Genomic DNA, 136,712 nt, shown 5'->3' with positions numbered 1-136,712 from the left:
TGAAGATAATGGACTACGGCCAACTTGAAACAAAAAATGTGTTTTTCTGATAACATCTAGTGGAATGTCTTCTTTGTGGTTCATATGGAAATAGAGGTTTGAGCTATCCTTTCATACGCCCTATAACATTTCTAAAGTTATTATGGGTTATGTGTTGTGAAATTTTAATTAAAACTCGCAAGCGCACGAATCGTCGTTAGTATAGTGTGCAAGTACGAGGTCGTTCCGACTGAGGATTGATAATCAATTTAAACCCTAACTCAATTAATCCAAACACAAAATCACATAAACAATCAAGCAAAAGAAGATATTGATTTTTGGGTTTTTTTAATAAACAAATAATTTGAGAATTAAAGAAGCAAACAAATAAACAAATAATGATAAAACCTAGGGTTTCTAAATCAACCACTAACAATCCTATTTATGTTTCGATGCAATTAACAGATTCTTTTATTTCTTTTAATGACAATTCTCGTATCTAAGTCCAGGTACGGCACTTAGACCATAGTTTTCCTTAAGTGTATGATTCTCTCCAGGTACGGCAGAGGTCGTATATCCTAACATGCATTTTATCCAGGTACGGCATAAATTTAACACATAAGACTCATTACGTTCTAGAGAACAAGAGAATCATGCAAACCATTACATCAGGTACGACAATAATGTAATTCACAACTCTTAATCACAAGAAGCTAATTTGAATTATATTGCAGGTACGCCTCAAATTCATCTTCTAATTACTAGATGCAAAGCCCTAAGGTGATCAATCAAAGAACTTAAACATAAAGCATCAATTCAAATAGTGACTAAGAATTCATCATAAAGAAACTATAAATCCATCAATATAATATCAAAATACATAAACAATCATGATAGAGCATCATCTTAACCCTAGAAAAAGGTTTAGCAAAAGATAACTAAATAAAACATAGGAAAGACATAAAAAGAATGGAAGGGAAAAGATGGGGAAGATGGATGAGTCGTCTCTGCTCCTTAGACATCTACATTGTGCTCCCGAGACCCCCCCCTCTCATGTAAATTCGTGCTCCCTTATATAGGGAAGATTTCTGCTCATCTTTGGCTTCATGTTTCCTTGTAAAACTTGGGTTTAGATTCCTTTCTTCATTTGGAATGGAAAAATCTTGAAATATCTTCAATAAAAGTAGGAATAAGTTCATCATTTAATCTTCATCTGAATTAACTTCGTTGAAACATTAGGATTTGACAATCTTGTGTCACGGAACTTGAGTTCTCCACGAATGGTTGTAAATTCCCAAGCAGATTTCCTGTCCGACTTATCTTCATTCAAATAATCATAACTTTCTCCAGAAGTATCAAAATCAAGATCCGTAAAATTCTACAGAAAGTAGACATCCGTAGCTTTCCAATGATATAAAGCTCATTGTCTGATTCGATCTGAGAATTTCCCAGTAATTCGGCGAAGTTGGATGTTCTGCACAGACAGATTCCCAGTCTCAGATTGCACATTGCCTTTCAATCCTACTTAGCTCATTTTGGCTTCTTTTCTTCTTTCTATGGAACAAACCTACAAAAACGCTAAACTAACGTAAATAAATCATAAATAAAGAGAACTAAACAAAAATATGAATATTAAGAGGCATAGAAATATAGGATAATATGAGCACATCATTATGCTACTTATCGGAAACAGAGAAGTAAACAGATAGAGATAATATCTTGGTGGAAGCCTAATTTGGAATGCTTCAAGTTGGATGTCGATAGGTCTTGGTCTTCTAATGATATGACCGGAGTAGGGGGAGTGATCATAAATGAAACTGGGGAATGGATAAATGGTTTTATAGTCAAGTAGTCAACATTGGTGCTGGATAGGTAATTCAAGCTGAGGCATGGAGCCTCTTTCATGGTATCCAAATTGACATTTTCCTACATATTCATAAGTTGGAAATAGAATCAAACTGTGCTAGTTTTGTACAGATTTTTCAATCTCAAACTATTGATCTTCACCCTCTTAGTATCCTCCTCTTAAACCGTAAGCACATGATGGAGCAATTTGATACTTGTTAGTTTAAGCATATTCACAGGAAAGGTAATTAATATAGTTGCTAATATCCTAACTAAATAAAGCGTTCAACACTTTGTGGGTGTTTGCACGTTCACTTCTCAACCTGCTATGGTAGTTGAAGTTGTTCTTGATGCCATCTCCGGCATTACTAGACCCAGAAAAGTTTATATATAGAAGTCATAATGTCCAAGTAGTTTTCTTGTTCTTTTTGCAGGGCTGTTGATTCCATTGTATCAAAAAAAAATTACATGAATAGGTTCTATACACAAACCTTGGATTCAACATGAATAAGTTCTATATTGGAAAGAAATCTAAATAATGTGCATACAATATTTATTTAAAAAAAAATGTGATGAGAGTTATTTCATTTTGTGCCATCATTTTGAGCGAGTGCATGAAATCACACCTTTCTTTGTTTTTAATTTTTTTTTTCATCAAAACTACTAACAAAAAGAGCAGCGAGATTTCTGATCACTACAAATCTAAAATATTATTCATACTGTTGTAGGACACTTAGTGGAGTGGTTGTCCAGTAAACTAACGTCCGTACAAGATACAAAAAGTGGAGATATTGGTATTAGTATTAGTATTGGCGCAACTATAGTTGGTGCATGCACTTGAGATGCTTGTACCTTGTTTTCCACTACAATATTCCTCACATAATTATAGTCATTGTCCTTATCTTCTAGGTTCATTGCAGCAACCACAATATCCATATAAGCCTCTAATTGGTATCGAACTGTTTACACCATGTATATATGCTACACAAACACTGAAAGAACACAGCCAACTGGCCATCAAAAGAGGCTTGGATCCTAACTCTACAAGGTAGGCCCAAAGCCTAACACATATACTAGTCTCACATTCCTAACTTTGATAGGCCACACCTAAGCCCACATGAGAAAGGGAAGGGTGACAAGTCCAAACCTAACATTATAAATACATGCCTCTCTTCTCATGTAAGGTAAGCAACCACTCTCTCCTTACTCCCACTTTGTCTACATTCTTACTTGTCACTACTACAAAAATTGAATCAGACGACGTATTATAGTTTCCTGTAGCCTGATTGATTTTTATTTTTTCAGACGTCGTTTTTATAAAATCTATCGTCTGATATGGAATTATGAATTAGTTCAGAAGATGTTTAAAGACAAAACTGTTGTATGACCCTAAAAAAATTGAGCGGCAAGTTTCCCACCATGTCTGTGGTGCCAAACAGTACCATTTCAAATCCCAAATTTTTGCCCAACATGTATTAATCATACGATGAGAAACAATAAAACAGTGGTCTGATTAATACGTTTGACAGAAATCCCTCCTTTCCCACTACCATTTTTCTCCAACTCCTCAAAGAGGAAAGTCAAATTAATATGAGACAAACCCCAAATTTAAATGGGTGCATTCATACAACATTTTTACACAATTCTGTTGTGTGAATCCTTGTCCAGATTGATAGGGCCGCATCACAAAACCGACTGAAACCCTAACACTTGAGAAAGAAAAAAAAACAAAAAAAACAAACTGACCCAAAATGCCAAAACCCTCTCTCGACAGCTCGTCTCACTCTCGACAGACTCGAAACCAAAACCCTCTCTTGACTCGCCTCACTCTCGACAGCCCCAAAACCTCACTCTCGCAAACTCTTGTTCTTCTCTCTAACCTCTGAGTGAGATTGTTGACCGCCAATTGGATTGAGCCGGTGAACTAAGATCGAGCCTATTCAGCCTCTCCAGATCGAGCTGATTCCCTTGGAGCAAAGCACTTCTGGCGAAATCTGCAAAATCAACAAGGCCCAGTTCACTGTTTTACTTTCATTCGTTTTACTGGGTCTCTCTCTCTCTCTCTTTTCTTGAATCGGAACCCTACCAATCGCTTCTGATTTGGGTCGCTCTGGCGATCCTAGTCGGCCCATTTGCTCCTCCTTCGGTCACCGGCGGTGACATAAGGGTCGGTCGCGGCCCAATAGTCAACTTCCCCGAGGTTTCAGGTGAGGTGGAAGATGAATCGAAGAAGAGGGTATCGCAGAAGAGGCAAAAGCCGATGGACTCGGCGCTGGTGGCCGGAACGGGTAATGGGTATGAAAGTTGGTAGGTTCAGATTTGATTCGTATTTGCTGATGAAAATGACCGGTTTTGATACTCGCGAGCTGAAATTCTTGCATATCTGCATGTATTTTGAGTCAGTCTTCTTTATCGGTGTGGGATGTTTATATGTGTGAAGTTCTGAAACTTTTTGCAGCAAAAGAAAAAGATATCAAAAGGATTTTTGGTTAAGATCAAGTGTAGTTTATGTTCTTAGCGATTCGATCCAGTAGGAGTGAGTTTATTTATTATTAGATCTGGTTCAGCATGATTTTTGATGTATATGGATAAGGATTCTAGCCCAGGTCTAATGATAATGATTGAGATTTGGAAACTGGAAACCGGCGGTTGATGTGTTCATGACTTGTCACACTACTACAAAAAAAGCATTTAAGGACGTTCGAAAAACGTCTTTGAAAACTTTAGATGACACACAAAAAAAACGTCATGTATCAAGGAGTCATTGTAAGTGCCTTTTAAGGACGTTGGAAAAACGTCCTAAAATGTCTACTAGGACGCGTGAAAAGTGTCCTTGTATCTCTAGAAAACGTCATCTAATGTCTTCTAAGACGTTTAAAAAACGTCCTCTAATATCTATTAGGACGTTCAAAAAATGTCCTCTAATGTTTACTATGACACTAGATAAGTGTCCTTAAATCTAAAAAAGATGTCCTTGTATGTATTAGAGGACATCTAAAAAGTGTCGACATATATGAAAAAACGTCCTCAAAACTTCCATATGAAACCCAAAAAAAAAAAATATTGGCAACCAATGATCTATGAATGCCATATACCAACCAAAATTATATATTATTGACCAAAGTGCTGTTTGAATGATACCAAATACAAAATTCCTAGTAAGTTCCTATCTACATCAATTTCCTCACGGCTGCACTACATCCAAGTTATCTTTGAACTGCAAAAACCATTAAAGAGTATTACAAAATTTGTCAATGCTAGAAGTAATGCTAAAAAGAAGATAACATGCACAACTAATTCATAAGCATGAAGTACTGTCTTAAAAGAGTACATGTCCTAAACATTTTCTAACTACTAATAATTAATACTCGGTGGTTATAGTGTAAAGGCAAGAGCAGTAGGACTTTTCTGGACAGATAATATGAGCTCAAGACAGTTCAGACTTATGTGGTTATAGTTCTAAGTTCCAAAGCATATGTATAAGCATTTTTAAAGAAGAAACATGAAAGACAAGTTAAGTGATCAAAATACTGCATAAGAACAAACATACAGCGTTGACCATATTACTAATCAAATTACCAATTATGATCTTGAACTTACATATCTATGTGAATAGCATCCTTCTATACCCAATGCTGCTCATATTTTTCTCACCAAACCTGCTCAAACGTTAACAAGAAACCCAAATAAGAATGTTAATTTCAGCCTTGAAATTCAAATACCCAAAACACTAAGACGAAATGTCTAAGAAGCTTCTTTCTTATCCAAGAACACAAATACATATAAGTAAAATGTCTAGAAACCCACTAAATAAAAGGTGAGATTCACATTTAAGAGAGAAGCCAGATGAATTATGCAAGCTATAAATTTAGATCTCAAGTTGAGAAACAAACCAATATTGCTGCACTAAGTACAAGTTAGGAACTGCAATCCCAACTGAGAAACAAACCAATATTGATGCACTAAGTACAAGCTAGAAACTGAGATCCGAATTGAGAAACAAACCAATGTTGGTGCACTAAGTATAAGCTAGAAACTATATCCAAATTAAGAAATAAGCCAACAAAATTATTTGTCTTTATTACCAAACTTGAACTAGCCTTCATGTATAATACTTAAATTAAACAACACACAATACAAGCATATAGACTAGAGAAATATGAGAATACCATGCAAGCTGCCAATATTTTCAGGGTGGGTAGAAATCCTTTGCTGGCTAATGGCATTATCCCTTTGCATAACCACTGTCTTTTCCTTGTTTTCTTCCTCACCAGAATTTTTTACCACTACCCTGTTCAGGAACAAAAAAAGCCAAAGAAGGAATGCTAAATCACCACACAGAAAACTGAAAAAGTACAATTATAATAGCATCAATCACTAAACTCTAACCAAAATAATACAATTAAGGAGTTACAATAGCCATAGAAAACGTATTGAAAATATAGATTATACATACATTAGCCCATCGACATGAAAAAGGAAAAACTGTGCAATTTGGGAAACTAAATTAGTTACATGGAGAAGAAGGGTTACCTGGAACCATAATTGCTCAAATGCCTGCAAACTTCAAAGAAAAACACAGGAAAAAATCAATTAGGTAGGAAACTCCATAGTATCTGAGAACTTCTTCCCAGGTTCACATAAGCAAGAACATACTATCAGATACCTCGCTTGTAAGTGTTAGATCTGACCCAGCTAATCTACTATAGGGCAGAGCCGGCCCTGGGATTTCCGGGGCTCTAGGCGGAAAAAAAAATGGGGACTCCCTACCTTTAAATATATTTTATAAAAAAAAAAATAAATAAATAAAAATCTCTTCTGTACTCTCATTCACATTATCATTCTCATTCTCATTCTCTTGTACTTGTTCAGCATTTGCGTTGAAGTACATCCGGCTTGAAGCTTAACCAATGCCTCTCTCTTTTGCTTCTCTTTTCTTTTTTTAACCCCAGAAGGATACTTCCTAATCGGAGCCATCATAACCTATAAAAGATAAAACAGATATGGAAATTTTGATATAAACATATTGCCATATAATAAAAAATACCAATGTATCAAACCAACAAAACCATTTTCAATTCAAACTTACTGTCATAGTGCCATACAAATTATACAACACCATTATCTTATTATTAAACAAAGCAAAAGCAAAGAAAAACAATTTTCAATTAAAACTTTAAGATATGTTTACAATACTTTTGTAAACGGATGAATCATGATTCATGAAGTTTCTAGTTTTTCATAGTTGAGACCTTAATCAATGTGCCTTGTACTATTTTTTTTCTTTTCTTATATTGCTCGGTTCTCATATCTATGGTTCAGTTGCTCTTTGACCAATAAAGAGCAGCAGAGATGGGAATGAGAAAATAATAAACATATAATGAAGGTACAGAACAATGATCATAACTAGACAACCTAGAAATGAACTACATAACATTATTCTTATTAAGATTAGATCAGCACAAATGAACCAGGAGATACGAAGCACAATAGTAGCACAAACAATCAATTTGAAATTAAAGAATAAAGGAGAACCAGAAACTTTCATCTCTTACATTCCTACAGACCCACTCACCAACCCAGTATCCAAACGCAAATTATCATCACCCAGTACCCAAACACAAATCATCATCACCCAGAATCCCAGATCTCGACCTTTCGTTTCTACCCAATTGAAGAACTAGAAGAGACATGGAATTCGAGCAAGAGAGAATTACCTGGAGAAATTTCTGGACGAATTTCGTGACTTTCGTCTGAAAGTGAGGAGAGAGATTTGGGAGAGCACTCAAAGCAGCAGTCGAGATCCTTTTCTTTTTTTTCTTCCCTGCACCTGCCAATACAAATACAACTGAAATTTTCCAAATTGCAAAGACTCCAGATTTTCTACAAGAAAATTCTGAAATTTTCAACAAGACACTGAAATCACTAACACTAAAACCCAGCCTGAATTTTCAACTTTGATTGACTAAGGATTCTACTCCTCAGCTATTCTATGTCTTGATTTTGAATGGCAAGGAAAAAGATTAGGGTTTTCTGGGTGATGAGAGAACAGTGATGATGGATGCAACGAGGTGAGAAGAGTAGAGAAGTGCTGATTGATAGGACGAAATTCGGTGAAATATTTCCATTTGACGGGAAAATTTGATAATGAAAGTGAAACGGAAGGGTTTGCATCTAAGAAGGAACACAAAAATGGCTAAAGCAATTTGGGGGAAAATGAAAGATGAACGCGCGTGCATTGGATTGAATTCCTAGAAGGGGACTTTTCCATTATTTTTATTATTCAACTATTAAGGTTTTTGGGTATTGTGTGAATCGAACCCCACACCTGGAGGACGTCTAGACGCGCTAGACTTAAAGCAGCTTCTCCTGTTTTTGCTTTTGAAGAGGTAGTCATGAGTTGACGTCCTAACATTTATACAAGGACATTAAGTTTCAAAAAACGTCCTTGAAAAAATTAGCGGGTGTCCCGAATCATGTTTTCTGTAGTAGTGTCAACTGTTTATATCTTCTCTTTGTTTATGTGGTGAATTGGTCATTTCATGACCTATGCTTTAAGAAGTTTAGGCTTATAAGTTAGTATGCTAAATGAATTGTAATGGTGTCCACGGGTATGTAGGATGAGAGTCAAATGGAATGAGAGTGCATTTTGTATGTTCTATTGGTTCTTGCTGCTGCTATCTTGGTGATTGCCTTCCTTTTTATTTGCAATAATTCTGCTATGATAATCTCTGAAGGTAATTTTTGTTGGCAAAATCTGCGAAGACTCAGAACTCGGAGTGGAGCACTGAACCGGTGAGCTTATCATAGCGAAGATGTATAATTGTCAATGCCTAAATGCTAGTAAGTTCATCAAATAAACATTCCATACCAGTAGCATAAGCATCTTTGCTTCTTGTATACATCTGATTTGATAATGATTGCAGGGCGCCCATTGTTATACGTGACCGTTGAGGTTATCTTGTCCAAGAAATATGGTGAGAGTGAACGATTATTAGGGAATGTGTTTTCACTTGCTAATCAGCTGCCAGATGGTGCTATCATTTTCCTGGATGAGGTAATTGGAGTAATTAATGCTTTGTGGCAACCTTTGAAATATGCATTATAGTGATACCTCTGCGGCCAATAATATTTTGTCTTTGCATGGTTGAATTGAAGTTCTCTATTTTCATGTTCTATCTGCATTTTATATTTTGCAGTAGCTTCTTAATAACATGGCTTCCTATTTGATTCAATTCCAAATTGGACGATGTTTCTGTGTGAGAATACGGAACGGGAACTAAGTATGGATCATGATGGGGAGAGAGAGAGAGAGTGTGACACAAGCATGTATAGTGGTTCACCTTGCTCTTGAGGCAAGGCTACGTCCACTTAGAGAATACACTATGAGTGAGGCCCTTTGTAGTATACAAGTATGGGGATCATGGATCCCCCCCTTTCTAAGAAGGGGAAGACTTCCGTATATAGCTAAAGGAAGTCCCAACCTATTCTACATTTCTGATGTGGGACAATAATACACATATTGCTTCTCTTGAAGCCTTTTGGAGAGCATGGGAGGGTGGCCTCCCAACTAGATACCGGCCGATCGACCTCCACCATGGCAACGTAGCTCGGGTGTCGGTCTACCGGATGCATGCCATAGGCGGGGCTAATCATGTCGCGGGACCCATCTACGAGGTCGTTGCTTATGCTTGGCGGTATGTGGTATAAGTGATATCAACAAGTCCCCCAAGTCCCCGAGTAAGAGGCGCTTCTTGGTTTGGGAGTTTAAATGTGATGCCGCCAAGTATGAGTGATGACCTCGTTGAACGTCATACCCATACTATCCCCCAACTCCGTAAGTAAGAAGGGACTCTTCCGGATCATGTAAAGTGTTCCATGGTAGGTTGGTGCCACGGGGGCTTATCATCGAGCTAGTACCTGCAAATAAGATAAGAGTGTACAAAGAGCACATTGATTGCGCTAGGGCAATCTAGGTGACATTTGAGTCAAATGCATCGAGGTGCATGAATGTTTATATGAGATGTATGTTACACATTGTGTGTATGCACGTATTATGTAATGTTGACATACGACGTATAAGTCGAAAATGTATGTGGTTGTGATAGCATACAAAGTGCATATGATGCAAAGATGTGTGATGAACACGATGACACATAATGATATGTGAATGTTGTATGCACGTGATACATATGTGTTGGGATCGGGAGTGTTATTACTCGCCGAGTCCCCCAAGTCACGTAGTTAGTAAAACGAGAATTCAAACTTAGACTATGTTCAACGATACCGGCGAGGCTAAGAATGAAGCTCCGGTATCGAAGTAACTACTTGCACTACAAGAATAAGTTAATCACACGACACTCATCATACGACACATGAGTTTTTGCTGTCGTCTGAGTTAGTCAGACGACAGATTTTTTAAATCGGTCGTCTCATCTCTACTCAGCCAACACATCGTCATTTGGTAAATTTAAGAGATTTCAGACAACACTAACAAGGAGATCTGTTGTCTGAAAAAAAAAATTTAAATTTAAATTTATTTGAGTGAAAACACTCACAACCTAGCCCATCTGAAAGTGTTCCCTCCTGGGGAATACAATTGTTCTTCAGGAACGGTTGGATAGGGGGTTAGTTAATGATCACTGGCTTCTGACTTGGCCAGATACTTCTCTTACCCATTTAACCCGTATTGGGTCCGATCACAACCCAATTTTGCTGCGCACACACCATTAAACTCGCAGAGGCAGGCCTATCTTCAGGTTTGAGGCGTCATGGGCAGATGACATAGAAACTGAGCCACTTATAAGGAGTTGTTGGACTGAACAATCTGGCACCTCTAGTTTAGACAAGTGGAATTCCAATTTAAACAGGTGCAGAGACCGCTTGATTGAAAAGCTGGAGCAAGAACAAGTTCCCCAAGTGCAACAGGGAAGAGGTTAAACGGTGTCTATTGGAGTTGGAAGATTTACAAACTAATTGTCCACTGACCAGTACCATTCGACAACAAGAACTGTCCTCCACTTTGGCCGATCTCTGGGTCAGAGAGGAAAAGTACTGGCAACAGCGTTCGAGAATAAATTGGCTAAAATCTGGGGACTCCAATTCCAGATTCTTCCACTTGACCACTATTCATAGAAGACAACGTAACAGAATACTGAAAATCCAAAATGAGGCTGAGGTTTGGGTAGTGGGTGAAAACTTGATCCGCATGGAATTTGAATCCCAATTCAAAAAGCTGTTCACCAGTACGGGGCAGCGCCAGTGGGGCGAAGTGTTCAGGGGGTTAGCTCATAAAGTTTCAGCGGAAATGAATCTTGATCTGACAGCTCCGGTCTCGATCGAGGAAGTGACGGAGGCTACCCACCAACTTGGAGCGCTAAAAGCACCTGGGCCTGATGGTTTTCCTGGTTTGTTTTATCACAAATATTGGAGGATTGTCCAAGGAATTGTTTGGGCAACAGCGAGAGATTTCAAAAATGGACTGGTTCAACTGCAGGAGATCAATAGGACTCATATTGTCCTAATCCCCAAGGTTCCTAACCCGGAACGAACTTCACAATTTAGACCTATCAGCCTGTGCAACAATTCTTACAAGATCCTCTCAAAGCTTCTGGCAAACAGATTAAAGGTGATTTTGCCAACCCTGATTTCCCCTAATCAGAATGCCTTCGTCCCCAAGAGGCTTATTCAAGATAATATACTTCTCGCTCATGAGTCGTATCACTATCTCAAGCTTAAAAGGGAAGGTGGGAATCATGAAATGGGTTTAAAATTGGATATGAACAAGGCTTATGATAGGGTGAAATGGGACTTTTTGGAAGCTGCCCTATATCGTTTTGGTTTCAATAATTCTTGGATCAACCTTATAATGGCTTGTGTTACAACGGTCTCCTTTTCTATTGTGCTTAATGGTAAACCGGGGAAATTCTTCAAACCCACAAGAGGCTTAAGGCAGGGGGACCCCCTGTCACCCTATCTATTCCTAATTGTTAGTGAGGTGCTCTCCCTAAGATTGACCAGAGCAGTTAGGGAGAAATTCCTAATTGGTATCAGGTTGAGCAGAAGTGGTCCCATCCTTTCTCATTTATTTTTTGCGGATGATGCACTATTCTTCCTAAAAGCTACTCTCTCCAATTGCTGGCAGCTGTTGACCATCTTCCAAGAGTACTGTCTTGCTTCTGGGCAGGAAATAAATTGTGAGAAATCTAGTGTTTATTTTTCTCCCAACACCCCGCCTCAGATGGCCCGGCTGATGTGTGCCATGCTTGGATTTGTGGATGTGGTAAATCCGGGGGTTTATCTGGGAATGCCTACGGTGTGGGGAAAGTCCAAGAAGGCGGCTTTGAGCTACATTTTGGAAAGGGTGAATAGGAAATTGGAGGGTTGGAAGCAAAACTATTTATCTTTTGCAGGTAGAGAAGTTCTGATGAAGTCTGTGGCTCTTGCTATTCCTGCATATCCAATGAGTTGTTTTCTTCTGCCAAAAATTTTTTGCAATGAAATCAACTCTGCCCTAGGAAACTTCTGGTGGGGGAAGACACAAAATGGTAAGAAAATTCATTGGAAAAGTTGGGATTTTTTGGGGACCCCGAAAGCTGATGGTGGGATGGGATTCAGGGATTTACACCATTTTAATCTGGCCCTTCTTGCTAAGCAATGTTGGCGCTTAATTCAAGAACCCCACTCTCTATGGGCACAGGTGTTAAAGGCAAGATATTTTCCTAATTGTAGCTTTCTTGAAGCTGAAAAAGGTTATAGAGCTTCCTGGTGCTGGTCTAGCTTATTAGAAGCTAGAGACAAGATATTAGAGGGGAGTTGTTGGCAAGTCATCTCTGGCTCAAGCATCAGAATTTGGGAGGATCAGTGGGTACCCCCACCACATGATGGTGTAATTATACCTAATGGCAGGCCCCCCAGTGCACCTAATTATGTCCACTCACTTATTAATTGGGAGGCTAATTGTTGGAATCTTGATAGCATCTCTGACTATTTGCAACCTGTAGTAGTGAACAGCATTTTGAGCATCCCTATAGGTTTGGAAGGAGGACAAGACAGGTTGGTATGGCCATGGAATAAAAATGGGTGTTACTCGGTTAAGTCAGGGTATCACTGGGTGCACAAGAACTGTTATGCACCATCAATTCCTAATTGCAGCTCCTCCCACCGGATTGATCCTAAGGTCTGGAAGTGCCTCTGGAAGATCAAAACACTCCCAAAGATTAAGTTATTCCTATGGAGAGTTTTGAATGGGGCTGCCCCTACCTTTTTTGACCTTCATAAGAGAAGAATTACGAACTCTCCATGGTGTCCTATATGTGGCTCTGCAGAGGAAACTTTTGAGCATATATTATTTTTATGTCCTTGGGTGGAGGGTGTATGGTTTGGTTCAATCTTGGGTCTACGAGTGGACAAGCAGAGTATCACAACCATGGATGTATGGATCTTAAAGCTGGCTAGTTCTCAACAGTGTAGAAGTAATAGAGATAGAATACTAACCTGGATGAGTTTCTTGTGCTGGGCAATTTGGAAAGCTAGGTGTATGTATGTGTATCAACATAAACCTCTATCCCCCATCCTGACCATTTCTTGGGCTACCAGTTTGGCTACAGAGTTCCAATCTGTTATGACGATTCCTCCACCAGAGATTGTTGACAACCCAATAGCTCCTAACCCACAGCAGGCCCCTCATCCACGACCCCAATGGAGTGCTCCCCCTCCAGGTTATTCCAAAGTCAACTGTGATGCTGCGTGGAAGCCTCCTTACATAGCAGGATTGGGGGTTATAATCAGAAACTCCAACAGCGAGTTCATTTGCGGTTCTGCCTCCTCCTCCTCTTGCGGATCTGCCGCTGAAGCAGAAGCAAATGCTCTCCTTCATGGGGTTTCTTTGGTTGTCTCTATGAACCTGAAGAAGGTGCTTGTAGAATCAGATGCAAAAGAAATCATCAACGATCTAAAAGGACTGGGTCGGGGGAAAAATTGGCAAATATACCCAATCTTGGAGCAGATAAGAAGAAAGGCCACAAGTTTTGAGGATTGCAATTGGGAATGGATTTCCCGCGAAGCGAATCGAGCTGCTCACATTGCAGCTTCGCTAGCCAATGGGTCGGTGGGTCCTCAGAGATGGGCTAATCAGCCACCACCTTCCCTTACCTCTGTTCTAAGGAACGACGGCCTCCCCTGCCCCCCCCATGACGGAGAGGTGACCGGAGCTGCTGCTTGTCAGCATTTTTGTTAGTAGGCTTTTTCCTGTTTCTAGTTCCTGGTCCGGATCTAGTTGGAGATGTCCTGCTCCTATTTGGTTGTAATCATTTGGCCTTTTAAGCTTTGTTGGGCCTTTGGGCTTGTCCCCTAATGAAGTATTTCATTAACCAAAAAAAAAAAGAAAGTGTTCCCTCCTTAGCTAAAAAAATTAGGTCACTCTCCCTTCCAAATCGCTCTCAGCCTCTTTCTCACTCTCCATCATTCTCAGCCTCTCTCTCAGTCCCCATCGCTCTCAGCCTCAATCCCGCTCACCCTCTCACCCTTGTCGAGCCTCTCAGCCTCGTCTCTCTCCGTCGCGCGAGCCTTCAGTCTCTCCACCACGGGTTCTCTCTCCGTCAGTCGCGACTCCATATCTCTCTCTCTCTCTCCCCCTCCCCCTTGAGGATCCACGGGTTCACTCTTCAGCCTCCATCTCTCTCTCTCCTTGTAAGTTCTTCTCTTTTCAGATTCAGTTCAATTCTTTGTTTTATTTCATTGGGCTTTGATTGGGTTTACAGATATGATTGGGTTTATTGCAAAAATCTCAACTCTTCCCCGTCTTCTTCTGTTGGTCTATCAGATTTTGTGACACGGGTTGGGTGCACCGGCGTTGTGTTTTTGGTTGAGGAGAAAGATGAACGACTCAGATTGTAATTTTTAATAATAAAATTCAGGTATGACCATATGATATTGTGGATTCATATGGATTTTGGTAAATTTGTTTAGGTTTTTAATCAAAAGTGAACCGGGCCTGTCTAAAGCTTAGGATTTATAGCTAGCTATTTGGTAATCTAAGATGGTGTCTGTTTGGTTTTTAATATTTGGTTCGATTGAGTGTGTTGAATTAGTTTCTGGGTTCACTTGGTTGGAATTGGATCTGTAGGAATTGGAATTGAGTGTATTGAACTAGTTTCCACTTGGTAATGTCTTCAGCAATGTTGCTTCAAACTATGATACAATGAACGATTTGATGAGTGTAGGATTACACAGATTATGGAAGGATGAGTGTAGGGTACTGAATCTATTTTGGAATTGGGGTTGAACTATTGGACAGTTTGTGCTTTGAAGAGAAGAATTTGTGGGTTTTTCTATATCAGAAACTGTTGAGATTGATTTTATTTTGTGTTTTCCTAAATTGCTAATATCAGTAATATGCTATCGTTGAGTTGATTGTTGAATAATGAATATGGAGCATTTTTCTTACTGCATATTGTTAAAGTCAAGTAGTGGATAAGAGGATGGAAGTCAAAGTTCATATCCTAATATGATGAAGAATCGGTTTAAGGAAATGAAGGGAATATCTCAAATTGTATATGTTATAGGTTTCTTAATTCTTATTTTGTTTTACAGTCTATATATCATCTCATCCCACTTTCTTTCTATATTTCAAAATTTGGAGTCAGTTCTACTCACAATGGATAACTAGACCTGTATTTTCCTTTTCTTTTTGCCTAGAGATAGTAAACTGAAGTTACGATATGGAAACTAAAGAGCTTGTGAGGATAAAGAACAATGGAGCTAGCATTTTGCATTGAGAATGGTTAACTGTTGTATTTGCCCAAGTTTCAATAGGAAGATTTTGTCATTTAATCATTAAAAAAAAAAAACTCATTGCACTTCGTAAAGGTCAAGTACTAGTTTAGTTAATGGAAGTGTCAAATTTTGCATCCAAAAATGGATGTTGAAAACCCAAGAAGTGAGTAGATTTTCTAGGAGGAAAGCGAAAGTGAGTTTATCTAAAATGGGCTGATGTGTTGTTGATTCTCTTACTTATTTCTTCTGGTCTATTTAACAGCTTATTGCTTTGAATATTACGGTTAGATACGTAAGTAGGAGTATTTTAATACATTTACCTCTGAGTTTATAGAGTCAAAGTGATACAGAGTCCAGCTATTGATGCATACCTCACTCTTTATGTTTAACTTAATAAGACAAACGTTTTGCTTCATATGCAGCATTTGCTTTGAGTTGTCATATTTTATTGGAATTAGACTGTTGTATCTGTATTGTGATCGATTCTACAAATGGGTTTGTTATATAGGTGTTCTTTGTGGACTGATTATTACTTTCTTACTAATGTTCTATAATGATTGCAGGAACTTCCGGGCACAATTACTAGCTAATGCACATGCTGCTTTCTAATTGGACTTTCTAATGACAGGTTTATGTACTTTCCAAGGGGACTAATTTTAATTGTATTGGTGATTGGGTTGTGGAGGCCACTGTAAAGTAAGATTAGTTTGCATGCACATTTTCTTCTACTTATTTATATAGTATCTATCTAAAAGAGTTTCCCTTGGTGCTTGTTTGTTTGCAATGTTATGAGCATTCACCTGACGAGCGCAAAGTCTTTGGTTGGAGTAGTTGGAGTTGCACAAAAGGAAAAGAAGGTATTTACTTCTCAGTTTATGTGCATCTGCATTTTTGAAATAACATTAAATTGACCAAAGCCATTCAAACTAAGTTCTTTGACTGTTTTTGGTGCCAGGGGCGGGATGTGTATGTTATGGTGAGCTTCTTGATGGGAATTCTGGAAGTTTACTTAGTACTGAGTATGTGGTTTTGTCAAGTGAATTTAACACTTTCAGATGAAGAATTTTTTACTCAATGCCACTGCTTTTGGAGTGTATAGTTTTTATGAACTGCTGTGAATTTTATTGATTCTCAGTATATGACTTCACATTTTAGATTTTAACTCGTTGACTGAATTGTTGCAAAGTGTGTTGGATTGAATGTCTGCTGGATTGAATGTGTTCTCTGATTTAAATTGGATTGAATGTGGTTTTTGTAGGCAGCAAATCCATGCTCCAGCTAATTTAAAAAAGGGCACACACCAAATGCTTTCATAAGCAATATAGTGCTTTTAACAGATCACACAGTTTTGCTTTTCTGGGTAAGCTTGAATGTCACTGCCATCATATTTAGATCTTAACACAATTTGATTAGATACCATTTGATTTTATGGATATTTATCGCTTATCTTTGAGCTTCTGGTTTGAATGAAAGTTGAATCGTAGACTCAATGTTAGTAGTCTTAAGTTTGATATTTGGTTCTTGAGTCTATTTAGTTGGAAGTGTGATGCAGCATTTAGCATTTTTACTGCTGTGGTTATCTTACCTATTGACTAATGATCTATTCTGTCAGTTTAAATAATTTCAAGTAGTGGCTTGGGTAAGATCGGGGTTTTATTTTTGTCGCTGCTTCGTATTGCTTGGAATGCTAGAAGATTTCTATTTGAACTATTCCGTATGAGTTTTTTGATTTGAGAGCACAACGTTTTTATTGCAGGCCATGCAAATACTGAAAGGCACTTTGCATTTTGTCTTCATCAAGATTGGGTATCAAGGTGGGCTTTGCTTAAAAATTAGGATCAAGAAGGTTGGTATGCGGAGATAATAATAAAGGCATATGGAGAAAGCTTGCCTTGACCACACTGCTGGCTTAGTTGCTGTGCGTAAATAGTACTATCGTATCTAGTAGTTGGTGACTTATTTTGGTAACCTCCTTGATTGTACAAGATAGACAATATTACTTGCTAGATTGAGGTTACTTTTGGTTAGGATTGCTGGATTTGATCATATCTGGATATGGATATGTACTTTTGGAAATATTTTGGATTGGCAATGTAAGAACAGATGGCATTGATATATGACAATGTTATATTTTGGATTTGTTCAGGATATGAATGTTCATATTTGCAACAATTGTGCAAAGTTAATTCAGACAACATATATAGGTCAAATAACTGTAGTTTCCAAAGGTATCACACAACTGAAGGGTTCATAAAACCATTGTCTGAGATTCACTCATACAACACATCTAAAAACAGCAAATAATACATGTTGTCTGAACTTATTTCAGACAACAGAAATAACAAATTGATGTCGTGTGATCTCCATTCCGGTAACATGTATAATAAAGTTACTGTCGTCTGATATTGAAATCAGACAACAGATATAACAATAATATGTTCACTAAGATTCATTTCAGACAACAGAAATAACAAATTGATGTTGTGTGATCTCCATTCCGGTAACATGTATAATAAAGTTACTGTCGTCTGACATTGAAATCAGACAACAGATATAACAATAATATGTTGACTAAGATTCATTTCAGACAACAGAAATAACAAATTGATGTTGTGTGATCTCCATAAGACACAACTAAAACAACAATGACTGTTGTTGGAGATTCATTTCAGACAACAGTGTCATTATAACTGTGTGATGTGAAATTCATTTCAGACATCATGTAGTTGTGTTGCTGTTATCTGAGATTCATCACACACAACACAGTTTTCCTAAAACTGTTGAGGTAATATAGCTTTTCTCAACAGTTAATAAACCAACTGTCGTGTGAGTTTGTAATAGACAACAGTTAAACCTAATTATTTTAATTTGAAAATATTCAGACGACACATACTTAGCTATATATGTTGTGTGAATTTTGAACAGACAATGGTTTTTAACTGTCGTCTGAATGAGGTCAATCAGACGACAGGCTAATAGACAACAGCAGGTTTTTCATTCAGACGACAGTTAATGAACTGTCGTCTGTTTAACTTTGTGGTATAGTGTTGTCATACTAGCGAGACTATGGCAAGACCATGATAGTCCCTCGAGTATGAGTGTGTAAGAATTGCGCTCGCTCATATTGAGCGAGTGATAGGTAGTGTGAGTTCTGTCCTATGGTCTTATTAATGGGATGTAAAAGAAATTTAATTGTTGCGATCAACAATAGGCGAAAAATTTCAATATTTCCATTAATAGACCGTAGCACAAAAAGTATGAGCGTGAAGCTCAATGATAGTCCCGGTCGGGTACTACCTCCACTTGTGATAAGTGGTATGAATAAGTTCCCGAGTGTAGAGAACGCTCGGGAGGTGAGATGACTCAAAAGCAAGGGATTGGACCTTGGCTTACCCGTTGGGTGTACCTCGCTCGGGGCAAGGATTATAATGCAAGAGACTGGACCTTGGCTTACGTAAGGGAGCTACCCTGTAGTTATCCCGTTGGGATACCTCACTCGAGTAGAGGATTTATGAGGGCATCTGGGCCTCATGTACCCGGTGAGGTAGATAGGCTTGAGCCTTAGCACCCTGTGGAGTAGATAGGCTTCGAGCATCTTGTACCCGTTGAGGTGAATGATGGTTTGAGCCTCGTGTACCCGGTGGGGTATAGGCGTCAGCCTCCAATACCCGTTGGAGGGCCAGGTCTCTGGTACCAGGCTGAGTAGTGAGAGGGCTTGATGCCTCTTGTACCCGATGAGGTAGAGTGAGGGCTTGGTGCCTCTTGTACCCAGTGAGGTAGCTTGAGGGCTTGATGCCTCTTGTACTCGGTGAGGTAGAGTGAGGGCTTGATGCCTCTTGTACCCGGTGAGGTAGCATGAGGGCTTGATGCCTCTTGTACCCGATAGGGTAGAGTGAGGGCTTGATGTCTCTTGTACCCAGTGAGGTAGCATGAGGGCTTGATGCCTCTTGTACCCGATAGGGTAGAGTGAGGGCTTGGTGCCTCTTGTACCCGGTGAGGTAGCATGAGGGCTTTTATGCAAGGATGACCTTGGCTTACCCCTTGGGGGTACCGCGCTCGGGGCGAGGATTTATGAGATGCATGTTGCATTTATTTAGTGAGTTTCACATGTATATATGTAGCAATTTTAATTGGATTGCAATTAAATTAACGTTTGACATTAATACATAGGCATAATAGATATGGTATCGAAATTATCAAATATCGTAGGCATGCTTAGATTATAGAAATCGTTATGTGAGGCATGTAAAGCATTGCATTAGCTCAAATTTAAAAGAGCGTAAAAAGAAGATATTGTGACTTATCTTATGCCGATTTGGAGTAGATTGAAATTGGAATCAACATGTAAGTACCAAATTATGTTGGAGTTGTCCAAGCATGAATCGATGAGTGGTCGTCAATAAATTGCTTGAGCTTGCTCATATAAGAAGATGCCCTATGGGGTGAGTATTATTCCTCCTCAAAAATAAGTGAGAAGTTAGCAACTTGTTCTTATATGTGTAATAAAACATGCGATTAACAATATGTAGAGCCTGATATTGACTAATCGTAGGCATGAATGTTTAGAGTAGGCAAATGACTAACAAATGAGCTAGTTTGTGTGTGAAACAGCTATTTGATAATTAATGCGGCATGAATGTTTAGCTATAGTAGATCATATTTATTTATCATAAGACATGTACCAATGGGCTATATATGTGTGCTGACTGAGACACAGATAAGTCAACTGCAATTTTCATTTGCCAATAACATTTGTAAGTATAGTAAGATGTAGAATTGGACGTGTCCATCAGGTAACCCCTTATCAATAATCAATAATCCATATATTTGTGTGAGGTGTCAAGTTGAGAGCTAATGCATGCAAAAAGAGTCAATGGAGTGGATGCGTGTTGCTCAAATCATGGACAGGGAGCACATATGTGCATGCATATATATATGTACGTGTATACATAAAAGTTTGTCAGGTTGTTTGATAAAGAACTTATACATAATTACATATAATCATGGCCACGTGCAGCATGTAAATGTAAAGCACATGTATAGTTTGATTGCGCAATATATAAGATGAACTGGGGTACTAAATGTTTGGACCCAAAATGAACATTTTGGCCTGACAAGGCATGTGTTGGAGAAATTGAGCCAATGTCAGTGGCTCAAGCTATATATTGTCGACAAGCTCGAAATATATATTTAGAGGCTAAATAAAGCCTACTATGGAAGCATGGAAGCATGAAAAGTTAACTTTAGCACATTTTCCTACTTCGGCTAGGAGAAACCGAGCTAAACAAGGAAGGAGGGGCGGTAGACTAACCAAATGAAATCTAAATGAGTTAAAAATTTCCAGATTAATACTAGACATCCCAAGAATAATTTCTTATGAAGAGTGACAGAGCTATTTTTGAATGGAAGGCCTTCAAACAATCAGTCCAATTTTCTACAGAAGCAAAACTGGAAAACTGGACCTGTAAGAAGTCCAGCAGCATTTCCGGCCCAACCGCATGGAATGAAGCTCTGAAACTTTGTCAGGATGATCTACACTCATAGTGGAACATTTTTCATGAAGAAATCGAAGGCTCATTCTGAAGTCTTGTTGGAGAAATAATTGAAGGAATAAAGGGGCAGAAACTGACCTAAAACCAGCTCAATATTCACATGTTCATGTTTCCTACCCACATGAAGAAAGCTAGATGCTTTTCTTTTCTTCCTTGGATATATTTCTCTACTACAATCTCTTTAATAGATCATCATCACTTCCATGTTTCTGCACCTTCATGCTTTGCTTTCATTTCATCATTTCTCTATCTTTTCCATATTTTACAAATCACTTTCATACTCCACTTTCATTATTTTTCTTCCACTCATCATTTCACTCTTCTTTTTCTTCCCTATATAAACACATTCTCCTCTCATTCTAAAGACACACACATTCACAACATCAAAACATCTCTAAGATGATCTAAGTTCTCTCTAAGAGTAACTTCTCTCCTTCTCTTTCTCTTACCGGTGATCACACTCCTAGTCCTAGTCTTCTCAGAAGCCGACTTTCAGTGCCACCAAACCCTCTGTCAACGTGCTTCGGTCCTAGTCTCCTCGGGAGCCGACGGTAGTGCCATGACCACAACGGTTACAGAACCAGCCAAGCAAGGGTAACGCCCTAGCAACCCAGCCAAGCTAAAGTCACGCTTTAGCAAGATCTCAATACTTCCCTGTGATTTCGCTCTGCTCAATCTGCAATATTGAGTATCGACTTGTGAATAAGAAGAAACTTCAGCAAAGTCCTCACCACAAGGCACAAAGAATCCCACGACGAGGTTGGTGCTCTCCTCGTCTACAATCGCTTGATAGAAGTCAGGTCAAGGGACATCCCCGACGACCGCACCCGAACGGTGCTGGTACCCCCGCGCAGAAAAGAGATTGTTGACCAGCTGCAACAAAATTGGAGCCAAACACTAAAACTTAACTCTTTTCGCACACATTTGAGAGCAGGCAGCGAGGTTGTTGCTGTTGCACAGACAGCCAGTCTGGTTGGGTAGCCTGAGAGAGCAGAGGTAATCGCCAAGGCCATAGTAGCTAGATAGCTTTGAGCTTTTGTGAGAGGCTTCAAGGATGGGTGGTCCTTCTAATGAAAGTTGCTGCCGAGACTAGCTGATGAAGCTACTATTGAGGGTCACTGATAGGCCGGGTGTCCAAATAGATTTCCTGGGTGTCCAGTGCAGATCATCTCCTTTTTTTTTTTTTTTTTTTTTTTGAACGGTGCTTGACCGAGATAGTGCTGGGTACCGAGATGGGTTAAGGATTCGGGCTGATTGAGCATGACCCTGGTGAGGCCCCGGGATAGGAGCTGCCATATTGACCACCGGGAAGTAAGAAAGGCAGCGAAACCCAGAAAGTCATCCCGGGTGCACCGAGTAGTTTCTGCATCTTCCCCGCTCTTTTTTTTTTTTTTTTTACTTGCAGCCGTGACCGTCGTCGAGATGTTGATGATCGTGATGATACAGGAGGCCTCGACTAATAAGGGTCTCGGATGGAAAACTCCCGATGAGCCAGACTTATCTCCGGGTTCGGTAGTTGGTACCGATGACAACTGCCATGGTAGTTTGCTGGTTCTGGTACCGGTGAATGCAGAGGTACCGCCATGAGCTCCTTGCCCCAAAGAGAGCTCCATTGGGCTATTTCTGCGGACTAATGAGTTGATGGTGGGTCTCGTACAGTAATACCGAGAGGTGAGGAAGATGTCTTCACTGAGGGAATGAGGCTGTTTTGATGGGTTGACCAGGAACTGAAGGTGGTACCGGTGATATGAGATTGTTGACTTATGAGCGTGGTCTGATTGGGAGCTAACCGAGTTGGTGCGGGTACCGGCAGAAAACTTATATGCATCAGTGTTGCCGGAGAGATGAGGATATTGGAAGAGGACCAAGAGCAGGGTCTTCTCAACGAGTCCCGGTCGGGTACTTCTGAAAGTGGACCTTGGTTGTAGAAATGACACATGAGTACGGTGATGAGCTATGAGGGTGCAGGGTCTCGCTGGTTCATGGTACCAACTGGCTCGTGGTACCCGATGGCTCATGGTACCCGATGATTCATGGTACCCGAAGGATCATGTACTCGCTGGCTCGTGGTACCCGTAGGATCATGTACCCGATGGCTCGTGGTACCCTGAGTTCTTGGTACCCGATGGATTATGTACCCGCTGGCTCGTGGTACCCTTGAGGCTTGTGGTACCCTAAGTTCATGGTACCCGATGGATCATGTACCCGGAAGCTCATGTACCCGGAAGCCTATAGTACCTGTTGGCTCATGCACCCGGAATCTCATAGTACCCGTTGGCTCGAAGGCTTGGGTAAGGTTGTGGGTGGGGTGTCCTGCATGTAACCATGTACCCGAAAGCTCATGGTACCCGTACATAACCCTTACTCAAGGTCGGAGGTGTCTTGTGCGTACATGATTGGTGGTTCCCGTACAGATTTTGCAGTAGCTTCTTAATAACATGGCTTCCTATTTGATTCAATTCCAAATTGGACGATGTTTCTGTGTGAGAATACGGAACGGGAACTAAGTATGGATCATGATGGGGAGAGAGAGAGAGAGTGACACAAGCATGTATAGTGGTTCACCTTGCCCTTGAGGCAAGACTACGTCCACTTAGAGAATTCACTATGAGTGAGGCCATGTAGCCTTTGTAGTATACAAGTATGGGGATCATGGATCTCCCCCTTTCTAAGAAAGGGATGACTTCCTTATATAGCTAAAGGAAGTCCCATTCTATTCTACATTTCCGATGTGGGACAATAATACACATATTGCTTCTCTTGAAGCCTTTTGGAGAGCATGGGAGGGTGGCCTCCCGACTAGATACCGGCCGACCTCCACCATGGCAACGTAGCTCGGGTGTCGGTCTACCGGATGCATGCCATAGGCGGGGCTAACCATGTCGCGGGACCCATCTACGAGGTCGTTGCTTATGCTTGGCAGTATGTGGTATAAGTGATATCAACAGACGAAATATACAAATTGGTTACCTTTCTATTCCTCATTTGCCTCAATAGTGTGGTAGACATGTTTTTCCACTTTTCTATGTCACATAATTATGTTATTTGAATTTTAAAGTTTATTTGTTACTTGAATCTCTTCCATCATCCCATTTGCATACTTATAAGTTGTATTGTTTTCAATAGGTTGTACAAGATCCTCCAAACCCTCTTCTTCCTTTTTGCGTTTGTTTACCAGCTTTGATTCCATTGTTTTGATGCGCTTTCATGTTTCTGATCAGTTCTGGATTGTTCTGTATGTGTTTTTATTATGGGATTTGATTGTAGCATGATGGATAGTTGTGTGTGTGTGATTATAATAGAATTGAGATTTTTTTTCTTGCTATAGCAAGTTTGTATGCCCTTTTTTTTCGACATTTTTCATGGCAAATGCATGAGCTGTTTCTCAGTTAGTGCACCTTATGTTATGTTGCAGGTCGAGCATTTTTTATGCCAAGGCTGGAATTCGTTGAATGACAACTTTGTGAAGCTTGTCTCTTGGTATGATAATGAATGGGCTTGTAGGTAATTATCTCAATATCTTCATTATGCAATCTGGGTATCTTTAACATCATAGTTGGATGGTAAAATAGTGTAATACACATTGCAATGAATATCGATCACCTATGGTAATATTCTATTTCTGGTAAGTCTCCCTCATATTCTTCATAATATGACATTATGTTCATGCTACATAGTAATATTGCTATATTCAATTTTAGTTTACAGAATTGAATTTTTATTGTTTCTAGGCTTCTCTCTTTTTAATACTCAGTTTCTTTAATTAATTAAACCTGGTAAATACTTGGACTACGTGCAAGATAAGTAGCTGATGTATGTACTCCTTTGCAGGAATTCATAAGGCTTTGGTTTTAAGTATGGTGAATATGTATTACAAATAAGTTGTTAATGTCAACAGGAGGGTGCAGAGAGATGCCTCTTACTCAAGAAATGAGATTCTAGGCCTGACTTTGTAGATTACTATTGATTTCAAGCAGCAAAAATGGAAGGAAGATGAGAGTTAGATAAAAGAGACTTGGTTTTGATGCATGGAAGGAACAAATGCCTATAGTGTTTTTATGTATGGATATTAGGGAAATACTCCCTTTTTGATATCAATGTACTGAATACATTTTATATATGGTCGGATTTGAGTTCATTTGATTGTTTAGAACTTTTGTAACAATTAGAAAACAAGAATAAATGAAAAAGTATTATCCAACATATTATAGCACAATGGTAAAAGCTCAATGTGTCGTCTCAAAGCACAAATACATTAGTCGTCACACCACACTTTTTGTCAAGAGAACTATCGAATGTATACAATAGTCACAATGACAACAAAATAAAAACTGTCGTCTGAATAAAACTCACACAATGATTATAAAATAAAGCGACATCTAAATCGCAATCACACAACAGCTACACCTTATGCCCGTTGTCTAAATAACAGTCACACACCAACAACTGCTGTCGACAGGCTGCCAGCATGCTGTCGACATACTGCCGAGCCCTTCACACGACGGTTCCCTATAATCGACCTTCATCAGACGGTGCCTCGATATACGACGGTTTGCCTCCATATGAGACGACGGTTTTTAGCCGTTGTCTGATTCAATTTTTGTAGTAATGTGTATCTGACTTAGGTATCAAAGAGTCATAGACCGGGAACCCCAGTCTACCTTCTGACCTTTGTTCGTGATTAACAGGTGATGGAATTTGGCAATGGTCTGCTCTCTTGTGATTCTCGGTTCTCCCACGGGAACCACACATAAACAATGTGTAACGTTGCCTCGTCTTATTACTTAGTGAATGATTGCATCCAAGAAATTTCTTGAGTCAATAGATATTGTGACATCATAATCTCCATGATTTTGAAGTCATGCTCCATTAGGTCCAAGACGAAATTCTCTCCAACTATCAAGACTTTCCAACATGATGCATCTAAATTCAAGAAACTTTAAGTTGAGTAAAAAAAAAAAGATTAATTTCAGTTTACCCCTATGAGGTTTGAGGGTGTCATATCATTTCACCCCCTCTACTCTCAATTTAAAATTTTTACCCCCAAGCTTTCCAATTTTAGTCTTCCTTGTCCAATCTCTCATGCTCCGTCAAATTTAGATGTTAACTCCGATAATGGGGCCCACTTTGAGGGCTAAAATAGTCATTTCAAGAGAAAAAAAAATAAAACAAAAAAACACTCTTTAGGGGCTAATTAGACGTCGTTTCGACCTCTTGGTCTCTGCTCCACCATCCCCATTATCCTCGTCTCAACCTTTGTAGCAGAAGCCGCCTTGCCCGACTCCTTTTCCTCTTGGCCTTTGCCGCCTTGCTCCTACAACAAAAAAACTCCATCTTCTTCTTCTTCTTCCATCAGTCCTCTCCCTACCAATAATGTCTTAAGATCCAATTTCAGTTCATCACCCAAATCCAAACACAAAAAAAAAAAAAAAAAAAAAGCAAAGAGAGAGTGAGAGAGCGAGAGCGAGACCTTGGATCTGGGCCGGTTGGACTCTCATATCCATCAGCAGTGCCAGAAGGCGAGCCGCCACCGCTGCCGCCGCTCCATGAGAGCTGCGTGGTAGGGCTACATCTAGTCGAGGAAGATGTCGCCGCTGCCGACCCAGAGGCCTTGCTGCCTGGCAGCCGGAGCCCCTACCGCGGAATCAGGGACTTGGTAGTGAAGGGATACTGGAGAAGCGAAGACAACGATGATGAAGCCGCTCGCGACTCCTTCATAGAGTCGATCATCGCCGCCCTCGTCCACTCGTCCTTCGCCACCACCATCAAAACCTTTCAGAGAAGGAGGAGGCTTTAAAGAGAGAGAGAAGGGGCTGAGACGAGGATAATGGGGATGGTAGAGCAGAGGCCAAAACGACATCGGATTAGCCCCTAAATAGGGTTTTTTTCTTCTTCTTGAAATGACCATTTTAGCCCTCAAAGTGGGTCCCATTATCAGAGTTAACATCTAATTTTGATGGAGCATGAGAGATTGGACACGGAAGACTAAAATTGGAAAGGTTGGGGGGGGGGTAAAAATTTAAAATTGAGAGTAGAGGGGGTGAAATGATGACCCCCAAACCTCATGGGGTAAACTGAAATTAATCCAAAAAAAATAGGGCTAAATATTGTTTAGTACCCTGTGGTTTGAGTCCAACATCGATTCAGTCCCTCAACTTTCAATTTCATCAAAAACACCCTTGCATTATCTAATCTCATCTAATAGGTCATTCCGTCAATAGTCCGTCAATTGGAGCCATTAACTCGCTGACGAGGCATGCCATGTCTGATCATGTGGGCCCTACCTATCAGGAAAAATTCCAAAATTGCCCCTACCTCTCTCCCAGCTCCAGAAGAACTCGGCTTGCCCCTGTCCAGGCTCAGGTCACAGAGAGAGAACCACCACCTCTTCTGCAATGGCCGCCCCTCTGTCTCCGACCTCCGACTATCCCAAGACGCCGGACGTTCTCTACGCCTCCACCTCTAGTCTCACACCATCAAACCCAATTCACCAATAACATTAAACTCCAACATAGACAAAAAAAGACTAAAAATTTTCACCAGAATTGACCACCTAGAATCAAATTGAATTAAAAGAAGAAGAATAGAAACCAAGACTTACATCAAACACAGTGAAGGCGATCTCCCAAGAATTAAACAATATATATATATATATATATATATATATATATATATATATATATATATATATATATCTCTCTCTCACTCTCTCTCTCTCTCTCTTTATCGCTCTCTGATCATGAGCGCCGACTCGTGGGAGACGGCGCCGAATTCACCAGAGGAGAAGGACATGTCGGCGGCGGAGGCGTCGTCTTCATCAGAGGAGGAAGAGGTAGAGGACACTGATGAAACTTAGACCACCATCTCGTCGTCGTCGTCGTCCTCCGCAGAGAAGAGGCAAAATCTCCAGTTTCGTGCGGAGCTGAACCAAGTCCGTCTATTCCAGAGGGCCTTGAGACCCCTGTTTCAGACTGCCTACACCGACCGAGAGTACTCGGACGACATGTTCCTCGCCGGACACATCCGCGACGCCGGCCACTTCTGTATATCACCATGAGCTTAAGGGCCCCACTTTCCCCCTATTGGTCCCCTTCCACCTAATCTCAACGGCTAACTTACTCTCCCCGGCGCCGCTCTCATCCTCCTCCTCCTACTGCACCAGCTCTCACCCCTCCAGTCGCACCACCAGCCACGGCCGCCACTTCATCATCTTCACCACCATTCCGATTCAATTGAATCAAATCAGAAAAACCTAACCCAAATTTGGTCTGAAGATTTGGCTTTGATTTGAGAAGAAGGCCGTTATTTTGGGTATTTAGAGAGAGAGAGAGACAGTGTGTGGGTGTGGGAGCTTGGAGAGAGGCAGGGGCAATTTTGAAATTTTGCCTGATATGTGGGGCCCACATGATCTGACATGACATGCCTCGTCAGCAAGTTAACGGCTCCAATTGACGGAATGACTTATTAGATGATAGGGCTGGGCTCGGGTCGGGCCGGGCTTGAAATTTGGTAAAACCGAGACCGAGCCCGAAACAATCGGTCAGGGCCGGTTAGGGCTTTTTCAAAATTGGAAACCGACATAAATCGATCTCAAACTAGCCGGTTCGGTCTTCGGGCTTTTCGGGCCTAAAATCCAGTTTCCCAGCTTTGCGTGCAAGTCCAATAATATGCATAAAATTGGGTAAGAGGCGAGGTTTGAACCCTCGACCTCTTACACGAAAGCCTTGCTCCCAACCACTGGAGCACGAGACTCTCAATATATTATGTGCAATGTTTATATTTATCTCGTCCTAGGTCATCCCAGAACCCTCTTTTTACTTTCTCCTCTCTCTTTCTTTTCTTCGACACTCTTCTTCTTCTTCTGCAATTCTACTTCATATCTTCTTCTTCTTCTTCTTCTTTTCTTTTTTCTTCCTCCCCAATCCCCATTATGCAATTCTCTATTTACCATATATTCATCAAATCAACATCATTAGATCATCCTCACTGAAAACCCATATTCTTTCTTCAATTCTTTCCTCTTCCTCGTCTTTCATCAATTAGATCATCCTCACCGAAGGGAATGATTGCCAGCGAAGCAGAGCAGAGAAAAGAAGGGGAAGACGATGAAGAAGAAGAAGAAGAAGAAGGGCCTGAATTCAAATGACTATGGTTGTGATGATAGTGATTGTGTAGAGAAGACAGAGTAGCAGAGTGGGATAATGAACAAGGTATGGGTTCCTCATTCGATTTTGGATTTGGGTTTGGTGATGGTGAGTGATTTAGCTTTGGAATTAATCAAAGTGGGTAATGGCAATGACGTGTTAGACAAACTGGGTTTCAGATATTGGAATCAAAATCCAATCTTTTGGAGCCTTCCGGTCTTCTTCTCCGATCTGGGTGTATGAAATATTATTAGTGTCTGTGTTGGATCTGGAAATGACGCAGCTGTGGTTGATGGGCTGTTGTTTCGGGTCGTCGGAGCATTTAGGTTTGCAAATGGAGGGGAAATGTTTAGGAGGAGGAGGAGGAGGAGCTGGCTTGAGAGGAGAGTGAGAGAGGCTGAGATGGAGGGGAGAAATCGGTTCGTCTCGGTCTTTCTGTCCCAGAAAATACCAAGCTCAAGCCCGACTCGATAAACAGTAATTCGGGTCAGGCTTTGCACTGAATCGATATTTTCCAACACAAAACCGAACCGAATCAGGCTTTTTTGATCAGTTCGGGTAGGGTTCTCGGGTCCAGACGCGCAGGCCTATTAGATGAGATTTGGTAATGCATGGGTGTTTTTGATGAAATTGAAAGTCGAGGGACTGAATCAATGTTGGACTCAAACCACTGGGTACTAAACAGTATTTAGCCCAAAAAAATAACACATCATGTACCTAAAATCATCATATTCCTATTTATGAAATTAACTGTTTTAACGATATGTTCCAATTTTTTTTAGGCTAAAAGGATCAGTTCCTATTGTAAGTTTTATGACATTTTAATCTTAGGCTTTAATACCACTTTGTCAACCCTATCCCGTAAATTTGAATTTTTTTTCCCGAGTGAGGGTGTGAATTAGTTCTTATTTTATCAAACCTGAAACCAAAACCATTATGGTAATTGATCCAGAAATCTATGATACTGAGCCTTATCAAATTCTTAGAAAATCAACTTACCCCCATTATTTTGTTACCAATGATCCAAATAAAGGCCAAAGGTTTTATGAATTTATCCTGGTTGATACTAACTCCATCACAATCACCCACAACCAAGACAAAGAAAGTGGCCAAATTACTCATTCAAAAATCCAAATTCGTCAAATCTTAACTTTTGATGACTGGAATCAGCATCCAATGACTCCAAAAAGGTTTTCTCAAAACTTTATTCCTCAACATTTTACTTACTGGGATTACGTGGATGCCTGGACAAATGTTTTTTATCTTCAAAATAAAAGCAGGCAACATTCCTGGTTTGTTTTCTTTTGCAAAAACTTTCGTCCAAAATTCCCTTCATGGTTCAAATCATGGTGACAGTACTTCGGTGGAACCGAAATTATTTTGCCTCCACCAATGAAGAGCTTATTCAAATTTTTTCAAGAAAATTGTGAACTTTCTATCATCAAACCCTTTGATGCAATTTTTACTTTTTATGCCTTTCAAAATATTGCATGGATCATCTCGTGGGATATAATTGTATCTCCACCAAATCAAGACCAAGCAATGACACTAATCAGAAGGTTCAAACAGAAGTGGTGGGATGGCTTCACAGTTGATAAGTTCTCTGAAGAGTCACTCCTCCAATGGTTCAAAATCCATCCTCAATATTGGAAGCAAGGATCAGTAATACAAAGTCAAGAACAAAGCCAATTCTTGTTACAAAATTCCAAAATTCAAAGCTAGCTGGCAGATATCTCTTCTCCTCACGAGTATGCCCTAAAGTTCAAAGAAGTATTATCTCAAATATCCCAAAGCGACAATGGAGACGATGACAATGACATCACGGATGAGGTTCAATCTCATTTCGCAAATCATGACCCTGATGCCTTTATGCTCGGCGATTTTTAATCGCACAGCTGTCTCTAAAAATAGTAAGAATCTCTCAAAAGATCTCAAATCAGACAAAACCCAAGCCAGATCTGCAAACGGACAAGGCCCAATCTTTACAGGTGTCCTAACCCTGATAATTGGGACATGTGTGAATAGTACAACCTCCCTCAAAATTCACCCTTTGTTGACACGTTCCTTGCTAGGAACATTCAGAAGCAAAGATTTCAAGTCAAGATTTTCCTTTCAACATGCAAATGAAAGTGACAAGACCAAGAACATGACCAAGATTTTCAATGATGGTGACCTTACTCTCCAGTATGCATAGATTCATGCACGGGAAAAAAAACACGTCAAAAGTTGATACACCAAAGTCTACAAAGCTTGTCAAGTTCGGCAAAATCTTATCTCGATGAATCTCCCCAAGTCCAAGAAAAATCAATGTACTTTCCAGCTGTATTTTTACTACAGTATTGTAAACGGCTATAAAAGGCCATCAAATCTAACAAGTTTTGAAAAGAGTCTTTTAGAGACCTGAAAAGAGTTTAGAACAGAGTTAAAAAAGAGAGTTAGTCTGAGAGTTGCATAGTAACCTGCATACTTCCTCTCATCAAGATCTTGTATTCAAATACTTTCATCAATCAAAGTTGTTCTTCAAGTTTCAACTATTTCAAGGTATCTTTATTTCATTATTTTAACATCATGCTTTTACAATTGCAGTTAAGAAGTAAAATTGCTGAATATCAATTTTATCTTAGAAGATTAGAATTACAACAAAAATTTGTTCAAGGAATATATCCTGTTGTTCTTCTTCCTTGTCCACCAAACACATATGAATATGATTTTTATAATTTATATTATATTTCTTCTATGAATTTTGAATGGAGAATTTCAATGATTCAAGGTTTATTAAATTATTATAGAGAAGAACTTTCAAAGTTAACCTGTTAAATGTTTAGAATAAACAAACTTAAAAGAGAAATCGCTAGGTACCAAAAGCAACATGAGCGAACCAAATTACAATTAAGATTTGTAGAAGCCAAATACCCTGTTGTCCTCCCTCCAGTCTGTTTTGAATTTGATCATTTTGATTTATACTTTGTACCCATAGTCGACTATGACTGGAGTATTTACCAACTCAATTTATTAATCAAACACTATTCAAATGAACTTTCTCTGTTTGCTTATTAGCAGAATAAGAATTCCAAATCCTGTGAACTGTGAAGCCATTTCAAATTTAGTTAAGCCCCTCAATTCCAGTTTAGTTTAGCTTAAGCCCCAAATCCAGCTTAGCACCTGTACCCTAAAAGACTCTTTTCAAAACTTGTTACATTTGATGGCCTTTTATAGCCGTTTACAATACTGTAGTAAAAATACAGCTGGAAAGTAAATTGATTTTTCTTGGACTTGAGGAGATTCGTCAGGATAAGAATCTGCCGAACTTGATAGGCTTTGAAGACTTTGGTGTATCAACTTTTGACGTGTTTCTTCCCATGCATGAATTTATTCATACTGGAGGGTAAAGTCATCATCATTGAAAAAGAGTAAAGTCACCATCATTGAAAATCTTGGTCATGTTCTTGGTCATGTCACTTTCATTTGAAAAGAAATTCTTGAAATCTTTGCTTCTGAGTGTTCCTAGCAAGGAACGTGTCAACAAAGGGTGAATTTTGAGAGCGGTTGCACTATTCACACATGTCCCAATTATCAGGGTTAGGACACCTGTAAAGATTGGGTCTTGTCCGATTGCAGATCTGATTTGGGTTTTGTCTGATTTGAGATCTTTTGAGAGATTCTTACTTTTTTGAGAGACAGCTGTGCGATTAAAAATCGCCGAGCACAAAAGCATCGGGGTCATGATTTGCGAAATGAGATTGGACCTCATCCGTGATGTCATTGTCATCATCTCCATTGTCGCTTTGAGATATTTGAGATAGCACCTCTTTGAGCTTTAGGGCATACTCGTGAGGAGAAGAGATGCCTGCTAGCTGACTTTGAATCTTGGACTTTTGTAACAAGAATTGGCTTTGTTCTTGACATTGGATTATTGATCCTTGCTTCCAATATTGAGGATGGGTTTTGAACCATTGGAGGAGGGACTCTTCAGAGAACCTATCAACTGTGAAGCCATCCCACCACTTCTGTTTGAATCTTCTGATTAGTGTCATTGCTTGGTCTTGATTTTGTGGAGATACAATTATATCCCACGAGAGGATCCATGCAATATTTTGAAAGGCATAAAAAACAAAAATTGCATCAAAGGGTTTGACGGTAGAAAGTTCACAATTTTCTTGAAAAAATTTGAATAAACTTTTCATTTGTGGAGGCAAAATAATTTCGGTTGCGCCGAAAAACTGCCACCAGGATTTGAACCATGAAGGGAATTTTGGACGGAAATTTTTGCAAAAGAAAACAAACCAGGAATATTGTTGCCTGCTTTTATTTTGAAGATAAAATACATTTGTCCAGGCATCCACGTAATCCCAGTAAGTAAAATGTTGAGGAATAAAGTCTTGAGAAAACCTTTTGGGAGTCATTGGATGCTGATTCCAGTCATCAAAAGTTAAGATTTGGCGAATTTGGATTTTTGAGTGGGAAATTTGACCACTTTCTTTGTCTTGGTTGTGGGTTATTGTGATTGAGTTAGTATCAACCAAGATAAATTCATAAAACCTTTGGCCTTTGTTTGGATCATTGGTAACAAAATAATGGGGGTAAGTTGATTTTCTACGAATTTGATAAGGCTCAGTATCATAAATTTCTGGATCAATGCTAAGAATGGTTTTGGTTTCAGGTTTGATAAAATACAGGCTTTTAAAAGGTTTTTGCTGGTTTGAAAATTTTGTTTGACTTGAAGATGGTAAAACAGGAGATTTTGGCTGAGTAAATTTTTGAGCAAAAGTTTGAGATTGCTCCACTAAGGGAGTGAAAGAGTTCCTGATAGGAACTAATTGTCCTGCAACATTTAAAGTATTTGGACTGGAAACCAGTCTGCTTTGCCGTGGCTTTGCGGGAGTCATTGCATATGATTCTTTTGGCATTGGATGGGTTTTTTCACTCATCTTCCCTGTAAAAATTCTCTTGTGAGAAAATCTGGAAGGGAATTGCTCTCTCCTTTGATGAATGCAATGTCAAAATCAAAGATTGAAAGTATTGCTTGCCATCTTGCAAAAATCTGTTTAGAGGCAAGGTTTTGAACATCTTTTTCTAAAACTAACTTTGCTGCTTTGCAATCAATGCGAAGTAAAAAGCTTTTGTTTAAAAGATCATCTTGAAACTTTGTGATACATAGCCCTATAGCTAAAATTTCATTTTTGATAATACCGTAATTTTGTTGTTCTTGGTTCCACAATCCTGAGGTAAATCTGACTAATTGCTCAGGTTGATCATCTGCTAATTTTTGTTTTAATATTCCCCCATATCCAATGTAGGACGCATTTGTCTCGACTATCTTAAAGGACTCTGGGTCTGTGTGATTCCCCGAAAATTTGTTATTATTTTCCGAGGATTTTCCGGAATTTAATTAGTGGTTATTGGACGATTTCGTGGCTCGTGGATGGAGTGGAAATGTTTCGGACGAATTTTTATTTGAAAAGAGTGGATTTAGGGGGGTTGCAAAGGTTGACTTTTTATACGTTGAGATTCTCTGAAAACTTTCTTCACGAAAGTTGTAGAGCGCGTCGATAGAAGTTCGTGGACATGTGGAACGCGAAAATCGGAGTTCGTATGAAGAAGTTATGGCCATTGGAAGAAGTTTCCATTTTGGTATAAATAAGGAATTTCCGAAAATATTTTCATAAAATCCCATTTTCTATTTTCGGAAAGTTCCTTCTCTCCGTTCTCTCTCCTCCGCGCAACCCAGACCCGACGAAAACCCGGCGACCCGACCCGAGTTTTCCGGCCGTTCCTGACGTCCGCCGGCGACGAGACCAACGCAGACGTGGTCGCCGTCGTCTCGCCATCCTCCCTCTGGTGCTTAACGGCAACGAAGACCATCAGAAGGTGGAGATCGGAGGAGCTACAGTGGACGTTGTAGGATCCTGCCGGATTTTCTCAGTTTCCGGCGACTCCTCGGCCGATCCTTTGTGGTTTTGGAATGTCCTCCTCCTTCTGATCATCCTCATTAGGGGTGGGCGCGGTGCGGCTCGGTTCGGTTTGAGGTCCAAACCGCAACCAAACCGTTTTTTTCGGTTGGTCTATATATCAAACCGCAACAGCATTACAAAAGGGTTGAACCGATTATTTCGGTAACACTATTTTTCGGTGTGGTGCGGGTCGGTTTCGGTTTGGAGCTATTTATTAATTTCAACTAGAAAGAGAGGGCCAAAATCAGGCTTATTTTTACCTAACAATTTCAATAAGGCATAAATAAATTTTGAATGCAATTAGAGTCCACACAAATCGGCAAATATCACCCAAATATCAAGCAACTTGCAGAAAGACCATAGCAACTTATTACACACACACACACACACACAAATATATATATATATCAATGATCAAGCAAACATAGCAACTTATTACAAACTGAAAACCTAATCAAAAATGGATTTCTTATATATTGAAAACCAACATTTCCATCAATAAAGAAATAATAAATAAATAAAATGTAATTAAAATAAATTCGGTGTAGGTCGGTTTAAATCGGGCAGTTTATGACCCGAAACCGCAACCGTTTTATACGGTTCGGTGCGGTGTGATCATAAAACGAAACCGTTTTAGTTCGGTGCGGTTACCGAACCGTTTTTTCGGTGCGGTTCGGGTCGGTAACCGCATTTTCGGTACAAAATGCCCACCCCTAATCCTCATATCCGCCTTGAGGGACGATTTTGCGTGTGGAGTGGAAGATCAAGGGCTGAAGATCAGCGGTGCACAGTGAATCTGGAGCTTGATCAGACGGCAGCGATTGGCCGATCTTGCAAGATTGATCTAGGACCATCTAGGCCGAACCAGACTTAGCTCCAGGTATGAAAGTTGCTCTACTCTTCGCGATGAACATTTTTGGATGGCTTGATTGTTGTGGTTTTGAGTTTTGGCCGGTGGTGGTTGTGGTGGTTGCACCGCCGACTGTGGCGGCGTTTTGGTGGCCTTCCGGCCATGTAAGGGATAGTTTCTGGTATTATATATCTTCTACTCTTCGATACGAGCGTTTTGATATATAATACATAATTTTTGGAGATCGAATGAATATGTTATGATTTTTACTGTTTCGGACCGTTTGATGATTCGATCCGTGAGGGTTTGAGCACCCGATCGACTTGTGATTTTGACATATCGATCGTAGAAGTATTCCGGAGACATTGGGTGGTCTCGGATGTGGTTTCGCCTCGATTGGCGCCACTTTGGGGATTTTAGTTCAAAACAGGGGTTTCGAACTTAAATCGTTTGTGAATCGTTACTAAGTTGAAACCGTATGTGATTAGGTACTTGGGAAGTATTCTTGGATGGTTGTTTTGTGGTTCGGCTGCTTTGTTCTGTATTGAAGATGCAGCGGGAGTTTCGAGGTGAGTAATCTCACTACGTTCATTCACGAACGGAGTTACCATTGCTGTTTTGAGAGTTATTTAGTTAACTGCAAACTATAGTTGGTATTAGTATGCATTCCTGAGTGGATGACTACTTATATATATATTTACGTGAAATATGTATATTCTTGTGGGTTGATGAGTGAATTAAGCAATAGGTATTGATGGGTTTCATTCTATTGTTTTGAGGCTTGACTTTTCGGGAAACATTGTGTAGGAATTGAGAATTTCTATTGTTTTGAAAAGTGTCAAGATTTGGTGTGAGTTGCTTTGATGTGATTTGAATGTTTTGATCTAACGACCAGGGGGTCGGAAGATCTGAGAGTCACAAGTGGTGATTTCTCCTTTTGATTTGATTCAATGTTTTGATTTGACGACCGGGGAGGTCTGATGATCGGAGGTCACGGGGTGACATCTCATTTTGAGAGTTGAGTAACTTTTGGGTCCTGAGTGACCGTTTTGAAATGTTTTGATCTGATGACCGGGGAGGTCTGAGGATTCGAGGTTGCTGGGAGTGACCTCAGGCAAATATATCGGGACTCCACGCCTTTGGCCGGGTGAGTGGATACGATCAGTTAGAGCTCTAGTCTGTTGCCATGGTACATCATGGGGGGTAGCGGGGAGTTATCTGATGCTCATGAGTACGTATTTTAAAAGGGAGTTTCGGGGATTCTTTCTTTTAAATGTCCTGGGAGGACTTGTGTATCATATTTAATTGTCAGAGTTTCAATTATTATGATTTTGTCACGGGGTGACTTGTGTTGATTTGAGAATGTATTTTAAAAGGGAGTTTCAGTGATTCTTTCTTTTAAATGTCCTGGGAGGACTGGTGTATCATATTTAATTGTCAGAGTTTCAATTATTATGATTTTGTCACGGGGTGACTTGTGTTGATTTGAGAATGTGTTTTTAAAAGGGAGTTTCGGGGATTCTTTCTTTTAAATGTCTGGGGAGGACTTGTTTATCATATTGAATTGTTAGAGTTTTCAATTGATATGATTTCAGTCACGGGGTGAGTCGAGTTGTTTCTTTTGGGAAAAGAATGGGTTGTTTTGGGAAAACAGGGTGTGTGTTCCTTTTACGAGTTGATGGGTTTCCTCGTTGGGCGAGTTGTGCATGTAAGGTTTAGAGATACTCATACGGGCTTGCAAAAGCTTACCGGGTTTGTTGTGTGGCAACCCGGTGCACCATTCAAACGGTGTAGGGGTTAATCCTGCAGGTCAGGGTAATCGTGGCTGAAGCTGAGGTGGCGTGCTTGCAGCTTAACGGTAGGAAGCCAATTTTGTGACTTTACCGTTATAAAGACTTCCGCTTGTAGTGATCTCTGAGGAGCATTTACGTTTTATTTTGTTGTGGACAATTTAATTCGTAAGCTTGTGTAATATATAACTCTGTGGAGTGAGTGTATATTAATTTTGAGGGTTCAGGGCATCAGTACGTACTTGGTTTAAAAGGGAAAAAGTTTCCAGGTATTTTGTATTGATGACTGAACGATCACGCATGTATAATTATGAGATTATATATCAATTTTTATTTATGTTAAAATCCAGGGGCGTGACAGTCTGGTAGCCCTAGACATGGTAGGGTTTTGACATAAGCTTTGACTTCTCTAACTATTTGAGTATGGGCATCTGTCCATGCTGGAGGGGTTTTCTTTAATCTTTGATAGAGAGGTTTGCACACAACTGTTACTTTTTCATAAAATTCAGAGATATAATTGAGACATCCTAAGAATCTTTGTAGCAAGGAGGTGAATTATTCGGAGGTAAGTCGAGTTTTGGATGATTGTAAAGATTACTTATCTGCTTTTCAATCAGTTCGAATTCTGCATATCTACCGTGAAGCAAATGGTGTTGCACATAGGCTTGCTCACCTTGCTAGTATTGATTGGTTAGATGATGTTTGGTTAGATGAGACTCCTGCTATTATTCAGGATGTACTCTACGAGGATTATAGTCATTGTTCTAATGTAGCACGGGGTTCAGGTTTTATGTCCCCCCCGTTGCAAAATATTATTTCAATAAATGGAACCGGGCGTGGGGCTGAGCCTCCCAGCTAGGCTGGGTTCCAAACCCCTTTTCAAAAAAAAAAAAAAAGAATCTTTGTAATTGAGTTTTGTCTTTAATTTCATCAGGAAATTTATCGGCAGATTCTATTGCTCTTGAGATTGGGACTATAGTACCTTGTTTGATATTGTGTCCTAAGAATCTAATTTCTGTTTGAAATAATTTGATTTTTGGTGCAGACAAAACTAATCCATTGGTTTTTATAATTTGAAAGAATTTGTAGAGATGTTTCCAATGTTGATCAATATTTTCTGAAAAGACTAAAACATCATCTATATAAACAATTGAAAAATTTGAATGAGGATTGAAGATGTCGTTCATCATATTTTGAAATTCTGAAGGGGCATTTTTGAGTCCAAAGGGCATAACATTCCATTCGTAATGTCCGAAGGGAACATTAAATGCTGTTTTGTATTTGTCTTTTTCGGCATTCTGGATTTGCCAGAAGCCAGATTTCATGTCAAATTTTGAGAAAACATTTGCTTGAATTAATCTTTTTAGTAAATCTCTTTTATTTGGAATTGGGTATCTAATCCATTGAAGGACTTTGTTTAAGGGTTTGTAATTAATTACAAGTCTTGGAGCTCCTTTTTCTAGTTCAGAAGCCTTCTGAACATAAAAACCTGAACAACTCCATGGAGATTTGCTAGGTCTTATCAACCTTTTGTCTAAGAGATCTTGAATTTCTTTCTTGCAATATTCTAATAATTCATTATTCATTTGAATTGGTCTTGCCTTTGTAGGGATTTTTCTTTCGTCAAAGTATTTTTCATATGGTAGTTCAACCATGTGAGTTTTTCTATTCCAAAAAGCATTTGGGATGTTTGAGCTGACTTCTTTTTCTAATTTTTCTTTAAATTCTTTAATTCTGTTTTGCAGATAAGGCTGTTGAAGTTGATGTTCAATTCTTTTAATTTGTACATCTTCTTTAAGATGGTTTATGTGATTTTGTTTATTTTGAATTAAATTGACTTTTTTGGTAATTGCAGCATTTTGAATTAGGTTTAGGTTTCTAGTTTTGGCTTTTTCAATAAAAGGAAAACGAATTGTTTGACCTAATAAAATTGTTGTTTCTAGACCTTCATCAGTTGTTAAAAATGGATGGATTAAACTGATAAAAGGGGTTCCTAGAGACCATTGGTGGTCTCTTAGCTTCTAGGGTTTTCCTATCTGCTAGAGTCCAAGTTTTTGTGACTTTATTTGTTACATTTATTTTCTTGTTAGAATCATGTTCAGTTTTGGACAAGTCAAAGTACCATTCAAAGAAATAAATATTTAATTTGTGTTTATTTAAAAAGGCATAGTATTCTTCTTGAATCTGGTCTCTTTCTTGTTTGTCAAACATTATAAAGAAGGCTTTTCGTTTGAAACTATTCTTGTCAGAGTAAAAGTCTTTCCTTACGTATTCTTTGTCTATTTCAAAGGGTTTTAATAATGTAAAGATTTGAGGATCTCTTATTTCTACTGCAGCCATTGAGGATTGGGTTGGCGAAGCTTGCCTAGTTTCTTGTTCTTCTACGGTATAGAAGGGTCTTGGTATTGTAGAGGATTCATCTAAATTTCTTAAATTAAGGTTTCTGAGATTTCTTTCATTTTCATGTGAGATTGGGATTGATTGGGTAGATCTCCTTGAACTTGAAAATTGTCTGCAGAGAAGATTGTTTCCTGTACTACTTGATGCAAAACGTATGTTTACGCTTCCATCAGAATTTTGGGAAATATAATCTACTTGGTGGCTTTTTATGGGTTTTGGAGGAACTGCTTCATCAAGTTTCCACTCAGAGGGTAGCTCGATGTCAGTCCACTTTATCATTTTGGGTATGACAATATTTGACTTTCTCATACCTGTTTCTAATAAAAGAGTTTGACCTTTGGGATCTGTAGATTTTGCTTTTGCACTTAACAGAGTATTCATTACTCTATAGTGGATTCGGTAAATGACAGCCAAGGGTTGTTCACCTGGAGACATGTCATAACCATGTGTTTTGACATTTAAGGTTAAAGCTATCCCACGAGAGGATCCATGCAATATTTTGAAAGGCATAAAAAGCAAAAATTGCATCAAAGGGTTTGACGGTAGAAAGTTCACAATTTTCTTCAAAAAATTTGAATAAACTTTTCATTTGTGGAGGCAAAATAATTTCGGTTGCGCCGAAAAACTGCCACCTGGATTTGAACCATGAAGGGAATTTTGGACGGAAATTTTTGCAAAAGAAAACAAACCAGGAATGTTGCCTGCTTTTATTTTGAAGATAAAATACATTTGTCCAGGCATCCACGTAATCCCAGTAAGTAAAATGTTGAGGAATAAAGTCTTGAGAAAACATTTTGGGAGTCATTGGATGCTGATTCCAGTCATCAAAAGTTAAGATTTGGCGAATTTGGATTTTTGAGTGGGAAATTTGACCACTTTCTTTGTCTTGGTTGTGGGTTATTGTGATTGAGTTAGTATCAATATGAAAAAGAAACACGTGAAGCCATCCCACCACTTCAGAGAACCTAACCCTGGGATATAATTCCAGCTTAGCACCTGTACCCTGGGATACGTCTCTAGTATCAGAGCCAAAAGGCCGAGAGGGAAGTTAGTGAGAGAGAGACCCACACCTTAGGAGTTGCCCTTTGAGGAAGTAGCAACTTGTGTTCCCGGTAGTAAGTCGCGGAGAAGCGCAGTGAAACCGTTGGTAAGCTTGGGTGCCCCATCAGAGGCCTCAACCTAAGAATTAAAATTCCACCAATGGAAGAAATCAAAATTCCAGTAAGAAAAGAAACAATTATTGCTTCCCCATACAAAATGCAAAATGCACTAGACAGACAAAATGAATCAACAAAAGATGATATTCAAAAATTTATGGAACAAAACAATTTTACAAACCAGTATTTAGATACTGTAGGAACCCAATTAGATCGAATAGAAACGTTGGTTAGGTCTGAACCTAGACCAGACTCAAAAGGAAAAAATAAAGAAATAAATGAGCCTATACTCAAACCCTTTCAACCAGATGAAAACCTTTCTCTAAAAAATCATAGTCAACTACTAGAAGAAATTGAACAACATTTAAAAAGATTAAACTTAAGTGAACCCACTAGTTCAAATCCTTCAAACTCAATGAGAATCAATACCCTTTCTGACCTTAGAGAAGATTCGGATAGTGACTCTGACGTCAGCCAAATTGAAGAAAATTTCAAAATAGAAAAACTAAAATTTCCCCCTTCTAGAAATTATTATCCAAGGCCGACTCCAATAGATTTACAATTTGAAGAAGCAAAACTTGAAAAACATGTTGGATATTCTGCTGGTACTTTGTATGAGTGGAATATAGACGGCATGAGTGAATATAGAATCATACAACACATCAATGAAATGTTAATAGTTAGCAATGTTTACAAAAATACAAAAACAGATAGAGAAATCGGTAATATCCTTGTAGCAGGATTTACTGGCCAATTGAAAGGATGGTGGGATAATTATCTCACATCTGATCAACGCAATCAAATCTTAAGCAGTGTCAAAATAGAACAAACAACTGGTGCAATGATTGTTGACCAGCAAAACCTGCCAGTAACTGATGTAGTAGCAACACTTTGTTACTCCATCATGACTCACTTTATAGGTGATCACAAAGCAATCAAAGATAGAATGGCCGAAACCCTTACAAATCTAAGATGCAAAATTTTCGATGGTACAAAGATGTTTTCCTCTCAAAAGTCATGCTTAGAACTAACTCAAACCAACCTGTATGGAAAGAAAAATTCATATCAGGATTACCAAATCTTTTTGCTGAAAAAATTAGACAAAAGTTAAAACAAATTTATGGTAATGAAATTCCTTATGGAGATTTAACCTATGGACAGTTAATTAGCACGATTAACACCACAGGTTTAGAACTCTGTAATGATATTAGGTTAAAAGCCCAAATGAAAAAGAATCAAATCACAACAAAGAAAGAACTAGGATCTTTTTGTGAACAATTTGGATACCAATCTCTCAAATCTCCTTCTAGGAAAAAGCCAAAGCATCATAAGAAATATTCAAAATATTATAAAAAACATAAATCAAACCCTGACAGAAAAGTCACATCTAAACCCTATACAAGCTCTAAACCTTATAAAAAATACAAAAGACAATTTGTCAAGAAAGACTCAGGTCAAAACTCAAAACTTCCTATTTGCTACAAATGTGGCAAAGCAGGACACTACAAAAAAGATTGTCGAGTCAAACAAAAAATTAATGCTTTAAATCTTGATGAAGAAACAAAAAATAAACTTCTCAAAATCATGCTTGATTCCGAATAAGATAGCTCATACTATGACGATTCTAATTCAAAAGAAACTTTACAAATAGATGAAATTGACTTCTCAGAAACTTCAAGTTCTGATGAAGAAGAAACAGAATGTAAAATCTCAAAAGAAGGTATAAAAATTTGTAATTGCAAAAAAAAATTAAAGATTCAAATGATTTCCCGAAAAACAAAAAATGAGTTTTTAGAAATAGCTGCAAAAATGGAAGACACAGAACTTCAAGCTCAATTTCTTACTATCTTCAAAGATTTAATTAAAGAAGATATAGGAAAAGAAAATCAGTCAAATGACCTGTATAACATAAAAGATATTTTTCAAAGATTCGATAAAAGACAAAAATCTGAAGTAACAATTTCAGATTTACAACAAGAAATAAACCAAGTTAAGAAAGAAATAATTCTCTTAAAAACAGAAATTACAGAACTCAAGGATAAACCTACAAATGAGGAACCACCCAAAATGGAAGAAAAGGGAGAAACCAATGAACAATTTATTGGATTTATTACTAGAGTAACCTATCAAAAATGGAAGACACTAATAACACTTGCAATTTCAGACTCCTATACTATCCAAATAGTTGCCTTGATTGATACAGGAGCAGATATGAACTGTATTAAACAAGGAATAATACCTACCAAATATTGTGAAAAATCAAAAGAAAAACTTACTGGAGCAGAAGGATCAAAATTGAAAATACGATATAAATTACCAAAAGTTCATGTATGTGTATATAATATCTGCAACCCAAACATTTCTCACAGTTGTCAACAATTTAGACACTGAATTGATTCTAGGAACTGAATTGAGCATTTAATGTTCAAAAAGAGAGTTAGTCTGAGAGTTGCATAGTAACCTGCATACTTCCTCTCATCAAGATCTTGTATTCAAACACTTTCATCAATCAAAGTTGTTCTTCAAGTATCAACACTATTTCAAGGTATCTTACTTTTATTATTCTAGATTTATTTAATCATGTCTTTATATTTACAATTAAAATTAGATATTGCTGAATATCTAATTGAGAAGCTGAATTGAGACACTGAATTCAGTTGTTAACAGAATAGTGCAACCTCTCTCAAAATTCACCATTTGTTGACACATTCCTTGCTAGGAACACTCAGAAGCAAAGATTTCAAGACTCTCTTTTCAAATGAAAGTGACATGACCAAGATTTTCAATGATGGTGACTTTACTCTTTTTCAATGATGATGACTTTACTCTCCAGTATGAATAAATTCATGCATGGGAAGAAACACGTCAAAAGTTGATACACCAAAGTCTTCAAAGCCTGTCAAGTTCGGCGGATTCTTATCCTGTCGAATCTCCTCAAGTCCAAGAAAAATCAATTTACTTTCCAGCTGTATTTTTACTACAGTATTGTAAATGGCTATAAAAAGCCATCAAATGTAACAATGTAACCAAGTTTTTCAGATACCTGAAAAGAAGTTTTTAGAGAGTTAACATAAAAGAGTTCAAAAAGAGAGTTAGAACCCAATGTCAATTGACTAAGCTAAGCTATAATATTACGAGGTAGCTAGTCTACCTATAGGTGTTAATGATTAGATTTTCTAATATAAAAGAGGTTTGACGTACCTGAAGTAAGAACATATAAGACAGAAACATAACTAAAAATAATAAAGAAAGAGAGAGACAAAGACTTTGGAAATATCAGATGCAAGTTTGTTAGAGAGAGACTTGAAAGCAAAGTCTTAACATTACTAAGCTAAATTTAAGGTAGGGAAAGTTTGGGGAATCTCAATTATGAATAGTGCAATGTTGAGAAATGTATTATGACAGCTTCTCAACATTGGTTTATTGCAAACATTTCTCACAGTTGTCAACAATTTAGACACTGAATTGATTCTAGGAACCCCTTTTATCAGTTTAATCCATCCATTTTTAACAACTGATGAACGTCTAGAAACAACAATTTTAGGTCAAACAATTCGTTTTCCTTTTATTGAAAAAGCCAAAACTAGAAACCTAAACCTAATTCAAAATGCTGCAATTACCAAAAAAGTCAATTTAATTCAAAATAAACAAAATCACATAAACCATCTTAAAGAAGATCTAAAAATTAAAAGAATTGAACATCAACTTCAACAAAATCCCGATGACTTCTGAATCGAGTAGTATTTCAGATACTATGCTGAACTGTGAGGAGTGGTCTTCTCATAGCTTAATTGAAATTGTAGGAAACTGGAAATTACCCAAGAAAAGCTACAATGAAATATACAAAATAGGAACCTTTGACTTCAAAACTTTATATTCAATTAAAACACAAGAACAAACCATTGAAGTTGGTTCTGACCATCAAATGATTCAATTGTTTACTCAAAAAGCTTTATTGTGATTAAATAAATTGTTTATCTCAATTCAAAGAAAGAGTCCCTCCTCCAACTCTCAGAATCTTTTGATCATGATTGTATCCAGAATATTCAAAGCCTTCTGAACATAAAAAGCTGAACAACTCCATGGAGATTTGCTAGGTCTTATCAACCTTTTGTCTAAGAGATCTTGAATTTTTTTTCTTGCAATATATTAATGTATTATCAAAAAAGAAATTTTAGCTATAGTGCTATGTATCACAAAGTTTCAAGATGATCTTTTAAACAAAAGGTTTTTACTTCGCATTGATTGCAAAGCAGCAAAGTCAGTTTTAGAAAAAGATGTTCAAAACCTTGCTTCAAAACAGATTTTGGCAAGATGGCAAGCAATACTTTCAATCTTTGATTTTGACATTGCATTCATCAAAGGAGACAGCAATTCCCTTCCAGATTTTCTCACAAGAGAATTTTTACAGGGAAGATGAGTGAAAAAACCCATCCAACATCAAAAAAATCATATGCAATGACTCCCGCAAAGCCACAATCCTTATTCAAAATTTTCAATTGTTTACATAGATGATGTTTTAATCTTTTCAGAAAATATTGATCAGCATTGGAAACATCTCTACAAATTCTTTCAAATTATAAAAACCAATGGATTAGTTTTGTCAGCACCAAAAATCAACCACAACCAAGACAAAGAAAGTGGTCAAATTTCCCACTCATCTGCTAATTTTGTGTTCCCGGTAGTAAGTCGCGGAGAAGCGCAGTGAAACCGTTGGTAAGCTTCGGTGCCCCATCAGAGACCTCAACCTAAGAATTAAGTCCATGTGAGGGAGTCTATTGGTATTTTTTGTTTCTGTTAGTAAACAAATAGCAAATTTAGTACTGTGGTTAACTATTTACAGAGAATAGTATATAGTATATCTGGGTAGAATACTAGAAGCATGTAAATCTCTGGAAAACAGAAGTACATTATGTGAGAACAGAAACTCTTAACACCTTTTCAACTTCATTTTTCTATTTAGAAAATAATAGGGTCTGATTTTACAAATAATTAGGGCTTTGATACAAAGAAAGCGTATGTAGTTGTGATGAGCGGGTTTTTTTTTTTCCTTCTGCAGATATCAGGAACAGTGAGCTATCAAAATCTGCAAGTATTTTGAATTCAGGTATGAATATTTAAATGATGTTGCTAATGAAATTTAGAGACTGATGTTGATTATTACTGAATAAGTTTGTTTATATAATTGCAAGTGTTGGTCTCTTTGTAAATAAACTTTGGTTTATCTGAAGTTGATATTATTGTTAGTAATATTTAGTTTATTGTTGATTTGTATAAAAATTAAAATTATTGTACTGTTTTTTTTTTTTTTGATAATGGAGCCAGTAGGCGAATATATATTCATCAAAAGCCAGAATAGGCCATTACATACCCTTCCGCTGCCATTTACAGACAAGAAGATAGTGGTAGTACCCACAATGGTACATAGAAACATAGACCCACTCATTGTACAATCAATACGTAGACATAGCGGGAATCCCCCTTTGGTACTACGCCGGAGGCGCTAGAAAGATCCGGCCCTTCCAACATAACTCTTTAACCAATAAACCTAGCTGCCTAGAGACCTCAATTGGTGTACACCTAGATCCACTGAGAATTAAGTCGACTAGACCAGACCAAATGCCAAACCTAAGTGCACAAAAGTACCTAGACTATCCCTGAAAATAGGGACTTATTGAAAGTAATAAATACTATCCTAGATAATGCACTAAGGCCAAAACCCTAGCCCAAAACTTGAGCCCAATAGGGTCACCAAAGAGATCACTCAGGCCCATCCTCTTGGTTTGGATCAGTCCACCGGCTCCTCCCAGACCCGTCGTGCATCATGGTCCGGCCACGCTCTGTCCGAACACGTCGCCGCGTCGCCGTGATCTCCGCGTCGCCATGATCTGCACCGCTCCACCATGTCGAAGCCGCAACATGCATCACCACGGAATGTCATCCCCGAGCCAGGCCTCGCAATCCCCATCGCCTTCGAGCAAGCCTCATGGCGCCGTCGATCAAAGAAGCCATCAGCGGGGAGCAGAAAGCCGAGCTATGCCGCACGACCATCACCTCACCACCATCCCAGCCAAAACATCGAATGAACCGGAGAGAAATCCTTAGACAAAATCCCCTGGGCAGTAGGTCTCCCGTCCGGCAGCAAACCCCAAGGCGACGACGAGGCCGGAGGCCAGGCCGGACGTCCGGGCGCCGCCGGATGAGAACGAATTGCAAAACGGAGAGGCCGCCTAGGGTTTCTCAGAGAGAGAGAGGGACTTTTCTAGTATATTAGTTGCCTAGAAATAAAGGGACTTTTCTGTTAGGTTATACAGAGAGTTAACTATTGGGTTATTGTCAGTTTGTGTACTCATATCTTAAATTAAAGATAACCATCTAAAGTCTTAACTGAATTACATGTTTCGATCCAGTGATGGCACCAAAAACTATAATGAGAGGAACAAGGAGACTGTTACAGCAGTATGATCCTGAGAGCTCTCATGGTGAAGAAAAAATTCGACACATTAGATCAAAAAGATGGAAAACAGGTAGGTATTTATGGACTATAAAATTTTATAGATATACATAATATTACCAGAAATTGTTGTTTATTTACAAATATGAGCCAAGTAATATTGTTTAAATTTTGGTTATAGTGTGTCACCCTCAAACTGCTGAAGTTCCGATTACAGAAGGTAAATTTTATGCAAACTTAATTTTAACAATAGTTTGGTCAGTTTTGATCTGAAAATATTTGCAAACTGGCTGGTTATGATTATTACCTGTACTGCAGCTGAGATTAACAATAGATTTCATGTTCTGGCTGTTGATTGCATGTTGATAGGATATGACTTTTGATTATTTTTGTATAATGATAATGTCATTTTCCTATTAATGAATAATGTGGCTCATTTTGAATGACAGGTGGATATTCACATTCAATTGGTGAAGCATTCTATCAAAGAATCAGACAAGGTTATTTCTTTTGAATATTATCTATTGCTTTTTAACAATTATCAATTATACCAATTGTTTGATAAAGGAAAAAATTGTGATTTCAGGATTGACTACGGAATATGAAGATTCTGGAGACAATATTTATAAATGTTCTTATTGCGATGCGTATTTCTGGTTTGAAGAAGCTATGAAACAATCATCTACAAATGCAGAAATTATATATACAAATTGTTGTAAAAAAGGACAAGTCAAACTTCCAAAGTTCAGACCAACTCCCAATTTTCTTCAAACATTATTAGATGACAAACTTTTTAAAGAAAATATTAGAGTATATAACTCAATGTTTTGTTTTACATCAATGGGAGCAGCAATTGATCATAAAATAAATACTGGATCTGGTCCTTATATATTTAAAATTAGTGGTCAAGTCCATCATTTACTAGGTACCATGTTACATTCTGAAGGTCAATCTCCTAAATATGCTCAGTTATATGTATATGATACAAAAAATGAAATTTCAAATCGTATCAATGCTATTGATCTGTTAATCAAAATATCAAATCAGATATTGTTGAGGGACTCATTAAAATGTTTGATGAAATCAATGAATTAACAAAAGGATATCGCATAGAGATAAATTTGAAAATCCTTTATTACCTTCATTTAATATGAGTATACTTAATTGAGAATCTACTGATGGTAAACAGTATGAAAAACCAACAAGTGAAGAAATTGGTGGTTTAATTGTTGGCGACATTGGACAATATAATTCAAATAAAGACATAATTATCGAATCAAATAATGGATGCTTACAACGAGTTTCTAAAATACATCCAAAATATATGTCATTACAATATCCGATTCTTTTTCCATATGGTGAAGATGGATATAAACTAGATTTACGAATGGAACGAATTGGACCAAATCGTGAACAAAAAAGAGAAAAAATGTCAATGCGGAGTTATGTTGCATATCAAATACAAGATAGAAATTATGAATCAAATACTTTATTACAAGGTGGACGATTGTTCCAGCAATATTTAGTTGATTCATATGCAGCAGTTGAAGAAAGTCGTTTAGATTGGATCAGAAAAAATCAAAAAAATCTTAGAAGTGAAATTTATAAAGATCTTAATGCTGCAGCTTCAGCTGGAATTGATAAAGGTCATAATTTGGGACAAAAAATTATTTTACCAAGCTCTCACACTGGAAGTCCTAGAGATATGATTAATAATTATCAAGATGCTATGGCAATTTGTAGACAATATGGTAATCCTGATTTATTTATAACCTTTACTTGCAATGTTAAGTGGATAGAAATATCAAGATATTTTGAAAGAAATAGTAAATGTAAGGCCGAATATAGACCTGATATAATTTCTAGAATTTTTAGAATAAAATTACAAAATATGATTGCTTATATCAAATCTGGAGAACCTTTTGGACAAGTTGAAGCAGATGTTTGTACAATAGAATTTCAAAAAAGAGGACTTCCTCATGCTCATATGTTATTTTGGTTGAAAAAAGAATACAAATGTTATACAGCAGCTGATATAGATTCTATTATTTCAGCAGAATTACCAGACAAAAATATTAACCCAGAACTTTTTGAAATCGTTAGTCAATTTATGATTCATGGACCTTGCGGACAAATAAATTCGAAATCTCCTTGCATGCGAGATGGAAAATGTTCTAAATTTTTCCCAAAATCATATAATGCAAATACTATATTTGAGGCAAATTCAGCTCCAATTTATAGACGTCGTGATGATCAAACAAAATTTGTGAAAAAAAATGGTATTCATATTGGTAATAATTTTGTTGTACCTTATAATTCACATTTATTATTAAAATATAAAGCTCACATTAATGTTGAGTCATGTTCTCAATCTATGTTAATTAAATATTTATTTAAATATATTAATAAAGGACCAGATCGAGCTCGAGTTTTACTGCATGAAGATTTGAATGATGAAATTCAAACTTATCTTAATTGTCGTTATTTAACTCCTCATGAATCTGTATGGAGATTATTTGAATATCCAATTCATCAACGACATCCTGCTGTTCAACATTTACAAATTCATATGCCTTCAGAACAAAATATAGTTTTTAATGAATCTGAATCTCTTGAATCTATAATTAAATATAAAAGTACAGAAGATACTATGCTTACCGGATGGTTTAGAGCAAATCAAAGTTATCCAGAGGCACATCAATTAACGTATGTAGAATTTCCAACTAAATTTGTCTGGCATGATGATAAAAAATATTGGGCACCAAGAAAACAATACCATACAATTGGTCGATTAAGACATATATATCCTGTAGCAGGTGAATTATATTTTATGAGAATGTTATTAAATGTTCAAAAAGGTTGTCGCAATTTTGATTCAATAAAAACAGTTAATGGTATTGTGCACTCTTCTTATCAAGAAGCATGTCGATCTCTAGGTTTATTGGGTGATGATAAAGAATGGATTGAAGCATTAGCAAATTGTTCACATGTTGGAACAGCTTTTGAAATACGCCAACTATTTGTTACAATAATTCTATTTTGCAATGTTGCGGACCCTCTAAAGTTATTAGAATCACATTGGGTAAATATGTGTGATGATATTTTATATAAAGCTAGAAATGAAATTGGAAACCCAAATCTAAACTTACCTGAGTTGGAATTAAAAAATGAATTGTTATTTGAGTTAGAACAAATATTCAATTTGTCATCAAGCTCTTTAAAAGATCATCAATTACCAATGCTTGATATAAATAAAATGTTACAGTTAAACAATAAATTATTACGAGAAGAGCTGGATTATAATTGCCTTGAATTAAAACGTCAACATGCAAATTTTGTGACCCAATTAAATACATGTCAAAGAATTGTTTATGATGAAGTCATTAAAGCAATTGAAGTCATCTGGAATTGCTTCGATATTACTTCCAAATGGCAGAACTGCTCATTCTAGATTTAAGATACCTCTTACAGTAAATAATTTATCAATATGTCCAATAAAAAAAGGTACTCAGCTTGCAAAACTAATTGAGAGAACAGAATTAATTATTTGGGATGAAGCTCCAATGTGACACAAATATTGTTTTGAATCATTAGATAAATCTCTACGTGATATTCTATCGAATTCAAATAACACACAAATTGATAAACCATTTGGTGGTAAACCTATTTTATTGGGTGGAGATTTTAGACAAATTTTACCTGTAATTGCAGGAGGAACTAAAGAGCAAATAATTGAAGCTTCATTAAACCATTCATATCTCTGGCAATCATTTAAAATATTTCATTTAACAGAAAATATGAGACTATTGAAAAAAAATTTAACTAATCAAGAGAAAGAAAATATTTCAACTTTTGCAAATTGGTTGTTAGAAATCGGAGAAGGTAAAATACATTCGGTTAATTATGAAAATGATAGAGATACATCTTGGGTTGAAATTCCATATGATATACTCATTAATAGTTATATAAATCCAATAGAAGCGATATTTCTTGCAACATATTCAAATTTCAATACCAATTACAACAAATTCGAATATTTAAAAGTGCGTGCGATAGTAACACCACGAAATGCTACAGTTCGTGATATAAATGATTACGCAATAAATTTATTGCCTGGAAATACAACTACTTATTTTAGTTCAGACACTATTTCATCAAATTCTAAAACTAATCAAAATATTGATATTTTATATCCAATCGAATTTTTAAATAAACTCGAATTTACTGGATTACCATCGCATAAACTGACATTAAAAATTGGAATGCCAATCATGTTATTAAGAAACTTAAATCAAATATATGGTCTCTGTAATGGCACAAGATTAATAATTACAAATTTATTTGATCGATTAATAGAGGCTAAAATATTAACAGGAAATAATATAGGTAGAAAATTTTTTATACCAAGAATTATTCTTACCGCAACTGAAAATAAATGGCCATTTATTCTTAAAAGACGTCAATTTCCAGTTAGACCATGTTACGCAATGACAATCAATAAAAGCCAAGGTCAATCATTAAATCAAGTTGGTATATATTTGCCTGAACCTGTTTTTACTCACGGACAATTATATGTTGCACTTTCAAGAGTTACATCAATAAACGGTTTAAAATTTTTGATAAACAATAGCAATGACATACCAAACAAATATACTAAAAATATTGTTTACAAGGACGTGTTACAAAATATATAAATTTAAACACATATTACATCACATATTGGTACAATTATGAAAATTTTGATTACTATACTTTTCTATTTGAAATACAAAAGACACATACTTTGTACACTTTATTATAACATTTCTTTTTCTTATTATCAAATATTATTAAATAATATGCACCAAAAAAGAATGCTTATGTACCCAAATCCGCTTGCAATCCTGTTGATATTTAATTTCAATTTCAAAATTATCTGAACAATGCCCCTGATCAATTTGGTTTGAATTGCTTCATTTGAAAAGGCACAATGCTTACACACTATCTCAAAATTTCATATATTTTAACTGAAGTACATATATATAAGGATGAAAATCTTGCTTCATTTGAAACTTGGGCCCTAGACTAAGTTTTTGTATACATCATGTGACATAGACTATGTGACAACATAAAGTGTTACTTCAATCTTTTATTTATAGTTTTATAATAATGTGTATAACATTTAGTCAAAAGAAAAGTCAACACAAAGAGAGGAAAAAAAAAAAAAAAATCCCTTCAAGACAATGCCATATATGATTCAAGCTCTCAATCTCTGTCAGATTTTGAATCAGAGTTTGAATGTTGGTACAAAAGCTATACGCTCTGAAACAAATTTCACTTTCCAAGAAAAATATGGCCTCAGTTTCCAGATCATGCTAAAAATATCTGCTTTTGTCGGATTCTAGACTCATCCAAGTTCTCTGGCTATTTACACTTGTACCATCTACTCTAATTCTATAAAGCGTGCCATTGACTCAGTAGCTTCTTCGGGAAGGTGAAGAAACCGACGGCAGTTGCTGCACTGTTTCAGATCTGCAATCAACATCAGCTTTTACAAAAATCGGGTTAGCATCATCAACCGTTGTCTTTCGCTTTTTTTGCTTCAAGTTATCCATCTGCTATACTATAAAGCTGTTATCTGAATATAGCGTTTCTGTTGTCTGAGAAAGTTGAAGTCAATGGCAAGATGTGCTATACAATTATTTTTCTAGAGTTTAATCTGTACAACATATTTGAAGTTAAAGATCGCGACTTTATCCTTGACAGCTAATTGGTCTGGATTTTTTGAAAGAGCATGCTTATTCTATATAAATCATATCAATGTTGAGTGAACGCTGGTAAATTTAATGGTGGATCAACCACTATGTTTGGAACCTAATTCAGGATTTTGAATATGTACCCGTAAAGTACTCTATATAAATCATATCAATGTTGATAATTAACTATGTTTTGCAATTGTATATTTAATTAGGTGGGTTAAACATGATCATAAAGACTTGAGGAGATCAATCAGGAAAATTTTGACAGGTGCGTTTTCCTTGCTTTGCTCCTAGCATCATGCTTTTACCAGAAATTTTGGCATATGCATCTAAAATTGTTTCTGTTTGTCGAAGCTTTCTTTGTTCGAACCATTTAGGCTTGGTTTAATCAATAGTTGAGTAGATAAAAGGTACTTAGATTGAGAAATTTATGTGAATACAGGGGAGGAGTTAGAGAAGCTTGCTTTAGATGTAGCTTTTTCTGATGCAACATACTATGAAATTGGTGGAGGCATTATCGGCCACACTTAAAAACAAGGCAAATAAAACACCAATTATTCATACGCTGTTACCCTTATGTGCTTAGCTCATTTCACAACCATCTTTCTTATCCTTTTAGAACACTCTCTCCACTTATTGTTTTCTTAATGAATTATTCTCAATGAAAACTGTACTGAAAGCTATTGGTTGAACCAAACAATGCATTTAGTTCTTACAAAAAAACCATGAACTGACTTTGTTCGCATTTGCTTCTTCTACTGATATTCTCAGTAAATACGGTATACTGTGGCACACTGGTCAAGTCTCTATCAGCAAACATAACAACTGCAACTCGACCCACCTGCTCTCCTGCAAAAGATGGTAATGAACAAGGTCGTAAGGGCACCAGGTAGGTTGATAGTAGCTTCTAGGTATTTGACATGTTTAATTTTGATAAGAAGAAAGGGTTATTGGTGATTGCTCTGATCACAATTCCTATGATTATTATCCTACTGAGAACAATCATGTATTATCTAAAAAGGAGAGTACTCAAATCAATTGGTAATCTTCTTAAACTGTTAATATACAGACACACACACACACACAGCCACACATGTATATAGATGTTGAATCACTGTTATTTTTTACTTTAGTTCTTTCGCTAAACCTTGGGAGACGAATCTAATTTATTCTTTGTTCTGTTTTTGTTTAGGGATTATAGACAACATTAAAAGATCAGTTTGTAGACTATTAAATGTAATTCCAGCTACAGACAGTTTTAACATCAATGCTCCTAATTTGTCTACAAGTTGGAGAGGGTGGTTCATATATGTCTACAAGGTACAGACAGTTTCCGCGTGACTCTGTTGCCTTTCATATATGTTTAGAGGTTTTATATATTTCATAAGTTAGTGATGGATTAGCTACTTCATAATATTATCAAATTGAATGATTTGGTTTGCAACATTTTGGATAGTACAAAAAGATCATGCTTCTTTCAATAGATATAAGTTGATTCCTTTGTTTTCCCTTCTTATTGCTCTCTGGTAGCTAAAAATCCATTCTTTACAATCAGCAGCAAGACAGAACTTATGTATATTACATTTCAGAAAACTTGGGCAGGAGAGTGGTAAATTACATAAGCATTAATAACCTAAAGTACATTACATTTAGGTTTCAGATCATTACTGGAATGCTCTCATTTGAGCTTCTGAGTTATTCATGAATTTGCTTTTTGTTACAGGAAGGATGAGACCTGGGTGAGCCAGACAGAATTGTCAGCAAACTGTTGCAGCCTAGGGTCTATGTGAAATTGATTAATCTGGGTCTTGAGGGTAAGCAATCACTTTACCCTATTCTAAATTGTGTACAATGAAAGTTGTTTACTTTAATTTCGGTACTTCTTCATAGTTTCTACTAAAACCGAATGATTAGTAACATTCTAAGGATTATGGCACCAAATGCATGAAGATTGCTGATTGTAAATGATACTTAAAGCTACTATATATGCAGTGGCCTTCATCTCTGTTCAACTGAAGCCCCTCAGTTCGATTTGGAGTTTTCATGCAAATGTAGAAGAAAGAGATCCAAGATTTCAGAACCAACCCATCTTTTTGAACGAAGTTTACGAAAGAGGTGAAATACTACTTCTTTGAGTCTTAATTTCATTTGTATCATTGTAAATAGAAAAACTCTTCTGCTTCTTCATCTGGTCAGTATAATAGGAAATATTGTTCGCTTATCATCTTTTAGTAGCATATAATGAATTCTATTGTTCTTTTGGATGACTTCTCTGTATGTTTCTTACAATAGTTTGGAACTTAATTCAGCTCTTCAGTTTTACAATAATGTCAACTTCCAGACTGTGGACTATGGTGATCTTTTAAATAATAAAATACTAGAAGCTTCCCTGCAAACCAAAGCCTATGATCAAATGGAATTTTGATTTAGATTGTCGTAGAATGGTTTCATACAATCTATACCCTTATGATTCTTCTTTATAATAAACTGTACCCTTATTCGTTTAGTACATACACATAAACAATCTCAGATCTTACAGTGTATGCCTAGGTAGCACTGAAAACCGTGATGGTTATACACCACACTTTGAGGGAAGTTGATGGTACATTTTGTGATGCTAAGTATAGCTGGACTAGAGGTCATATTCTGAACATATCTCATTTTCTTTTCAGTAAGAATAATAAATGGCCATGAAGATTCTTTCAGACGAAGCATGGACTATTGTACCTGCATTCATTTATATGCATCATATCTCGAAGAATGACTGGACTGTTTTCGTGTCCTGAAGTACGATGTTCAGAAAGATCACTTGGTATGCAGTTTGAATTGGAACTTATGTGCAAGCTTTTTGTATGTACACTGTTCTTTCCATATCATTTAACGGAAATACCACCCCTCTAGCTTTTTCTTTAAACTTTTATATTATGTTTAATTATCAATGCAAAAAGGAATAGAAATGTACCATATTCTTTAATATAGTACAGTCGTTTACTCTGCTAATTTACACATTTTTCATATTGTATTACCAGTGTAACATGATGGCATTTAGAATAAAGGATCTCACATGTTCAATACAATCTCTACAGAGAACCAAGGAACTTGAAACCCCAGACTTACTAAGGCATCTACCTGCTTTGCAACAGCTTCTTTCTCGCCTTCTTGATTGCCAGGTGGCTGATCCAATGTTCATTCCTTTGTTTTATTGTTTTTGTTTTGTTCAGTTTATTTTATTTTTATTCTTCCTTTATTTTCAGTCTATCTTCCATGAAAGGGAGGTATTATTCCACCAAATTTTTGATGACCTTACCCTTTTATCTATTTTACTAATATATATGGTTCTTCTGTTATGTATATAAAGACCACTGACCACAACCAACACCTATTCTATTATTACTGAAACAATGAAGATGTGTCATTTTGCAGCCACAACTGTTACATATAGTCCCTAGCCTGATTCAATATGCTATTTCAATGGTACAAACTCTCAAAAGCTCAATTGTAAGTAGGTCTAATCTGATACCATTCCATCCAATATTCCTTATGATGTTCCTCCATCAGGTTGCAGGTAAAATTGCCAAGTTGTATGCTGCAGTTACAGATGGTATTGTCAATTTAGTTAACAACGCAGGCCTTGGTTTTCTATGTGCACAATGATGGGCAACTGCTACAATTAATGATGGGCAATACTTGATGTTCTCATAGAATGGTTTCATAGGATGTTATTGTAAACTGCAATAATGTAAACCAAACAATTTTAGACGGATGAAATTTTGGCTCATTTTATCATTCTGTCATTATTGTAAATTATTAGCAACAGCAAACCCCGCAGCAAAGCGCGGGCACTATTGCTAGTAATTATACTATATTCTAAAGCCGAATCCCTTGACTGTTCATTCAACTGTTCCTAAGGGTGTGCAATGACGGTATTGCCCTCGATTTTCTCTGAATTACCATGCTGCCATTTCCCCACAATATATAAGCAAAATCCCTAATTCTTTGAGTCTTCGGGAAGACCATCAAGATTGACATTCACTGTTTCGCAGCATCAATCTGGATTTATTGCAGAAGAGGTGTAGAGAGAGAGAGAGAGAGAGAGAGAGGTATCTGCGTCTGCAATAGTTGCAGGTCTGGAATTTTATTATTATTATTTTTTTTTTTTTATCTCTCATCTCTGTTGTTGGGTTCTGAATGGTGATGGGCGTTTATCAATCTTGCTTTTTTTGAATTCAATTTTCAGATCAGTGTTCTAATTCTTCAATTTTCTGCTTTATCTTTTTATTCGGTGTTCGAATGATTGGTTGTTAATTATTGATTGTCTGTTTTTCCGGTTGCAGAAAGTGGAAGGAGGTTTTCTAAGTTTGGGATTTTAGTGATTGATTGGGAGAGGTTGAAGGTAATATTGATCTTACTCGAACAAGTGTGTCGGTCAAGCTGTTGGGTGCGAAGGCAGTTGATAGAAGGTAATTTAGAAAAAAGAAGAGGAGGAATTCTGTCTTTTGCTTTTGTCTAATATCGGTGCTGCAACTAAATTTGGATTGTTTGATATCGCTTGAGGAGGGATCAGATTGGCTAGATTCCATACTCCTGGAATGAAGTTTTAGGCTTTGATTTTGTTTCTTAGTATTAACGTTTCGTTCAACCTTTAAAGCAAGAGAAAATTAATATAGACAGAGAAGAAATTTGGTCGTCTAGAAGCTTTGTTTTGTTGTCTTTGTGTGTTATTTAATTGATGGTCTAGGTGCGTTTTGTGAAACATACATATGTTTTGGTTACAATTGGAATTTTGTCATTTGTTTTTGTTGGGTTTTTTATTTTTTATTTTTATTATTTATTAACTTGGATCTATTTAGGGTGCTGATTAGATAGTTTACTAAACAATCAGTGGGCAAACATATACTCAATAATATATGAAACTCTGCCAATGAATTAGATCAGTGCTAAACCCCCATTGCAGAAAGGAAGGGATGCCGGACAAAAACAAGCCTTTCGGACTTAAACGAATTTGTCGGAGAAGGGGGGCTTTACTTTCTCGACCATTAGGGAGGGGGATAAATCTTTCATGCTTTACGGTATTGCAGACTCGGATAAGCTACTATCATTTAAGACATTTAATTTAAGAATAGTTCCTTCGTAAAGCCACTCTCTTCTTCTCTGTGTTCAGAACCTTCTTCTTTATGTCATACTTTGATAGGCATTCTTTCCTGATACCAGCTTGCTTAAAATACCAGGTGTTAGCTGAATCATTCTCTTTACGATTGAAATACCAAGTTTTGTAATATGCAAAATTATAATTGTATTATATTATGTAGATCAAGATTTGAGGGGTGAAAAAAAAAAATTAAACCCGCAGCATCGTGCGGGAGAATTTTCTAGTAATATACTAAAGCTCGGTTGGTACTGTACACTGTTCATCTTGAGCCGAAATGAAGTGACGGTTTTGCCCTCGCTACTTGCCTCAACTACAGTCTTGCCATTGTTTTACGAATAAGGGCGATGGAGGCTTCGAGAGACTGATCGAGAGAGAGATAGAGACAGCAACTCTGAGACAAAGGAAAACACCCAAATACCCAAATCGTTGATCCCGATTGTGCCACTACTGATTCTTCCGTGTCTTCTACTTTTGCAGTCATCATCTGCTCGGTCGTTGAATTCTTCTATCTCTACAGTCGTGTAACCAAGATTGAGAGAGTGGGTTCTTTGTTCTGCGTTTGTTTTCGATTGCCTGCCTTTGATTTGTGAATTTGGATTTGGTTCCGTCTTTTTTGCTTATCATCTTCCCTGATTATGATCCTGCTTTTCATGCAAACAGTTTTGTGATCGGTGGATTATAGTTTGAAAAATGGTTAGAGCATTTCTCAGTTCGTGTAGAGGGGGCTGGGTTATTTGGTTTTGTTCTGGTGGAGAGGAAGACGAATTTGGGTTAGTGGTTTAAGGTATCTGTTTTTGCTTTTTTATTTTTTACTAATCAATTGAAATCTAATTGATTCTTTAGGGTTGTCTATATTAAACTCGGTTTTGTTTAGTAGTTGTCTATATTAAACTCGGTTTTGCTTTTCTTTTCTTTTCTGCTTCCAACCTTTTCTTTTCTTTTTTGCTTCCAAAAATCCTTAGGGTGGTTCTAGTTAGACCTCCAAATTTGTTATTTGGACCTCTCATATTTAGTACACCTCTAATTTACTTTTTAGAATACTTGAAAGGCTAAGTAGACCTTTTTATTTTTATCAAAACACCCTTGAACATGAGATACAACAATCTTTTATCTGAATCTTCAACCACAAGAAGAAAAATAAATCAAAATCATATGATATTGCTCTCTTATGAGTAGGTCTCTCCTCCATCAAAATTAATCACAGTGTTGGCCGGTTCTCAATCTTGATTATGTTGGAATCCCTTTGAATTTGCTAAAAGAAGGATTTCAAGGGTTTTGGGTTGGAAGGTTGAGTAATAATTATATCATAATATTCAATAAATTTAGTTTAAGGAAATTCCAAATCAGAATGTTTTGAATTTAATTTTGTATTAAATGAAAATTATTATTTTTACTTAATTGTTTTAGGTAAATTATAAAACTATATAGGCAATATAAGGAAATTCATGAAAAAAAAATTAATTGAATGTTATATTTGGGAAGGTGAGAAGAGTATTTATTTATTTATTTATTTTCTCTCATTTTTATCTCTTTGCCCTTATTTGTCTTTTCATATAACTTGACAAAGTCTATTAATAATTGAAAAAAGTTGGAGGTCCAAATATCAAATTTGGAGGTCCAACTAGAATCACCCGTGAAAAAAATGGAAACAGGAAAAAAAAAAAAAAAAAAAAAAGGAAACTTATTCAAAAAAATGGGGAACAAAGGCAAAACACGGAGGTGCAACTGAGTTTTGAACTCGACAGGAGTAAGGATGAGTAGCAATGAGAATTAGCTCTAAAATATATATATATATATATATTGTTTCGCTGAGGTGTCACAAAATCAGAGGCCGCCCTTGTGCTGCGGCACCACCCACACACCCCAAGGCCGCCCCTGCCAATACAAATCACTGATGGTCACAATCTCACAATACTTCACAACTTATTTGAAAACCCTACTTTCCTCGAACAACTAGGAATCAGAAATTGCACCAAATTGTTGGCTTTGCTGCAGGCGATGTATCACAAGCAAAAGATAGCACATGTTAGTGAGTGTTCTAAATTGAGCAAATGGTTCAGTAAGAAAAAAAAAAATGAAGGATCAGGGGTGGCCCAATATAGCACATGTTATAGAGGTTAAACATTAGAATGTATTGCTTTTATCAATTTGGCTTTTTGTTTATGGTATAAATTGTAGAGCTCAAGAGCTTCACCAAAAGAGTGCGGCAAAGGGAGGTGCTACTTTGGAATGAAATAAACCGGCCATCATATGTTAATAGAACTCAAAGTGATTTTGTGTACGAGTGTGATTGTAGAAGTGGCTTTTGTATTTTCTTCTTTATCGATATTGATTTTCTTATATTCATCACGTTTCAATAACTTCATCAAACATGCATTATTCAATATTGGTTATCTTCATCTCTATATGCCCTCGACTGTTGAAGTTAATCACACGATCAATTTCCCTTGGTTAAAAGATTATAAGTCGTATGATATCTGACGAGCATTTAGTTATTGTATGTATAGTTAAACCTCAGTCAATGTAGTGGACAATCAGGCATGGCTCTTATAAAATTTCAAAATCGAGGATGAGGCATAGATATTAGATAATGAGAGAGTTAAAAAGTGGAGTGGAACTGAAGAATCTAATTCATTTCAATAAAACGAATATCCACATCGAAAAAAGACACAGTTCACGCAAGGATTTCAATATATAAGGAAAGATGAGGGTTGCCAAACACAGTTGCAAATGTTATTGTGCCTAGTGCTTGGTACAAGCTTTTCTTTGCTTTCTTTTTTTGATGGCTGAAATCCAGTAAGAATTCAACTATATTGATCTATCCCTTCACTGGTTCCAACTGGTTCCACCCATCAAGGAAAAAAAGCAACGAATTTTAGATTTGGCCCAGAAAGAGGGAACTTCACTCCCTCGAGGCAATTCAGTTCAAAGTTTTATTCCAATAACTCGAAATCAACAATTGCTGGGCAGTTAACTGAAGTAGTCAAGAATGATATTGGAATATAGGAAGAGCAAGACTATTGAAGAGCCATTCAAATCTTGAACATCAGAAGCAGTAATTTCATTTCCATTGATAAGAAGGGAATTCCTAACGACCACCAGCTTATGCGGCAAGTGTAATAACAAAAAAAAAAAAAAGGAAAAAGGAAAAAGGGCAAATGAAATGAGAACTACAACATGTTATGAAGGTAAACAACCTTCCAAAAAAGAAAAGGCAAAGGGAAGATGGAATATAAATGAATGACCAAGTTCAAAAAGCTATGGGCTTTCTACCAGGCCACGATTCTATTTTCTCGAAGTACTTGACTGAAACAACACCATCAAAGCCTTCAGTCAAGATCACCTTGTTGTCTGAAATGTAGAACTTCATTCCCTCTGAAATGTAAAATAAAATGAACATAGACATGAGACGCCTGTGTATTTGTTACCCAATGTATATACACAATATATATATATATATATATATATATATATATATATATATATATATAATAATAAAAACAAAGTGATGATGAATCTATATGACTTTCAATTTAATTTTTATATCAAAGTTATACCAGCTAAAGCTTTTCTGACATCAAGAAAGATCAAAATGTTAACATCCCGTCTCATACCTGAAAGACCACATCAAATCAATTATCAGCATTCTCACAAAATATAAAAAAATTAAATAAACAAATAAATATCGGCATAAGCTCAAGGACACTATTGTCTAGGACTCAACTGAATAACCCAACGGATAAACCTTAGAACACAAAGTTTCTTCCAGATAAACAATTTCAATCACAAACTGTAATATATTCCCGAGCTGGAGAAGTTATTATTTCCCTTGATAATTTGTCTGACATTTCTTAAAGAGTTTACACCCTTTCACAGAATTTTGGGTTCACCATGTGCACGCTCTAATACATTCCAGTTGCTGTTCAAATTTTCCCACACACTTTCGAAATCCCTTTCCTTGTTTATCATTTTTTGGCTGTTTTAAAGGGGACAGGTGTGGAATAGACAATACATGAGGGACTCCAGAAGCAATTCTGACTCACCAGAAGCAAGTTAATGAACCGCAAAACACATACGAGTAGATAAAAATTCTAGCAAACATTACCGCTGATCACTTCCCCATCTGTTGGCAAGCCACTTGCAAAGTGTACATGCAATCTCGTCATGCACTTCAGACCAGACTCTAATATTGAATCCAAATTCTTCCTATAAGTTCCATGCACGCATACTGCAGATTTAGGGGAAAAGAAAAAGATAAGGCAAACCAAAATGTAATCCATATAAAACACTAATAGTTCTTTTTATTGAGACAGAAGATAAAGACTAAGAATACAAGAAAGTTAGGGACTAAAAGACTCGCAAGAAAGAACCTGGAACTTCTTCAGATGAAAGGATTGGCTTTAATAACCTTTCGGTTTCAACTACCTGCCAATATGCAAAGATGTGACAAATTGATATATAATATCAAAGCGAACATGTATGGTTGAGGCTAATTCCGAGAATGCACATAAAAATTAAATGGTTTATTAAGCTGCTGGCATAATAATAAGTACAAAATAATGTTAGTGGAAACAAGTATCAATGCAGAATCCTAAAACTGAACATCACAAGCAAATTAGAGAAATAGAAAATGAAAAGACGAAAAGAAATTCTTACGGCTTGCAATTTATGAGTTCAGAACAAACATCAACAATATTCATGTTGAATAAAAGGTTTAAAAGAAAATACTGTATCAATATGATGCAATAGCAAATTAAAACTCTGCAATGCAAGATAAACAAGGATAGTTACCGTTGTTGAGTGACCTTGGTTTGCACGTATCAAAAGTTCCCCATTTTCTTCCAAGAGGCTGAAACGCTGCTTATTATCCCTTCTGACAGCCTGCAAAGAAAATTCCAATAATAAAATCTCCACTTTAGGCAGTTCATCTAAACAACAAATGACTACTAAAGACTACTCACTTCCAACCATTAAGTACAGACAAAGTTAAGACCAACCTCCTTAATCTCATCAACAGTATGTGAGCTCAATGGAATATTAGCAAATGTCTTCAAGTTCAGCTTTAAAATATCATGAACCTTCACAAATCCATCACTCCGCATATCCAAATTCAACTCAGAAGCCATATGCCGCAATATACGTGTCCTAATACAAAGAACAGTCCAAAATATAAAACAAACCTACGCCAATCAGCTGGATTACCACTTCCAATACACATTATATATGCATCTACACCGTAACACATGTCCAAATGAATATTCCTATACTCCCATAGTTTTTTCCAATACCACATAAAGAATTGAATTCGCACAGAGTTAATACTTCAGTTCATAATTAGAAGTACAAAACAAAGGAAGGAACATGAGAATGTCAAAGTGCTTACAATAATCTACCGAGTGCATCAACTCTATCTTTGCCAGAGCCACCACCACGGCCCCTTGCTCCTCCGCCGCGACCTCTCGATCTCTCTCTCTCATCTTTCACCTCCCAGCCTCCTCCTCTACCATCACCACTGCCAAACAAAGCACACAACAATCACAAACTCAATTACATATAAGCACACAATCCCTTACCCTCTACCAAAAAACAAAGAAAGAGTAAAACTTTGCATTTGCTTGCACAAAAGCGTTGAAATTGAACCCAGAAACCAGAAAACTGAACAGTGACGAAGAGAAACTAAAACTGCAATCCAAAATTTGATTTTATCTCAACATAGAAACTAGAATTCTGAACTACATTTAACAGTTGGGTCTAGTTATTGTTCCCGCGAGATTAGGAGAAGCATACATACCTTCTGTTATTACGGGCAAAAGGAGCGAAGGAATTGCTGGTGGTGGTCGTTCTGTTGTCCATGAACGTTAGGCTGGGGAGGAAAAGAAGAGGCAGAGGTTTAGGGCTACGTGGAAGGAAAGCACGACAGTAGCGTAGAATTTGAAGGTGGCTATGGGTGACAGACGCCCACATGAATCAGAAACCGAGAGGAGGATTACGAGCAAGGAGGGAAGAGCCGAGTCTTGCAGAATGCAACCGAATAATCCGGGAGGTTTTTATGGGCTTGGGTTTATCGATGGTCCTAAAAAAAAATTCAGGTCGAGAGGTGAACCTGTTGGAATGAGCTGTATTCAACTCAAAGGTTATGAGTGTTAGAAGCACTTAAGGGACATAATCAATTAGGATTTAGTTTTATACTAGCCATAGCTGGCCCGCAGCAACGCGGGAGTTATGGCTGTTAGTGAATTGCTTAAAAAAGAAAATGACCACACACATAAGCATATCATTGATTTTGTATTATCGGTTTGTACATTTGGCTTGCTTTAAATTGTTTGATAGTGGTGCAAAAATTTTGGTAAGTCTTATTTGATTTGAAAGGGTATTGTGAAGACAGATACAATAGAATATTCATTTTCTGGTGTTGTTGCTTGCTGGTTCATCCACTACAATTTCTCCAAAAGAAAAGCTTGTCTTACCCTGTCAGCAATCATGATAACCATATGTCTATTTTCTCTCTGTTCTTTTTCAATGTGGTTACTCTGCGGGTGTATTATCAATATGGTTAACTACATTGACAGATACCTTACAGAGGAGCCAATGAAGAGATTGACTATTTTCTGCAACAAAATAGTAACTTAAAGAAGGTTTAAACCGCAGACTATAGTCATGGCTCCAATTACCAACCGATAACTGTAATTTTTTTTTTTGGGGGGGGGGGGGGGGGGGGAATTTCAAAAACAACAAAATGATCACCTCCTTGCAGTTCTCGCAACACTTAAAAAACTCCAAAATTGTGGGATGCTCAAATGTTTTGGCTGGTGGAAGCTTCTTGATCCAAGTAATTGGGCTTCCGATTGAGGAAAGAGCTGAAAGCAAAGATCAACCTAATGTTAATGTTATAGTCTACCTCAAAACTTCGACTGTGAAAAGCCTTAAAACGATATCACCACTCCAGAACCAAAAAAACACAGTTCTGAAATTACCCGAAATCCAGGCCTGTCACTTTAAAACAAAGAAAATAGAGTTATCCTACCAAAATTGACAAAAACTCATACTTCAAAGTCAGCTAAACAGTAGATGAAGCATAACTCCAATTAGTTCCAGATACAAAAACAAATAGTATTGCGAAGTAGAATTCAAAGATGGCAAGTTATTTCTACATCAGCAATAAAACATGTATCTGTTAGAAAAGACCGTCAGCATATATTTTCTCAATTGTTTGGCTTGGCTGGGACTGTAATCTGTATAGAAACTACATAGGCAAAGTAGGAAAAAATAAATACAATAAAGTTGGTTTTCAAAAGACAATTTTCTAGTATTGGAATATGCAAATGCTGGATGTCTATCAAATCTTTTGGCTGTCTATTGGGATCATAATGATCCTTATGAAATGGCTGGAGATAATTGAACATTCATAAAAGCATTATGTGAAGGAGTTCCTATTTTCTATGAAGACTATCAATACCATTCGTCAGGCAGATGGAGGGGTTGAAGATGGGTGTATTGATCACTAAATTCATGCACTGCTGTTTTTTTTTTTTTTTTAATTTTAATTCTTTTACATAAATTAGTTGCCAAAGACAGTTTCTATCAAAAAAGCAGCAAGACCATGATCAAAGTATGAGTGGAAATACCATGCAAATTGATTCCAAAGTCAAAAATTTAAGATGGAATCTTAAGATCAATATCAATGCAAAAGTGTAGGTTTGATGAGAAATATAAATGAGAAATAAACAGTCAGAGAATTTGAAAGTACACTCTTCCTTTGGATAAATCATATAGTTCTATTTAAATTAGAAACCAAATGCAACTGTAAATTTTGCTAACAAAACATAGTACATCATATCAAATATATAAATCAAACTCAAGATTATTATGTAAACGCTGCAAAACACCTAAATTAAAAAACCAAAAGGCTGCAGCTTAGCAAAATGCTGGTCACAAAAGATGCAGAACTGCTTGTCTACATAATATTAAACAACCTAAATGTTGGTAACCTAACAGTCTAGTTGATTATGATATGCACAGAAATTCAACACCCTTAAATGACATTAAAAAATATCTCAAAATTTCAGCAGCAGAACGGATTGACCTTGCTGTAGAACTTTCCAACTTTCTTGCCAGCCTTATTCTCCTCACACTGTGCAATTCCTCTAAATCAAATATATACAAATCGAAGTCTCAAATATCTTCAAATAAGCAAACCTAGGAAAAATAAAAATCACACCCAAAATTGCTTAGCAGCCAATTCGATTGAAAACTACAAACCAAAATTCATCAATAAAAATCACGAATTGAGAAATCCTCTCACCCTTTATCAAACTATAACACGCCGATCACAAAACTCTTTGCACCAAAAGCAAGCAATCCGAAAGATCCAACAAAAAACTGCATCAAAAGCCAATCACAAAATCCAAATTAGAGAAGATAGTGAGCAGAAAAGAATGAATCAAATCCAAAGTCACAGAACAAACGACCCACTCACTCAATCTTGGTCATACAACAGCAGAAGCAAAACAAATCCGAGGGTCTCGCCGCCAAAGGAAGGCTTGTCCCCAAGCTCCACTTCTAGCAACTTAATGCAGTCAATGTATTCCTTCTTTGCTGCCTCCTGTTCGTCTCCCTTAGTTGTCCATGTCTTCCTCCCCAAACCATGTATCTGCATTTCCAATTACCAAAAGTATCAGAAAATTTAAGGCTCAAATAATATGAGACTCCATCCCTGTAGTGTTTGGGGTAAGTTCAGAACCTCTTTTTTATATACAACACTTGCAACTTCAAATATGTTATTCAGAACTCCATTTGACAAAGTTTTGTTACAGCCAAACACAATTCATTTTCCAACATGGCCTCAGAGTGAAAATTCCATTTGATGTGTCTTATGGGATTTAGGGATAATCAAGTCCAAAATATAAAAAGTTCCAATCTTTCCATATATTGATCTTTTTTATATGGCTTTCAATTTTGCTATCACAGAAATACGCACCATACATACCAAAACCATAAGACCCAAATCCCAACCACATAAGAAGAGGACCTTTTAAATCCAAGAAACCATTTTTCCTTATCAGTACAATAATCATTTAGAAGAACATTTTTTCCCCAATCATTCCTAAAGATCATATCTTGTTCACACAATCATACCATCAAGTATCAACACATAAGTACAGAGAAGCCATTTCAAATCAAACAGATTAGAGTCAGCTCAAACATATTCCAAACCACATCACGGAAATTTTGGTTTCTTGGATACAATCAGAGCTTTGCAATTCAGATACAATCTGAGAAACAAAACTGATGCTGATGAAATTTTACACAAAACCCTTAATCGAATAATCCCGAGAAACCGTACCCAACAAATTGATGGAAAAATTAACATCAAGAAGTTACCTTTTACGCAAGAGCTTCCCGTCCGTCTCTTCTCCTCCTCTTCCTTCTTCCCATTCACTTCTCCCTCTTTGTTTTTTTTTTTTTCCCGTCTCGCCGCTTTTCTCTGTATTCGGCGAACAAAAAGATCTCCTAAACTTTTCCCTGTAAAACCAATATCAGAAAAAACATGAACCAGAAAGGAGCAAAATAATTACAAAATCAAAACCCTATTCACCCCGTACTCAGATGGTAAGCTGAAAATTTCCCTTCGATCCGTCTATCTATTTCACACAAACACACGCTCTCTCTCTCAGTCGTTCTTCTTCTCCACCACTGATCTCTCTAGTCTTTTCTTTTTCCCCTTTTCAAAAATACACCGATCTCTCTAGACGAATGGCACTCTGTAAAAAACAAAAGTAGCAAGGGCAAAAGCGGGACTTCATTTTGTGAACAGTGATGAACAGTAGAAGCAGGCTAGGAACTTTAGTATATTTAGAAGGGGTTTTTCCCGTATACCCAAAAAGCACCGGTATTTTTTCCAACTATCCAACACTTTTGTATCCACTATTGACTCTTAGGGAAGGACTAGAAGGGGTAAGTCTTTATCTAAAATGTTCTTTGTATCTTATGTTGACCCGTAGTTTTGTCAATAGTATTTGACCAGAAAAATTTCATTTTAAACGACAAAAACAAAAACAAGACTAGCCTTCAACATGCCTAAGTTTTTCTAGGGCTGTAAGTAGGCTCGATATAGCTCGTGTTCGACTCGTATTCGGCTTGATTTTAGCTCGTTCGGCTCGTGCTCGTAAGATAAATGAGCCGAGCTTGAGCTCAATATTAAGCTCGACAAAAAAACGAGCCGAGTTTGAGCAAGGATATATTCGGCTCGTCTAGCTCGTGAGTAGCTCGTATTTTCCATGAGTAGCTCGAGCTTGTTAAAACTCAGCTCGTTAGTTAAAGCTCGACTAATGAACATTTATACTATAAAAATATAATTTTTCTAATCTCAATTCTTCAATTCTTTTTATTATATTCCTTTTCAATTGGAAGAGAATATGAAAATTTAAATAAAATTTATTATAATAAATAACAATCCTTGTGCAACAATTAAATCAAACCCTAGCAACCACTATAAAAAGAAAAGAATTGAGATCTTATTTAATTACTTTAAGTGCAATTTTGAGTTGGATTCATCATTTTGAGTTTATTCTAGACAATAAAAGGTATTTGTATGATGGTTAGACATCAAATTTGGATTATTACTTTAAATTTTCTTTCTATCTTTTTTATTTTTTAAATTTAAAGTCAAATGAACCAAGCTGAGCCTATTCAAGCTCAAGCTCGTCCAATAAATCAAGCCGAGCCGAGCCTAGCTCGGGCCTAAGAAAAATATTCAAGCCGAGCCGAGCTTGAACATGAAAAAGAAAATTCAAGCTTTAGCCCGGCTCGAGCTCGATAAAAAACAAATGAGCCGAACATGATCACCTTAGTATTCGCTCCGACTCGGCTCATTTACACCCCTAAGTTTTTCTCCTAACGGCCTCTTGCCTAACGGATACTTTAACAGACGGAATCACTGCTGCTTGTCCTAATTTTTGGTTTTGAAACTGGTTTTTTCGGGTACATAGTACAAACTAGACTTCGGATTTCTATAAGATGCAGACATTTTGAATAATGACATATGAATAAACATGAAGGAATAGGATGACAATGATATTAAGGAAAATAATTATGAAATGACAACGACATTTGTTGAAGAAGTGGACGAGTAACCACATGAATTCATTTATTCAAATATATACATGTTAAACATTCAGAGCCTCATTCTCAGGTAAACAGCAAAACTGTTTAGGTATCCATAAGAATGAGAACAGGTACTTACTTGGAAGTACACTACTATTTGAGAGAAGACTCTTCTACTCAAGGTGTATAAATCTAGAACTGATATGGCTATTTTCAAATATGGGATGATGTTTCCGTTTTTCGAATGCCTTACAAATGAAACTAAAGCTCTTTATATAGAGAGCGGAACTCAAACTGGAATTCAAAACTTTATAATCTACAGGACAACTCCGTGACCTTCTGCTTTTCTGAGTGCTCCTGCTGGTGGAGGTCGTACGGGAAAAGCAAAAGCTTAGTAGGTGAGAAGTGAAGTGTTTTTTACTTATCCTTGTCTTTTTTTTTTTGAAAAGGAAAAAGCAAAAGTAGCTTTTAGAAAAGTCTAAAAGATCTACAGTCGCAATTTTGGTGCTGACTCTTCACCTGTTGCTTCACATGTTCTCATCTGTTTCAGAATGGTGGCCAAAGACAAAGGAGTTGTTGTCTGCCTGGGCCATACGAACGGTTGTTGCATTGCCCTCGACGTCTGTATCAACATACATCTTGTAGTGGTTGTCATTTTCAAGCTTTTCCACCCAGTGCATGCATGCCATTGTCGAGTCTATCTCTTTTCTGGTGAGAGATAGGAATAGGTCACTGCTGACTACGTCATGATGATCGTAGGCAGTGATGATTGTCTTTTCTCCTGCTGCCAGGAAGGTATTGTTGACATCTTCAGAGATGATCTTCTTGATGTAGTCTAAAGCCATGGCCTTCATCCATGGGATGCTTGAGTTTGGTTGGCCATTGTATGCTACACAGGCTGGTTGAAGATATTTTCTTTGAATAATTCTCACATAATGATATGGGGGAATATATTCAACGTCGCCGTTTGCCTTTTGGATCCATTCTGGAGGAGTGGATCTGAACTTCAGTCGTAGTTTACAGTCATTCTTTCTGATATTTTTGACTGTGTTGACAATGATGGGCGGCAAACCTTTCAGATCATCATTTGTTTTGCTCCACAGGTTATGGACAAAACCATTTTCAACAAGCCAAAGCTTGTGTTCTTGGGGATGTTCACTCTGGACGTTTACCAAGTATCTTCCAACATATGATCCTGAGACAATGAAGAGGGTTGGAGGAACTAGGTCTTCTGAATTGTGCCTTCCTATTAGATTGTGGAATTCATGCCAATCTGATTCATTGAGTGCCATGATAGGGACCCTAGCACTTTCTGGATTTTCAAGGAAGTTAATTTTTTCTTTCTTGACAGCACTCTGCTGTATTTCTTCGAACTGTGGCCTGCCGTTTTCATAGAGTTCCTCAGCTAATGCAAAGAGAGCTGGAAACATTAGACCACTGCTTCTTTCCTGAAAGGCAAATAAAATGTTATCCAGAATTGCCTTCTGGTGGTAAGCAAGTCTCCTGCCAGTTCTGAACACAGGAGTATCGAAAGTTCGAAGTTCATAATTGAAAACATTTATTACTCCGCTTGGAGTAGGTTTGCTTTTTGGCAAAGCAACAGCCGTCAACGGTCTTGATGAGCCTTTACCGTCTGCCGTTTGAGACGGGCTAGCCAATCCTTTGCCCTGGGATTGATCAGTTGTGGCTAGTCCTCTTGGACTTAGCAAGAATCTTTTGAGGATTTTTTCTTTGGGATCCTCAATGTCTTCATGTTCTTTCCCAGCTCTTCTGCTTCTGGGATTGCGACCTTCATCGTCGTCATCTCTTTTGTTGAACATGGCTAGTTCTCTGGTTAAGGCGTCTGGAAGATAGTTTTTATTTCCTGCAATTAATTCAACAATATAATCATATTGGTTAAGAAATAATTGCCAGTTGGCTAATCTTCCTCTATCAGCAGCTTTATCAAGTTTGAAATTTTTGAAGTTCTTTACTCTGGCACAATCGGTGCGAACAGTAAAGGGTTTTCCAAGAAAAGCTGGAGAATTTAGAATAGTTTTCTTAACAGCCAAAATTTCTTTTTCCCCTGTGGGATAATTCAGTTCTGCAGGGCTGAACTTGCCGCTACAAAATTTACAGATCTTTTCAATGTTAGTTCCAGGCGCTTTCGCTAGAACCACACCGGACCAATAATTATCACTCGCATCTGTCTGGAGGATAATCTCATCATTCTCTTCTGGTTGTTGAAGAGGAGGGAGGTTTTTGCAGAGATTTTTTATCTGCTTCACCGTTTTTTCATCATCTTCTGTGAAGCTCCATTTTCTTTTGGAACTTGTCTTAGGAGATAACATTGTTGTTAACCCTGAGATCTTGGGAATGAAATCTCTCCCATAATTTATGACACCAAGGAATCTCTCTAGACTCTTAGCATCAGGAATTCTATCTGGGAATTTCCAGATTTTTTCAAGGATATGTGGTTGGAGTTTTATTACTCCATTCTTGATATTTATTCCTAGGAAATCAACTTCATCAAGGATAAAGAAGATTTTCTTTTCCCCTAGGATAATTCCATGCTGAACTATCAGCTTTACAACCTCATAGAGGTGTTTCATGTGTTCTTCTCTGTTTTTGGAGAAGACCAGAATGTCATCTATGTAGACGACGTAGAACTCCGCAACATGTTTGAAGATATTATCCATTTTTCTCTGGAAGATGGAGGGAGCTTGCTTTAGACCAAAAGGCATTACTAACCATTCGTAATGTCCTTGAGGTGTTCCAAATGCAGTGAGAGGTACACTCTCAGGATGCATCTTGACCTGCCAAAAACCCGACTTTGCATCGAATTTTGAAAAGACTTTAGCTCCTCTGAGCTGGTTGATCAGTACTCTTACTTGAGCAATTTGATAACCGTCTTTGACAGTCTTTTTGTTGACATCTCTGTAGTCAATCACCATTCTAGCTTTTCCTCTTAGATTTTCTGCATGATTTGAAGTTTCTTCAACAAGTAATTCTTCTTGTTGTTTGATTTGGAGTATGGGTTCAAATTTGGGTTTGTAGGGGGTAAGATCACCACTATTCTGTTGCGATCTCTGATATTAGGTAGTAAAGTGTGGACCTACAATACTTTTGGCCTGAATAAGCCTATCTGCCCAGAACACCCGTTCTCCTTTTCTGAAGCCTATTGCTTCTTCATCCTGAATAAATCTCTGTTGGAGAATGAAATCATTACCCAACAAGAAATCTGCGCCTTGACCTTCAGATTGCCAGACGTTATGGATGGTAAATTTTCCTCCACCAATGGTGATATGAACATTTTTTGCTACTTTATTCATGGTGAGATGGCTTCCATCAAAAGTGACACCAGTAGCTGTTTTCTTTTCTTCTTTCCAGAGTTTTTCTGGAATTGCAAATCTCTTTGCAACTGTAAATCCTGATCCATTATCTACAAAGGCATGTAGATGATATTTTTTATGATCAGGGAATTTTAGTCCAATCTCTATGTAGTTGCTGTATCTACTCGTAGAGACGACTTTCGATTGCTGAAACTCATTTTCTTGAGCTTGTTCCTTTGGAATGAATGGTTTACATTCTACTGGAACATTTTTCTGAGTGGGAGATTTATCATCCCAGCCTGTAGGCATTATCTCTTTGTAGTCTGGATTACTGAACCATAAAGGAGGGTCATATCTGACTTTATAGTCAAACTTGCCAGAAGGTTGGCCAAGTAGATCCCATGTTTCAGTGACTGCTGCTTCTTGCTTTTCTAAGAGATGAACAGTTTCTGGTGGTTTCACTAGTTCTACAGTTTCTGGTATTTCAACCAGTTCAAAGTTGTCATCGATTTTTTCTTTGATGATGTCTTCCTTTTTCGAGGAAGATGGTTCCATGGTTTCCCGGAACAAAGTTTCTACTTCTTTCTCTTTTTTCTCAGAGAAATATTCATCATATTCTTGTTCAACCAGTTGGCTGACAAGTCCATTCTTGGTTTTTCTTCTTGCTTCAGCTATGAAGCATTCTTTGTGATAAGTCTTTTTTGACTCTTCACAAAACATAGGGAGACCATTCTTTTCGTGACATAAGCAGTAGTCACAAACGAATGTACCAGGGTTCACCTGATAAGAAGACATTAAGGATTCTGTCTTGCTTTCTTCCCAGTTTTTGATTTTCAAAACATTCATTTGTCTGGATTCGAAGTACTCTACTTCAGAATCAGTCTCAGACTCAGATGATTCGTCTTCATCAGTCCAGGCAGAGTATACTGACCTGTCGTCTTCTTCATCATCAGAATAGGCTATTTCGTAGCCTTTCATGTTTGCTGCTTCTACTATATGCTCATATTCTTCAAAGAGAGCCTTAGTAGACCTTTTACCCTTTTCTGGGCATTCATTGGCATAGTGCCCTTCAGCTTTACATAACCAACATCTGCAAGCTTTCTTGCTGGGTTGTTGTTTATGCTGATGAGTATTCTTCTTTTTCTTGAAGAACTTCTTTTCAGGATTTCTCTCCTGTTGTTTCTTGTGATTGGAGCTTTTCTTAAATTTCCAATCTCTTTTCTTATTACCCTTGCTGAATCTTTTGGGGTAATATTTTTCTTTTCTTTTTCTGAGGAATTTGGATTCATGACATCCCCAGTTAGTGGGTATATCCAATATTCCATAGCAGAAATTTTCAACTCCTTTGAGTTGTTTTTTGGCCATCTTTGCTCTAAGATTGGCTTTGCATTGTTCTTTCAATAGTTGCCGGATTCTGTCGGCAATTCCTCCAACTGAAAATCTTTCAATTGGTTTTTCAGCTATGCTTTCTCTCACAGCTGTTCTCCATGGTTCAGGGAGCTTCCTGTGCAACAGGTTGACTAGATCAGTATTCTCTAGTTCACCAATCGTACAGTAGTATTCTTGAAATTCATTCAAGTATTCTTCAAAATATCTCATGTCACAAATCTTTAGTGCATGGATATTTGATTTGGCCATTTCTTTAGCCTTTTCACTAAAATTTGAAAGATCTCCACAGAACTGATCGTACAGCGGTGCTGCAAAATCATACGGAGATTTTGAAGTTCTGATCTCTTCTAGCCATTCTTTTCCTCTGGTAGTTTCTTTGAAGGAAAAGTAATACTTCTTGGCTACACCAGTGAGAGTAGTCTCAAAGTACATCTGAAGATCAGGAGCTTCAAATTTTCCAAGGGTAAGAGCGGATGCCATCATCAGGCTGTCTACCCATTGGTCAAGAGTTTTCCTCTTGTCTAGAGCTTTGTCTAGATCTAGCCAGATACCATAGTTGGAAATTGGTACTCTGGGAATCTTATCCTCTGGGACAAATCTTTGAGAATTTCTTTCTCCATTTCTGCCCGTAGGGGCCTTCTGAACAGGGAGTTTGATTTTTCCCTTTTCTCTAATGATAACTGTTTTGGAACTGGAGCTATCTCCTTCTTCCATTTCAATATCCTGATAGGGAAGGAGTTTTCTTTCTTTTCCTGGATTGAAGTTTTTCATTTCTTCGATTAGTTTTTCTAATCTTTCAGGATTTTCGCAAAATTCTGCTTATTCATAGAGATCATAGAGCTTTTGTGCTCTAAGCATATTGGTTGGTCTGCTTAGATCAGCTTCCAATTCTTATTCAGTGATGGATATGGACTCTGATGGTTCTTCAGAGCCTTTTGTGCCACTGACACTAGCTTCTCTAGTGCTGTAACTTCTTCTGAGAAGATTCTTGTTTATCCTGAAATTTTCAGGACAGACATCACTTTTTCTATGATTGTCAAAATTTAGACTGATTTCTCCAGTCTTTCTACTTTCATAAATTTTAGCTTTTGCACTTTCTGCTGGTAGCTTCGGACCAGATAACTTCCATTCAATAGGAAAAGTTACTTCATTCCAAGTAACCTTGTGGATCTGTTGTGAATGGTTCTTCTGACTGGTGAGGAATCCAGTAGTAAGACCAGGGATGTTTGATATCCTTGTCTTTGGCTCTACTGTAGTACTCATCAGTTTATAGTATATCCTGTATACTATTGCCAATTCTTGCATATCAGTTTTCATGGATATGCCATCTGTCTTGACTCTCAGTCGTAGACAGTGAGCTGCATCTTTCAAGCTGGTTGAGAAGTTGGGGAAGCAGTTGAAATATGCCACTTGGTTGCACAGAGATGCTAGCTTTAAGGGTTCCCAAAAGACTAGCTTGAAAATCTGTTAGTCTATTGTCTTGTAAGACACATAGAACTGAACAGTTTATACCTTCTCGAGCTAAAAGTTTTATGCCTACTTGGACTGCTCCAATATGCATAAATTGATAATTTTTTGCTTTTGCTCTGGCAACTTCAGCAGGAGTGATCAGTAGTAGATCTGTTTCTCCTGTTGTAGAGGGGGTTGTAAATTCAAGTAATTTGAAATGATGGCTATCCATCAGGTCAAACGTTCCCCTTTTGTAAATTTGTTTGAAATCTAGCTTTGGAATTGAGGCGTTTTTTACCTCATGCTCGATTTCATTGTATTCAAATTCTTCAGCATTTAGGAGCTGTACTCCTTTCTTTTTCCCGAAGATGCTCATCATATTGACATCTTGAGTTTCCTTCGGCTTTTCATACCGAATACTAGTAGAACTAGTTGAGGGATCCAGAAAAATCATGTTTGGAACAGGATTCTTTTCTGGTCTTTCTAATGGTTTGAATCCATTAGCCTTCTTTGTTTTTACTGTAGGCACTTTCTTGTCCTTCAGTATATTTTTCATAGAATCCAGCGTTTTTTGTTGTTCATTGATTTTTCTACTAACACTCGTTAGCTTTTCTTCTTCCGTTTTTGGAAGATCTTTGATATAATCCAGTTTGTTTTCCAATTTTTCTAATTGGTGGATTATAACATGAATTTTTTCTAGATGTTCTTGATATCTAGAAATTTCTTTCTGCAAGATCTGATATTTTTCATCAGAAGATTTTAATAGAGAATTCAGTCTCTCTATTATTAAATCAGACATTGTCCCCATGGGGGATTCCCCTGTTGAGCTATTTTACAAGCTCTGATACCAGTGATTTGCGGATCTAACCAATGCTCAAATAATCAAGAGGTTTTTGTTCCTCTTCTAGAACATATAAAAGATTATCAATATCTTGTTCTAGTTTATAAATTCTTGTTTGAAGTCTATAGAGGATATCCCAATCATTGGGAGTTTCCCTAGGAAGACGTTCTCTATAGTCTTTCAATTTTCTCAATTTTTCTCTTTCCTGATTCAATTCCTTGCTAGTGTTTTTGCAGATAGCATTTAACTCAAGTCTGTCAACTATCGAAATTCTGGATAATAAAATGCACTGTTTACCTTTGAAATAGAGGATGATTGCAACATCTGTATATATTTAAACAAATATAATTCTTATGGGCCCACCACGTTTCAACAAAATGATTAAAAAGAAAAAAAAACAGACATCAAAGCAAACAGACTGATAGAGACAGTAGAGAGGGGTACTACTGGTACGAATTTTGATAAGATGGGTTGGTAGGAATGGAAATGAGAAAAAGTTGTGTAAAGAGGAAGAAAAATAATACACTGGGGTGTATGAGAAGTATATTCAGGAATTTGGGGTGTATGAGCATTAACCCTATTTAGAATTGTAAGCACTATTAATTGTCTTTCTTATTATATTCAAATGTAACTGTATTTCAAGACCTCCTTAAGGAGAAGAATAAACACAGCAGAACGTATTTACAAAGTTCTAACATGGTATCAGAGCAATTCGATCCTAAATGATAGGACAACACTCTTCTGCCTTCTAATCCCTGAATCCCCAATTCCGAATATCGAATTTCCATCTCATTCCGCTGCAAACACAAACAACCAACACACCAAAACTGTTCTAAACAGAATCGAATCAATAAAAATCACCTGCTTGCTGCTTGCTCCGCCTTTACTCGACTATCTCACCGCCACTGCCTTTGTCACGTCCTCCACACGATCCCCAGACGGCCATCATCACAACGCTACAGTAGCAAGCACCGCAACAGTTCCCGTGCTCATAACAACAGGCAATTCAATCTGCTCATCAAACAAGAAAATCCTCAACCTCCATTACTTCATCATCTGTTGCTAGCACTAATCTCCCATCACCTTCAACGCGAACGAGCTTGTAGACAACAGGATCGGTGATCTGCTTTGGTGAAGACAAAGACGAGCTACTTTTCTCCACTCTCAACCCACTTGCAAACCAGCACTTCTCAACATAAAGTAGAGAGAGGGAAGAAGGAGAAAGTGGGAAAGCAAGAGTTAGTGAGAAAGAAAAGGCAGAACAAAGGAAAGCACAGAAGAAGAAGAAGAAGAAGAAGCATATTTTGAAGAAAGGAGGAAGGCGTGCAAGGCTGCAAGCTTGCCTGGAGAAAAGAAAAGAAAAAAAAAACAGAGGACTTTCTCGAAAAAGGGGGAGAGGAAAGAAAAAAAAATACCCACATTCCTTTTTTAACTTTATTTTTCTGAGTTTCTCCACCCACAAATCCACTCATTTTTTTTTGCCTTTTTCAGACCCTGTTTCCCACTCTAGAGTCCAGACAACTTTATTTATTTATTTTTTCCACCAACCACCCCCCCCCCCACTTTGCTGCACTTTGATAATAGTTCCTCTTTGCATTTCTTTTTTACTTGGTAGCACCCACTTCGACGTTAAAAAAAAAAAAAAAAAATTTGCTGCACTCTCTGTAATTCCATATTCAGCAGCCATGAATGCCAACAAGAACCCGCAACGCATCTTTCCACTTCTATCATCTGCATCGTCATCCACAGTCCCACCTCTTGGATTCTCACAGGCAAAATCCGCAGCTCCTCAACAAAGTTTCAGGCCTCGAAAGAGCCCTTCCATCCAGCCCCGAGGTTTGGTGTGCCAACATTGTGGGGATACTGGTCACTCTAAGTGGAAGTGTTATGAAATTGTGGGTTATCCAGCATGGTGGGATTTCACCAAGAAGCCTCGGAAGAATATTGGGGGCAAAGCTGCAGTTGCACCTACTTGTTCGCTGCCACAAACAAATGTGACTCAAACAGGTAACCTTAGTAGGTCTCTCAATGTTAATACCAGTGCTAGTAATACTACATGGATAATTGATACAGGTGCATCTGACCATATGACTAATGACCCAGATCTACTCCAATCCATTCAACCATCTGCTCAAGCCATTATCTCTACTGCTAATGGTAGTCCTTCTTCAGTCACTGGAGAGGGTTCTGTCATTTTATCTCCTTCCCTAACCTTAGATACTGTTCTTGTTGTCCCATCTTTAGCTTACAGCTTATTATCTATCGGCCAAATCACTGCGGCCCTATCCTGTCTAGTAATTTTTTGGCCTGCATTTTGTATCTTTCAGGACATCCTAACCCGGAAGATTCTTGGCTATGGTGTAAGAAGGGGCAATTTGTACTACCTCGACTTGACAGCCAAGGGAAATCAGAAATTGAGACAGGCACACAAGGCTGGGGGGGGGGGTGGAAGATGCAAAAGCAGCAGTGTGGTTATGGCATCGTCGTTTGGGTCATTTGTCTTTTGGATATCTTCGGAAGTTGAAGCCTCATTTGTTTTCAGGTGTGAGTGATTCCGTTTTTAAGTGTCATGTTTGTGAACTAGCCAAGAGCCACCGTATTTCGTATTCACCAAGTTTTAATAAAAATTCAATTCCATTCATGACTGTTCACTCTGATGTTTGGGGTCCAGCGAAATATTCTACTATGTCAGGTGCTACATATTTTGTTACTTTTATTGATGAGTACACCCGGATGACATGGATAATGTTGATGAAGAATAAGTGGGAAGTATGTAAGGCGTTTCAAGCCTTTCACAAGATGGTTTCTACCCAGTATCAGAGAAATATTCAAGTCCTTCAGTCAGATAATGGGGGTGAGTATACGAGTAATGCCATGGCAGAGTTTTGCCAGTCTCAAGGCATTCACCATCAAACTTCTTGTGCTTATACTCCACAGCAAAATGGTCTAGCAGAACGAAAGAATCGTCAGTTGTTAGAGGTAATTCGTGCCTCTCTCTTTGGAATGAATGTACCTTGTGAATATTGGGGCGAAGCATTGAAATCTGCAACTTATCTCATTAACCGAACTCCTTCTAGTGTAATTGATTTTGAGACCCCTCAGCAAAAGTTATGTAGATTGGTCTCTGCTCCTACTTTACCTAATTTGGAGCCTCGAGTCTTTGGGTGCGTAGCATATGTCCACATTCCTAAAACTCTACGGAACAAACTTGATCCATGTGCCGAGAGATGTATCTTTGTTGGTTATGCAGAGTTCAAAAAGGGGTACCGGTGTTATGATCCTCAGACGAAGACTCTCCATGTCTCTTTGGATGTATCTTTTCACGAAGGTGAGGCATATTTTACAGGCAAAGCTCAGGAGCCTTCTCTTCAGGGGGAGAAGAGGTATATGGAAGAGAATTCTCAGGATATTTTCTCTGAAATCGAAGAAGTGGAAGAAAGATTGCTACAATAGGTTCTTTTCAACCCTTCAAAGGAAGGTACAACCTCGTCAAATTCCACTCCAGCTGCTCTTGCTGATTCTGAAGTTTTTTTAAACCCACCAAATTGTCTCAACCAGTCAGACAGACTAATGGAACAAACTGAAGAAGCTGATTTGCCCCCTTCTACACCATTGCATGAGGATACTTCCCGGGAAACTCACCCACAGGTAAACCCTTGCCAAGAAGTGTCTTTGTATAATCCCATAGAGTCTAATCATTCATCTATTCCTATAAGACCTGTTGAACCTAGATATCCTCAAAGATCAAACAAGGGAATTCCAAGGAAACAATATGAGCCTGAGCTTAGGGCAAAAGCCAAATATCCAATAGCTAACCATGTGTCTACCCATAGGTTGTCCGAGTCATATGCACTAACTATCAATCAATTATCTACTGTGGCTATTCCTAGAACTGTGCAGGAAGCATTGGATGATCCAAAGTGGAGGACGGCAATGAATGAAGAGATGGAAGCACTTCAGAAGAATGCTACTTGGGAGATTGTACCGTTACCTCAAGGAAAGAAGACTGTTGGATGTAGATGGATATACACAGTGAAGCTTAAGGCAGATGGGGGCATAGACAGGTACAAAGCAAGACTTGTAGCAAAAGGCTATACCCAGAAGTATGGAGTTGACTATCAGGAGACATTTGCTCTGGTGGCGAAGATTAATACCATTAGAATACTTATGTCTTTGGCCGCCACGTATGATTGGCCATTACAACAATATGATGTGAAGAATGCGTTCCTACACGGAGATTTAGAAGAAGAAGTTTATATGGATATGCCACCAGGAAGTCAGTGCAGGTTATCAGAGGTTGGTAAGGTGTGTAGGTTAAAGAAGTTGTTGTATGGCCTAAAGCAATCACCCAGAGCATGGTTTGGAAGATTCACCAAGGCTATGAAAGCATTTGGCTATCGGCAGAGTAATCACTACACCAATTTTTCAATCAGACGACAGTTTTTCACTGTCGTCTGATTATAGGCATTGTTGTTGTCTATCTCAATGCCGTCTGATACATAATCAGACAATACCAAAAAACTGTCGTCTGATAAAGTTTAGTACAACAGCAGCTACTATCATGTCTGTTGTCTGAATACCACAAAGAACAACATCAGCTTATATACTTACTGTTGTCTGATAAAGTTTAGTACAACAGCAGCTACTATCATGTCTGTTGTCTGAATACCACGAAGAACAACAGCAGCTTATATACTTACTGTTGTCTGAAGGCTATGCCAGACATGCAACAGGGGCTTATATGCTTGCTGTTGTCTGAAGGCTTGATCAGACAATATGTACTTGCAAATCCCATTGTCTATCTATTATTGATACTATAGATTTCTAAACAAAACCATTGTTTATTGTTTTGCTGGACAATGGCTTTCTCGTTCTTTTAGTCCTTAAAGTATTATAGTTAGAGGACTCATACAACAGTTTTTGTTAGGCATTTTATGATGATCAATTATTGGACAATAGTTTTTAGCTGGAATAGAATGGTCCAAGAGACATTCAAAAGACCTACATTCTGCATATATGGGATCCAAATGACAACCCAAAACACATTTATTTATGTAAAGATTCGATACATTCATCCATATATCCAACAAAGTCATTCTATCCCAACATTAACCCCCACAATACTTGTCCATAAATGTGATGCACATTAACCTTGCCTAAACCTCACAAATATGTGAAAACAATGCACCGGCAGCTTTAAGTACATCCTTTTGTTTACCCTCGGCTTGAAGGGCCTCCTTCAAAAGAGGCTTTGCATCTAGTACCTGGACATACAATGCGAGAATATTGTTGAGATTTGCAACATATACAAAGCAATGATAAAGAGCAATGATACAGAGCAACATATTCAGTCAATGATACAGAGCAACAATCTTGAAATCTTGTACCTTCAAATCTTGTCTGCAATTCAATGATATAGAGCAACATATTCAGTCAATGATACAGAGCAATGTATGAGAGCCTTAAAACAGAACAAGGTCCATGAGAGCCATAAAACAGAACAAGGTCCATGAGAGCCTTAAAACAACATGAGATTCATAAAAATCCTAGATACCACCAACCAAGACTTCATAATACTACTCAGTTCATCAATAATGAACCTAATACAGTTCACAGCAACAAAATGAAGGGCTTTATATATAGAGACAGAAGAGAGTCAAAATCTAGGACACTTGGGATTTTGATTTAAAAATGAGAAAGGGATGGCCTTTGGCATATTTCGAAAGACAATGAGCCAAGGATGCAAAAAGATCTCTACTGCCCCCAGCCAAAAGGCCATTATACATTATACATTATGCATGTATCGAAAAGCACAAATTCCTAATGTGCAGCTTACCAAAAGAAAAAAAAAATCTCCTATTTTGATCTCTCTCCCCTACAGCTCAAAATGAGTACTTGACTCATACACAAGAGACAATCACTCAATTAACACAACTATTATAATGATGGCATATCAATTAACATAACTATTATTATAATGATGGCATATCAATTAACACGAGACACTCATATAGTAAAGTAGTAAACCCAGACAATCATATAGCTAATTAATCATATATCAATTAACACAATCATATAGCTAATCATATATCAATTAACACAAGAGATAATCAGATAGCTACTCGGCCTCAATATAGTAGAAGTAGATCTTATATTTTGAACAGGGGATAAATTTAACCCACCACAAGCTATTACTTTCTTACTATTTCTGGATTCTTGTCCAGTTATTCTATTAAGAACAGGGGATAAATTTAACCCACCAAGATATTGTTGCCTCTCCTAACAGGTCCTGGCAGAGTCTTCACGCACCCAAAAAAAAATATTATTCACTCAATCAATTAATCAAACCACAATAAAGTAACCAAGATAAATTGCAGAAATGTTATTTACCCTTGCTTTGCTTCTGAGATCCATACCAGATCCACCAATCCTGTTTACAATTGGTTCTATAACATACTCTGACAATCTCCTCATCACATAGATAAGCTCCTGCTACAATGGTGTCCTGGACATGACTCTCCACAGAATCCGAAGGGCACAGTACAGCACCAACACCACCTTGAGCATAATTTGTATTACTTTCATGAGGCTCAGCCTTGGTAATGACAGCAACAGATCCATGTTTTGCCACTTCCAGGGCATAGCGGAGGCCAGCAACTCCACTACCAATAACAGTAAAATCGAAGAATTTAGTGGAACCATCTCGCAAACTTGATGAAGTGATGGTTCTTAAGGGCTTTGAGCTCTCATTAATTGGAAATTAGGAGGAGTTACATCTCTGAATTTGCAAGCACTTTGAAACCCCACACGACCTGGATGTGGATGGTTATACAATAAAGCATAATGATAAGTTAAGCTGTCTAAAATCCCACATTTTGCTATCAACACTACACTAAAAACGTTAACACACAACACTTTTTGCACAACGAAAAAAAAAAAAGTGTTGTGTGATGAAGAAAATGGCTTCAGACAACACGTTTAAAGAACTTACGTTGTATAAGGCTGTTGAAATTCAGAAGTTTTTAGCTAGAAGGTCATTGCACAACACTTACAAGAATGGTCTGTTGTATGAATGAAAAAAAAAAGTGCGGTAGATTTCCCTCCTAGCTTGCTCAAATTTGGCTTCAAATTTATACTACATTGTACAACAGAATAGTTATATCTGTTGTTTGAGTGTAGCTTATAAAATGTCATACAACAGTTTTTTACTTTTGTGTTGTGCGATCAAGGAAGATAATTTGAGAAAGTTTGGATTTGTCCCCAAATATCACTTATTCCCCCAAAGCCTACAAATTTTGATCGACATATGTGTGATGACTGTAAGCTCATACAACACAAATACGTAATTTGTGTTGTCTGAATGAGAAATGTTTGTCCCTAGCGCTAAAACTGATACTTTGATTGCACATAGGTGGGAATTTTCCCTCCTTGCTCCCTTAACTCAAATTTAATATGTACATTATCAGACAACCGCAACTTATTTTTGCGTTGTGTGATTTGTGAATACAAAATTGAAAAAAAACAAATGTCGGGTTTTGACAGCCCGCTAATATTTTCAGCCTACAATTGAACTTCCTCCCCTTTCTTTTTTCTTATTGTAAGGGAAGTGTTCCTATCCTTTCATCTCAAAGACTCTCTCTCATCTTATCCTTGTCTACTCCAACGAGATATATCGGACAATATGTTCCTCTCCGGAAAGATCCACAAGGCCGGCCACTTCTGCATATCAATGGAAGGCCGGCTATCTCGAACTGCAGCGAGTGACCTTTGCTCCCACAAAGACTGCGTGTTCCGCCTCAACCTCCGCCTCTTAGAGGACCGAATCGCCACCACCGTCGACGCTTATGATGGTATTTCTGCATGCTTCTCCGGAAAGAAGTACATCGCCCTACTCTATTCTCTGAGGGACAGTAAGTAATTTCTTTTAAGAATTTGGGGTTAGGGTTTCAAATTTTCAATTTGGCTTGTTTCAAATTGTTGCCTTCAATTTGGGTTTCACTTTTTGGGTTTCTTTTAGATCTGGAGATGAACATCACTGCTTTGGCATTCTAATTCTCTTTTTGGGTTTTGACCTCTATCAGGATCTGGTATAACTCGCTCTCTGACCTTTCTTTTACTTTTCATTTTCAATTTTTTCGTGCATATTTGGTATTGATCTGCTTCAATTCTTTGATTTGTTAGTGTTTGTAAAATGTGTGTTACCAAGCTAGCAAACGAGTATCGATTAAAAAAAAAAAAGCAAGTTAGTAACTCAGTAAATAGGTGCTTAATGATTTTTATGCTCGACTGATTCATAGAATTAATGTTTGCTTGCGGTTCTTATTTTCATTATTCTTGGTTGATTTTATAAATGGTAGGAATATATGACGTTGCTTAAAGGAAATTGGGATTATGAAGGATTGACACTGGCTTTCAATACCAATTCATATTTTCAATCTGTAGTGCTGATCATAATGAATATGATTATAATAGAGTTTTGGGTGAATTGATTGTACTGGATACTTACTTATTTTCTGTACTCTCTACTTGTGTATTTTCAAGTTTGGTAATTGAATGGATAGAGTATTGTTCTGCTGCAGTTTCTAGGTATATATAGAGTCATTGTTTACCAAATTTTCACCATGGGGGGAGCTCGTTCTAGGAAGAGAAACCATCGAGATGATGAAGATAGTTTTCGTAGAGGGATTTCCAGAAGGATACATTGAATGAGGAGGAAAAAGGGAGGGGGTTTCTCGGGTACATTGATCTATAAATCTGGAAGAAGAAGAGGTGGAGAAGAAGACCCAGTAGCAACAATAACCACAACAACAACGAGGTTACTAGGAACAGCAGCAAAAGAAGATCATCGTCCAAATCCTATGCTCCTCTGCTCGAGTTGGTCTGTTTGTGAAGGTCTCTTCCTTATTCCTATAATTCATCATTAATTTCTGCTACATCTCTATTTGGTTTCCCAGGATAAATAAACAACTTGAAGAATGTTTATAGAATTGGGTAAACATTGATTTCATTTTGAGGTTTTAGATTGAGATAAAGTTTTGATTTTTTGTTGTTGTTCTGAAGCTGATTTTGGTTTTTGAGTTGTAGGGAGGAATCCAAGTTCTAATAACAACCAATCTTGGTCGAAATCTACAAGGGGTTCTAAAAGTGGGTCTTGAAGAAAATCGAATGTCAATGCTATAGGATATCGTTACTGTTTTGTTGAACTTCAGGTGTGTTTTGTTGGGTTTCAAAAGAATTGAATGAATAAGAGGTGGTTCTGATATCTGAATTGTTGGTTTGATTAGAAAATATACTGGAGGGTAACCATCTGGTTAGTTTTGGAAATTTTCTTTATTTAGCTTGGGGTTACTTAATGGACGAGGGAAAACTGATTTTTTTGTTCTTTTTCTTTTAACTTTGATCCAGGGAGTGTTTGTCCTGATACAAGTCAGGTAAAATTCCTCTACACTATGCTAACTTTTGTCAAGAAGTTCAACCTCTGTTTTACCGTTTACAGTTGGTTAATCTCAGCTGTTCTTTTGCTCTTTCCACTTTACAGCTTTTACTTTTAATTCCATTATTGGCACAAATCATGCTATTTGTGCACTTCGTTGATGAATCAGCAAGAAGTTTGTGGTCAATAGTCATCTGAAAGGTATTTTTGATAAGGATTAATTTCAGTTTACCCCCCTGAGGTTTGGGGGTGTCATCATTTCACCCCCCAAACTCTCAATTTCACTTTTTTACCCCCTGAACTTTCCAATTTCAATCAGTCGTGTCCAATTTCTACTATTCTGTCCAAATTGGACTTTGACTCTGACTTTTGAGGGGTAAAATGGTCATTTCAAGACAAAAAAAATAAAAAAATAAAAAATTCATTTTTTTTTTTTTTTTTTTCTGTTTTTTCGTTTTTTTTTTTTTTATTTTTTTTTTTATGTTTCTTCGTTTTTTTTTTTTTATATTTTATTTTGTCTTCAACCTATACACCACAAGTTATAATAGGTTTATAAAAATAAAAAAAATACTCTAGGTGGTTAAAAGCCGCTCGCTGGTCTACGATATTTGTTATATATCTCCGATAAAGTGAAGAATTTTAGGATATATCCCCAATAAAGTGAAGAAATATCTGTAAAAAATAATTTTACACTTTATCTGTAAATAAATATCTGTATATCCCCAATAAAGTGAAGAAATATCTGTGTAAAATCATTTTTGGTCTACGATATTTGTGATATATCTCCAATAAAGTGAAGAATTTTAGGATATATCCCCAATAAAGTGAAGAAATATCTGTAAAAAATGATTTTACACTTTATCTGTAAATATCTGTATATCCCCAATAAAGTGAAGAAATATCTGTTTAAAATCATTTTTTACAGATATTTATTTACAGATAAAGTGTAAAATTATTTTTTATAGATATTTCTTCACTTTATTGGGGATATATCCTAAAATTCTTCACTTTATCAGAGATATATCACAAATATCGTAGACCAGCGAGTGTGTAAAATCATTTTTTACAGATATTTATTTACAGATAAAGTGTAAAATTATTTTTTACAGATATTTCTTCACTTTATTGGGGATATATCCTAAAATTCTTCACTTTATCGGAGATATATAGCAAATATCGTAGACCAGCGAGCGGCTTTTAACCACCTAGAGTATTTTTTTATTTTTATAAACCTATTATAACTTGTGGTGTATAGGTTGAAGACAAAATAAAATATAATAAAAAAAAAAAAAAAAAAAACATAAAAAAAAAAAAAAAAATGAAAAAACAGAAAGAAAAAAAAAAAACGAATTTTTTTATTTTATTTTTTTATTTTTTTGTCTTGAAATGACCATTTTACCCCTCAAAAGTCAAAGTCAAAGTCCAATTTGGACGGAATAGTAGAAATTGGACACGACTGATTGAAATTGGAAAGTTCAGGGGGTAAAAAAGTGAAATTGAGAGTTTGGGGGGTGAAATGATGACACCCCCAAACCTCAGGGAGGTAAACTGTAATTAATCCTTTTGATAATGATGTGGGCCTAATTTCAGAACCCATTTATGCAATTCTTACTATAATTTTATCTTTGGGGCATTTCATTTTACACCCAAATTTGATTACACCTATTAGATTAAACCCATCCATGATTTTTTTTAATTTACACCCAAATCTGTTGATTAGGTTGATTATATAAATAAATTCTCATTAAGTGATGATATAGAAAATAAAACATGTTTTTGTCAAAAATTCCTTAATATGCCACAAGTTCTAAACAAATACACTTGAGAAACTAGACCGGCCCTTGATTGAAGCTCTCGTAATCAATATCTAGATTGAGGTTTATATATGATTTTCTTTATTTTGTGGTATGCTTTTTTTTATATAAAAGGTATGTTATATTTTTCATATAAACACTTGAATGGAAAGCAAACATATATAGGTTGATAACATATTATACAGTTGTTCTATTTGTAAGGTATGTACTAAAAAGGTACTTGATCATTATAATACTTTTTTTTTCTAGATAATTTGATTTCAGGTATGTATCTAACATATAGGAGGCTTAGTTTCTGATACATTCGATTACAGCCTAAATGTTAACAGGTTTTGTATAACATCCCTATATTATCATACCTCTTTGTTAGGTTTTCATTATATTATACCTATGATTGTATAAATAAAAACGTTACACCTATAATTGTGGTATATATCATTGCGTGTCGATCTCTATTAAGCTTGAAAGTTTCTATTATTTAAGCCCTACCTGCATATACATATTTAGTAGGTACATTAGACATAATAATTTGAGATAATGTAAAAGGGCAAATTAGATATACATGAAAATAAGGAAAAATATTGATTATAGGCATACAGTCCATATGGAAGGTTTTATTTTATTTATTTTATTTTTATGAATCACTCTATATAGAAGGTTTATTAACGTGATTTGGGTGTAAATTAAAAGAAAAGTATGTATGGGTTTTTTCTAATCGAATGTTGAAATTTTGGGTTTATATCTAATTTTATCTTTATCTTTCTATCTTTTATTTTTCTCCTCCCAGAGTTTCATTCTCATTTCACTTAGATACTAAGTGCAGTGTTTCGTAACTTTGCTTGAATAGGTTCTGTTGGATGTCTACTGATTACTCAGTGGCCACTTGTATTTTATTTTTCACAGAGATGGGCTAGAGAAGTGGAAGAGCAAAAGCTTATTGGCAGTGGAGCACTGGATTTACAGGGACATGCCTCCAATGTATGGAGCAACCAGCTGAACACACACTGGCTGACAGATTTGGGAATGCATGTGCTGATATATAGACCATTATATGAGGTTCCTCGATCTAATTCAATCCTTACTTTTTAGGTCTCAATTTGCTGTTATGACTTATGGTTTTGACTTAGTGAACTTGCAAGAACTAAGTCATTATTAAAATGATACATTGATGTTGTCGTTATCGCTTGTTGTATTGTGCTATACTTCTATTGTTTCTTTTTCCATTGTTACAACCTCAAGTTTTGTTGCTACACATGAGTTTAGGATGCCTGATGCTGCAAAAATGGTATGGTTGTTATAGGTTTTTTTTTTTTTTTGTATGAGATTGGAAGGTTTCTATTATTCAATAGACTAGATTACATTCCAAGCCAAATCTAAATTGCAATGCCTAAGTAGTTGCAGTGCAACTACTAACTGCATTTTCAAAAACTTTCATAAGAGCAACATTTTTCTAGTATATATTTGTGTATAAAAGAAAAGCAGAATCCTGTTTCACATCTCCTGGGGTACTATGACTTATTAATTAAGGTATGCTGTGAAGGTGTGACTATATTATTATGTTTCGAAAGATCACCTATCTTCCAAACTTGGGTTTGCATTACCAGATGTAAATGTAAGTCTTTTATTTGGTCTTTCTCTGCAGCTGCTTGCTTGTGTCATTTTGTCATGTTGCTCATGGATAGTGTGGCTTTTGATGTGGGAGTATTGCATGCAGCGTCTTCAAACAAGTTGATGTGGTGGCAGAAGCAGAAGAAAAAAAGAGGAGCAGCAGGAGCAAGCATTAGTCATGGCCGAAGTGGGCAAGCAATCATAAATAGTCCAATGTCAACACATATGTGCACGAGTCATGAAGTAGCGCACTTGTTGGTACATTTTAGATAAGCACCAGCATCTTTTTTGTGCTTCTCTGCTGGTACATTGTCATGCACCATGTGTGGCATATTTTGGAACAATATATGTGTATCAGCTTTTTGATGTCCCAAGTAGATAGGCATGCACTAGAATGCTTTTCTTGTGTAAAATGTTGGTTTCAATGATTGGGAAATGCATCCCTTTTGCTTTTGAAGTTTAAAGTAATGGTTATATGAATCATTTGATGGTTTGCAATGTTTGTATTTGATAGAGTACTGTTCATTTCATAAATAGACCAAATGAATGCACAATCTAATTCAGGAATGGAATGTTCAAATGATCACACAACAGACCAAAGCTAATGATCACTGCCTGTTGTCTGAATGACCAAAAATGGGAGAAAAACACATTGTAATCAATATATCACACATCGGTTTTTAACGAATCAGTGTCTTCTGATTAATACTCAGACAACAAAATTAATTGAACTCTGTTGTCTTAAAAGCTAATCACACAACAGAATTAATTGAACTCTGTTGTCCTATAAGTTAATCACACAACAGAAGCAATTGAACTCTGTTGTCCTAAAGTTAATCACACAACAGATATAGTCTAAGAACTGAAGTTTGAAGAGCAATCAGACAACAGACAAAATAAAAAAATGTTGTCTGACATGATTAACATACAACGGTTGCAAACTGGCACTGTTGTCTGAAGACGCCCCTCAACTGCTGCGCAGCTGCGCGCTTGGCATCTGCCGAGCCATCTGCCGAGCTATCACACAACAGTTATAACACATACCTGTTGTCTGTGTGTTTATCACACAACTGTGTTCCACCGTTGTCTGATTTTTCATCAGACAACGGCTCACTCTACAACGGTGGGTCTTCAAATCACACAACGGTTTTCTGCCGTTGTCTGATAACAAAATTGGTGTAGTGCAAAGAGACAATCTCACTACTACCATTAAACACTTAAATGATGTTGGAGTTCAAGAGAGAGTGAATGCATTTGGCATTGTATCATCAATATGCGTGCAATAAAAACTTCTACGCATAAAAAATGGTATCTGAGATGCTTCAATATGGCGTTATATAAACCAAGGTGGTAAGGTCAAAGCACTGACTTTTAAATCTCCAGGTTCTCCATCAATTATGGGTTCACCATCCTCATAGAAAACCACCTCCTGCAACAAAGATTAAGCAAATAAAGTTACTACCTAAAAAAAAGAATATATTTCAGTAAATATGGAATGATACTTTTAAGTCTTAAATTAGGCATCGGCAGAATCAAATCACCAACATGCACATGAAACAGAACTAAATAAATGGAAACATAGGATTTGATTTTCTCTGTAAATGCACAAGGAAGAAGTACCCCTTGTTTACTGATATAACCAAATTCCAAATCTTGGAAGAAAATATGAAGAATGAAAGGTTACTTGTCCATCTTGCATCCCTTTCTCAATATCAACAGTGATGAAATATCCCTCCCTTTCATATTTAACATTGTTACATTGTTCGCAGACCTGAAAGAGCTCTTCACGAGTGTTCATTAAGGTTAATATAGTAGTATAATTGGTAAAAGTAAGTCACACACAAAATAAATTGTTCCATGCAGAAGAAGGGGCATGCTTGTGAAAACTCTTTACCAAGAATGGAAGAACGACTTCTTTATTCAGCTAAATATATGGTCGTTCTCTCCAAACTTTTTATTTTTTTAAATCATATAGTGACGGAAGAAATGTTTGTTCGAGCATATACCTATTCCGTCATCTGTTGGAACATTCCTGGACCGATTTGCCTGTGATAGACCTCATTTCTACAGTTACAACGTCTCTTTCCTGGTGTTGGCTTTATAACGTTCTTCTCCCTCCAAACCTGAGAAAGCCCAGATAAGAAGCCATGCACAAATAAAAAGATCAGACCATCGGCAAACTTAGTTTCTCCTTTCATGTTATAAGAATAGACGACATAGATAAATAGTAACCAGATCCCCCACCCTACACACACACACATATACAGATACCATGTTGAAAGACGCAACCAATACTGTGTACGGCTTCAGTAATTCTAAGCATGACGTGTTCAGATAAGGCTTTTACACATTTGATTCAGAGGCTTACAGACTTGGCTCTTATACACATTGTCATTCAGAGGCTTACAGGCTTGGCTCTTTTTTAGCTAGAATTAGCTTATGGCCCATGATTTGGACACTTCAAATGTAGCAAATAAACATATTTCCAAATTGTAGGTGAATGATTTCATGTCAAATTGTATTACAATGCTTAGTATGGAATTCAGATCCACATGTGCACAATTAATTTCAGAAAAATGTGGAATGCTGCATGACTAAGGCAGTGATAAGGTACCGTGAAAGCTCACTAAATGTGACCCAAGAAGCCTTTCTACAGCCTCGTGCGTTGAAGTCCCTTACTCTGAAATGCAGTTTACCAGTTCCAGCTGGTATACAAGTTGTCATTGCTCCTTCTGTAGGTTTACAAGAATGGGTGTAAAATTATATCAGCAGTTTCAACTAGGAATCAGAACCCTGTTGTGAACAAAATCCCCATCACAGAACTCTTATAAAGGAAAAAAGTAAACTGAACCTACCAAAGGAATGAGATCATATCTATGCACCTACACTCCTTTTCATTCATCAAGTTTCTTTCTTTTTCAACCCATTTCAATATATGATCCATTTCAATCAAAAAAGGTATCCCAATGATCGAAAAACCATACAGAACAATTCACATATCATTTCCACACAAAAAAAGGAACAATTGTATCCCAGAATCTATCAATAACGAAACTTTGCCGCACCAACTAGTACAAAAGAACACCCACCAACTCCATTAAGGTAAAGTTTTAATCTTTGTCCATTCAAAAAATAAAAAAAAGTTTTGATCTTTGCTGAGCAGAAGCAATCTTTAATCACGAGGAAAGCAGCCACCCACATCCAAATTACTACCCATTAAGTTACTTTCACCAAAAATGAGAGCTGATAAAAAGAAACTAAGAAATTGAACATATGAGCAAAACCACCCCATAACAAAACCCACTGGAACATTCTCAACGGAAACAAAACCACCACAAATTCAAAAACCTTCAGCGGTGCCGGTCTGAGTCCCAGAGAAAATAGTCACCCTAGTCTTGCCCGACGCAACCTCAAACTCATCTTCCTCCTCCTTAAGCGGCACTGCCAGCTGCTTCACCACCCGACTAGTCTTATCAGACGATCTCCACCACAGCACCACCAAAAACCCAATTATCAACTCAATTGAAGTCATCGCTATCACCACCGCCATGTCCGTCACCGAGCCTCCCAGCGAAACCCCAAGCGCCGACTCCAGCTTCCGCACCAATTCCGAATTCAAACTCACCGTCGGGAAATCTCCGACCTCGAATCCCTCGGTCTCTGCGAAATGAATCGGAGCCGCGGAGCTCTCGATTTTCTCGAGGTTGGTGAACTAGAAACTGAGAGAGAGAGAGAGAGAGTAGGGTTTGGAAGGACAAGGAAGCGAGAGAGAAGGAGAAGAGAGAAAAGTGCTGGTCGGAGGCGGGGAAGGATGAAGAGGAGAGTTGGGAGAAAATGAGTTGTGCTCGGTTAGGGTTTGGGGAGTAAATGCAAGTGTGGGAAAATATATCCAAGTGTGGGAATTAAAATTTTTGTTCCCACCTTCAACTGTTTTAATTTTAAGTTCACCGCTTTGCGTTTTTGTGATTCCCGCAAAAATTTTAACAAAAGTTTTTTAGGAAGAGGGGGGGAATCTAACTTCAGACAACAGCATTTAGAGTGCATTGTCTGAAGATAATGTGACAACAGATGAATAAAAACAGTTGTGTGAAACCAAATCAGACAATATCTTTTAGCAAGTATTGACTTAAAAGTTATTGCACAACAGACAATGAATAACAGTTGTGTGATTGAACAATCAGACAACATCAAAAATCAACCATTGTCTGAATAAACCTTGGACAACATTGAAATAATAACTGTTGTCTGAATTGATCCATTCAGACAACATCAAAAATCAACCATTGTCCGAATAAACCTTGGACAACATTGAAATAATCACTGTTGTCTGAATTGATCCATTCAGACAACATCTATTATATCAACCATTGTCTAAAAAGTAATTGCACAAGAGCCAAGTAATGACTGTCGTTGGATTCGAAAATTCAGACGACATATATTTTTTTGCTGTTGTCTGATTATTTCAGACGACAGTTAAAATGTTTGCTGTCGTCTGATATGTGTTGTCTGATTGAAAAATTGGTGTAGTGAATTCTGATCATACTCTCTTCATCAGGAGCAAAGCTGGTAAGTTGACAGTGCTCATAGTCTATATAGATGATATAGTGGTAACCGGAGATGATCCAGTAGAAAGGAAAGCATTACAGGATTATTTGGCTACTGAATTTGAGATGAAAGATCTTGGAAAGCTGAAGTATTTCTTGGGGATTTAGGTCGCTAGGTCAAAAGAAGGGATCGCATTGTCCCAACGAAAATATGTCCTTGATTTATTGACAGTTACTGGAATGCTTGACTGTCAACCAGCTGATACACCAATGGAGATGAATCACAGACTAGGTGAATGGAAAGATCAAGTTCCCGCAAATAAGTCCAGGTATCAATGTCTTGTTGGTAGATTAATATATTTATCTCATACTAGACCAGACATTGCATACGCAGTTAGTGTGGTCAGTCAATTTATGCATGCTCCCAGTGAAGACCACATGAATGCAGTTTATCGAATTTTGAGGTATCTAAAGGCTGCTCCTGGGAAAGGATTGTTATTTGCCAAGAAAGACAAGCTGATAGTTGAGGGGTATACGTACTGATGCAGATTGGGCAGGTTCAAAGGTAGATAGAAGATCTACATCGAGATACTTCACTTTTGTTGGAGGTAATCTCGTGACATGGCGATGTAAGAAACAGAAAGTGGTTGCAAGGTCTAGTGCTGAAGCAGAGTTCAGAGGCATGGCACATGGAGTTTGTGAGTTACTATGGATTAGACATCTGTTGAAAGATTTGGGCTTCAAGAGTAGGAAGTCAATGGACTTACATTGTGATAACAAGGCTGCAATCGAAATAGCACATAATCATGTTCAGCATGACCGTACAAAGCATGTGGAGGTAGATCGACACTTCATTAAGGAAAATTTGGACCGAAAAATAATCCGGTTTCCATTTGTCCAATCAGAAGAGCAGCTAGCAGATATTCTAACCAAAGCAGTTTCAAGAAAAGTATTTAACAGCTCCCTTGACAAGTTGGGCATGATTGACATCTATGCACCAACTTGAGGGAGAGTGTTGGAATGAGCTGTATTCAACTCAAAGGTTATGAGTGTTAGAAGCACTTAAGGGACATAATCAATTAGGATTTAGTTTTATATTGTAAGCACTATTAATTGTCTTTCTTATTATATTCAAATGTAACTGTATTTAAAGACCTCCTCAAGGAGAAGAATAAACACAGTAGAATGTATTTACAAAGTTCTAATAGAACCGACCCATTATTCTATTACCCAATGAACCAATTACAAAGCTTCGTACTTTTATCATTTGCCTGAAGAAAACAAATAAACAAAGAATTGAAGAAAAATTACCTTGTCCTCCCATATTATGATGTGAGGTCGTGTTTGGCACACACGATTAGACGACTGGAATATGGAATCCAAGTTCTTCTTTTGCTTTCCCCGGACTCAAAACCAATGATTTTCACATATTTGCTTGCATTGACCATTTTCTTCTTTTTTTGGCAAAAGTGCAATTTGGATGACCAATTCTACCAATCTTCCTCTGATTATAATTTGAGTTGATGGTAGAGAGGACGTTATTGATTCAATCTATTTCCTTGGAGGGTAACTTGCAAACAAAGTAACAATGCAGGCTATGAATATACCGTCCGATGATCAAACTGATATGTATAAGAAATTAAGAATCCAATTACAAATCATTGTTTCCCATTGATTTGTCAAAACTGATGTGCATCAGAACCCAATTATGAATCATTGTTTCTTGATGATTGGTCAAATATTTGAATATGAGTCCAAAATACATAGGGTTTTTTGCACCAACAGTGTCTGGAGACTTGGGTGACTGACAATATGATACCCGAACTTACAAAGTTATCAATATGATACCCAAACTCAATTTTTATCATCAACATCGTACCTCCGTCAATTTTCCGTAACGGAGCCGTTAGTTTGAGCACGTGTGAGTCACTAAATGAGGACAAAAAGACTGATTTACCCTCAAAAGTTTTTTTTTTTCTTTTCTTTCTTCTTCTTTTTCGGCTTCTTCTTCCTCCTAATCTAAATCATCAAGAACTCACCCTAGTTCTGGTGATAATCTGGCCGTCAAACCCAAGAAGCCCAAGTTTGATCTCCAACTGATCTAAGGGAACCCAACTGATTTAATTGGAGATCAAAACCTCTAGTAGAACAATTGAATGTACCTGCAATTCCAATGTGCTATAAGTCTCCGTCTTCTACCATATATCTACTTCATCCTTTTCATACCCACTTTGTTAAATTCAATACCCATTTTATTTCCAACAACAAACAATTGAGTTTCCTAAGAAAATTTCACATGGAGTGGTGGACTGTTTGATCTTGAAAACCATGTATGGATTGGATTGATAATTTCAAGAGTGGTGAGTTTTGAGGAGTTGGAGATGTCGAATCAGGTGTGAAAGTGAAGAGGGAGACGATTACAGCATCCATGACATGGAATTGGAGTCTTTTGCTGTGATTTTCTTTGGTTTTTGATGTTTTCAGAAATCTGGGTTCTTGTATTTTGATTCTTTCTCATCTGGGTTTAGCTTGGTTTGACCAGTCTTGTTGGTTTCGGGATATGGGTGCTTTTCAATATTCATGCTTCGAACTCAGAACACTTATGTTTGGTGGGTTAGCCAGGTGAATGTCAACAATCTTCATTTCTTGTTACATTGATATACATGGTGTTAATTTCAGTTGTTCCTGCTCTGACGAGCACTCACCGCTTTCCTCTTGCTGCTCTAGATCTCAACGAAGTCATTTTCGTTAGCTCGCTGCTTCTGGATCTGGAGGCCAAGTTGTGGAATCGTCTACACCGCTCTGGCCAGCAATAAATTCAAAGGAGCGACGCCGTCGAGCGAGCTGTGCTCGGAGAACTCAGACGAGATGGAGTCTCCGACGGTGTCCGTCCGTCAGATAATTGGATTCGATTTTGCTTTCTGTTTTGCATTGATTGAAAAAAGTTATCGTCTGGTTGATTGTCTTGCTAGAAAATGCCATCATCCCATCTGTTTGCAATTTGCAGATGAAAAAGGAAATAGAAATAGTTTGGCCTAGAAATCTGGGTTGGCCATTTGGTGTTCATATCCACCTGGTTTTGGTGTTGATGATGAGATTGTGAAGCATATTCTCATCTCCGGTCGATATGCCAAGCATATCATCTCCTTCTCACCTTTGGTCTTGAATCGAAGGCACCCCATTATTTTTTAGGCATTTTCTTAATCCAAGTTTGGGAATGAGTTTGGTCATTTTTTTGTCCGAGTGTTGTTATTTTGGAAGAATTTGGGGATTTGATCGAGTTTAGGGCTGATATTAGTTGAAAAAGTCTTTTTTGCCCTCTGTCAATGACCACGTGCAACCCCTCTGTCAATGAGTCACGTGCGTTGCACGTGGTCAAATTTGACAGCTCTGTGACGGAAAATGACTGTGGGTATGACAGAGATACGAAAAATTGAGTTTGGGTATCATATTGATAACTTTGTAAGTTCGGGTATCATATTGTTAGTCACCCAAGTCTCCAGACACTGTTGGTGCAAAAAACCCAAATACATAGAGCACTTGTGATCCACAGTGAGCTTAGCAGATAAAAATGGAGGTCAAGTACTAGTAGGAGGACCTTTTCTATGATAGAAGGGTATAGAATTGTAGAGCAAGTGACCGAGAGGGTAAAACATTGAAGTTCAGAAGACTTCAAGGATCATGACAGAGACATCGTAAGGTAATTTAAAAGTTCATTAAACAAACGTGATCCAGAAAAGCCATCCATGCAAAACAAATCCCCTTAAATAAATGGTGTTAACACTTGATGTAAATATTCAACCGTACACAAACTACAGAGGATTGTTCTGCCATAAAGATTCTCATCATGTAGTTCAGGAAACCAAAAGAAATTAAAAACAAGCCCTGCTCATTTAGAAGTACACCCAAAACTGTTCCCAATCATTATACTATAATCTAAAGCCGAATGTCCTTGACTGTTCATCCCTGTTCATTCAACTGTTCATAAGGATGCGAAATTACGGTATTGCCCTCGGTTTTCCCTGAATTACCATGCCACTATTTCCTCACAATATATAAATAAGCAAAATCCCTCATTTTTGTGTCTTCGGGAAGACTCTATCAAGATCGACGTTCACTGTTTCGCAGCAGCAAACGCAGCCAGCAACATCAACAACAAAATCGATATTTCTTCTGTTCATCCCTGTTCATTCAACTGTTCATAAGTGAAGTGGCGGGTTTGCCCTTCGGAACGCTTTGTTGCCGATTGTTATTACTGAGAGCTTCTATTTGGGAGAGAGAGACTGTGAGAGGAAAGAAGAAGTTATCGATCTTTGTTGCCGAAGAGAGAGAGAGGGAGAGAGAGAAGTGATTGATCTGGATTTGTTTCAGAAGAGGTATCTGCGTCTGAGTCTGTTTTGGGTTGCAATTTTTTTTAATTTTATTATTATTGTTTTTTTTTTTATCTCTCAGCACTGTTGTTGGGTTGTGAATGATGATGGGCGATACGATCTTTGATTGATTGTACTTTTGGCTTTTCCTAATTGGGGCTTTTGGATTTTTTCTCCGATTCTTCTCAAACGGAAAATGAAGGGAGCCTTTTCGATAAAATTTGAGAAACCCAGAACCAAAACGTACGTGATTTGTTGATTTCGGAAATCGGGAATTGAATTTTGTTGCGTTTGGGTTGTGATTTTAGGGCCTTAATTTTGTTTGATTAGCTTTGAGGGTTAGGGTTATTGAATTGGGGGTTTCCTTGGGTGATTGAATTTCATTCTCCAATTTCATAATTTTGATTCCGAGTTTGTTGAAAGTTAAATTCAGTAACTCAGTTTGTTGTGTTTATGCTTAATTAAAGAGTTGGTTAATATGAATGATTGAAATGAAATTTCCGAATATACTCATGGATTTTTTCAAGGAAAGGACTGTTGCTTTAGGAAATTGGATAACTGATTTGGGTTTTTGGAGATAAGGTTCTTGACATAAGTAAACTGGTCTGCTTTTAAGACACAAGGAAGAAGAGTTCTGGAAAAGCAAATTGATTTGGTTTCTTTGCATTCATTGTGAAAGTGTGTTGTTTGATCGAATGTTTCCTCTTTTTCAATGCTTTAAGAAGTTAGAATTAGATTCTTTTAATTGTATTGGAGTTTCAGTCATGCTTGGTGAAAAAAAATTCTGAGTTTGTATAAGAGAAAACTGAGAATTGATTATTGGAGCACAAAATTTCATTCCTTCAATTATTTTGTTTTCATTCTTTTCTGGTATTGTTTTATTAATGTGCCTTTCTACTTGGGATTCTATTAGGAACTGTTTGAAATTGTTGTTTAGTTTGTATGAGTTGTTTAAAATTGTAGTTTTGTGTTTCTAAATTTGGTCTATTTTGTATATTAGCATGTAGGTCAAAGTAATTTGGGTTTGAGTTTGTGTTTGAATGAGTATGTATATATTTGTATGGATGTGTTCTATGGAATGAGTGTCTATATATGTGTTATGTTATGTATATATATCTATTTAGCAATCTGCAAGTAATGATTTGATTGTTTGCAGATTGTTCCTATTTGGTATAGGTTGTGGTATTGGTTTTTTTTTTTTTTTTTTTCTAATATTTAGATGATATAGCTTTTTGTGTCATGAGTTGATTTTGTAGTTTTAAAACAAAATTTGTGTTGTGATGTATACATGTACAGATTAAAGCACTGTATTAATTCAGCCTTTTCCCTTGCTCTTGCAGAGATAACTGAGATCTTTAGGTGGGTAACAAGACTTCACAGATTGGTTGGAGCTAATTTCAATTTAACATTGGTTGACTTAGTGACAAACCAATTTCAAGCACCACTTGATTATTCTTTTCCTCCCAATTGTTCATATCAATAGAGCTTTACATACAAAATTATTAACAACAACAAATCCCGCAGCATCGCGCGGGGACTTTTGCTAGTATTATACATATTCTACATATACTAAATGTGGATGCACTGTTCATCACTGTTCATGTAACAATGAAATGACGGTTTTGCCCCCAGCTTTTGACTGAAATTACAATTATGTCTTCTTTTTTTTTTTTAAAGGAAGAACAATTCTGTTTTGTATTTATAAATTTCTACAAATTATGGAAAAAGTTGTTGTTTGCTGTATCTATTTGTTGCTAATCTATTATTAACAAAAAAAAAAAATCATATTCTAAGTAGCGCCGATATTTTTTAAATTACGAGTATTCATCTATTATATATAAAACTTGGAAAAAAACCAAACCCGCAGCATCGAGCGGACACATTTTCTATTTATACTAAAGATGGATCCACTGTTCATGTAACAGTGGAATGACGATTTTGCCCCCAATGTTTAACTAAAATTACAATCTGTCTTTTTTTTTTTTTTCAATTTTGCCATATCTTTTCATTTAAATTTTTTTTTTTTTTTTTTGTGAGAGAACAATTCTGTTTTGTATTTGTAAATTTCTACAAATGATACCTAAAGTAGATTTTTTTTTAAATCTTAAAAATGGAAGAGTTTCATTAATCATATTTCTGTAATTGTAGTTCTCGCAAATGTGTAATCTGTTCAAACAGCTTATTAAAACTTGCACTATAGAAACTTTGTTTCTAAAATTATACTTCTCAAACTTATGTAACTATGATCTATTACATTTTTTATCAGAATTACAAAAAGAATTATTTAACGACTAAGCACTACATAAAAAATTATTAACAACTAACAAATCCAATTCCCGCGGCATCGCGTGGTTGCCTTTTCTAGTCAGGCCTAAGCCGCAAGAGTGCTGGCGGTACTCTTGCGGCGGTAGATTCACTGCAAAAATAAGTAAATAAGTGAGCTCTTCAGTTACTACTACAACATTGAAAAAAAAAAAATCATTTGACCAAGAAGCAAAGCAATGCCTCCTTGTTATGCAGATTCAAACACTCAATGGAAAAATAGAAGAAATCACAACCAGGACCACACTCGAGTATTAAAAATTATACCAAATGCTGCAACACTTTTGAAGGGGCAAACCAAACACAATTACTTGAAGAAGTTGTTTTCAAATTGACCTCAAATTCTGCCTGATATAATTTTTATATATACAATCAGTTTTTCAGATTTTCAAAGTTGGGGGAAAGGCAGCATCAACCACTATATGCAATACACACTACCAGCCATGTTTCTTAATGGAAGTATTTTCATAAAGCATCCATTTTTACACTCGAGATGAAATCATTTGATCATCCTTTGGGCATCACTATATTAGTAACATCTAAGCTCCTCACAACTAAATCCCACAAAATCAGACATGCCATCAAATTTAGCAATAAAATTCATTTACAGGTCTTCAGCTAATAAAAGCAATGTCTATTATTTAGAAAGGAAAGAAGTATTCTCAGAGAAAAGAAAACTTACTATTTCTATACTGGTGGAAGCTTCTTTGTCTTCTTGTAATATCGGGCAAGCGATGGATTCTGCTCTCAACCAGGATCAGCCTGAATTTGGAGTTCTTATCCTTCCTGTTCCTCTCCAAATGCTTCCTGATGGAGACTGCCTTCTTGATGAGGTGGTACAAGTCCTCTGGAATTTCGGGTGCAAGACCTAACAAATCACAGGAAAAGACATCATTCACTCATGTCTCCAAAAGAAAACAAAGCAAGGAAATAACAATTCACATACCGTGTGCCTTAAGAATACGCAATATCTTGCTGCCAGTAACACTCTTCACCTGAGCAATTCCATGAGAATCACGAAGGATGACACCAATTTGTGATGGTGTCAAGCCCTTCTTGGCAAACTTGCAAATGTTCTCCTCAACCTGAAAACCAAGCCCAATTCATCAACTAAATGCAGAAATATAAATTTCAGGTCTAATAAAAGTGGCAACTAGATATGTCATGACTTGCTACAAACGTGAGTAATAATGCATTCAATATAATGTTAGCGTGAGGGAAACATGGAAACCACAAAACATGGAAAAGTAAAAGTGACTTACCTGCCTGTTTTCCGGATCATTGTCTATTACCTCCACTATTAGATTAGTATGCACCATGTATATAATTACCTCTTCTGAGTAAGAGCTTGTTAGTAAGATATGAATTCAATCTTCTTCAGTTAAACATCAATACAAATTATTCTCTCAATCTTGTTATCTTTGACTTGGTATCAGAGTAAAGATCCGAGAGGACTTTGTCTCTTGTCCATTCAAGAACGATCTGACCATCTTCTTCTTGGACTTCGACGATTATCAGTCAGCCTTCTTCAACGCCAGACCAGCCACCTCCATCAACTCACATACTTCTGCCGTTCTTTAATCTACATTCACCTTTTATTAATCTACTTATATTCACCTTCTGCAGTCACTTTCCTTGTACCCACAATCAAGTGGACCTCTTATTTTATTCCTTATTTATCCTCTCTTCATCCGGGTAGTTCTCTCTCTTTTACCCTTTTCTTATTGCTCTTATTCTTTTTATTCCGCTGCATATTCTATGATTTTGCTACTGTATTGTTAAGATGGGTGGTGATGAAAATGAAGGTCAGAGTTCTAAGATCAATGAGGTCCAAAAAGTTGAGGTTTCTGTCCGAAGTTCAGACGGTGGTTCTTTTGGGGGTCCGAAACTCAATGGTACCAACTTTCGAACGTGAAAGAAGATTATGTCTGTCCAGCTTCGTGGCATACACAAGATGGGGCATGTGACTGGAACAACCAAAGCTCCTAGTGAGGAGGATGTGGATGGCTATACTAAGTGGGAGGATGATGATGGATCTGTGATGGCGATCTTATTCAAAGCTATGACTGAAGATGTGCTACAGTTGGTAGAAGGGTGTGAGACTGCGGAAGCAATATGGAAGACATTAGGGGATCTGTATACAAATGAGTCTGATTTTATACAGGTTCATGAATTGATGTGCAAAACTGCTAGTATGCAACAGAATGGGCAACCAGTAGCTGTGTATTTCACCAAGCTGAAGAATGTATGAGCTGAAATTGATCAAAAGCGTCCTTGCAAGATCAAGAATCAGGAATATCTTGTATGGTACCAGAAGGAGAAAGAACTTGAAAGAGTTCATGTATTCTTGAGAGGGCTTGATGATAAGCATAGCAATGCCAAAGGAGAATTGCTCAGAATGACAGACCCTCCTAGTCTAAAAACAGCTTTTACATACATCCGCAAGGATGAGTCTCAACAGGACAGTATCAAACATGCATAAGTTGAAGTGTCTAGCCTAGCCATTCAAGCAAAATCACCAGCACCATTTCTCCAACAACAGAGATCAGTCCCACTTTATCAGCAAGGACCTCCACCAGGCTTTCCTAATCGCCCTCGTCCACAATGCGCTTATTGCAATGATGTTGGGCATGTTCGAGAGACTTGCTGGAAACTGAACCCGCACCTCAAACCTAAAAAGCAAGGTTATCATCCTAAGGCAAAAGCAGCTGCTGTTCAATTGGTCCAAGAACCAGATTTCTATGGAGTGGCTGGACATGATCATCATGCAGCAGGTGGGGCTACTCCTACAGCCTCTATAGCTGGTCGGGGTAAGATTGGTATGGCTTTAAAGGTTTCTAACTTTGTTGGTTCTGATACATGGATTATTGATTATGGTGCCTCCGATCATATGACTTATGATAAATCATATTTTAATGAATTGTCTTCCCCTTCAGTGTCCTATGTCACCAATGCCAATGGTGAGGCTTTTCCTGTGTTAGGGTCAGGGAGAGTGCGTATTACTCCCACTTTAGAACTTCATAATGTGTTATATGTGCCTGACTTGTCTCATCACTTGATATCTGTTCCACAGTTGAATACTGAGTCTAAATGTTCTGTAACCTTTTATCCTATGTATGTGATTTTTCAGGATCTTCTCACCAGGGAGTTAATCGGTCGGGGGTATCTGAGGGGCAGGTTGTTCCATCTGGATCAGACATACGCAGGGGAGAAACCAGGAGCACAGTCCCGTGCCGCTTTGACTTCGAATTCTGATAAGCTAAGTGAAATTTGGTTGTGGCATCGCCGTTTAGGGCATCCATCTTTTAGTCTTATGAGAAAAACCATGCCTACACTGTTTATTGGTGTGGATGAGTCTGTTTTACATTGTGAAACATGTGTTTTGGCCAAGAGTCATCGTGCAACTTATTCTCCTAGTGTTTCTAATAAAAGTGTTATTCCTTTTGAGTTGATTCACTCTGATGTTTGGGGACCTTCTCGAGAACCCACTGTGTTCGGTATGAGATATTTTGTGTTATTTATTGATGATTGTACGAGATTGTCATGGGTTGCTCTTCTTAAAACCAAAGATGAAGTCTTTCCAGCTTTTCAAACTTTTTGTACTCTTGTTCAAACACAATACCATAGCACCATTAAAGTTGTTCGTTCTGACAATGGGGGGGGGGGGGGAATATGTTAATCATGTTTTCCAAGAGTTTTTCAAAACCCATGGGATTGTTCACCAAACCACATGTCCACAAACACCAGAACAAAATGGAGTGTCTGAAAGGAAAAATCGTCATTTACTTGATATGGCTCGTGCCCTTCTCTTTAGTGCTCATATGCCTAAGTATCTTTGGGGCGATGCTGTATATGCTTCCTCCCATCTTATCAATCGTCTTCCATCTAGTGTCCTTCAGGGAAGAATTCCATTTGAGGTTCTTGCATCTCATGTCTCCTTACCTTCATTTCATAACCTTCCAGCTCGTGTCTTTGGTTGTGTTGCGTTTGTCCATATTCCTAAAAACCAGCGGGCTAAGTTGGATGCCCGAGCGCTTAAGTGTGTGTTTGTGGGCTACGGAGGTTATCAGAAAGGGTACAAGTGCTATCATCCACCAACCTGAAAATACTATGTCACTATGGATGTTACTTTCTTTGAGGACATAAGTTATTTTTCCTCCTCGGATACAGCTCTTCAGGGGGAGAATTCATATTTTGAAGAGCTGTATCATGGAGAGGGGGAGGAATCAGGAAGCGGAGAAGAAGTCGCACAGGCAGGAGGTATTTTGACGGATCCAATTGAAAGCAACAGCTCATCACCACCTCCAGAAGCAGAAGCTCCTACCATCACTTCTACCCCTGACCCACAACTCCCTGGTACTGAAGATCACCCATTTGAGGTATGTCCATCCACTGGTACTAGCAATAGTGAGTCTAATGTTGAGCAATATGTGTTACCAAATAGAACCACTCGAGGTCAATCAGCCAAAAGATATGAACCTTCTCTTACTGCCAAATCAAAATACCCAGTAGCTAATTATATGTCCATTAGGAGGTTGTCTAAGTCATATGAATCATTTGTGAATCAAATATCTACTGTATCAGTACCTAACAGAGTGCAGGATGCATTGGGGGATCCAAAGTGGAGGAAGGCAATGGAGGAAGAGATGGAGGCATTGCAGAAGAACAATACTTGGCAACTTGTGCCGTCACCAGAAGGCAAGAAGGTTGTCGGTTGTCGTTGGGTGTTTACTGTGAAACATAATGCAGATGGATCAGTAAACCGGTACAAAGCACGCCTTGTAGCAAAGGGGTTTACTCAGACGTATGGTATAGACTACGATGAAACGTTTGCTCCTGTTGCCAAGATGAACACTATTCGGGTCCTGCTCTCGTTTGCTGCTAGTTTAAACTGGCCACTCCGACAGTTTGATGTTAAGAATGCATTTCTTCATGGAGAGTTAGCCGAGGAAGTGTACATGAGCCTTCCACCTGGGTATGTAGTTGCTTCTCCTGGTGATTTTGTATGCAAGTTGAGAAAGTCTTTGTATTGTCTCAAACAATCGCCTCATGCTTACTTTGGGAGATTTTCACAATTCATGCGGAAGGTTGGTTACAAACAGAGCAACTCAGATCATACCTTATTCCTCAAGCATCAACAAAGGAAGATAACAGCTCTAATTATTTATGTGGATGACATGGTAATCACCGGCAATGATATTGTTGAGATGGATAGACTGCAGAGACAGCTAGCCTCTGAGTTTGAGATGAAGGACTTGGGTGAACTTAAGTACTTCTTAGGAATTGAGGTAGCCAGGGGAAGAGAAGGGATCTACCTGTGCCAGAGGAAGTACGTTCTTGACTTGCTAACAGAAACAGGTTTGTTGGATTGTAGACCTATTGATACTCCTATTGAGCAGAATCATTGCTTAGCTGAGTATCCAGATCAGGTACCTACTGATCGAGCTCGCTATCAGAGGTTAGTTGGGCGCTTGATTTATTTGGCTCATACTAGACCAGATGTTGCATATGCAGTGAGTGTGGTGAGTCAGTTCATGCATAACCCAAGTGAGAGTCACATGGATGCAGTTATGAGAATTTTAAAGTACCTGAAGTCAGCTCCAGGAAGGGGAGTTTTGTTCTCTAAACACAACAACATCCTTGAGGTCTATGGCTTTACAGATGCAGATTGGGCTGGAAATATTACAGACAGGAGGTCAACATCAGGTTACTTTACCTTTGTGGGAGGTAATTTGGTTACATGGAAGAGTAAGAAACAGAAAGTTGTGGCACGATCTAGTGCTGAGGCCGAGTATAGAGGTATGGCTCACGGAGTGTGTGAATTGCTGTGGCTGAGAAATCTGTTACATGATCTGGGTTTCAAACTCAAAAGTACTATGCAGTTGTATTGTGACAACAAGGCAGCCATTGACATATCACAGAATCCAGTACAACATGATCGTACTAAACATGTGGAGTTTGATCGTCACTTTATAAAGGAGAAGCTAGATGCCAAAATTATTAGCTTTCCTTTTGTTCCAACTGAAGAGCAACTTGCAGATATACTTACCAAAGGAGTTTCCAGGAAGGTGTTTTATGACTCACTAAGCAAGTTGGGCATGGTTGACGTGTATGCGCCAACTTGAGGGGGAGTGTTAGCGTGAGGGAAACATGGAAACCACAAAACATGGAAAAGTAAAAGTGACTTACCTGCCTGTTTTCCGGATCATTGTCTATTACCTCCACTATTAGATTAGTATGCACCATGTATATAATTACCTCTTCTGAGTAAGAGCTTGTTAGTAAGATATGAATTCAATCTTCTTCGGTTAAACATCAATACAAATTATTCTCTCAATCTTGTTATCTTTGACTTATAAAAGAGGTAAACACAAACTAATTACAAAAGAAAAAAAAAATCTACAAAAACACAAGCAATTTCCAACCTAAAATCGCCACCACCACTGCCAAACAAAGCGCACAACAATCACAAAGTCAATTATATATACAAGCACACAATCCCTTACCGTCTTTCTGCATTTGCTTGCACAAAAGTGCTGAAATTGAACCCAGAAACCAGCAAATCGAGCAGTGACGAAAAGAAACTAAAACGTCCGATAGACGTCGTTGTGTCGGACGTGAGCCGATCCACATAGGACAAAGACTCTGAAACTAATGAATGGATTTGTTACCAGTTACGACAAGGGCATTTGTGGGAGAAGAAAGAAAGCACGTGCAGCGAGCGAGGGGATAAGGTTCGAAGACTCTGAAGTCTTGTTGGTCGTTATCATGATGATGATGGAGGAGAGCGGGTTTTCATCGGACTTGGCTACTGTAGCCGAGCGCTTCGCTTCTTCCTCTACTTATCATAATAATTCAATTCTAATGGGACTGACCAGAAAGTTTATATCAATGGAGGAATTGGAATTGGATACTACAGGTATATGTACTTAACTCCAATTCATCATGTCGAAGTGGTGTGACCTTTAATTTCCTGAAGTTTCCAGAAATCTATGCGCTTTCCATCTCTTAATGCGTGTTTGCAGCGTCATCAAAGTATGGTTGGAGATGTATCATGGCATTCTAAGAATGAGAATCTGTTTGGATCTGTGCGGGACGATCGTCAATCAATCGATTATTCATGGGGCTCGAGAACAGATCAAGCCCCAAGACTCTGTCAAAGTTCATGATAAAGAAGTGAAGCAATTTTTAACAGTATCATTTATATGATTTTCATTCGTAGGATTTCACACTGGTTAGTCACACCCCCTTTCAAATCTCACATGTGCTTGAGAATTTACAATGTACATATCAGTTCACGTTGATGCTACCATTCGTACTAGTTTACGTTGTTGGTATTTAGTTTATATGTTGTTTCTCCACAAGTATTATTGATGGTGTCTCTCAGGATTTGTATGCTTCTCAACTGCCATTCTATAGATATTGGAAGTAGACAATTAGGTTCAAGTAAGATGGAGTTAGTTCAGGAATGGTTTAGAGGCTAACTGGTTATATATTACAAATTACTAGGATGTCCAAACTGAACATTTGAAGAGACTGGAGACTCGTTTTGCTACTACTAAATTATGCTTCAATGATGTTGCCTATAACCCTCTCCCCATCATTTTCCATTGTCATCTCTCTCATAGAGAAGCATCATGTTACTGACCAAGCTTCCTCTCTCTTATTTGTTTGGTTATCTCAGGTAAACCATCTGTCTTTCCATCCATGTAATGAGTGGATTTTGCCTATAGCATCTTCAGACACTACTGTGGGTGTTTGATATGCAGAAGCTGACTGTACCATTGCATGCTCTGAGTGGTCACACGTATGCTCTTTATGCCCTTGCTACACTCCTTGAAAATAATTCATATAACCATCATCTCTGTAATTTAATTTGAATGTCTTCTGAGGGTTTCTCTTGATCTAGATTTACGCAATTGATATTGCTTTTGAAGAAGAATTGAATATCATTTACCACTCTGCTCTTGCTGCTATAAGAGTTTAAGTCACTGAATTTAATATCAAAATTCAAAGCATCCCCAAATGTATACTAATACATATCTTCGGGATAAAATCATTAAAATGTGCAAGGTTACTATCCATTTTGTGGTTGAAGTTGAGAATTATAGCTTGTCAGCCCTTTTTAAGATTTCCCAACTGAAATGTATACATTCCTGAAAATTGAAGGTAGTTGGTCGGCACAAATATAAAGCTTTTGTGGACAAACTATAAGTTTCATGAACCTGGTAAATTAATAACATATGGGCTGGCCTACTCATACTATGTTGATGTAGTTGTTTTTTTTTCTTCTTCCCCTTTCATGTGAAAAATTATTCTTGATGCTGCACTTCAAACATTTTTTCAGAAGTACCTATTAGCATAACATAGGGCATAATATCACATCCCTCATTTTTCATGTGTTCCTTGCAGAGAAGAGGTATTCCAGGTTGAATGTGACCCTAATCATGACACTGTGTTGGCATCTTAGGTGACAGAAGGTTGATAGTTTGGGACCTTAATAGGTATCTACTTATCCAATATTAGAGCTGCTGTGAGAAACCCTTTTTTTTTTTCCTCTCTCTCTTTTCCTTATCTGTTTCACTTTTATACATCTGTTTTTTCATTTGCTTGCTTACCTCATCTAACTCGTAAGTGTGAAATGTTTAGGATTGGGGATGAGCAGTTGGAGGGAGATGGTGATGATGGGCCACCAGAACTTTTGTTTTCACATGGTGGTCTTAAAGCAAAGATATCATATTTCTCAAGGGTAGTATGCTTTGGTCTTAAGAATGGCCAGTATAAACTTATTTCCTCAGGCTAAGTCTTTGATGTAGAAGAAGGAAAGCACTTGCAGCGAGGGGATAAGGTTTGAATTATTCTCGTTCACCTTTCCTCTCTACAAAATATGAAGATCCCCTTTGAAGAAACTCAAGAAACCTTAAATCTGCACGCAGAGCTTAGTTGAAGTCTTCTTTTTCTTAGAAGAAAGCGTGAATCTGATAAACAAGTAACTACCTGACCCTAACAATTCGATCAATTCAATTCAATGATTAAATGTCTTATAAATGATTATGTTGATTATTCAAGAAGATTACCTACTATTCTTATCTCTTTCTAGTTTCTACTCTCTATAAGGATTATAAACTTGCTCGATTTGAGTTAAAACTGGAGATTCAATTACTATGCAGGGTATCTAAAATTTTGGGATAGCTCTATTGATCTTGTTAATGTCCTGAAGCATGAGATATGAGATGGGCAACTGAGCTTTAGAGGAAAAAGGGTACTCAAGCTATGTCCATTGTATACAAATTTTGGGATAGCTCTATTGATCTTGTAGCCATGTGTTATCAACCTGTTCTAGAGCTTACGTTGTAGCCATTTCTTAATTAGTCAGAATTCCTCTCCATGAGAGCCTCTGAAGCACATTAGTGAGGCTGACCTTGAAATATTTGTCCATACTGAAGGATATATTGTTTAAGACCAAGCTTAGTAGTGCTGGACTGATTTACAATGCAACTTTTTAAAGTTCAATCCTTGTGGGGGTTTATGTATGTGTATGGGTTTTGTGAATGTTTAAGCTTATTTGTGTTGGATTTTATTGCAGCATTTTGGGAAGGAAATAATAGCCAAGGAACTTCAAGTTGATGAAGGACACCTTGATGTGCAGAGGTTATTTTTGGCTGTTTACAAGAGCTTTATGGACACCTTGTGTGTTTCATTGTATCTGTGCTCCTCTATATAAGGTAAAATTCAACTTCAGACACCTTATTTAGTGATAAAGTTAATTAACATCACAAACTAACAGGGTCTAACTAACTCAATAATTTGGTTGTTTTCTAGGTCACGCTGCCAGATTTCTTCTTGGCTGATCAGTTCAGTAGCCAGGTTAGTAAAATGTACCAACTTTTGTCTCACCTTTTTCTTATCTCTCTGTAATTATTTAATGATTGCATGGTAAAATACAGTAGTGAAGTAGAAAGCAAGATTATCACTTTGGCTTCTATCTTGGAATGTAGAATCCCAGAACTGGTGAAGCTTCTTTTGGTTGAATTTTCTTAGATTTGTTTTGGTGAGGGATCTATGATTGGTGCCTATTTCATCAAAAAGACAGACTCTTTATTCTTTGGATGTGTTTTATGATAATAAGTCTTCTACATACAGATTAGAATGGATGCAATAGTAGTGCTGCAGTCTGCACTTTATCAATTATAAGAAGAGTTCCTTAGTTGCTGCGGTCTGCACTTTTTCCTTTTTCTGTCTGTTCCAGCAAATATTTCTTTGTTTCTTTTGGATGGAGTTTGTATATAATATGGAATGTAGTTTATTTGTGTAACATGCTCCTATTGTTTCTTTTAGATACAATGCTCTGGAGAGGAGAAAAGCTTGCAAGGGCGGTAAAGAAGTAAGCAAGAGAGCTGCCCAATCACAATCATCCACTAAGGGTACAGCAGCTTCCTAAAGAGCTCATTCCTCTCATGATTCAATAATGTACTACATTCTGGGAATCAATCAGTACCAAGCCAAGATTGCCATCAAGTCCATACCAAAAGCCTCTGAAATCAGTCAAGCAACCACTGATTCCAACTAAAGATGAGCAGGAGAAGCAAGAAAGCATCAGTTATATTATTTAGCATGAGAAGACAAAGAAAACAAGGTAATGAGCTCATGGCCTGTAAAGTCTGCTGAAGCTCATGGCCTGGAAGCTCTGAAGTGCAATAGGCTTGAAATTTATTTTTGGGGCTGGCCTGACAATTTTAAGTACATTTTTGGATGTATTTTGCTATGGGAGTTTCTTAGATGTACTCCTTTGCACGTAGAGGGTAGTTCCCAAATATTCATACATAAAAATACAATGGCATTTGTTCTTTCCATGCCTCATAACTAAGGAAGCCTCAAATCTTCCATTCAGCCATACTACATTAATTGAACAAGTTGACATACGCTAAAAACGAATCTGATAATCTAAACTGCTAGACCCTATGCTATATGTAAGCATACCCTTACACATTTGTACATCCACAACCATCACGTATATAGTAATGAAGTACTAATGCCTAGATGTACATAAACAGAGGACTATATTGACCATTCTGCACTAACATAGACTGCAACCAACACAGAAGCAAGTAATAAACATTACGGCAAAGATATTATGATGCTTAATGAGGAATGTTGGACCAAGTGATCAAAATCTTTACCCCTCTGCGCCCAATATACTCAAAAATCTGTCCGCTGGCTATAGCCCCCTTCACGGTACCCATATAAAGAACCAAAAAGAGAGAACTGAACCAGAACACTAGTATTAGAAGCTAAAAACTAGACAAGAAATCAAAAACATAAAATTCCGTTAAGACCTTAGCCATGGCTGCTAATCCTCTAGTGAAAATAAAGAACTGAACCGATGAGAAACTAGTAACTCTTTTAGGGGTAAATATTTATTTCGTTTTTGTAACCAAAAAAAATATATATATAATTTCCTTTTGTTATGAAGGATTGTAGTTACATTATTTCCCTATTGAAATGCAAGCAGCCTAAAATTGTATCAAGCAACTTGATGGTCAGATTCTGTACTGGTCCGGTCCAGAAACGGCATGTCGGTGCTCGTCACCGGGACTGCCGGGTTCGTCGGCACCCACTTCTCCACAGCCCTTAAGCGCCTAGGCGATGGCGTTTTGGCCTGGACAGCTTCAACGACTACTACGACCCGTCCTTGAAGAGAGCAAGGCAGGCGCTTTTGGAGCGCAGTGGGTGTTCATTGTGGAAGGGGACATAAACGACTCGGCGTTGCTGAGCAAGCTTTTTGAGGTGGTGGCGTTTATCCATGTCATGCATTTCGCTGCTCAAGCTGGTGTGAGGTATGCCATGGAGAACCTTGGTTCATATGTTCATAGTAATATAGCTGGTCTTGTTAATCTGCTTGAAGTTTGTAAGAATGCAAATCCACAACCTGCAATTGTTTGGGCTAGCTCTAGTTCTGTCTATGGACTTAACACTAAGGTACCCTTTTCGGAGAGAGACCGAACTGATCAGCCTGCTAGTTTGTATGCTGCTACTAAGAAAGATGGTGAAGAGATTGCGCATACTTATAATCATATCTATGGTCTTTCGCTTACCGGGTTGAGGTTCTTTACAGTTTATGGTCCTTGGGGGAGGCCTGACATGGCTTACTTCTTTTTCACGAGGGATATACTGAAGGGGAAAACTATTCCGATTTTTGAAGCGGCTAATCATGGCACGGTTGCTAGGGATTTTACCTACATTGATGATATTGTGAAGGGCTGCTTGGCGTCTTTGGACACTGCGGAGAAGAGTACCGGGAGTGGGGGGAAGAAGAAGGGTCCTGCCCAGTTGAGGGTTTTCAATCTGGGGAATACGTCTCCTGTGCCAGTTTCGGATCTTGTTACCATTTTGGAGAGGCTTTTGAAGGTGAAGGCCAAGAGGAACATATTGAAGTTGCCGCGTAATGGGGATGTTCAGTTTACTCACGCAAACATCAGCTCTGTGCAGAGGGAACTTGGGTATAAGCCCACAACCGATCTGCAGACAGGGTTGAAGAAATTCGTTAGGTGGTACCTCACTTACTATTCTGGTGGGAAGAAGGCTGCTGGCTGAAAAATTCTTTTGATTGTGTGGTAGATCGATCCTTTGAATTCTTGTTCATTATAATTCTTATGATTGTTTTAACATTTCTGTCATTACCCCAAGTATCGTTTTTCCATATATCTTAATGAGTAACGCCATATGGGAGGAAACCTTGTGAACTACATTGAAGAAGTTTTGTGGTCGGGGGACATTGTTTTCTGAGCACTCCCGTTGGATTTCATACTAGTTCTCAACAAAGAAAATTACTCGCTCATAGTTTGGAAATCCAAAGACATATACATATTGAATTCGAAAAGTACATAAGGAATAAACCGTAGAGGGCAGTAGATATCACGATCTCACTTTGAATATTCTCGAAGAAAGCTTGAGGCGTCTTTAAAGCAAGAGCACGACAGGATGATGGAAGATGGAGGCTACGGCTTCTCCTTGGAGTAGGGATTTCGTGAGCTATGATGAGGGGAGAGTATGGAGGTGTGGTCTCTGATTTAGGGCAGTAGATGGTGTGTATATGGTTGTGAAAAATATGGAAGGAGGTCCTTTATATAGGAGTTACAAGTTCAAGGGTACTCTTGCAGTAAGTTGAGTTTTTACTTCTCCAATGTGAACTCCTCTTCTTGGGCTGAATTCTTTGACTTCTAGATCCTTCACAGCTCATATAAAATGTGTATAACTCAGCAAAGAGTCCCCAAGAAGCCTCAAAACAATTTGCCAATAAATACATACAATCTGCCAAGAGATACAAACAATCTGCCTCCCTTAGGATTTTCTTTTTAGCCCCTCTTTTAACTAGGTTCCATCTCAGATTTGAACTTGATTTTCAGGCAGGTAAAAGCCTTGATGTTGACCTTCAAAAGTGTGCAAAAATCTTCTAAAAATCTCCTCAAGTCGTTGCCCAAAAACAGCCTTGAAAAGTCTTCAAAATAAAGTATGTCAGAAATTTCCAGATTTTCCTTATTTTCTGGTCAAATTTATGGGCTTGTAAACTAACCTTGTAGCAATCTTTCCTTATTTACGGGCTGCGGCTGCCCGTCGAGAGGTCGAAAATATGACGAACTAGAATCGCATCCTTTGAGAGGCACTACAGTGGCGAGTCGCGAATAACGAGGCGTTAGACAGGGCCCGTCAGCAGGAGACCCCGATACCAACCATTGGTGGGGTCCCGACACTCGGAGCAGTCCTCACTACAGACCCCAGCACTGGTCTCGCTGGCACCTTCGTACCGCCAAGGCCAGCTTCCGGAAGCCCCCCGGGCCCCACTCCAGGCAATACCAACACGGGACCACAGGTGATTTACCTGAACTCCCCTCTTTTCCCGAATCAACTAGGCTCAGCACCACCACCGCAGCCCGTATCTGATATAGAGGGAGCATCGGGCACCAACACAGCCACAACTGCCAATATACCCCCACCGAACCCCAACACCCGGCTGGTACTGCAGATGAGAGAAACCATCGCCTCCTTACAGGCGCGAATCGAGAGCGCCGAGAGCAGAACTGGCTGGCAACCGATCACAGCTAGCTTTCAGGGAAAGTTGGGACCATTCACTCCCCGAATACAAGCCGAGAAGCACCCACAGGAAGCCAAGCCCTTCAAGATTGAGAAATACAATGGAACCCGAGACCCATACCACCACTTGGAAGTCTTCCAATCCCTCCTACATGGAACCCGATACACAGCAGAACTGGCCTGTCATGCATTCGAGGAAACCCTAACAGACGAACCCCTGTGCTGGTTTCTCAACCTCCCTGCTAATTCCATCGATAGCTTCCAGGAGCTCGGAGACAAATTACTCCGCCGGTTCATTCTGTGCGGCAGTGGCTATCGCACGACGCCTGTCTTATTCAGGCTCAAGCAACGACCAAATGAGCGATTGAAAGACTACGTCCGCCGGTGGCAAAAGCAAGCCACACAGTGCCGGCATCAGCATTCAAGCAGGCACTCCTATTGCAAATCAACACCAATCCCCCTGCAACATATGACGACCTCCTCGATGCCGCTACCGCCTTCGCACACGCCGAGTACGACACCTTTGGTCACAATACCAACTCCAATGCACATCCAGTCAATATACCTCAAGTTAACAACTCCGTCGGGACCAACGATAGCAGGAACAAAGACACCAACAGGGACAATTCTGTCCAGCACAATGACAGAACCCTACGAGAGCGACAAGGTTACAACGATAAAAGGGACAAACAATACGGGAAAAGCCCTGAAAAGCCCAAGTACTATTCATCAGGCAGTCAGTATCGTGATACGCCATATGGCAGCACCCGACACAAGGACAACCAGAGATTCGAGGCACCCCGGTACGAGATTTACAGCACCCTCACTGCTTCATATGAAGAAATCTGGAACAACCATAAAGACATCATCCCACGACCACTGTGACGCAAACCAGGTCAAGCCAAACCGCGAGATAACGGCAAATACTGAACATACCATGAGGAAGCCGGCCACCCTACCGATATCTGCTAGGCACTGAAAAATGCTATTGAGCACCTCATTCAAAGCGGTCAACTCTCGCAGTATCGCACTCCTGCAACAGGAGCCAACGCCATTGAAGTTTACGGACAGATTCTAACGATACATGGGGGCGCCCCAAAAGCACATGAGACTGTTCACGCATAAAAGCGACAATACCCTAGGGGACAGGAGGTGTTGGGGCTCAGCCACGGCTGCAACACCCCGCAAGTGGAATGAGACTCGATTGCTTTCAATTGCAACGAGGACACCATGAGGAAGCACCATAACGACCCTTCTTGATCACCATGGTTATCGACCACTATCGATGCCACCGAGTCCTGGTTGACAGCAGTGCCGCGGTCAGCGTCATGTTTGGCAGTTGCTACGAAGGTCTGAAACAGACAAGAAGAAACTCACCCAAGACCACGAGCCTCTAATCAGCTTTGCAAGAGAAATTACACAGCCCTTTGGTTCCGACACCAATGTCACACCATCCAATATATATATTCCACGTAAATATATATATATATATATATGTAATCATTCACGCATGAATGACCACTAATACCAACTATAGTTCATACGTATTAAAACCAAGAAATTCATTTTATACTTAAATTCATTTTTTTACCTGTGAGCCGTAGCCCTATGAACTGTAGTCTATCGAGTTCATATTATTTCAAACAAATCTTTATTTTCGAAAACGATTTACAATTATCAATCAATTCCGACAATTAAATAACTCAGTTCGTAAATGAACCACGTGAGATTTACTCACCTCTAACTCCTGCTGCGTCTTCTCTTACAGCCGAGATCACACAATCAACAAATGTTCACCTAAAACAATTCCGTCAAACACCTAATCACATACAATCTCAACTTAGCACATAATTCACAAAAACACAATTATACGATGATCCAACGGTTGGATCCTCATCCGAGACCACACAAAGTCATCGAAACACTTATACGATCAATATGTTAAAATTACAAGTCGATCGGATGGCCGAATCCTCACGGATCGAACCGAAACCCTAAAACTTTGAAAATTCATAACTTGCTCATATGATTTCCAAAAATTACAAACTATATATTGAAATTATCGTATCGATGTGTAGATTAAAAAGAGGAACAGAAACTGTTCCTGGCCTGGCCGGAACCCGCCGAAAAACACCACCACAGTGGCAGCGCTGCCGCCGGCCCAAAGTCAAAACTTGACAAAACTTCCAACACAAAAGATCTTCATCTCAACTCCAATTACAACTTTCATAACTAGCATAAAGTCATAATCAAAGCCATTTGGCCGGAATTTACCTCGCAAGGTTTGAAACCCGAAGAACCCTAGATTCCCAATCTTCAAAATTCGATCCCCACGAGTTGAATCGTTGCAAGCCACCTTGGGAGAAAGCTTCTACATCCTCTGAGCTTCAAAAGCCCCAAAGAATCACCGCCTGAGGTGGCTGGAATCGTGAGCTCCGATCTGGGCGATTTGCAGCGCCGCCGCCTATCTTTCCGGCCTTGTAGCGCCGTCCACAGCTCGACCCAGGCTGCAATCTTCCACAGACCTAGAGAGGGGAAAGAGGCGAAACGAATGGAACTTGTGGTGTGGACAACGGTGGCCGGACGACGGAAAACGAAGCCGGCGAAGTCGGCTGGGCGATCTGGGGTCGGGACCGAAAAGAGAGAAAAAGTTTCCCTTTTCGGAAATTCTGATTTTCTGATATTTTTTTGGATTTTTCCTATATATCCCAAAATGGAAACTTTTTCCGATGGCCATAACTTCTTCATACGAACTTCGATTTTCATGTTCCACCTATGCACGAACTCGTATCGACGCGCTCTACGACTTTCGTGAAGGAAGTTTTCACATAATCCAAACGTATAAAAAGTTAACTCTTGAATTGAAACATTCCGAGCGAATAATTGTTCGAAATGCTTTCCCCTTCACCTTCGAACCATGAAATAGCTGAAACGAACACTTTATTAATTTCCGGAAACCATTAGAAATTAATAACGAATTTCCGGGGTCTTACACTCACTTTAGTGAGTCCTAACGGATTTAGGCCAAAATATGTCGTTTTAATTATCCGATTCGGGATTTAATATTTTTAGGCTAGTTTTACATTTGTTTTAGAATTCTTTTATTTTAGGTTTTTAGTTTCCTTTTAAATTTGGATTCTTTAGGATTTCTTGTTAGATTATGATTTTAGGTCTTGGATGCCTATATAAGCACCATCATGCTATGTATTAAGATCAGTTTTATCATATCAAATTTAATAAAATGAGATATTTTTCTCAAATTCTCTGGTGGACTCCAGATTTATCTTTTTAGGGTTTATTGCTTGTAAACCCAAGTTACTTCTGTCTACGACAGGAAAGACCTGCTTTGATACCACCTGACGCAGACGGAAGTAACCTCTCAACCTCAAGAAGCCACCAATAAGCAGCATCTTTCTTCAGCTTCCGAGAAACCATCTTAACTTGCTTATTCTCCGGGAGATCTGTTAGATTGAAGAACCTCTCAACCTCAAGAAGCCAATCCAGGAATTCCTCCGCGCTCATGTAACTAGAAAAGTAAGGAATATCAATCTTGGTCCTGAGATCTTGGGAATCATGATCAACATCACCTCCACCCCCATGTGGAGCCCTAGCACGTTGTCCTTCCCCGCCTCTGTTACAATTGTTGTTGTTCCTTCCTTCCAACAACCCACAAAATTTTTCCATTTGAGCGTTCATGGCAGCAATCTGAGCATTGATCTGAGCGGTAAGGGCATCCAAATCCGCTCTTGTAATTGGAGCAGTACGTTCGTCACCCATGGATAATCGAGGTAAATAAGAGAGACATGAAAGACATGCTCTGATACCACCTGACGCAGTCGAAAGTAACCTGAGTTTACAAGCGATAAACCCTGAAAGACATAGTTCTGGAATCCACTAGAGAAAGAGAGAAAAATCTCTAATTTTTATTAAATTTGATATGATAAAACTGATCTTAATACATAGCATGATGGTGCTTATATAGGCATCCAAGACCTAAAATCATAATCTAACAAGAAATCCTAAAGAATCCAAATTTAAAAGGAAACTAAAAACCTAAAATAAAAGAATTCTAAAACAAATGTAAAACTAGCCTAAAAATATTAATATTAAATTCCGAATCGGATAATTAAAACGACATATTTTGGCCTAAATCCGTTAGGGCTCACAAAAATGAGTCTTGAAGATCTCGTAATTCCCATTCTGGAAAGGTATCATGCGTCTCAAACGGACATTCTGGCCAAATTTTACTCCAATCTGATTCACAATCCAGAACTTGACTTTTCGCACGAGAAACCCGAAAAGTCCAAAACCAAATTTTCTTGGATATTGCAACGGATAGTAACCTCATTATGCGTGAATTATCTATTTTCCAATTACTCTTCTTGATTCCACGCCACTTCTTTGCTTTTATGGTTTTCCGACTAAACCGGGCTCATTCTCGTCCTACATCACCCGCATAATGGACGTTCTCAATCTGGTCATGTCTTTACCATTGGAAATATGACAATATCTTGGAGGTCTCGAAAACAAACCCTAGTAGCTACTTCGACAAACTACTCTGAACTACTCATACTCTTCGAGGTGACTAGAGAGTGTGTATGGCTTCGAGCAGTTATTTGTCATATACGAAGTACTCATGAGCTATCTCATGATCATGATGAACTAGTTGTCATCTATTTCATTTCTCTCTTCCTCATCATCTTTATTAGTTCGTAGTAAAAGAAGTCTAACCAAGCAATTCAATTGACGTATCAAGTTTTCATTGGTTGGATGACGTCATTCTAGAGATGGACCAATAAAATATTTTATAGATGGCTTTTCCCACAAGTTTTGGAGTTTCAAACCAAAAAAAAATAAGGAGGATTAAAGAATGAGCACAAAAGGAGTCCTAGACATTAGAAAATGAGGGGATGCATGAGAGACAAGAGCAGCCTCCCCATTTTTCTTTATTTTTTTTTTGTTTCTTCTATGTGTAATTAAATTTTCATTAATTAGGGGGTTTCTTTGAAGCCCATAGACATGATTCACATAGTATTTTGACCTTTTATCTGAATTTCTTTACTCAATAGACGAGGACATTTTTACTGCAATTCCATCGATGAGTCTTTTCATGTTTATTTTGGTTGCAAACAATATATGCATGTTTAGAATTCTAGAGCTATGAGTGCTTGATGCACGTCTTCTTCTTGTTGATAAGATTTCTCACGCATTCTAGGGTAGCACTTGTCAGTCGAAGGCTGACATGTAAATTGGTTCTAGGTTAAGCAAGACAACACCGGTACTTGTGACACTTAATGATGACTCACATCCTTTGAAAGCATAATGATTTCTACGTGTTGAATCTAGTAAGTAAACTTCTGGATTGCCTGTTAGAAAACAGGTTAGGTATAGTGCGTCTCTCACCTGGCATACACCGTAAGAGAGGATAATGTGTTGTATTCAAGCGTTCTGAACTAATCTTAGCATCTTCATCTAATAAAAGAAATTAGGTAGAACAATGCATCTACATGCATGATTGTTAATCTCCCTTACCTTGTTTCTCTCATTGATTTAAAACCATCTTAAAATCTGTTTTCTTAATTTTAGTTTTTGTTTTTGTTTTTGTCAAATTTTATTTTCATATAAAAAAATTAAAAATAAAAACCCCAAAATTTGTGTGGTAGTTCCTCTGTGTCTAATGTACTTCTGTATTCTTTCATACTTTTTAGAGTAGTTTAGGATAGTTAAATAATTAGATTTTCGACTGCTGTTCATTAGGAATAGTAGTCCCTTTAGTAACTTTTTCTAAGTGATTAGAATTCTTAGTTCTCTACAGGAAAGACCCTTGTTCCTTATACTATAAAAGATAAATTTAGGTGTGAATAAGGAAAATAATTCTAACACATGAACCCTAGCCGCTCCCAAAAACCCTAGCCTTCTCTTCACGGCATCTCAACCTTCCTCATTGCAAGCATGTCATCCATCGAGGATGTTACGGCAAGCTTTGTTGCTTCGCTCGCTCTTGCGGGCTCTGACGTTGTCGACATTTCTCACCTAAATGATGGAGGCAACAAATCCAACACTCAAGCCTTCCTTCTCGCCAAGCCTTTGACGAAGAAGAAACATGAAGCTGTGGACCTTCAACGCCACTTTCGGCGAATTTGGGTCCTTGATGGAGGCTTCAAAGTGCAAGGCAGCATGCAGGGCAGGTTTGTTTTCACCTTTGACCTGAAGAGAGATCGAAACAAAGTTATCAGGGGAGGACCATGGTACTTTAGCCGATCTCCTGTACTGCTGCAACAATACGATGGGCTTGCGGATCCGCTGGAGGTGTCCATGAATCATCTCTTCTTCTGGGTAAAGATTTCAGGTATTCTGCCTGCCCTAGAGAATAGGAAAACTATTATGAATGTGGCTTTGATTGCAGGCAAGTATCTGGATTTTGATAAGAAGCTATTTGATCACAAAGGCCTGATTAGGGTTCATGTAGCACATGCTATATCCCAACCCTTCTTTCTGAAACGTACGCTGAAACTGATCCCTGGTGTGGTGAAGGAAATAACATATTTATTTGAGAATTTGCATGGAAAGTGCAGGGACTGTAATCTGATTATTCATGAACAGGATGAATGCCCTATTGGGGCTACACCGAAGTAGCAGACTAACACTGAAGCACAGGTTGCAATTGGGACCTCTCTAGCGTCTCACTTTCTAGGCCTCTCTGATCTTCTCTTTCAAAATGGGACCTTTCGGTTGCATGGAGTTCAGGCTCCCGTACTGCCATCTATTGCTCGAAATCTGTTTGGTGCTCCCTCTACACACAAACTTCGATGTCTAATTGTCATTAGGAATGAAGATGTAAGGCTTGAAGCGGCAAATACTGTGCTAGCTTTACCTCATACTGAAACAGACCAAGCTGCGGTCAAGAGAGGATGTCCATCCTCACCATTCACATCCCCTAAAAATCTGAAACTTCTTTTTGGAGAAAGTAGCCAGGGTACAAGTCCATCTATGCTCCAAAAGAAGCTGAAGGTGCCGGAATTCCACACCAAATTTTCTGCCAAGTCTCTTGGCCTGATTGAGGCTCCATGAGGAATCTTGATTCCTAAGGAAGGACCTATCTCAAAAGAAGACATGCAGCCGATCAAGAAGAAGAAAGGAAGGCCTCTAGGGTCGAAAAACAAGAACCCCTCCAAGAGTAAGAAAGTAACAGCTGAAGATGTGCTGAGTGTCATCTGCCCTAGCAAACCTCCAAGCCCTAGTGTTAAGGGCAAGGAGATAATTTAATTTGTTTAGGGCTAAATACTGGTTTCTACCCTGTGGTTTGAGTCCAAAATCAATTCAGTCCCTGAACTTCTAATTTCATCAAAAACACCCCTGCATTATGATTTTTCATCCAATAGGTAAATCTGTTATGCTTCTGTCAAATAAAGCCGTTAAACAGCTGACATGGCATGCCAACTCAGCTTCTGTGGGACCCACATTTGTTTCATTGCATGCTTATGATTGATTACATTGAGGACAATGCAATATTTAAGTGTGGGGGAAGAGATTTATACTTTTATCTTGAGTCATATATATTGAAAAATACAAAAAATCGAAAAATGTCAAAAATTAAAAAATTTCGTTGCTTTTATATTTGTTTTGAGTCATAGGATGCCCTTTCAACTGTCTAGGATGAGTCTATATCTCTGAAATTATGGCTAAGAGAGGATCACAATATTGAGATAATTTTAAATGGTATTCTTTGGTTAATTGAGATATATGAAAAATATGTGTCTTGTAGTGGATATGGATTTCGTGACCTTGGTACAGAATATGAGCATGTTAAGATGAGTTTTGATTCATAAAAGCCCATGTGAGATATTTGAGCCCATGTCTCTTTTTCTTGGAGTGATAAATGAAAAAAAAAATATATATATATTCTTAATTTCTTGGCGATGTTTTGATGATCTCATTATTATTTCATTTGATTGATTGCTTGCCATAGATTAAGTTTAATGGACTAGAGAATGCTAGAATTCACTCTTGTGCTTGTTGAGACGTTTTGTCAATACATGGCCCTGATTCTGGAAAGGATAGAGGCACCTTAGGAATTACAACCATTACCAAATATAGCCTGTGTCCCTATTTGTGCCCGTCGTGGGACTCTCCTAGATAAGCCCCTTTGAGCCTACAATATTAAGCCTTTTCATTCATCACTCTTAAATTCCTTAACCATGAACCTTAGTATAGTTACAACCCTACCCTTTGTTCTAAAAACTTGGTAGAGCTATATTTCGAGACTTACTACATGGATTTGGCGCAAGAATGAAGATTGAGAAGAGGTGAAAAGTTCAAGTGTGGGGGTAGACTTGTCCATCAAAAGAAAAATTATGTGAGAGCCGTGAAAAAAAAAAGAAAATGAAAAAAAAAAGAAAGAAAAAATGTGTACGGCTAGAAAAAAAAAAGGAAAAAAAATATATGTTTATGGATTTTAGTCTCCCATACTTGGTGGATTTGGAGATTGTTTTGAATTGAAGGCCCACTACAGGAAAATTTGGTCTTTGTCCAATTCACAAGAGTTCAAGGGAAGTTTAGAGTGAAGACATTAGGCCCGTTTATTTTACCTCTATGGGTGTGACGTTTTGCCTTGGTGGATTTCCAGAAGTCTCTCTACATCTACATGAGCTCTGCTAGGTTTTTAGGATACTTTGTGAAATTCCTTACCTTTCGTTTCTTTAAACCTTGAGCCTTGGCCCCATTACAACCCTTGTAAGACCTTCTTGATCCTTAAGATGGGACAGCATTTGATCTGTGGAGATGAGTTATAAGAGTTGAACCTATGGCTTGGGTCCATTCGTGCAAGTAGTTGATATCTTTCATGAGATCTTTTGAAAAAATTATATTCACAAAGTGCTTTTCGTTTCTTATATATGTGAGCTATTTGATTGCCTCAAAATATTTTCTCTCACATATAATTGAGTGATTATAAGCTTTTAAGCATTGCCATACATCTGAGAGAAGAAAGAGTGGATATACCTTGTGAGGATATGAATCATACTTGTCTGACACATGCTGAGCTCCACCCTATCACCATTGTTACACCCAAGTCCTACTTGTGTATATGTTGATTATGTGTTTTAATTAACTCTCGAATATCTAAATATTGATTCTTGGTTGAGTGCTAATTTTGATGTTGTGAAAGTAAGAGATTTATGAGACAAAATGTTAAAGGGCAATAGAGTCATTGTATGTGTAGAGTCTTTGTCTTTTCTTTAAATTTCGTTGAGTCTGAGTCTTTGTTTTTATTTTGCTAAGGGACTAGCAAAAGCTAAGTGTAGGAGAATTTGATAGGAGCATTTTAATGCGATGTTTTAATAGTTATTTCCCCATATTTTGCTTAGTTATTTCCTTTACTTAATCATTTTTAATTTAGTTTCTATTTTCTAGGTACATCGAATAAATGGAGAAGAAATGAGCTTAAAGGCAGAAGGGATGCAGAAATGAGCTGAAATGAATAAATGGAGTATTCCTGGTCCAACTAGGAATCCCAGTCAACGCAGGAATCCTGATGAGGCTAGGAAACCTGAAGGCATTAGGAGACCACATGACTTGAAGATGACGTGGGAGATATTATGGGAGATTAAATCTGATTTTTTCCATGGGAAATGATGGAGATAATGTGAAAATCAAGGGAGAGTTTCAAGGGATTGTGCAACAAGAAAAGGCTCAAAACAAGTCCAGATTCGTTCCTTAATTCCCTCAAGATATGTTGGCTGAAATTAGAGAATAAAATCTGCAGTTTTAATGTGAAAATCAAGAGAAAATCAAGGGGAGGATGTTAAGGATAAAGCCATGGAGAGATTTAAGGGAGAAAAGGTCCAAAACAAGTCCAGATTCATTCCTATTTTCACTCAAGATTATTTTGGCCGAAAATTAAGAGAAAAATCAGATAAAATCTTGGGAAAATCAGCAATAATATATTTGGAAAGATTATGGAGTTATTTTGGAGCTTCCTGATTGGTTGAGTGACATGGCAGAGCTGACGTGTCATTAATTCATTGGTTGGAGCTGTGTGGTGCAACCAGAAAATTCCTTGGAAATTAAATTCATGAAGCCTTGCCTTCCCCTATATAAAGACCACAAAAAACCAACACAACACCACTTCTCCCATTCTTTTCCAAACACCAAAAATTCTCTCCATTCTCTAGTCTTCAGAAGCTCTGCGTCTCAACCAAGGAGGAGAAGAAGTCATGCAATACATCAATATTCTAGCCACCATCCACCCTTGGTCGTTCTTAGAAGATTGCTTGCTTTCAAGGATCTTCAAGTTCTTCGTCTCAAGGCTTTGTCATTCATCATTCACGGTGTATTTCATACTTTCTTTTGTTTTCCTTTGTTTGATTCGTAGAGTTATGAATTCTAGTTAACATGACGTTAAGGGCAAAGTTTAAAGCCCGTTTATATGTTTTGAAATAAATTTGTGATTTCTTTATGTTGATTTATATGTTGCTTATGTGAGATTGCTTGATTGATTTTGGATTATAGAAAACTTTTGCATGTTTATGTTCTTTGGTGGCCAACTTAGGATATATGCATGTAATTGGAGCTAGATTTAAGTAGTAAAGGCTTTGGACAAAAGTCGAAATCAATTAAGGAGGATTGCAAATAGATGAGCTTTCTCATACTAGGTTGTGCACTTTGGTTGACATCCTTTCTTTGTTCTTCATGCATTGAATGTGTTCTTGAGTAGCTAGCTTTCTAGACTATGATTGCATGTTCAATAGGTTTAATTTATGTGCTTTCACTTAGATTAAATATTGAAGGAAAGTAAAATATGGGAAATCGTTTGCTTATTAACGTTTCACATGGTCAACTTATTTCTCATGACATGGAAAATCAACTATAGGAATTGTAATTGGATTTCATTCATATGGATATGGTTTTGATCTTTATTCCTTACGTTCCACCCTTGTATATATGTTTTTACATTTTCTTTATTTTATTTATTAATTTTATATTCCTAAGACTTGTATTTGTGTTTACTTGTATATATTTTTATTCTTTGTTTTATTTTTGTAAATAATACTTTTTACTTTTACTAATTAATTAATTGTTTTTGCAATTACAGGTGTACCCTCAATCCCCGGTTAGAACGATCCCTATTTAATATATACTAACGATGACATCTTATAGGGTTAAATTATGCGCTTGCTTTTAGGCGTATCACTAAATGGCGTTGTAGAGGTTGTTTGAAACCAATTTCATGTTATCCTGGCGCTGAAGGGAGGATAATAGAATGGATTGTGTGTCCAGATAGCAAAGGAGGACTTGGTTGCGGAGGAGGACGGCGAAGATGGATTGGGACTACGCGACGGCGAGGATTGGAGGAGGTGAGCGAGTGTGAGGGAAAGAGAGTCAGGATCGTAGTGGTTGCAGATGTTGAAGACGAGCTCGGCGTGGGATTGGTGATGACCGACCTCTCCAAATTTATAATCAAACCCCTAATTCTCCAGCCCAATCCCAAAAATCCTATCTCAATCTTCAACCACCACCGTAGGTCGGTAGCTGCTCAAGACGGTACGATTACCATCTATAATTGTGGCACAGTCGCCGACGCGAAGATCAAGTCAAGCTCGCCGGCACCTACTCCGTCATCGTCTCCGACCCACCCCACCCTTGCGCCTGCATGTTCGATCCCTCCCTCGTCAAGGACATCAAACGCGCCGGTTTGATCCCCCATCATGGCCAGATCTCAGGTCGAACATTTCGTCGAGGCCTAGATCCTCGAAGCCATCAGGGTGGACTACCTCAACGAGAGCGAGTATCTCTCCGTCGCCGATAAGGACCATCATAAATGAAACCTGGGTTTAAAGATAACCAAGGTTGCTCTCTACCGAAGAAAAAAAAAACAAAAACAAAAAAACTAAGGTTAATTTTGGTATTTTACCTTCCATGTGGGTCCCACCAGAGCTGACATGGCATGCCACGTCAACTGTTTAACGACTCAATTTGACAGAAGCATGACAGAATGACCTATTGGATGATAAATCATAGTGTAGGGGTGTTTTTGATGAAATTGAAAGTTCAGGGACTGAATTGATTTTAGACCTAAACCACAGGGTAGTAACTCGTATTTAGCCTTTTTTTTAATTTTCATTTGAACACTGCCTATTTACTGGTCATTGTTGGTAACGTAGTTTATAGGCTTTCTTTGAATAAGTGAGCATGAGTACCGTCAAATGATCGGACCTAATCTATGTATCGTTGTGGTTTTCCCACAAACTCTTTATCTGCCCAGAGATGGTAGAAGGAGGATATGTAATGGTCATTTCTGGCCTGAGTAATATTAATATATCGACATGATATTATTAAAAAAAAAAAGGAAAATAATTAGCTTTTAATTTTGCTAGTAGTAGAGAGTGATTGCTTGGAAGCTACAAGACTTATTTCTAGTGATGAAGAGTGTGCATCTTCTGTGGGAATGCCGGTTCATGAAATCAGGGACTTAATGGCTACTTTTTGGATTCCAAGTGTGGTTTATGCTCTAAGAGAAGCAAACAAGGTAGTGTTGCTCAATTCGTAGCCTAGAATGTGGGACGATCAAGTTGGTTAGGGGTTGGACCTCCTTGACTCATGCAAATTAGTCAAATATTGAGATGGAAAAAGAGAAAATATTTGTGAGTGAGAATACTTCAATATTATTCACAATTGTGTAAGGGATATATATACAAAACCCTATTGTACTATACTTGTACTACACATTAGTACGATCTAGTAGAGGAAACTAATTCCTATAAGGAAACTACTGAATACACATATTTTCTAAATAACTCACGCGTCAACTAATAATGACTGACATGTCAACATAATGACTCACACGTCAACAAAATCATCGATAATGATAATCCCGTAACTAGAAATGATAGTAGGAATGCGAGTTGTTAACCTTTATCGCAACCGATCATTCCATTTATGTATTTCTATTAGTGATTAATACAATCAGATTCTTCTTCCAAAAAATGGTGGGAAAACAATTAAGAAATTCGAAATTAATGAAAGAAAAGAATGAGAATCTTAGAGTATGAAATATTTCATTTTTTCTCCACTTTACTTATTCCTATATGTGTGGTTTCTATACATAGAAAATGATCCAATTTCCTTCTTTATTTTTGGTTACAAAAATGGTGTCAACTTGTGCTACCACTTTGAGTCGGGAGCTAATTTTGGATAGGGAAAATGGTTCGTACGGTACCCCGCATTTTCCTCCTTATAACTTTTGATACCTGAAAAAAAAAAAAACATCAATACGGTACCTGAGGTTCTTTGCCCGACCGAAGATTGATACATTTGGCCGTTACTGTGGTGACCCGGAGACCGGATTACCACAGCGCCGCCTCCCCAAGGAACCCTACACCCGCAACACTTGGAGTAAGTGTTTTGGGCCTAGAATTCCTCAAAGAGACAAGGCCTTTAGGTTGGAAAACAAGATATCTATAAGCCCAAAATTCTTAGGCTCGTATAGTGGGCTTGGCTCGTAACCACAAGATTACGAACTAGGCAAGGAAGAGGAAAGGAAGGTGGTGTTGTGTTGAGTTTAGAACCTACGTCATTTTTTTAGTTCTTAGCCCAAGTTTACATTAGGTTCATTGAAAGGTAATTTACGTGAGTCTTCTAGGTCTAGCCCACTAGGACCTAAACTCAAATGGAGGTTCTAACCCTAGGGTTCCACTTTGGTGGTAAGCAATCACACACACATCATCAACCATACATAACGTTACAAAAATTTAACGAAATCAAACAAGCCAAATAAAATAAACTTTAAACAAAACAAATTTTGGCCTCCAAGGATTATCCTCCATACCCAAGCTTCGACAACAACAGCCTGCAAAACAAACTAAAGTAGGGGTTAGGTTCCTACATCCAGTCATTGCCCATGCCCGCCCCCATATCTAAGTTTAAAAATATGAGTTATCGTTTTGAGAAAAAGTAATAGATAAAAATCGGTTTGCGATTCCACGTGATCGTCACCACGTAACTACAATCCCACGGCAATTGATCTTCTTCCACAACTTTCATCATAACCGTCCATCTAGCCAATCACTTTCCGGAATTCAATAATCACAAGGCTAGAGACAAAGGGGGTAATTCAATAACAAGGGCATGGTGCACACTGCCCACCACCGGTGGCTCAAGGAGGAACTGACCTCTCCTTACATCCCCATCAATTGGCAACACATCAATCCAATCCACGCAAACCATTTCAATTGTAAAACAGATAATTTCCAAAAATCATGCAAGAGGCCTCATATAAAACATAGTATATGCAAGAAAAGCAGAGATAGAGTTAAAGGCATCCCCTACCTGGAACTCGAGCTTTCTCTTGCAGCACTTGGCCTCAATGCAACCTTGTAGCAACCACCACTTCACAAGATCCTACCAAGATATCAAGCCTAGACCAAATAAGTGACATTAATAGCGATAAACTAGGCTAGCTATTCACACGCAATACTCTCCAAAGAGAACCTTTCCCTTAACCTAATTGACTAGCTAATAACCAGACCATTTGGGTTCCAATAAGGAGTTTGTTGTTAGGAAGAGGGGGTAAGAACACTTTTTAAAAGACAAGTTGCTGAAAACCGAAAACAGAGTTTTAAAGGAGTTGTCAAGGGTCACGGAATTGTTCAAAATACTTGAGGTAAATTCTTGAGAAATTTTGAAAGAAGGATGGCTTGATTACCAACTCAGTAAGATTGAAATGGTTATTGAATTTCAAGTGAAACCAAACAAAGAGTAAAGGTTTTAAAGGCTAAAGTAAAACAATGTGCAGATTCTTTCCAGAAATACCAGCTTCTGTACACCTTTTTCAAAAATTCATAACTAATTCTAGAAAAATTATTTTGAGGTAATTCAAAATCCGGAATGTTAATCTATGTGTCTAATATATTTCTCTAGAAGAAACTGATCCCAAATTCCGAGCAGTTTAGCACCAGTTTTGGAATAAATGCAACTGGGTCAGAATATACCGAAAAGTGAAAAACTGCAGAAAGTTGCTCTTTTGCTCAAAGTTCTTTTGGTACCCAATATGGCCAGCCGAAGCTAACCCAACACACTTAAGAGGCATGTCTAAAGCTCCTAATGATCTATAGCTCAAGTTACTTTCTAATACTATATGGGCAGGTGCTATAGCTCAATGACATAATGCATTGAAACATGATATTTGGACAGCTACGAACAACAAATAACCTTTGAACCAAATACGATTCTAATACTCAAGGTGTAGCCATGAACTAGCAGAATCCCTAGACATTAGAATGGATGAGAAATCAAAATTAAGGCAGCAAGATACCAACAACAGCAGTGACAAGTTCGTAATCTTTAAGAATTCGTAATAACAACCAAAAATATAGAGTTTTATGGAAAAGATGATACTCACCAAAGACTAATAAAAAAGGTGAGTTTCTCTTGAGGATTTCAACAGGAAAGAGAGCTGAGGGAGCTGATTGGGTCGAGCCCAGTTGCAGGTCAAGAAATTCGCTCCATCTCGAACATGCAGAGTAAAACAGAAACTTCTCAATATGTGGAAGAGTTGTTTTGAATGTATTGAGCCTAAAATCGAGGAAAGAAAGGGGAACTTGATGGTTCCAGAATCTCACCAAGTGTTTGTATCAGTCTCAAGTAAGATGCGAGGGATTCGGGTAGAGCAAGAGAGTAAATTCAAGCAGAAATCCGGAACAGGCTCGCTTCCGAACAGCTTCTTCTTCGAGGGATGTACAGGTCTCAAATCGACTCCGATGGAGCTGAAATATGGAGGCTAGATAGAGGAGACATAGCCGAACAACTTTGTTGAAGAAAGTTTTTTGATCGGAGGTCCGTAACTAGGAGTTTCGAGGCATGCAAACACACTAATGTGCCCAGCAAAGAGAGAAAGGGCGAGAAGAGGAGGGTGGACGACAGTCTCTGGTTTGGGACTCTCCCTTTTGAAGGTCTGGAGTGATGTTCTTGGAGGAGTTGCCATATGCATGCTGGCAACGTGGAAGGGTGGAGCTGAATGAGGTTCCTTTCTCTCAGCCCAATTCTGACGTGAACAAGGAAAGAGGAAAGACTTGGGCTTTGTATTGGTACAAGCAAGCTCAACGTCTAGGTGGAAAAGGGGTTTGGATCAACTAAGGCATGTGATAGGAAAAATAGGGTGTAAAAACCAATATGATGGGGAAATAAAAGTTGAACAAATAAATAAAAGAAAACTCAAAAATTAAAAATGTTGGCAAGACTAAATAAGAATTGGGCCTTACCAAACTTGTATGTAGATAGAAAAATGGCAAGATAAGTTTGGTTGGAATTTTGCTCGAGTTTGAAAAATATAAGGAGTAAATAAATTATGTTTTTGAAAGTTGGTGAGATGGTTGACGAGTAAGCGTCGGGTAAGACGAGTAGGAATTCAACCAACGGGTAAGGAATAAGGTAAAACGATAAATCGTAAACGCACGCACAAGTATATTTCAAAATTATGCAAAGATGTCATTATGAGCTACAAGGACCATATTGGATCAAGGGAGATGTTCGAGTCAAAGGTCGACTAACTTATTGGGCTAGGTTCACTAGCATACCCGTCTGTTGGGTGTCCAAAGTAAATTTTGGACTCTAACCTTATGCTATTCTTGGGCCCAAGGCCCAAGCCCAAACTATTTCCAAAAGTCTTTGGCCAAACAAAGGTCAAGAAAAATTATCCCGTTCAAAAGTGACGTTCGGAATTTCACGGGGTCTACAGTTACCCCCGTTACGGAGCAATTCAAAATTCAAACGGGGGAGGGTACTTTGGTCCTTTCATCTGTGTCAGTTTAACCTAAGATGTTTTCCCCATCCTTTTCACTCACTTTCTACCTCTATCTCTTCTGTCTCGAAAGGGGAAGTCAAAGTTCCCTCTATAACTCTCTCTCTCTCTCTCTCTCTCTCTTCGAATCTCTGAACTGTCGCTCTCTCTTTCACTTTTATACAGAGATTCGATTCCTGAATAGAAACAGAGAAAGGCAAGATCTGTACGATGGTGGGTAGGTTGTGGAGATACTTTCGAATTGATGGGGATCCACCGCAATACGCAGGTAAAAAATGGTCCCCCCCCCGCCGAAAAAGTTATTCCATTTTACTCGAATCTGCTGGAATCCTATGTATTGTTTATGGCTTTATATGGTATTGTCTAGACTTGGGGTGTTTCATGTGTTTTGTTTTTTTGGGTTTTTGTCTGGGTCTGCAATTTTAAATTAGGGTATTGTCGCTATGATGTCGGGGATGAAGTGGTTAGGGAGGTGAAATGAAACAAGTGAAACGAGGTGGGGGTTCTTAAATCCCAGCAGTGGTCGAATCTGGACATAAATGAAGAGGGATGGGTTTGGTGCTTGTTTGTTGAACCTCATAACTGTTAAATGAATGAGAGTGAATGAATTTTTTTTTCTGCTCTTTTATCTGTGTGCATTGTGTGTAACAGTCTGAACATGATGAGTATACCATGTTGATTAGGTAGGTTAAGTGAATAAACTTAGTCAAATAACTTGTGGATGAATTTACCTTTGCAGATCCCAATCTTTTCACTATGAGGATTCATCATGGGGGGAGATTTCATAGTGAGAGGGGACTGAATAGGATTTATAGAGGGGGCCAATTGTGCTATGTTGATGGAGTAGACCCGGACACAATGTCCATGACAGGGATACACTACTGGGCCTATGATTTGGGGTACCAAATGCCACCAATTCAATTTTGGTTTAGAATTCCTGGAAGTGAGGAGAGGGATGGGTATCTGCCCTTATGCACTAATCAAGAAGCTGTGGGGATGTGTCACTATGTAAGTCCAAGGTCAAATTATCTGGACTTGTACATATATATTGTGCACAAGTGAAAGGAGGATTTTTACTGCTAGCGAGCTTGATAAGTTTGAAGAAAATCTGAACCATGCTATGTTCATTGGCTGGTGGATTGATGATGTGGAGGAAGGACCCAATGTACCATCTGATGATGAGGAGGAAGAAGACTCATTGGGGGCTGAGGACTTGGGTCATGCTAAAGAGCCTATTTTTGTGGACTTGGATGACATAAGTGATGGGCCCAATGATGACACAGTTGATGCCAATAGACATGGAAGTGGGCCTGACCCATATGTGGATGGACATGGGCCTCAGGAACAGGATGCACAAGGACCTGATGAAAATGAGGTTGGACAGGGAGGTGAAGAAGAAATCGGGCATGGGCATGGGCCTCATAATGTTGAAGCATCCATGAATGAGGAGGAAGTGGAAAGAGCAAACAACAGAAGAAAGGACAAGGGCAAAGCCGTGGTTGAAGAAGATAGTCCTTCTGCAAAGAAGAATAAGGGCAGAAAAAGGAAGGAGGTGCAAATGAGGTATGCTACTAGGTCTGGAGGTAAGAGTTCAAGGAGGTACACTGTTCCAGATGTGGATTGCTCCTCTGAAAGCACAACAGATTCTGAGGACTCGGAGTTTGATGGGATAGTGGATTCAGATAATGACTTAAACAATGAGGATGATGATGTGCAGTTTGAGCAGAATGTGGATGGGGACAGAAGCAGAGTGAATGAGTTTGATGAGATGGGGTTCGAGGGGGAAATATCTGAAGGAGCTGAGACCAATTCTGATGGGTTACACAGTCTACATGGATCCTCGGGTGAGGAGGATGAGGACAAAGGGAAGTTCCCTGTTAAATGCAGGAGAAGATATAGTGAGTGGAGGGAGTTCAGGCCTAAGGAGGACATGAAGAGGCCTACCTTTGAGTTGGGAATGGAGTTTCCAAACTCCAAGGTGTTTAAGCAGGCTATAAGGAAGCATGTAGTTCAAACAAGGAAGGAGATCAGGTTTCCAACAAATACAAGACACAAGGTAATTATCTTGTTAATGAATGCCACATTTTTTCCTTGTTGAATAAGCCACATTTGTTCCTTGTTGAATAATCTACATAGTTATAAGAGTTTGACTGTTTTCATTCTACTTTGACACAAGTGTTGGCAAGGTGCAAGACATCACATGGTTGCCCTTGGAGGATCTATGCCTCCACTACTGAAACTGATAATCCAACCATTTTCATCAGAACTCTGAGGCAAGAGCACAAGTGTGCTTCTTTTGGAAAAAAAGGTGTATCATATGCATGCACCTTTTATTGCTGAAGAGTATCAAGAATTTTTTATGAGTGATCCTAATTGGTCAAGGGAAGGGATGCAGAATGCAATCAACATGGATTTTGAAATGGAGGTGGATTGCCAGATGTGTTATAGAGCAAGGGTGAAGGCACTTAAGCTTGCACAAGGGAGCCATGCAGATCAATACAATTTGCTAGAGAGCTATGCTAGAGAGCTGAAGAAGAGGAATCCTAGAAGCTCTGTCTAGATTCACACTGAACTTGATGGAGAGGTTACAAGGTTCAAAATGATCTATATATGCATGGCTGCATTGAAGAAGGGTTGGAGGGAGGGGTGCAGACCCTATATAGGATTAGATGGGTGTCATTTAAAATCAGTTCACAAAGGCCAGTTGCTTTCAGCTGTGGGGATTAATGGGAATAATGAGATTTATCCAGTTGCTTGGGCAGTTGTGGAAGCAGAATCAAGGGAGACCTGGATTAGATTTTTGGAATTCTTGAGGGAGGATTTGGACATACATCACAACACTCATTACACATTCATGAGTGACAAACAAAAAGGGCTTGAGCAGGCTATAAAGGAGTTATTTCCAGAAGCTGCACACAGGCATTGTGTGAGACATCTTCACAATAACTTCAAATCAGATGGACATCAAGGTTTGCATCTCTCTATCTTATTACTTTGGTTCCTTGTTTGTGATTGAAAGGACATGTGTGTAACAATTTGTTTGTATTCTTTTTGCTAGGATTGGAACTGAAACATAAACTGTGGGTTATTGCTAGAAGCTGCACAATGAATCAGTTCAGGGATGCTTTGGAGGACATGAAGAAAAGCTCAGTTTCTGGTTGGCAATGGTGCATGGACAGACCTGCACAACATTGGTCAAAGTCACACTTTGACCCCAAATTCAAGTGTGATATTCTGTTAAACAACCATTCAGAGAGTTTCAACAAAAGCATCCTACCAGCTAGGAAGAAGCACATTCTTAGTTGTTTGGAAGACATCAGAACTACCACTATGTTGAGGTTAGCTAATAGAAGACAATCTGGTCTTAATTGGAGGTGTAATGTTGGGCCAAGGATTGAAAAACAGCTGAGGAAGAATGCAGAGCTTAGCCATGAGTACAGGGTTATTAGTTCAAGTAATAACATCTTTGAGATTCAAGGCAGAGGGGTAGCATGTGCCTCAGGTGTGGTGGCTGCACATTCAGTGTCATTGCATGCAAGGACCTGCACATGTAAGAGATGGGACAACTCTGGGGTACCCTGTGGGCATGCAGTAGCTGCAATTCACTCTAAAGGCATGAGGCCTGATGATTTTGTGCATGAATACTTCACCAAGGACACCTATATGAAGGCATATGAGCCCATTTTGTTCCCAATAGCTGGAGTGGCAGAGTGGGACAAGATACATAGGCCCATTGCACCTCCCCTTTATAGGAGGCAACCTGGGAGGCCCAAAATGTCAAGGAACAAGGAACCTGGTGAGTCATACTTCCTATTAGCTAATTTTTTTTCTGTTATTTTCCAATTTTAATGCTGACTTTGTTGTCAAATGATGAGTTATATATGACTTTGTTTTACTTGTTACAACAGGTTTAACAGGTGAAGTAGCCCCACCGCCTGGAGCAGAGAAGCTGCCTAAAGTCTATTACCAACAGGTGACTTATGGAATATGTAAGAAGAAGGGCCACAACAGGAGGACCTGCAAGGTGAGGAATCAGGTAACACTCTCCATATCATTTTGTAGGTTCACAAGTTGTGATTGGGAAACTTAAATTATATGTTTTTGGAATTGCAGCAAGGTGAGAATGTGCAGCAGCAGCAACAACAGGAAGATGAGGCAGTACATCAGCTAGAAAATGAGGAAGTTTTGCAGCAGAATCCTCAGGAAGCTGACCAAGTGGAGCCACAAGTTTCCCATAATGTGCAAGACTCCCAACCAGCTTATGTGGCAACCCAGGAATCACAGATTGCTGCAGCTTCAGGCAGCTCCTCCAAAACTGGTTTCACAACCAGAAGGTTCAAAGTGCTTGTTAACAGAAAACCTAGACCAGCAAATCCCCCTCCATCAGCAAACAATGAATCTGAATAGGATGTGTTAGCTGAAAATGTAGTTTTTGGTATAGCTTGCTAGACAATGGTTTCATAGATGTTGTATTTTGTATGTTGCATTTGCCTCAAACAGATGTATTTTGAATGTTGCATTGGCCGTTAACTCTATGAAAATGCAAGATTTGTTTCATGTTATGTGCATTTCAGTTTGTCATTTCTGGCAGGATGAATATTTGCCATTACAGGTACTTATGTTCTGTCGGGCCAAAAACCTTAGGTACCAAACTGATTTATAGTTTCAACAGCCCTCATTTTTCTTCAACTTTGGCGCCACATTCTAATTGTATGGCTGAGTAATTTGGCGGTAAAAGTCACTAAAGTCCAAAAAAAAGTATGGCGGGAAAGTATGACTACTAATTTGGGCGGGAGTGAGTGAAGGGACTAAATTACGCCTGTAAATTTGCCAACTGGCAAGCTCCGTAACGGGGTT

General features: G+C 38.0%; 2 protein-coding genes, 4 long non-coding RNA genes and 2 pseudogenes across 43 annotated transcripts; 4 read left to right on the top strand and 4 right to left on the bottom strand.

Moving 5' to 3' along the window:
- Window positions 1–4,834: 4,834 nt before the first annotated feature.
- On the bottom strand, window positions 4,835–8,135 carry LOC133733219 (uncharacterized). 7 transcript variants are annotated; one of them, XR_009857562.1, is made up of 6 exons: window positions 7,542–8,133; window positions 6,491–6,807; window positions 6,340–6,388; window positions 5,994–6,115; window positions 5,425–5,483; window positions 4,836–5,041 (listed from the first exon to the last, which is right to left on the bottom strand). It is a non-coding gene; the product is annotated as an uncharacterized LOC133733219 (long non-coding RNA). The 7 variants fall into 7 exon arrangements; XR_009857563.1 differs by having other exon boundaries at window positions 4,837–5,041; window positions 6,358–6,388; XR_009857560.1 differs by having other exon boundaries at window positions 4,835–5,041; window positions 5,994–6,388; window positions 7,542–8,135.
- Window positions 8,136–46,213: 38,078 nt separating this feature from the next.
- LOC133733678 (uncharacterized) lies at window positions 46,214–48,733 on the top strand. Its single transcript, XR_009857833.1, has 4 exons — window positions 46,214–46,551; window positions 47,855–48,118; window positions 48,348–48,398; window positions 48,485–48,733. It is a non-coding gene; the product is annotated as an uncharacterized LOC133733678 (long non-coding RNA).
- A 4,439-nt stretch (window positions 48,734–53,172) lies between these two features.
- On the top strand, window positions 53,173–61,131 carry LOC133732001 (uncharacterized). Of its 9 annotated transcripts, XR_009856884.1 has the most exons (13): window positions 53,176–53,441; window positions 53,849–53,904; window positions 54,408–54,525; window positions 54,829–54,956; window positions 55,360–55,450; window positions 55,629–55,751; window positions 56,309–56,448; window positions 56,723–56,806; window positions 57,060–57,110; window positions 57,195–57,761; window positions 57,971–59,324; window positions 59,446–59,569; window positions 60,964–61,131. It is a non-coding gene; the product is annotated as an uncharacterized LOC133732001 (long non-coding RNA). The 9 variants fall into 9 exon arrangements; XR_009856889.1 differs by having other exon boundaries at window positions 53,173–53,441; window positions 56,187–56,448; window positions 59,446–61,131; XR_009856885.1 differs by having other exon boundaries at window positions 53,174–53,441; window positions 56,666–56,806; window positions 59,446–61,131.
- Window positions 61,132–61,824: 693 nt separating this feature from the next.
- LOC133727935 (uncharacterized) lies at window positions 61,825–68,537 on the bottom strand. 20 transcript variants are annotated; one of them, XM_062155336.1, is made up of 15 exons: window positions 68,388–68,537; window positions 68,167–68,307; window positions 67,262–67,435; window positions 67,088–67,164; window positions 66,869–66,981; window positions 65,760–65,772; window positions 65,530–65,642; window positions 64,577–64,901; window positions 64,169–64,297; window positions 63,783–63,930; window positions 63,577–63,666; window positions 63,156–63,210; window positions 62,891–63,013; window positions 62,343–62,399; window positions 61,825–62,160 (listed from the first exon to the last, which is right to left on the bottom strand). In XM_062155336.1, exons 8-15 carry the CDS (start codon window positions 64,747–64,749, stop codon window positions 62,036–62,038), a joined length of 900 nt encoding a protein of 299 aa, XP_062011320.1. In that variant the 5' UTR covers window positions 64,750–64,901; window positions 65,530–65,642; window positions 65,760–65,772; window positions 66,869–66,981; window positions 67,088–67,164; window positions 67,262–67,435; window positions 68,167–68,307; window positions 68,388–68,537; the 3' UTR covers window positions 61,825–62,035. The 20 variants fall into 20 exon arrangements, with proteins under 20 accessions (XP_062011320.1, XP_062011323.1, XP_062011334.1 ...); XM_062155339.1 differs by having other exon boundaries at window positions 64,577–64,858; XM_062155350.1 differs by having other exon boundaries at window positions 64,577–64,648.
- A 14,727-nt stretch (window positions 68,538–83,264) lies between these two features.
- On the bottom strand, window positions 83,265–93,607 carry LOC133732688 (NADPH--cytochrome P450 reductase-like). The gene is made up of 3 exons (XM_062160268.1): window positions 93,082–93,607; window positions 92,348–92,465; window positions 83,265–83,690 (listed from the first exon to the last, which is right to left on the bottom strand). The coding sequence occupies exons 1-3, from the start codon at window positions 93,281–93,283 to the stop codon at window positions 83,639–83,641; spliced, it is 372 nt and encodes a 123-aa protein (XP_062016252.1). The 5' UTR covers window positions 93,284–93,607; the 3' UTR covers window positions 83,265–83,638.
- Window positions 93,608–101,641: 8,034 nt separating this feature from the next.
- Window positions 101,642–102,288, bottom strand: LOC133730520 (small ribosomal subunit protein uS15-like; annotated as a pseudogene).
- Window positions 102,289–107,375: 5,087 nt separating this feature from the next.
- Window positions 107,376–111,816, top strand: LOC133731716 (uncharacterized). Of its 5 annotated transcripts, none has more exons than XR_009856771.1 (9): window positions 107,376–108,203; window positions 108,654–108,776; window positions 109,382–109,473; window positions 109,619–109,817; window positions 109,906–109,958; window positions 110,140–110,231; window positions 110,556–110,694; window positions 110,792–110,836; window positions 111,308–111,816. It is a non-coding gene; the product is annotated as an uncharacterized LOC133731716 (long non-coding RNA). The 5 variants fall into 5 exon arrangements; XR_009856770.1 differs by having other exon boundaries at window positions 107,377–107,888; window positions 107,995–108,203; window positions 109,619–109,958; XR_009856772.1 differs by lacking the exon at window positions 110,140–110,231 and having other exon boundaries at window positions 107,378–108,203.
- Window positions 111,817–112,527: 711 nt separating this feature from the next.
- On the top strand, window positions 112,528–113,588 carry LOC133731715 (UDP-glucuronate 4-epimerase 3-like; annotated as a pseudogene).
- Window positions 113,589–136,712: the final 23,124 nt, after the last annotated feature.

Source organism: Rosa rugosa, chromosome 2 (genome assembly GCF_958449725.1).
Source record: "Rosa rugosa chromosome 2, drRosRugo1.1, whole genome shotgun sequence".
Classification (NCBI taxonomy): Eukaryota; Viridiplantae; Streptophyta; class Magnoliopsida; order Rosales; family Rosaceae; genus Rosa; species Rosa rugosa.
The sequence above is the reverse complement of the archived record's forward strand: the minus strand, read 5'-3'. Positions and strand labels throughout refer to the sequence as shown.

Excerpts from the sequence above, each read along its gene's own strand:
- LOC133732688 (XM_062160268.1), bottom strand. The coding sequence starts at position 93,283 with ATGGCGGTGGTGATAGCGATGACTTCAATTGAGTTGATAATTGGGTTT. Across the intron at positions 92,466-93,081 it reads TCAGACCGGCACCGCTGAAG|AAGGAGCAATGACAACTTGT; the intron begins GTTTTTGAATTT and ends GTAAACCTACAG. Across the intron at positions 83,691-92,347 it reads ACATTTAGTGAGCTTTCACG|GTCGTGTGGGGTTTCAAAGT; the intron begins GTACCTTATCAC and ends ATCCACATCCAG.
- LOC133727935 (XM_062155340.1), bottom strand. The coding sequence starts at position 64,749 with ATGTGGGCGTCTGTCACCCATAGCCACCTTCAAATTCTACGCTACTGT. Across the intron at positions 63,931-64,168 it reads GATGCACTCGGTAGATTATT|GACACGTATATTGCGGCATA; the intron begins GTAAGCACTTTG and ends TCTTTGTATTAG. Across the intron at positions 62,400-62,890 it reads AGATGGGGAAGTGATCAGCG|GTATGAGACGGGATGTTAAC; the intron begins GTAATGTTTGCT and ends GTGGTCTTTCAG.